The 116,294-nt window shown below is 53.4% G+C and overlaps 4 protein-coding genes across 4 annotated transcripts; 3 read left to right on the forward strand and 1 right to left on the reverse strand.

Annotated features, from left to right (window-relative positions):
• Nucleotides 1-15,664: 15,664 nt before the first annotated feature.
• Nucleotides 15,665-43,423, forward strand: VAX2 (ventral anterior homeobox 2). The gene is made up of 3 exons (XM_058278883.1): nucleotides 15,665-15,911; nucleotides 31,173-31,360; nucleotides 42,760-43,423. The coding sequence occupies exons 1-3, from the start codon at nucleotides 15,665-15,667 to the stop codon at nucleotides 43,189-43,191; spliced, it is 867 nt and encodes a 288-aa protein (XP_058134866.1). The 3' UTR covers nucleotides 43,192-43,423.
• A 1,972-nt stretch (nucleotides 43,424-45,395) lies between these two features.
• Nucleotides 45,396-69,733, forward strand: ATP6V1B1 (ATPase H+ transporting V1 subunit B1). Its single transcript, XM_004473268.4, has 14 exons — nucleotides 45,396-45,639; nucleotides 52,153-52,208; nucleotides 61,716-61,814; nucleotides 62,553-62,646; nucleotides 63,167-63,244; nucleotides 64,162-64,301; nucleotides 65,123-65,224; nucleotides 65,841-65,938; nucleotides 66,860-66,983; nucleotides 67,149-67,299; nucleotides 67,545-67,627; nucleotides 68,687-68,791; nucleotides 69,002-69,131; nucleotides 69,224-69,733. The coding sequence occupies exons 1-14, from the start codon at nucleotides 45,522-45,524 to the stop codon at nucleotides 69,385-69,387; spliced, it is 1,542 nt and encodes a 513-aa protein (XP_004473325.1). The 5' UTR covers nucleotides 45,396-45,521; the 3' UTR covers nucleotides 69,388-69,733.
• A 9,347-nt stretch (nucleotides 69,734-79,080) lies between these two features.
• Nucleotides 79,081-85,547, forward strand: ANKRD53 (ankyrin repeat domain 53). Its single transcript, XM_071208672.1, has 6 exons — nucleotides 79,081-79,133; nucleotides 79,371-79,557; nucleotides 80,326-80,525; nucleotides 81,697-81,861; nucleotides 83,320-83,440; nucleotides 84,849-85,547. Exons 1-6 carry the CDS (start codon nucleotides 79,081-79,083, stop codon nucleotides 85,545-85,547), a joined length of 1,425 nt encoding a protein of 474 aa, XP_071064773.1.
• A 582-nt stretch (nucleotides 85,548-86,129) lies between these two features.
• On the reverse strand, nucleotides 86,130-95,249 carry TEX261 (testis expressed 261). Its single transcript, XM_004447116.4, has 6 exons — nucleotides 95,061-95,249; nucleotides 93,914-93,993; nucleotides 92,745-92,898; nucleotides 90,237-90,304; nucleotides 89,018-89,120; nucleotides 86,130-88,909 (listed from the first exon to the last, which is right to left on the reverse strand). Exons 1-6 carry the CDS (start codon nucleotides 95,128-95,130, stop codon nucleotides 88,794-88,796), a joined length of 591 nt encoding a protein of 196 aa, XP_004447173.1. The 5' UTR covers nucleotides 95,131-95,249; the 3' UTR covers nucleotides 86,130-88,793.
• Nucleotides 95,250-116,294: the final 21,045 nt, after the last annotated feature.

Raw genomic sequence — 116,294 nt, forward strand, 5'->3', positions numbered from 1 at the left:
CCAGGTGCTGATGTTGGAACCAAGAGAGGAGGCGTCCACAGAGTGGCGAGGGGCTTGGCCACCTAATGTGTGGGTACACAGAGGGAATATATTGAGAATAGTGGGAGCCACGGGTCTCTCTGTCAGAGGAGGGAGTTACAAATACAGAAAAGAAGAAAGCTAGGAAGATCTCAGTAGTATTGGTCTGAAATTGGAACAATTGGTGTGAACTTGTGGATTTCATTAACTATAAATGTAAATGAGTGAATAGCTACAGGCATATATTACCTAGCTCTGTCTTGCAGCACAAAAAGGAGTGAATCACTGATACATGCAACAACATGGATGAACCATGGAAATATTCTAAGAGAAAGAAGCCAGGCACAAGGGACCACATATTACAATAGTATGTGATTCCATTTATATGAATTGTCCAGAATAGACAAATCTATAGAGACAGAATATAAATTAACACCTGCCTAAGGCTGAGGGGTATGGGAGAACTGGGGGCGGGGGTGATAGCTAAAGGTTGCAAAAGATAAAGGTTTCTTTATCAGGTGATGAAAGTGTTCTAAAATTGACTGTAATTATAGCTGTGAATATACTAAACACAATAGAATCGTACAATTTAAACAGGTAAATTGTATGGTATATGAATTGTACCTCAATAAAACTGTTACCAAGAAAAAAGACAGTACACCAGCCAGCTTGAAGAAACTCCCACCGGCTACTTTTGAGCAATTTGCAAATCAAAATAAGTAATAATATTAATAAATTAAACATCAAATACAATAGGAAAGCATGAGTCCATACCGATATAAACAAGGTATGAATAGAGTTTGATGAGGAGCAGGAAAAATACATAGTCTCCAAGTTCCTCCTTGTGAGATATTTATTAGAAAGGGAAACTAGAATAACTTTACAGGGAGAAACTTGGCAGATACCACCCTACTCAATGAGCAAAGTTGACACCGCCAGTGATGGGATAAATCTAAATCATGCCCCGCCTTTTAGGTACAATGAGAATTCAGTATCACTTCTGTGATTTTCCTGCCAAAGATGACTAAGCCAAATTGAATCATGAGGAAAATTTATCAGACAAACCCACAGGAGGGACATTCTCCATAATAACTTGCCCGTAATTTTCAAAAGTGACAAGAGCACGAAAGTCAGGAAAAGACTGTAGATTTACAGATGGAAGGAGACACAACAACTAAATGTACCATGTAATCATCGACTGGATCCTTTTGGTACAAGGGACATTGTGAGGACAAATGGCAAAACTTAACGTGGTCTGAAAGTAGGTGGTGATAATATATCACCACTACATTAACTTTCTGATTTTGGTGATTGTATTGTGATTATGAGGGGGGAATGTGCTTATTTGTTGGAAAAACAAAACTATGTCAGCAATTGATGTTCAAATGGGCAAGGGAGGGGGAAGTTCTTTGTACTGTGCTTGACAATTTTTCTGTAAATTTAAGGTTGTTTAAAATAAAACCAGAGGGAAGCGGATTTGGCCCAGTGGTTAGGGCGTCCGTCTACCACATGGGAGGTCTGCGGTTCAAACCCTGGGACTCCTTGACTCGTGTGGAGCTGGCCCATGCGCAGTGCTGATGCGCGCAAGGAGTGCCCTGCCACGCAGGGGTGTCCCCCGCGTAGGGGAGCCCCATGCGCAAGGAGTGCGCCCCATAAGGAGAGCCACCCCGCACAAAAAAAGTACAGCCTGCCCAGGAGTGCTGCTGCACACATGGAGAATTGACGCAGCAAGCTGACACAACGAAAAGAGACACTGATTCCGGGTGACAAGAATACAAGCAGACACAGAGGAACACACGGTGAATGGACACAGAGAGCAGACAGCTGGGGTGGGGGGGGGGCAGGGAAGGGGAGAGAAATTTAAAAATAAAATAAATAAATAAATAAAATAAAATGAGAAACCATGGTGTATACAAAATATACTGTATTCTTCAAAAATAGCTTGCAAAAGACAAAAAATGAAAAGTTGAGGAACTGTTCCAGCTTAAAGGGGACTAATAAGATCTTGAATACTAAATGCAATGAGTGATACTGCATGAGATCCTGGACCAGGAAAAATATGGGACAACTGGAAAAATTTTAATAAGATCCAATGATTATACAATAACCTTATACCAATGTTAAACTTACTGATTTTGATCACTGCACTGGGGTCATGTAAGGGAAGGTGCTCCTTACAAGGAAGGTAACACTGAAATATTTAGGGGCAAAGGGCATGGTATTTGCAACTTATTCTCAAATACATCAATAACAATACTTTCATAAATACAAACAGAGGGAATGATAAAGAAAATGCAACCAGGAGATGGGTATATTGGAGTTCTTTGCGTGATTCTTACAACTTTCCATGAGTTTGAAATTGTTTAAAAATAAAAAGTTTTTAAAATAATGTAAAACAAAATGAAATATACAACCTAATCCCACGGACATGGACCATATATATGCATGCAAAATAATTCATATTTTGTGAGAATATATAACAACGACAAAGAAACACCACAAACACAACCTAATGGTTGCTTATGGGAGGGGAGGAGAATGGGAGTTTATGGGCTAAAGGGAATAAAACATAAACGCATGTTTTAAAAGGCTGTGGCCGGTGGCTGGAGAAACAAACCCCGGATTTCTCCCCTCATACCTTTGAGGAATGGAGTAGTGTAAGAGTGGGAACCAGCATGAAAAGGGGCTTTGTATTTTATGTTATATTTTGGCATTTTTAAAAATTGTTTTATGATGTAAAATGCATTCATGTATTATTTGTGTAACTGAAAAACAGAGAAAATGGTGGAACATTCATATAATGTCATTTAGACAGCTATCAAAAGGAGATAGTGCTACATCCCACTGCTATGGAAGTAGACCATGGCTTATTAAGCTTTTAAAAATAGGCAATTGCGGAGTAACAGGTCTAATATGAATCTATGAATATACAAATAGTGTGCACATGCTACCTTATACCTGTCAGCCATGCTACTTCTGGAAGAAAAATTTAAGGAAAGGGATTTAAGCTTTCTATTTTATACACTTCAGTGTGATTATTTTATAATGAGTTTATGTTAACTTATATTTTTAATTAACCATATATAATGCAAGAATATATTCTCATTATGGAAAAAAATCAATAAACAAATGCGTTGATTTTATGACATGTATATAAATAATTCTGTGACCAAGAGGCAGAATTGTTTCTGAAAGGGAAATTCGCATTTTTAAATAAGGAGATATAAGGTATCTTTCAATAAAGCACAGTTTAAAATCATGAGGTGTAATTATGCGTCTATGAAAATAGCAACGACTTAAAATACCGCTAATCCCAATGGTGAGGTTATTGGTTCCCAGCTCTCTCGGGCAGGGTGGTGAGAGGCTCGCCTTCCCCCCACTCCCCACCCACAACTGCCGAGTTAAGCCTCTTCCGTACTTCTCCAAGCCCAGCAATGTGTCACACCTCCCAATCTTTGCACGCACAAATCCTTGTGTCCCGTCTTCCGTTTTCTGCCTGACAACCCCTGAGGGGTGGCCTTCGCGTGTCATCTCCACGGCTAAGCCTTGCCTGACTTTCTCCAGGAGAGAGAAGGACTCGCCACCCATCCCCTCCGTCTCTCTAGAGCGCTCTCCACTTTTCGGCGGGAGTCTTGCTCCCCCGGGCCTGCCCCCGCAGAGGTCTGGGATAGGGAGAAAGTGCCCTAAGGCCGAAACGGATTCTTTACATCCGACACCCGCGACGGCCAGCACCAGCCCTGCCCATAAATGACCCAAAAAAAAAAAAAAAAAGTCCGTGCGAATTGCTTTTGGAAAGCAGTCTGACAATATATTAAGAGCAATGAAAAGGACCCTATCCTGTCGGCTCAGTAAAGATCCTAAAGAAATAATCATCCCCAAGGGAGAAAATCTTATCTATGAAGATTTTGGTTTGAGCAGTGTTGGGCCGGGGGAGGGGGGTGGGAGCCGGTACCTGGGATGGAACCCTGAACCTCGAACATGGGAGCAGGCGCTCAGCCACTGAGCTACACCCGCTCCCCCTGAGCGGTATTTTAACGCGAAAAACTGGACACGGGGGGGTGTCTAACAAGTGAATAGTTAAGGACACAGAAACAATAAAACATTCCTCGGGCGTCGCCACGTGTACTGGCAGCACATTATTCAGGTGAGACCGCAAGAGGAAAAGGCTGAATATAAACCACGTTCATCTTGACTAAAACTGTCGCAGATTCAGCGTGCGTGAAAAGGCCGAGTCCAGAGGAAAGGCCGTGATGAATTTAGGCTGCATACTGAGATTTCCCCGCCTTCTTTCCATTCTATTACTGTCGTTCCAACCTTCCGCACAGTGGGTGCCAACGGTGGGAGCGGCGGTAAGAGGAGTCTCACCCTGGTTTACGCGATTTTAAACCGGAAAGAAAGGAGATGTTTTCAGCCAGAGGGATGCATTGCCCAAGGAGAATTTCTGGCACCTTGACAAGCCAGGGCGGGCTGGGGACAGGGACCGGTAACCCCAGGGTCTCTCGGATCAAAGCCAGAGCCCCCCAGGCTGCCTCACGAAAGGACAGGAAAGGGGCCACTCGCCCGAGACCCACCGACCCCGCACCCACCGCGGGAGCCGGCCCGGCGGGGCTAAACGCCGGGGGCTGCGCGAGAGCGGTTTCTGGGGCGCTGGGCCCCTCCCCGCGGCCTGGCTTCCGCACGACGCACCCGCGCGTCCCCGCCAAGCCCCGCCCGGCCGCCGATCGCCGGGAAGGAGCATGAAGGGGTCAGAGCGGAGCAGGGGGTCGCGCTGGGCGGAGGAGGGTCGCCACCCGCTCCCCCTCCCCGGCTCGCTCGCCCCCTGCTGCGCGGTTTCCCCGCGTCCAGCCCGGCCTAGCCTCGCCACCTCTCCTTCCCTTTCCGACGTCTTCACCTACGCTGCCCCCCCTCCCCGCCGCGCCCCCGCGCCCTCCAGCACCGTCTCCCCACCACCACCTCCCAGCTGCCACCTTCGCCCTGCGGAGCCGACTCCTCGGAAGGAAAAGCAGCCGCGCCCAAGGCAGCGGGGGGTTCCGGGAGACCCACCTGCACGGCTCGACTTCTGGGCTCCGCTTCTCCCGGCGGCGCGCGCCCCTGGGGAAGGGAAGGCGACAGGCCGAGGCGGGGGGCAGAAGAGGCGGGTCCCTGCGGGAGGAATGGCCAGGAGCGGGGGCACAGGAGATGGCGACCCAGGCGGAGCCATTTCCACCCCGCGACGCCGAGCGCTCGACTGACAGTCCGTCTGTGTTTTGCATCATCTCCCAAAGCCGAGATTTCGGAGTGGGCGCTCTCTTGGTTTCCCAAAGAATCCCGGAGTTTGTCCAGGAGCTCTTTGAAAATTGAGAGAGGGAGAGAACACGCAAGTACAATGTGCATACCTTTTCCCAACACACACACACACTTCAAGTCTGGGGCTCACTCAGTGACACACTGAGCCCGACACATGCTTCTTTCGGGGAAGCTCGGGCCTCGCTCAGCTGTCCTTCCGGCTCTCCCTATAGGACTCACAGAAATCTGGAGTGTCGATCGTGATTATTTTTGCACAAATCGTATCCCACTCCACGATTTGTTATGCAGCTGAGGCCGCACTTGCCCGCGGGGGAGAAGAGACAGGTTCTTGGTAAGAAAATTCCTTTGCAATGATCGGTGCGTTTTGATGGACTGCGGCGGAGAGAGTCTACCACGCCAGAAAGAAAAACATATATTAAAAATAAAGAAAATAAAATGAGATTAAAACCTGAAAAAAATAAGTAAAACCTCTTCTGCAGACACATGCGCGCGCAAATCCAGAGCTCGGATAAATTTGATCTTTATTCATTGAATTTGTCAGGGACTCGTATCCGCGCTGCCTAGACATCCCCTCCTACCTCGCTCCCCGTGGCAGGCCCAGGGTCGGCCGTGTCCCTGCCCGGCGGCCGCCAGGGGCCCGGGTGTCACTCGCTGGAGCCGGGCGGAGCCAGGCGCGCGCTGGGAACTCCGGGCCCCGCGTTCCAGCCTCCGCGCGTTCCAAGGCCCCGCTGCGGGATTCGCGCCCGCCGGGACCTCGGCCTTTTGCTGAAGACCTTGACCTCGCGCGGACCTTGTCGCCTCGTTTAGCTCTCCCTGACCTGCTTCTGAACCCGCTAATCCGGTCCCGAACTCTCGCCGCGCGGAGATCCCTGGCCCGGGGCTGGCGCGCTCATTCCCGCGGATCCCGCCGCCCCTCCGCGGCCAGGGCTTCAGGTCTTGGTGAGCGGGTGGGATCCGGTGCCCGCGCGACCCACGTGCACACGCCCTCGGACCGCATCAGTCATGGATTTCAACATTTCTTTCCTTCTCCTGTTTTCCCTAAGTTTAATTTATGAGTTCTTTTTTTTTTTTAGCCTATCAGACCCACAAAGGTCAAAACGTCCAGTCACGCACTAAGCTGGCGACGCTGCGGAGAGGCCGGCACCCTCACAGCAGTGGCTGGAAAGCAAGCAGCGCGCGGACGCGGTGGAGCAGCCGGAGGCTACTGCGTGGAGCCAGCTCCAAGCGGAAACCACAGGACCGAGAACGGCCATCCGAGTCGCCGAGAGAGGGGGAAAAAGCAAGTCTGGAACCCGGCTCAAGCAATTAAGAAACTGGGGCTTATAGGGATGGGGCTGAGAGTCTGGAAAGACACCTCCTTGTCATTTTATCACCATTCATATTGTTTGGAATTTTTTTTTCTTCAGGTTCCTGTTTTCAAAATATTGAAAACGAGTTATTTAAGAAGTTAATGAAGTTCCTGCACACCATATGCACTTACACACGCAAATCCACACGCACACTGAAAGCGTGGGTCCCGTGCTTGCTTGGTTTTGAAAGCCAACAGAGGGAAACGGACTTTGGCCCAGTGGTTAGGGCGTCCGTCTACCACATGGGAGGTCTGCGGTTCAAGCCCCGCGCCTCCTTGACCCGTGTGGAGCTGGCCCATGCACAGTGCTGATGTGTGCAAGGAGTGCCACACAGGGGTGTCCCCCGCGTAGGGGAGCCCCCCCCGCGCAAGGAGTGCACCCGTAAGGAGAGCCGCCCAGCGCGAAGGAGGGAGCAGCCTGCCCAGGAATGGCGCCGCCCACACTTCCCGTGCCGCTGACGACAAAAGAAGCAGACAAAGAAACAAGACGTAGCAAAAAGACACAGAAAACAGACAACCGGGGGAGGGGAGGGGAATTAAATAAATAAAAATAAATCTTAAAAAAAAAAATAAAAGAAAGCCAACAGAATCAAACGCAGCATAGCCGTCCCCTTCTCGGCTCTTCCGTTATCACAGGCCGCTGAGACCGCACAAAAGCGCCTCTCTGAGACATATGTTCAAGGCGTTTTTCTAGCCAGGATATCAAATCCTGGTTGGAGTCACCTGCTGGCCTGTGCCCTACATGTGTGAACAAAACCAGGACCCGCAGCCCGGCAAGACCCAGCCCGGAGGCCCCTGGCCTTGACCCATCTTCGGGTTTGACCACCGAGGAAAGGTTGGCAGTCTCTGGCCAGGTCAGCTCCACACCCGCAGGACTTTGAATCCTTTTAGTTCACAATTAGAGGGGCTTCAATAATTAATTGATGGATGAAGGATAGTCCAAAGAGTGTGCAGCAGCTCCAGGGGAACCCTTCCCAGGAGATGTCTGCGGGCAGCATCTTGGAGGAGGGGACAGACTCCCTACTGGCGCTTTTGAGGGGCCTTGGCTAGTGGCAGAGCATCCAGTGTTTCCAAAGAAGTTCAGTATTCACCTAACACAAGCTGCCCTCCCCCTCTCGCAGCTCCTTGCCCTTTCCTTTCCCAACTTCTTGTCCTGGGTGAGGAGAGGGCGACTTCCAACTCGGCCCCGTGCCCGCAGGGACGCCTCCAACACCACCCTGGGTAAACCGTCCCGGCCCCGCCCCACACAAGACATCCCTCACCAAAGGCGCCAGGTGGCAGGCGGAGGCCCTGGGTGCTGCCGTCACTGCGTCCAAACCCACAAGTGCCAGAAAATGGAGCAAGAAGACCGAGGGACCACGGGGCGGGCGGGGCACCTGCGCCAAGGTGACCGCGAAGCAGGTGCCAGAGGCGCCGCGTGCCCTTCCCCGCACCAGCCCCCAGCCTTTGGGTCCCCTTCCAAGCTCCGCCCACATCCCGCCTGCGGGTGATGCTGATCACAAATGGTCACTTCTTGGGGCAACACAAGCCAAGATCCCCGGTTCCCTAGCGCGGAGGACAGAGGAAGGGGGAAGGGCTGGTGACCTTGAAAGTGCCTCCTTGCAGCGGCAAGGCAGTTGCGACAAGGACAAAAAGGAGCCGTGTCTACGCGGTAAGTCAGCGTGGGCAAGCCTTCTGAGCCACAGTCGTGGAGGAAACGTGCAGCTGCTCTAGTGGGAGGCATGGAAACAAAACCCTTCTCAACCCCATTCTAACAACGCGGTTTGAAATTTCGTTTACCGGTTTTATTTTAGGAATGGCACCTCACAAATTCAAAAGCTATCGAAGGATATAAAGGGAAAGCGGGTCTGTGCCCCCGCGTTGGCCTCCGGCCTGGTCTCCTTGGGGGACCTGCAGGCACTCCTTGCAGAGCGAACCCGGCGGATCCCGGGAGCACGCGCTCGCCTTCCTCTCTCCCAGTGGGAAATGCCCACACGTAGGAGGCACCAGGTATCCTTCAGCTGGAGCTGCTGTTTCCTCCTGGCCGCATCCCGGAGTAGTTCTTCCTTGGCCCCCAGAAAAGGCCGCCTAGGGGAAGCGGAGAATTTGGCCCCATTCTATTAAAACCGAGCTTATTTTTTTCCCCTCCAACAGCGAGTGCCGGGTGCTAAAAATAAGTACCCCGCATGGGTTAACTTATCCTTATAATAACTCCAGGAGATTGGTACCAATATTATCGTCATTTTATGGATAAGGACTCTGAGATACAGGGGGTTAAGCAACCCCTCCAACTAGCCACTTGGCTAGTTAATGGTGGAGCCAGGATTCGAACCCAATCTGAGGGATGGCGGCAGCTCTGAACCCTTGCTCCAGAGGCCGTGCTTCTTACAAGCAGGCTCCTCCTCACTGAAGAGCAGAAAAGCCACTGGAAGGTGGCCCATTAGCCAAGGTTACACGGCTGCTCCCAGAAAACTTCCTGTCTCTTCAGGCCCAGCTGCCAGCTCTATGGGTCCCTAGCTAGGGCACGCACACATCTCACACCTGTAAGGAGGAAAACCCAAATGTCCATCGAGAGATAAATGGATAAGCAAATTGTGGTACAGACAAAATCATTAAATATTATTGGGCCATAAAAAGGAATGAAGTATTGAAGCATATAACAACATGGATGAAAACATTATGCTAAGTGAAAGAGTCCAGGTAGAAGAGACCACACATTATATAATTCCATTTACACAAAATGCCCAGAATAGGCTTTTTTTTTTAGGAGGTACAGGGAATTGAAACTGGGACCTCATACATGGGAGGCAGGTGCTCAATCACTGAGCCACATCCACACCCAAGAATAGACAAATTTGTAGAGACAAAAAAATGGTTTTGTGGTTGCTTAGGACTGGGGGAAACTAAGGGGCTGGGGGTGATAGCTAAAAGGTAAGGGATTTCTTTTCCAGATACTGAAAGTGTCTGAAAAATTGCATGGAGTGGCAAATTGCAGAACCCTATGACTCTATTAAAAACCAATGGGAAGCTGATATGGCTCAAGTGGTTGCGTTCCTGTCTACCACATGGGAGGTCCCGGTTCGGCTCCCCGTGCCTCCTAAAGAAGACAGAGCAAGACAGTGAGCTGACACAACAAGATGATGCAACACAGAAACACAAGGAGGAAAACACAATGAGAGACACAACAAAGCAGGGAGTGGAGGTGGCTCAAGCGATTAGGCACCTCCCTCCCTCATGGGAGTCCCTAGTTTGTTTCCAATACCTCCTAAAAAGAAGAGAACAGACATAGAGAGCCAAACAATAGGGAGGGGGGAGAAATAAATTAATTAATATTTTAAAAGAAACACCAATATGAATTATATACTGTTTTTTAAGAATTAATTTTATTTATTTATTTCTTCCCACCCCCTCCTTGTTTTGCATTGGCTGTGTCTGTTTGTTGTGTGCTTGTCTTCCTTTTAGGAGGCACCAGAAACCAAACCCAGGACCACTCATGTGGGAAGGAGGTGCCGAATCGCTTGAGCCACTTCCATCCCCCAAACTGCACACTTTAAGGGAATGAGTTCTGTTACCAAAACACAACAACACGCGCGCTTCTAGGGCACAAGACCACGCGCCAGTCACCTCAAGCCCAAGCTCTGCAGTCCAGGTTTCCTTGGGTTTGCACAGAAGCAGCAGCTCCTTGCCTGCAGGGCCGGTACCCGCATTTATGCCTGCGAGGCGCCGCATGGTCAGAAAAGGAAAAGCTCCAACCAACCCTCCCGCCCAGGCCACGCAGGGAGCCGCAAGCCAGAGCAAGGCTGCTGGTCACAGAGGTCCTTTGTCCTAACCGGGCTCTGTACAGGAAACCCGGCAAGTTGCCTCATTCTCAGAGTGCAGTGAGAGCGGTGGGGAGGGATCCTCTTGCCCCGGCCCTGGGGCCCGGCATCTGGATCTGAATCCGCACCCATCAGCTGTGTGCACTTGAGCTTTAGTTTCCTTCTTTGCAAAACGGGGCGGGGCGGCTGAGTCCCAACAGGAAGGGAGGATGAACATGGAGAAGCATCCGGAGGCTCAAGTCCTAGAATCAGGGGACACTCACCCCTTTGTCCCTTCCTGAGGCCTCACACTACCATACGCCCTTCTTACTGGCCGCCGCCTCCTCCCCCGCCCTTGGGGAGGGTCTTCTCCCACCCCCCCACCCCACCCCCCAAGATCAGGATGGAGAGCAGCAGTCTGGGGCCAGCTGTGTCCAGGTCAGGTCTGATCATTCTCCACAGAGCTCCCTCCCTAAAGCCCTCCCCACCTTCTAGACCCCCCATCCACCCCCAGCTCCTCCACTCTACCCAGAGCGGAGGCAAATGTGACCAAGCCTCGCTGCCTGAGCCACCTGCACTGACTGCCTCCAGGCCTTTGCCCCCGCTCTTCTCTCATCTGGAAAAGCCTGCTTCGGGCCCGCGTGGTCCAATTCACTGGTTCCCCACAAGGACTTTACAGCCCCACCTAGGCCCACAGCTTCTCCAGGCTGCCCTCCCGGATAGATCCTGGGACTCCGTGGCTGGTGGAGGAAGGCACCAGTGGTATCTAGCGCTCTGACCGCCCTGCTGAGCTCCTGGCCAGTGCTGAGAAAGGAATAGAGCCGACCAGGGAGCGCTGCACTGGGGGACCCAGGCTGCACCCCGAGGTAGCTGAAGGGAACCCCAGCCCATGACCTCAGGACCCGATCCTCAGTGACAGATTCAGCAGTAGTGAGGCTGTGTGTCCCCCTTCCCATAGCACACAAGGCGAGCTTGAGGTGTCCAGATGCCCAATGGCCAAAGTCAGTTGGAATAGACACCAGGCAGTGGCGGGAGCGGGGTGGTCCTCGAGGTAGTACAGGGGCTGAGTCTGGATTCCCAGGGGTGACAGAGTTCCCCAGCCACCCACATGTGGGACATCCCAGCAGCTCAGAGTCCTGCTCGTGCCAGAAACCCCAGGCACAACTGCCCCGTGCTCAGCAGGGGACAGGGCTTGGTCTTCTTGTGTATTGTCATATGAGTCTGTGACAGGCTGTTGGGGGGCAGCTATCCAGGAGGGGCCTAAGTACTGGGATTTGGGGAGCCCAGCCTTGTCCCCAGCACCCTTCTCACCATCCCCAGGGACTGCCTGTGGTCTCACTCCTGGAGTGTCCCTCCTTCTGTTTCAATGCTGCTACTCTTCTTAAAAATAAAGATTTCTATTGTCTATGGTTGTGGGTTTTCTTACAAAAATAATAATGGTCATTGTAAAAAAAAAAAATCATCTCCCTTTAAAATGTCAATCCCCTCTGGAGGGGGCGGGGTTTGCTCCCAGGCAGTAAAGGGTGGGGCACGGGCCAGCGAGGTACAGAAGAGGCAGGATCCCTTCTGTTCTCGCATCTTCTTGGGCTCTGAGGACTGTCTGCTTGGGAGCTGAGGGTGGCTAGGAGAGTCCTCCCTGCCCACGCCAAGTTCCCCACACCCTTGGGCTGCAGAGGAAACCCGGCTCTTGGGAAGTTGGACAACTGATGCCCAGGATCTCCCAGGGACTTTTGGATGGACCCCCAAAACCAGCGAGGAGAGAGGGGGACAAGAGACTGGGACAGAAAGAGGGTGAGGCAGAGGAAGGCAGAGGAACCCTGATCTCCTGAGCTCCTGGCCTCAAGCAGCCTAGGGACCAGCAGGCTGAGAGAGGGGAGCCAACTGGTGGAGAGGAGAGGGGCTGGGGAGCAGGGCAGGAAGGAGGTGGGAGCAAGGCGAGGCCTGAGAGAGGCGGGCACCTTTCCCCCTCCACCAGAAACTCCAGCCGCCCCTGGAGGCTGAATCCTGGAGAAGAGCCTGGGAGAGCTAGTCCTATGGGGTCTCTAAGGAGTGCAGAGGCGGCTGGGGGGGGCAGGGGGGCGCCGCTCCCTGCCAGGGTCCTCTCTCTACTGAGTGTCGGGCCTGGGCCACTGTGGGGTCTGGGGACTCCTAGTGGCAAAGCTCACCTGCTGGGCCCGGACCTGGCTAAAACCCCTGAACACCCCTGCACCTGGAGGAGGCCTGGCGGGAGAGTGATTTGGAGGATCTAACTGGGCTGCTCTTGGGGTGACCCTGTGGAACCCAGAAAGGCCTGAGCCCGCACTTGGGATATGTCTACACGAGAGCCACTGAGAAAGGAATTCAGCCTTCTGCCCTGCCCCCTACCGACTAGGATTCCCCCACATCCCTCCAGTCCAGGTTCCTCCACTGCTTAAAAAAAAAAAAAAGGCAGGGAAGTAGGGAGCTGGAGGAAATCCTCCAGGACTAAGCCCGGCGGGACAGCGAGGTCGCAAGCGGAGACCAGCGGGGAGGGGGAGGGAAGCAGATCCAGAGAACTTCCCGCCCCCTCTGCTGGGTGAGCAATCGCTGCTCCTAGTGGCTTCGCGCCGGGCGGGCCCGTGAAGCCTCCAGCTCCGGGGTGTCGCTTACGCAGGGCCAGAGGGTTCCAGAGGCAGACAGGGCTCGGCTCGCCCCAGAACACGCGCCCGCCGCACCCCACGCACACTTCCCCCCTCTCTCGCTCTTTCTCATCAAGGGCACGCCCGCGACCCCCACCACATGGCCTACCCCGGGACAGGAGTGCCCAGCCTTCCTCAGCCACGGCCGCAGGCGGGCAGGAGGCGCGCAAGGGACCCCGCGAGGGCGCGGGCTGGGGAGGGGTGGGACCCCAGCGGCGGGTTGTTGGGTCGTCCGGGCTGTGTGCCCCGGAGGGACCGAGGGGTGCGAGGCGCCTGGGGTTCGAGAGCCTGGGATTCCAGCGGTCTCCCAGGTCCCCGGCTCCATCTGGGCCGGGGCTGTCTGCGGGGAGCCCTGGGCGGGAGCCCGGGCCTGCCCCACGCATGCCCCGCCGCCCGGGTGGCTCAAGCCCTGGCATCCTACCTCCACTCCCGCGCCCAGAGGCGCAGAGGCGCCGGGGCCGGGCCTCACTGCCCAGGCTGGCGGAAAAGAGAGGGCGAGGACGGCCACGGCGGACTCCTGAGGCGCTGGCACGGAAAGATGTTCATTTGTGAAAAGAAAAAGGAAAACGGTGGAAACAGCCCGGCAGGGCCCAGCAGGCGCGGTTCCGCTGTGTTTGAGCAGAAGCGCGGGCCTGGCGGGCTGCCGACGGGACCGCGAGGGCTGCGGGCGGGAGGCTGTGGTCGCTTTCTGCTTAGAATTTTTCTATACTAGACTCGTCTTACTTGAACAATAAAAATGAACTCAAGAAAGCCAGAGAGGAGAAAGGTGAGTGCGGAGCTGGAGGACAGGTCAGGCGACCAGCGTCCCTGTGGGCTGCGGGGGGGGAGCCGTTCCTCAGGAGTCAGGCCCAAAGCGCAGGGCTTTCCCCGCACACCTAGCAAGGTTCCTACCCGCTGTCCACCTTCCCCGGGGCCCTCCTGTAGCTTTCCACACCTCCTTTCTCACATCCCTACACTCCGACTGCCCCGGCGCCCAGCGGCCAGGAACACACTGTTCACCCTCAGGCACTCAGCTCCGCACAGCCTTCACCCTGGGGGCAAAGCACTGTGACCGTGGGTTCCCCCTCCCTCCCTCCCTCCCTTCCTTCCCCACCACCCTCCTTAACCTCCTTTCCTGGGTCCCGAATCCAGCAGGCCTGGCGCTGTTAATCACCCGCATTAAGTAACTGGTGCGCCCCTATCCAGCTCACCTGAGGCTGGGGACATCTGAGGTTGGATATGTACACCAAATACCCAACTGCGGATGCGCATGCAGGCACGCACAAAAATCACGCACCGTTGCAGATAGCTGCTCACACATTCACACAGGAGTCATGGAGCCCACACTAGTCACAGGCCAAGCCATGCCACAGCCACTCACACGTGGCACACCCAGGGCCCCATCCCCCTCACGCACCCTCAATCAGACAGAAACTCCTGAGCTCATACTAGCTCAGGGTCCAAAAAAGGGAAGGAAAAAATCTGCGGTTAAGCCCATTGGGGGAAGGGTGACCAGCCCTCTGGCGCACACACAAGTTTGCACACACATCTTCTCTGGGCTCTTCAGAAAGGGCTGGGGACGCGCACGCCTCGGCAGCTCAGAGGCTATGTCCAGGGGCCCCCGCAACTCAGCTCCTCAGTCCCAACAGCGTCCCCAAGCTCCTTCTGTGCTCTCGCGCTCAGCGGGCGCATGGAATGGGGAGGGGGAAGCTCCACGAGTGGGGGCACAAGGAAATGCCCACCTTCTCCCCGTGTCTGGGGGTTCGGTCCCCAGTGTGCAGGCCATGAGGCTAGTGGGGAAGCCGGGTGTTTGCTGCCTGCCAAGGTCGCGGCCTCACTCTTGACCTTCTCGGCTCCTTCACCCAGCAGTCTACCCAGCGGTACGTCTGTTTTCTCTCTCCCAGCAGGAGCTGGTCAGTAGGTCCATCTCCCCACCTCACCCTCGCGGACTCCTGTCCCCAATCTCGGCCTTGCTCGCTCCAGAGTGCCGGGAGGAAACTGCGCTCTGCGTTCGAGACGTAGATGGTGTGTGTGCGCGCGTGAATCTGAAAGGGGGGTGGCTCACTGAACTCTAGGCCTGCGCCCCCGCCTCTGCCCCCCCACTCCGCCATGCGCCCGAGCAAAGCCAACCTCCTGTCCTCGGCTGGGCCTCGCCGGGGTCGCCTTCCTCGCGCGCTCTGGTAATTGATCCCGCTGAACCAGACGAGCTTAGAGGCTGCGCTTCCCTGGGGACCGAGGGACCGGGAGGGGAGTCGGCTGGGTGGAGCTGGTTAACTTTAAGAAAGGGTGCAGGGCATTCCTCGGCACCTCGGGGCGGCCCAGCCTCTGCCTTCAGGGCTCTCAGCCGAGCTAGACTAGGGCAGGAGGAGAGCGATCACTGTCCACCCCCACCTAGGGCGCAGCGCCCTCGTGCGCCGCCGGGAGTTAAGGAACTCGGGCTCCCGCCCAATCAGCAGGGAGAGGAGGAGCAGCCCCGCGGGGCGGGGCCCGGGGGAGGCGGGGCCTTGCGGGGCGCCGGGAGGGGGGCCAGGGGCGCGGAGCCACCGCCTCCACCAGGCCAAGCTGGCGCGGCGGTCGCCAGGGCTGGGGTGGCGGCCGGCATGGGCGATGGGGGCGCCGAGCGCGACCATGGCCCCGCGCGCCGGGCGGCGTCCGGCGATCGTGGCGGGCGCGGCGGGGACGGCGGCGGAGCGGAGGACCCGCGAGCTGATGAGGACGGCCGCAGCCCGAAGGAGGCCGCCGGGACCTCGGCCTCCAGCCCCACGGGCTCCAGGGAGAGCGGCGCCGACAGCGATGGGCAGCCCGGGCCCGGAGAGGCGGACCATTGTCGCCGCATCCTGGTTCGAGGTAACGAGACAGTCCGCGGCCCTGCTCACGGGACCCCACCTACCCCAATGGGTTCCTCTTACCTCCCCGCAGCTTCCACTCCCGCGTTCATATATCCGTTCATTCAGCAAATATTACATTGAGAGGCTATTGTGTGCTGGACTGAGTGCAGGGACAAAGCGGCGAATGAGACCAAAGAGCTCTCCCTTCCCCCGCCGTTCACTTTCCAGCTTCTCGGACCCGCCGGTGGCCCAAGGCCCGGGAGGATCGGTTACTGCGGCGGGGGCGGCAGAGACCCGGTTGCGGGACCCTGAGAACCCGGCCCTTGCCCTGCGCCCCTCACCGCCGGGACCTCGAAAAGCTCCCTGCGCGCTCCGCGGAGTCAGGGCGTCCAGAACCTCGGGAGTAAAAGCCCGAGCTCCACGCGGTGCCCGGGTACTTCCCCGCCACCTGCCCAACCCTGTCCGGGTCCCCAGCAGAGGATACCGCGCGGATTCTTCGCGCAGAGGGCGTGGGAACCAGAGGGTGGCGGGCACCGCCCTCGCCCGCCGGTGTTTCGCTTTCTCAGTTCCCACTGCCTCGCCGAGCCTGGGCCCAGCCGTCCCTCGGCGTGGCCTCTCCCGGCCGGGCCTTTCGCCTTCCTTTCCCGCCTCGCGCCTTCGCTCCCGCCCTCCTCTCTTCTCTCCTGGCCTTTTCTTTCCGCCGAACTCGCCTTCCCAGCACCCCTTTCCTGCAAGGTCCTAGTTGTAGACTGCGCCGGGTGCCCCGCTCTGCCCGGCCTCCTAGCAGCGAGGCCGCGGCTCCCCGGGTCCCCAGTCCAGCCGAGCGCGCAGCTCCGGGCTCGGTTTTCGCGGTATCCGGGCCTCGCCCAGCTGCAAGGAGAGAGGAGGGGATTCCCGGGTCTTATCCAAAACCCATTCCCAAACCGTGGCCAGGACCTAGATTCTGTTTCTCCCCTCTTCCCGGAGCCCGGGACAGAGGGACCCAGCACCTAGAAGATGCCACACGCGAGTAACGATTCACTGGCCCGCGCTCCCTAGGCCCCTGACTCCCGAGGCCCCCCGGCTCTCCAGATCCCCGGCTCCCCGAGCGCATCTTCCTCCCGCTGCCTTCTTCCTGCCTCTCCTTCCAGAGTCATTCCTGAGAGCCTGAGAGCCACGGGGCCTTGGGGGTGACTAGGCCAGAGCTGATTTCCTTGGCCTCCTGATTTTCTTTGGCCTCCCGATTTCTTTGGAACCTGCCCTAAGCCGACCCCAGATCACTCCAGAGCGGAGATCGGGCACGGCTACTGCATGCCCACTGGGGCAGCTTGGTGTAGGCCGGTGCAGCCTATGTGCAGCTGCTGAATGTGGGTTGCTCCGGGGGTGCCAGACAGGGAAAGAGTAGGCCATAGGACAGCCCAACATGGGTGGTGAGAAACATTCCTGGTGCCTGGTGTTGGTCACCCCAAGATGGAGCACCACCACAGCTCTGGGGGGCAGAATGTGCAGGGGAGCAGTAGTCCCCCCGCCCCAAGCAGGGATTCCAGCAGGTGTGCAGATTTGTGGGCCACCTGGGATTAAACTAGATTCCATTCCACAGATCTGGGGAGTCCTGTGTGGAAGGCGAGAGAGGTTGGCGTTCCATTAAGGAAACCAGCAAGGCTTGCAGAGACGGAGAAATCAGATCCCAAGGCCACAGATTCCCCGAGTAAGACTCCCAGCCCTTACCTGTGACTCCACCTCACACCCCATCTACAGATGGGCCCTTCCTTCTGCCTGCACAAATGTGAGCTCTGTGCCCACCTACCAACTCCCCTCCCCTTAACCCTGTGTGTGGAGTATATACATTTTGTGTCGGGATGTCAGTTAAATACCCCCAAGTGTAGACTCCTAGACGATGGGAGAGCTGGGAGCAATCCACAGACAGGCAGAAAAGAACCGCACTGTACGTGGGACAGCCTGTGTGCATCATCAGGTGGTGTCTTTTATAAATGAATGTACACTCACGCAGTGATGACAGCCATATTCGTACAATATAATGAAATTATTACATGTAAACCATAGAGGATGGATTTATGCACCTAACAGAAGTGAAAGGCAAATGCACCCTCATAAATCACTCTGCCCTTCCCGTTTTAAGGACGGGGCGGTTATTTACAGGCCCTGGACGTCATTTACCACTAATCCCTCCTAGTCAGGGTCACCTGCGTCATTCTCAGCCTGTGGTGGCTCAGAGCAGGGGCTCTGGCAAATGAAATGGCCAGGCAGAGGTGAAGGGAAGCCTGCAGCACCCTGACCCCAGAACAGATGTTCTCACTGGAGGCTCTGAGCTGGGCATATATTTTGCCCTTGACCTCCCAGGACACATCCTCCTCTAGCATCTTTGGAGGAAGCCATTAAAGGTTGGAAGGGAGGGTTGCTGGTGAGACAAGGACCCCAGGAATCTTCTGAGTCTTCTCTCTCCTTTACACTCTGACCCCATCCCCTGAAGGCCCCACCCTAGCCTTGGAGGACTCCCCTGTTATAGGGAAGTGGGAGCAGAGCTTGAGCACTGTGAAGCTGGTCACATCCCCACCTCCTTGTCCTTTGAACTTGAACCAGTTTCTTTGCTTCTTGTGCCTCAGTTTCCTCACCTGTACAAAAGGACCCTAGCCCTTAAGGACTCTGCAAACACCTAGCAGGAGCTCCAGCAACATTTGCTGAATGAAGGAGAAGGGCGCTCTGAGATGACCTGCAAACCGGTGGAGAAGTGGGTTTCTGTCCCCTGGCTCCGGGATCAGTGTACTTCTAGCTCTAGGTCCAGGGTTTGGACCTGTGTTGAGAGGCGAGCACCCCAGGGGTCAAGAACCTGCTGATGGAGGAGGGGAGAAAAGTTCGGCGCGGGTGAGCCAGAGGGAAAACTCTGTTTGGAAAGCATCACCCCCCCCCCCCCCCCCCCCCGCGGGCAGGAAGCCTGGGAGCCAAGAGGCCGCCTCCGGGTGCTGGTTCCAACAGCTCGTCGCCTGGTACAGCCAGTCGTCCGCCGGGCCCAGCTCAGAGGCCTTTTCGGTGGAGCCGGGATCCCCGCGGGCGGCAGAGGTGAGACAACTCTCACTTTAAACTTCCCGCAACCCCAAAATCCATGCTCCCACCCGCACGCTCAGACGGACACACGTGAGTCCCAAATTAATCTGGACATGAAATCAACAACCCATTTTGATAGAGCCGGGAGTACGGCTGCCCGTGCGTCACCGACCAAACCAGTTTCATGAGCAATGCTTGGCCCGGCCCCTCGGGCCGGGGCAAACGCCCGTGCGGGTCTCTCGGTCCATTCGGGCCGCCGCACCCCTCGCAGTGGAGCCGGAGAGCCGGAGAACGACCGGCTCCTTGGCGGAAGGACTCGCTGCCCGCGCCCCCCAGCGGTAACGCATTCCCGGAGCTTGAGGGATACCGCGGGGGACTGCGGCCACAGGAGGACGCGCCAAGCCCGGGGCCTTCCGCGCCGGCCGGGCACTCCCCGCGGTTTGTGTGTGGTGGTGATGGCGTTGAGTTTAATGGGGTCTCGGGCCCTTGGGAATCTGCGGGCAGCGCTGGACCCGCGCTCCAGAAACACGCACGTCCGCACACGTACAAGCAGTCCATTGTTGGGTGCATGGGGCGGCGCCCTTGCTGCCACCAACGCGTCTGAAGACTCGGAACAACGGGAGGCTTTGGGGTCTGGGAGCCTGCGGGGACACCCTTCTCCCGCACACCGCAGCGGGGTGGAGGCTCATCTGCTCTCCGGCCGCTCGCTTTCTGCTTAGACTTCCAGCAGCCGGCCAGGCTCGCGCGGGCGCACAGGCGACCTGCACGCCGGGGTCAGCAAGCGGAGGCGGCCCGGAGAAGAGTCGTATTGCAGGGGGCCCTAGATTGCGAGTCCCGAGGCTGGGTCTCCCGGGAATCACGAGGCCTCAGCCTCAATGTTGGAGTCTGTTTAGGAGGTGATAAGCCAGGACCATTCCTCCAGGCCTCGGCTGGAGTTTAAACGGTGCATGCGGGGTCCAGCACTTTGAGAACTGTGTTTTTGACTTTTTGGACTTGCGAGGGTATGAGGTTTCTTTTTAATTTTCCTGGGGTGGTTTTATTTTATGGTTGACATGTTTTTCCTTTCTTTTTGTTTTTGCCAGGAGGACCCGCATTCTCGTTGCGGGCTGAGGCCGGGCCCTCTCATTTTGGTTTTATTTTCCCCTTGGTATACCCGCCGCCCCTCTCACCCACACAAAGGACAGAGCAGCAAACAAACGTGTTTCGGGTGTCGTCTTGTTGGTGTGTCTTGCGTGTGCCGTTTTCATTTTCAGGAAATCTGGCGGGGCGTTGTGCGGCTCCTTTCTTTCTTAAGCTGCTTCTGTCCCCAGGTGTCCGCGTGGACCCGGGCGCCCACAGACCCGCCGCCGCAGCTTCTCCCGCACCCCCCACCCCCACAAAGGGACATTTAGGTGGCCCCGGGCGACCCCCCGCTGGGCATGGAGGCGGAGGTGTTGGTAGGTCAGGGCAGTAAGTGGTATTCCGAGCTAAGGGGAATGGCTTGGGGCGGCCCGCGCGTGTTCAGGGCCGGTCTACACCCGCGCCCCCTGTAGGGAGGAAGGGCGCCTACGCCTGCGGTCGGCCCCGAAGCCTTTTCCTGTCTGGGACCAGGGGCTCTGGGCCAAGCTCCCTTCCTGTTCTCTAAATTTTCTTGATTTCTCTTTTATCTGGGGGAATAAAAGTGCACGAGGGAAGGGGACTTGGCCCAGTGGTTAGAGCGTCGGTCTACCACATGGGAGGTTCAAGGTTCAAACCCTGGGCCTCCTTGACCCGTGTGGAGCTGGCCCATGCGCAGTGCTGATGCGCGCAAGGAGTGCCCTGCCACGCAGGGGTGTCCCCCGCGTAGGGGAGCCCCACGTGCAAGGAGTGCGCCCTGTAAGGAGAGCCGCCCAGCGTGAAAGAAAGTGCAGCCTGCCCAAGACTGGCGCTGCACACACGGAGAGCTGACACAACAAAATGATGCAACAAAAAGACACACAGATTCCTGGGCCACTGACAACAACAGAAGCAGACAAAAACAAGAACACATAGCAAATGGACACAGAGAACAGAAAACTGGGGGTGGGGGAAGGGGAGAGAAATAAATTTAAAAAAATTTTTTTAAAGCGCACGAAATTTGCCTTTTATTTTCCATTTGTTTAATATAAAAATAACGATTCTGGAGCTCCCATGGCGGCTTAGGCGTCTGTGCGTCCACGCACTGGAGTCCGAGACGCTCTAATAGAGCACACGGAAGAGGAGCGAGCCCTCCCGGGAGTACCAGGACCAGCGTGGTCTGGGCGCCTGGCGACCTCCGGAGAGCCCCCTGCGGTCCCCCGTGGGCGGCTGGGGGGTCAGCCGCCAGGACCTGCCTCCGCCTGCCCACGCCCGTGCCTGAGCCCTGTCGAGGGAGGCGGTGCGCCAGGCCCGCACGTAGCCCGCAAAGCCGGGGGGCACCCGGGCCATCTCTCCCACGCACACCCACCGCCTTGCGGTTCGCTTGCTCATAGAGTCATTCAAGAAACGTGAATGCACACCTACTGTGTGCCAGACCGACCCTGGTCTGGGGCTGCCCGCACGCAGCCTCCCACTCCAAAGACTGACTCGCTGCGACAGCTCAAGGGCGGCGGTGTCCGAGCCGGGTTCCCGCAGTGCGTGAGAGGGGTACCGCGTGAGGGGCCGTCCCTGGGCCCGCCAGTTTCACGCCATCTCCCTTAGATGTGTGCTGAGCACACAGTAGGCACTCGAGTAAGCGTCGGATGAATGAAAGAAGACACAGCTGTCGACATCGCAGTATTTCTGTAGATGTGAGGTGCCAAGGCGGGAAGAAGGTCTGAGACGACCTCGTAATTTTTCCATATTACCATGCCCTTCCTTTTATGAAATGCTGGTGATGGCAGAAGACGGAATATTTGCTAAAAGATAAGGTCGACACCCTAATTTTGGAATTTTTGTTTGTGAAATCTGCAGATTTGGGAACCACTGAAATATATAGCTTGAGAACGCTCAGATACGGTTCTTTGATCCCAGGCCGCCCCCCAGCCCCCGCGAGGCCTTGGAGGCCGGGCACCCGCCGGAGGGCGCGGAGGGCGCGGGGGGGCGCGGGAGGCGGCGGTGGAGGCAGCGAGTCTCCTGGCTCTCGGCTGCCGGGTGCGAGGTTCCACAGACTGAGAGAAATAACTGGGTAAACCCGCAGCCCCCCAGGCCGCCGCCTCCCCCCGACCGCACTCACGCGCCAGCCCACCGCTGGAGCTTGGAATAACCGAGTAATTGAAGCCAGGGTTTTGTTCTATTTGACTCCAAGCGTTGGTCTCTGGCTCCCTCCCTTCCCCTCCCGCGTCCACCGCGCCCATGTTAAGTGGCTGCGGGAAGACCCAGTCAGCAGCAGAGCCGCGTTTACAATGCAGACCCGCAGAGGATTTAAATGACAAAAACAAAACAAACAAAGCAAAACAATAAACCGTACTGAAATAAACCACAGTGCCCAGTTCCTTGACGTGTCTTTCCAGGCGATCTCTCCACATATTGAGGAAAACAGAATGCTATTAAGTAGACTGTTTTTGCAGTTTACTCTTAAAAATTTAATCTGCAGTGCTCATTCTTTCAGCTCAACCATTTCAGGCCGTTCCCTACTGTATAATGTTCAGTTAGGCAAAGCCTAATTCCCTGAACTTTGGAAGGACGTTCTGGTTGTTTTTTCTTATGACTGACAACGTGAAATGACTCCCAAGGCATTTCTTTGGGTGTTTCCGTGGGCTAAATTCCTAGCAGAAGAATTGCTTCCTCAAAAGGTTTGCACAAATTAAAATTTTAAAAACACATTTTTCATGTAATTCTAAATTAGCCAATTAATTCACATGATTCAAACATAAAAAAAAAATTTCTTAAGTACACAGTGAAAAACCTGTCTCTCCTCCCTGTCCCCCTTGCCAGTTCCCACTCTCTCAAAGGCAGCCATTGGTATTGCTTTTGAAAGTGTCCTTCCAATAATTTTTATGTGTATACAAGTCAGTGCAGCAATATTACTTTTTCTTTCTTTTATTTTTTTTACCCAATGTCCTATGTATGTGTGTATATATATATATATATATTTTTTTTTTTACTCAAAATTTTCTTTATTTTCTGCACTTCACTATTTTCAGTTGCCAGTCTATCTTGGGATGTAAAGAACTTCTTGTTCATTTTTACAGGTGTATAGAATGCCTTTATATGGCCCAAAAGGGCTATAGTGTGTGTAACTAATGTCTGATGGGTGGATATTTAGCTTGTTTCTTCTCTGTTGCCATTATATACAATGCTACAATGGATAATCTTGTTCCCAGGTCATTTCCACATGTGTAAGTATATCTGTTAGAGAAATCTCTAAAAATGAAATAACTGGATCAAAGGGTATGTGTGTTTAAAATCTGAAGATAATGCCAAAATGCCCTCCATAAGATGATTCCAATATACACACCTACCAACAATGCATGAGAGTCTTATTTCTGCAAATCTTTGCATTACATTTTTATACTTTACATTGTCAATTTCTCCACGAAAAAAAATATTTTAATAACTTAAAACTCCAACTTTGTCCTTTCCCACATTGGATAGTATATATTCATTTTTACTCTTGCGAATCTTATAAGTGGTAACACCTCAGTGGCATTTTAAGTTTTACTTGTTAGTGAAGTTGAGCATTTTTTCTTGTTTACTGGCCAATGGTATTTCTTCTGATGTTATCTATCAATTCATTTCCTTTGATCAATTTTGATTTTCAAATATTCTTTGCTTACTAATCTGTAGAAACTGTGTTATGAATAGCTACCCATTGCTTTCAATATGTGTTGCAAAAATATTTTATCATTAGTCTTTTGATTTCATTAATGGCATCTTGTGTTTTCTGAAGTATAAAAATATCTTTTCTATTATAAATGCAATGCATACTGTTTTGCTATGTCATATAAAAGTAAAAATGAAAAGTTTCTCATTTTCCCTCACATAATACACTTCTGTTCCCAGGATACTCCCGAGTAATGGAAAAAAATATAAAAGCAAGTTATATGTTTCAAAAATGGAATCATAAAAATTCTCTATGTTTTTCTCCAATTTTTAGAGCTTTATATTTTACATTTAAAATTTTCATCTATTTCATGTATATTTTTGCATGCAGTTTGAGAAAAACTTTACCAAATGCTGAGCTAATTGTCCAAAAACTACTTCTTTAATAGTCTTGTCTTTCCCGCACCTTACTTGAAATGTCATCATTATGATACATCAAACCCCCATGTATGCATGAATTTCTTCATAAATCTCATGCTGGTACCACACTGTTTTAGTTGTTGCAGATTTGTCTATTTTGCTGTGTGATAATGCAGTGTTCTCTTCTTAGGCTTTTATTTAACAGTCTTCCTAGCTATTCTTCCATTTTAATTTTCCTCATAAATTTGAATAATTGCATTATGTTTATAAATTAGGGGAGGGAGGTTCTGGTCACATTTAAAAGCCAACATGTTAACAGCTTCTAGTGGACAGGAACCACTAGTTCTTTGCCTCTTTAAGCATTTTCTTTTTTATTTATTTATTTATTTAATCCCCCCCCCCCCCCCCCCCCGTTGTTTCTTCTCTGTGTGTATTTGCTGCGTCTTGTTTCTTTGTCCCCTTCTGTTGTAGTACGGGAAGTGTGGGCGGCGCCATTCCTGGGCAGGCTGCACTTTCTCTCCACCAGGTGGCTCTCCTTATGGGGCACACTCCTTGCGCGTGGGGCTACCCTACGCCGGGGACACCCCTGCGTGGCAGGGCACTCCTTGCGCGCATCAGCACTGCGCGTGGGCCAGCTCCACACGGGACAAGGAGGCCGGGGGTTGAACCGGGGACCTCCCATGTGGGGGATGGATGCCCTAACCACTGGGCCAAGTTCGCTTCCCTTGTTTTTTGTTTTTATCTTGCTTAGAAAGCTCTTTCCAAACTCAGGATTATAAAAATATCCCCATATATTTTCTTTTAATACCTTTCTCATTTTGTAGTATACGATTCAGCTTTCCAATCCTGCTGAAATTTATTTTTGTTATGGTTTGAGACAGAAACTTAAGTTAATTTCATTCCAACCTGATAACTTATGGGCACCAATCCACAACATGACTTATTGACTAGATCAAAGTTTTCCTATTTAGAATGTCCCCTTTATTATAAACTCTATCACCTTATACACATGGGTCTAATTGTGGACTCTCCTTTCCATTGTTTTCCAGTATTCTATCATTTGAGTACCAGCTTTATCATTTCTGTTATATCCATATTCCATTTATACTATTATTTACTTAGTATTTTAGCATAATACATTTTCAAATTACTTACTTTAGCCTTATCCTAAGCATAGAAAATTATGGGCTTGAAATGTTTTCCTAGTAAACACTAAAATAAGTGCATATTGCAGAGCAGGTATAGCTCAGGGATTGAGCGCCTACATCACATGTATGAGGTCCGGGGTTCAATCCCCAGTGCCTCCTAAAAAAATAAATAAATGAGTGCATATCTTTTGAAATAACAAATGCTTTTTTCTAATCATTTAAATCATTTTACAAATCACAGGTGAAATGCAGAGGCCCTTTGGGGAAACACCATAGTGTTCTTTCTACCAATGGGTTTGTCCATTTCTGTGCCAAAAGGATCATGCTGACATTATGGCATGTTTTTGTTGTTGCTAACTTTTTTATTTTGAAATAATTACAGACTTACAAGATGTTGTAGAATAGTACAGAGGTTCTGTGTACCCTTCACTCAATTCCCCCCAATGGTGTCATCTTCCCTAACTATAGTACATTATCCAAACTAGGGAATTGACATTGGCATAGTATAATCAACTAGATGACAGACCTTCCTGAAATTTCACCCATTTTTGCATGCTTTGATTTTGGTCATTGTATAGAGTTCTACAACATTTTATCAGATGTGTACATCCATCTGACACTGCCACAATCAGAATACAGCACTGTTCCATCACCACAAGGACCTTCCTGAAGTTGTCCCTTCATAATCGCACCCACCTCCCTCCCAACCCCTGGCAACCACTGCTCTGTTCTCCATCTCAGTCATTTTGTCATTTTGATGAGACATAAATAGAATCATACAGTATATACCATTTGGGGATATTTTTCAGGCAGTGAATTCTCTGGGGGAATCATCCAAATTGTTTTATGTATCAATCATTCCTTTCTATTGCTATCCCATGGTAGAGTTCTAGCACAGTTGGTTCAACCATACCCTTCTTGAAGGACATTTTGATTGTTCATATTTTCTGGCTACTACAAACAAAGCTGCTATGAACATTTGTGTATAGATTTTCTTGTGAACATAAGATTTCATCTCTCTGGGATAAATACCTGGGGGTACAGTCACTGAGTTATATGGTAAGTATAGATGTTTAATATGTTAAGACACTGCCGTACTGATTTTCAGAGTCTTTATGCCATTTTATATTCCCATCAGCAATGTATAAGAGGCCAGTTTTCTGCATCCTCACCACCATTTGGTACTGTCGGTATTTTTATTTTTGCCATTCTAGTAGGTAAACGGCTTTGTCTTTTTGTGGTTTTAATTTGTTGAACATCTTTTTCTGTGCTCATTTGTATGGCTTGTTTTGATATCAAGTCTGAGGTTCCTGTCCACCGACCTGAGGGAGAGAGCTGACCTTGGCTGTTGTGTGAGATGGACACGCTCGTTTTGCTGTGTGTTTTTTTTTTTTAAGATTTATTTATTTATTTATTTATTTAATTCTCCCCCCTCCCCCAGTTGTCTGTTCTCTGTGTCTATTTGCTGCATCTTGTTTCTTTGTCCACTTCTGTTGTCATCAGCGGTACGGGAAGTGTGGGCGGCGCCATTCCTGGGCAGGCTGCACTTTCTTTTCACGCTGGGTGGCTCTCCTCATGGGTGCACTCCTTGCGCGTGGGGCTCCCCTACGCGGGGACACCCCTGCGTGGCAGGGCACTCCTTGCGCGCATCAGCACTGCGCATGAGCCAGCTCCACACGGGTCAAGGAGGCCCGGGGTTTGAACCGCAGACCTCCCATGTGGTAGACGGACGCCCTAAACTCTGGGCCAAGTCCGTTTCCCATGTGTGTGTTTTTTTTAAAGATTTATTTATTTATTCATACACACCGCTGTCTGCTCTCTGTGTCCATTCGCTGTGTTCTTCTGTGTCTGCTCGTCTTCTCTTTAGGCGGCACCAGGAACTGATCCTGGGAAATTCCAGGGTGGGCGAGAGGTGCTCAATCTCTTGTGCCAACTCAGCTCCCTGGCCTGCTGCATCACTTGTTATCTCTCCTCTGTGTCTCTTTTTGTTGCATCATCTTGCTGCACCAGCTCCCTGCTTGGGCCAGCTTGCCTTCACCAGGAGGCCCCAGGAATCGAACCCTGGACCTCCCATATGGTAGATGGGAGCCCAATTGCTTGAGCCGCATCTGCTTCCCTCCTCTTAGCTCTTGTGAAGAGGCGAGAACAGGGCCCGTGGACTCAGAGGTTTCCTGGGGAGAGGCCACGAAGTTTCCAGCCCCATGTATGACACCCCCTTTTCTCCTGCCTTCCCCCTCCCCCAACTCTCAAGAAAGGTTTAAGGGGAGGTGGGTGTGGCTCAAGTGATGGGGCTTCTGCCTGCCATGTAGGGAGACCCAGTTCAATCCCGGGGACCTCCCGATGGAAAAGAGGAGGAGGGGGTGTGCCCGCACAGCAAGCCAAGTGCCCACGTGGGTGGGTGGCATGGTAGGATGATGACTCAACGAGGGGAGGGGCAAGGGGGAGAATCAAGGTGGGGCGCAGAGGAGACTGGGGTGGTGCAGTTGACAAGGGGCCTCAACCCCAGGTATTGGTTCTTTTGAGGGCTAAAGAGACCCACGGGTTCTATGGTCATGGCAGATGAGGTTCACTGCCATGTCAGATGGCCCTTCTTTGGAGCTGGTGTTTCTGCGTGATGGAACTGGACTCAGATGGGGTCTCTTTTCACAAGACTTTCATGCTACTTTACTGAAATTGTAGTTGGTGTTGGGATTTAAGATATATTTAGGGGATTTGAATCTCTGGACTAACAATATGATAGCCACGCCCTGAACCTCAACAGACTTCAACTCCTACACTCTGATTTATTGGGCTTACCCGACTCAGCTAACATGGAGTTGAAGAATGTCAACCACCACACCATGGAGCCTAGAGTGCCTACAACTGAAAGCAGGAGGATTGCATCCAGTATCCATGTGGAATCTAAGCCCCCTCTTGACATAGATGTGCAATGGACACAACCAATCCAAGGTCCACAATGTGGCATTGGTGTGGGAAGGGTGGCCATGGTGGCTGCTGGGTGTGGGGAATGGGAGGAAGAGATGAGATGGGGAGGCATTTTCGGGACTTGGAGTTGTCCTGGGTGGACAATTACGGGACATTGTAGATCCCCCCAGGGCCCACTGGATGGAACGTGGGAGAGTGTGGGCTATGATGTGGACCATTGACTATGGGGTGCAGTGATGCTCAGAGATGTACTTACCAGGTGCAATGGATGTGTCATGATGATGGGAGAGAGTGTTGCTGTGGGGGGAGTGGGGGGTGGGGGGGGTGGGGTTGAATGGAACTTCATATTTTTTGAATGTAATATTTTTTTTAAAAATGAATTAAAACAACAACAACAACAAAAAAAAAGCACAGGGGACCCGGTCTCAACAGGGCCACAGAGAGTCGTCTGCCTTTCTGGAGTGTAGAAAGAATCAGGGGGGGAGCTTGAGTTCTCCCCCAAAGGCCCGTGCTTCCCACCATCTCTCCCAAGATGAGGGCCCCCATCTGTTTGATGCTTTCTGCCTGGTGACCTCACAGGACCCGCCTGGGGACAGAGACCACCCCTCAGGGCTAACCTCACCCCCCCACCCCAACTCACCTCCCTGAGGATTCATTGTGAACAAGAAGGTGCTTGGCAATCGCTGAGCTCAGGGGCAGGACTAGAGAGATGGAGACCAGGAAGAATCGGTCTCTAGAAACCTTCCAGTGGCGGCTTTGGAGGGAGGGGGCTCGCGTTCTCCTTCTAGAGCAGGAATTTTAACCACAGGATCCACTGCCCTGAGGACCAGAAGCAACCACCTGGCAGACACAGCACATCCCAAATCTGCCTTCCAGGGGAAGAGAGAACCTGGCGAGAAGATTCCATCTTTACCCATGACCAAAGTCCTCTTCATTATAATGTACCAGTTGATTTAAGGATTACTCAAAAAGGGTACACATGATGTAAAAAGAGGATGTTTCTAGAGTTTATGAAAGACGGTCAGTCTGACTTTGTGTAAGTTACATCAACTTTGGTCTTCATTTCCTCATCTGCAAAATGGGGACAATAACAGTTCCAACTTCACTGAGCCGTCAAGAGGGTTAAGGTGCTTAAACAGTGCCTGACCCAGCCAAGCGCTGGAGAAGGTCAGCTGTTATGGACTAAAGTGTGAGCACGGCTGGTAAGGCTTCTGACCACATGGCAATTCCAGCTGCACGCACTGCCTGGAGAGGGTTGGAATTCCTGCAGCCATCAAGGGTTGCTTTGTTACCTGTGCTTGCTCAGGGCTGCCTGGAGTTGGCAGTCTTCCGTTGCTACTCTTCTTTCTATTTAATGGTAAATTTGTTTGTTTAATTCCTTCATTATTGGCCTCCTTTGTGGGGAGGTGTTTCGTGAACACTACAGGGTATGATGCCACATATTTCCACAATCTTATTTTTTTTTATCTTTTTTTAAAAAGATTTATTTATTTTATTTCTCTCCCCTTCCCCCCCGCCACCCCAGTTGTCTGTTCTCTGTGTCTGTTTGCTGCGTGTTCTTTGTCGGCTTCTGTTGTTGTCAGCGGCATGGGAATCTGTGTTTCTTTTTGTTGCGTCATCTTGTTGTGTCAGTTCTCCGTGTGTGCGGTGCGATTCCTGGGCAGGCTGCACTTTCTTTCGCGCTGGGCAGCTCTCCCTACAGGGTGCACTCCTTGCGCGTGGGGCTCGCCTACATGGGGGACACCCCTGCGTGGCACGGCACTCCTTGCGTGCATCAGCACTGTGCATGGGTCAGCTCCACATGGGTCAAGGAGGCCCGGGGTTTGAACCGTGGACCTTCCATGTTTCCATGTGGTAGGCAGACACCCTATCCATTGGGCCAAGTCCATTTCCCTCCACAATCTCATTTTTGGCCTGAACTTTTCTAATAACTAGAATTCAAGCCAACAGTGTGTGTGATTCAAACATGGATCATTGGGAGTGGATGTGGCTCAAGCAGTTGAGCACCCACTTCCCACATAGGAGGTCGGGGTTTGGTTCCCAGTGCCTCCTAAAAAATAAATAAATAAATAACCTAAACAAATAAAACAAGTAAAGAAACCAACTCAGGGGAGCTGAGGGCTGGCTTCCCACATATGAGGTCCCGGGTTCAAACCCTGGTCCCTGATACCTAAAAAAAAAAAAAAAAGAACATCTATACCCCAGTCAGTCAAAGCTGAAGTGTATATACAAGCCCCCCTCATATTTTACTCATGCTGAGTTCTTTATGTGGGAATATCTGGTGAACATGGGCCACAGGGTTTTTTTTTTAACCTCTCCTAAGTGGACTTCAAAATATTAGGGCCCCATGCCTGGAGGACATTGGCCCAGAGTCCAGGAGGGTAGCCTTGCCGTGGGGGGCCAGGGCCATGGAGAGCAGCACAAGTCTCCCACCAGCCTGATGTAGTGGCAGTTGTCCTCGGGCTCCTCCTGGGACCCCGGCTCTCCAGTCTGTCCTCCACCCCATACCCGCAGGCCGCTTCACAGACCCCAGGAGGATCTGTGGGGGCAGATCCCCGTGCACGCGCATGCACGCACACACACACATGAACACACACGCACACACACGCGCTCAGGACTTGAGACCTAACGCTGGACACCTCCAAGAAGCCTTCCCTGATTTATCGCTCCTGATTGTAACCCGGCTTTTCCTCTGTGCTCGGGGACTCAGCATATCTCTTTCCATTTGTCCTTTTATCTATCGAGGTACCAGAATCCTGGTTGGGTCAAAGTCCTCCCTGCCCGGACCTGAGATTTGGACTAATGCCCATTCCAACCCATATTTCTAGTTAGCCACAACATCCTGCATTGGGTGCTTGAGGCAGCTGGGCCCAGAGAGAGTAAGCAATTTGTCAGAGGTCACACAGCCAAGCTAAGGCCTGAGGTGCTCCCCATGAGATCACACTGCCTTTTATTGAGACGATGCTTGCTGGTGACCTAACTCCTTAGCTCGTGGACTAACCTGGCTCCCTTCCCGGCCCCTGCAGATGCCAAGGGCACCATCCGGGAAATCGTCCTGCCCAAAGGCCTGGACCTGGACCGGCCCAAGCGGACCCGCACGTCCTTCACGGCCGAGCAGTTGTACCGCCTGGAGATGGAGTTCCAGCGCTGCCAGTACGTGGTGGGCCGCGAGCGCACGGAGCTGGCCCGCCAGCTGAGCCTCTCTGAGACCCAGGTAAGAGGGCCAGGGCCTGGCCGCTGCCCCCTGGCCCTGGCAGCCTGGAGAATCCTCGGCTTGCACGGCCCGGAGGGGGTTGCTACGGGGGAGTCCCCAACCAATGGAGGAGTTCAGGTGTGCGTGGGGCAGACTTAGAGCTACAGAGCACCAGAGCAATAAGCGCAGCGCCAGCGAGCGAGTCTGGTGAATGCCAGCGGGGGCTTCCAGATGCCTCAGCTGATTTCAGTGGAAGACGAAGCAAAACCAGGGAGGGGCTTAGGGGGGTACTGGCGCGTGAGAGGGGGTTTCTGTGTAATGCCTCCTGGGAGCAAAGCTTCCGGGGTGGTGGGGGTGGTGGAATGAGACATTACAAAATTGTCTGGGGACCTCTGGCTTCTCTGTGCTGGGCCTTTTCCCACCCTCTATCCCCTCCCCCTCGTCCAGGGTCCTCGGTCCCTCTTGTCAGAGAGGAGGGGACTGAACATTCCCTTCACACAGAGGAAAGGCATTTTACCAATGGTATGCTGAACCCAAGAAAATGCTCTGCACTGAGTACCGACTCTGAGCAGGTGCTCATTTCAGGCTGCAACATGGAGCTGCATAGCGATGACCATGATAACAACGCTGCTCGGCTCTGACTGTGCACCAGGCAGTTCTAAATGCTCTGCCTGCTCCCGTTTGACGGTCTGCCATCCTGCTCCCGTTTGATGGCTGCGGGAGGCTGCGGGACTTACCCGAGGTCGTACCACCGGGCAATTCCAGGGCTGGGATGTGGACGGGCAGTCAGGCATATTTATGCCGCCGGTGAACTGGGGGACCTTCCGGGAGCTGGTCAGAGAATGACCCGGGGAGCCTTGGCTTAGCGACAGCTCTATCAACGGATTTATTTCAAACACCCGTCCAAGCAAGGCGACGGGGAAAGCTGCCGGCGGCTGTGGGAGGGTTTGTTGCCCCGCGCAGTGCCTGCTGCCGCCTTGCCGCTGGCATCCCCACTTCACTTAGGTCAGGGTCACCCCGCTTCCCTCCTCAGGGTTCCGTCAGCCCCCCAGTCGCACGCACAGAAGCCTCCAGTCCACCCCGTGGGAGGGGACGGTCAGAGGCGCCCGGATGTCCTCTCCCCTTGAGGGACGAGCTGGCTCCTCGCCGGGCAAACCAGCAGCTCAGAGCTGGACATAGAGGCCACAAGAAGGGACCAGCCGGGGGGGCGTGAGGCGGGGGGACGGGGCTTGCTGGGAGTGGCTGCTCCAGCCCCGCCTGTTTCCTCCAGTTTTCCTTCTAGAGCCCTGAACAACCCAGTAGAGGGCCCGGGGCAGCCGGGCCTCCCTCCAGGGACTCAGCCAGGGGTGCCGGGAAGCCAGCCTCGTGCTGGGCGGGGGGACGGGGGCCGCGATGGCCAGGCCACAGCTCCTTCTCTGTCCCCATCCTTCCCTCCCCTCCACACACCCTCTGGTGACCTGCCTTGGAGGTCAAGCCCTAACTCCTCTTCCAGGAAGCCTTTCCTAAGCTTCTTGACCTCCACTCAGGAGACCTGTACAGTGGGTGGGTGTGAATGTGTGTGCCGTGGCCGTGGGCACCCACCAGCAGGGGCCTCTCCTCTCCAGACCTCCCTGGGGAGCCCTGCACACAGCTGCATGTGCAGGGAGCACTCAGGGAAGCCTCGGCTCACTCATGACAGCTTGTGGCCCTCTTTCTCTATCCCCTTTCCTGGGTTTTGCCGACAACGTAACTAACACACAGCTGGCATTTACTGAGCGCTTCTTAAGCACCGGACACCGTTCCAAGGGCTTGACATTTCTGACTCATTCAATCCCCTCCATACCCTCGTGGGATAGGTCTTTATCATTTCCTTTTTCGGAGGCACAGAGAAATCATGGACCTTGTGGGAGCTTCCCCGGACGCGCCTCTCCGCCCCCTTTGCCCCCTGTTCTTTTGCTGGGGGCATCCACCTTGCCCTTGCCTGCCTCTCAGACTTCTCCATTCCAGAGGGTAAGACGTGGGTCTGGCGTTTCATAGCTACGCTCCTGGCCCAGTGACACTTGAGCACTTCTACATCTGCCTGCCAGGGAACAGCTGAGGATTTGGGTCTCTGTCTGCAATGAAATCTCTGGAAGCTGACATTTCTTGGAGCCTCCTGTCAGGCCTGGCACCCAGCCCGCCTCCCCTGCCTGGCTCTTTCCTCTCAGTGTCACTCTGGTTTCCACCTTCCCCTCTCCTGTACCTCCACCTCCAGCCAAGATTCTGCCAGGAGCCCCATCTCCACTCAGATGTCCCCCAGGCACTTCAGATCGCACAGTTCAAAGCTACCCGCACTGTTTTCTTGAGGTCCCTACCTGGGCCAATGGCAGCCAAGCCGGGAAGTTGGTATTTAACGTGTTTGTGCCCCACGTCTGCCATCTGACAGCCATTGCCCCAGGTCATATGGCTAGAACTCTGTGGAATTTTCCATATATTCACATATACTTTTGTTCAAAAATACTATCAAGTGTCTACTAAGTACCAGGCACGGTTCTAGGTGCTAGGGACCCAGCAGAGAACAAAACAGACTAGAGACCTGCCCTCATGCAGCTTACATTCTATGGGGGGAAAGACAATGGACAGCATTTCAGAGAGTGATAAGTGCCATCAAGGTGACAAACAAGGTAATACGGTGTAGATTGGGGTGGTCAAGAAAGGCCTTTCAGGAGATGACATTGAGGCAGATGAGGAGCCAGAAGAAGAAAAGTCAAGGCAGAAGGTAACTGTGAAAACCCAGAGGCAGAAACTGGCACTGAATGTTCTAGAAGTGTTGGAAGGCCAGCATGGCTGGAACTTGGAAAGTAAACATGGAGGAAGTTAGGGGCAGACTACTTAGTATTTAGAGGCTGTCCAAGGCACTGAAGAGAGAGGGACGTGAGATTGCACAGGGGTCTCCTGGCTGCCATGTGGAGAAGGGACGAAGGGGCAAGAGTGGAGCAGTTGGGGGCCATACCAGGGTGGAGGTGGTGGAGGGGAAGGACTGATCTGAGATACACTGTTTTGGAGCTGGAACCTGTTGGGACTTGCTCATGGATAGCATGCATGGGATGGTCTGGGCTTGAACAACTGGGTGGATGCAGACACCATTCGATGAGTTGAGAAAGCTGGGGAGAAGTAGGATGGTTGGCCAGGAATCAAGCGTTTTGCTTTGGATCAGTTATGTTTGAGATCCAAGTGTCGGGAAGGCACATCAAATATTTCTTTGCGGGTTGGTCTTCCTCTGATGTGAATTATCTGAAGGTCTTAATCAGAGATTCCTTCAGATCTGCTCAAATAATGGATGGATGGGCTCCTAGAGGCTAAAGAAGGGAGGCACAATCTAGTGGAAATCCAGGAACAGGAAGGATGGTGCCACAAGGTCTGGTGTAGACTGGAGGCTGACTGTGGTTTTGGAGGAGGTGGCCTCAGCACTGTATCTGTTCTCTTCTGTCTTCCTGGTCCCAATCAGCATATTTATCTTCTACCCTGGGATCAGGAGGACCCAGGTGTCCTCCTAAATCAGGCAGAGGAATCATGCTTGCTCAGGGCTATTCTCATACCTAGTCTTCTCCTTAACCTGTGTGTGCGCATTTAAGTCAGGGGTCCCTTTCCAGACATGGGTGGGCAGAACAGTGGAGCCCTTCCCTCCTGCCCCCCACTGCCCCCACCAGCAGGGGATGACAGATGGAGGGTCTCTCGGATGTGGAAACAATGAACAAGACAGTGCACAGCTGACTTCTGTCCCCTGCCTTCTTGGAACACTCTGGCTGAGCAGAGAAGGAAGAACAGGGTCTCAGAGGGGATCCATCTTCTGGGACCCTCTACCCATCCGCACACCTCTGGGGAGGCAGACACTGAGTGTTCCTCTGATGCCAGAGAACAGGGACTGTGCCAGTTAGTCCAATTGTCCTTGTTTTTCAAAGCCCCCTGATACACCTTGTCACCATACATTGTTTCCAGAAGAATTTTGTGTGTTTGATTAAAGCAATGTTTCTCAAAGTGTGGTCTGCAGACCACCTGTATGTAGACTCCCTCTGGGGCATTTGTTAAGATGCTGATTCCTGGGCCACCATCAGCCCAGAAGTTTCAAATCAGAATCTCTAGAGAGACTCTATGACCTATATATGTTACTTCTTGGGCGATGCTAATGCACAGTAGTGTCTGAGAATCATTGGGTTATGGTAAAAAGAGCATGCCTGACTGCTGATGTGGTCACCATGCTACTGAAAAGGCTTCATTCAGTATTCACCAGACACTTTAATCCATGATGAGGATTGTAGCTCATGGACTCATCACGGCAAGCCTACAAGGAGGTGTTATTATGATCCCCATTTTATGAGGGGGAAGCAGACACAGAGAGGGTAAGGAACTTGCCCACTGTCGTCCAGCTCGTCCATGAAAGGACCAGGGTTGAATCCAGGGCTGTCTGACCTGAGTGTCTTCTTCACTATACTGCTTGCTACTTCCGCCAAAATACTTACATCTTAGTGCTTGCTGACCCGTCCATTTCCCCCACTACTGTGGCTGAGAGTCAAAGATAGAGGTCAAGTTTTATTTATCCCTGTTTTCCCAGTACCTGTCCATGCCTAGCATGTATTATATGCTTGATATTTATGTGTTCCAAGAATGAATGACTGGAAGTGGAAGTGGCTCAAGCATTTAGGCTCCCGTCTTCCATTTGGGAGGTCCAGGGTTCGATTCCCAGGACCTCCTGGTGATGGCAAGCCAGCCCCAACAAAGAGCAGCCTGTGTGGTGAGCTGCCCACATTCAGTACTGGCCCGCACAGGAGTGCTGGCCCATGTGGCAAGCTGGCCCGAGCAGAGAGCTGGCACAGCAAGATGACACAACAAAAAGAGACCATAAGAGACACAGCAGACCAGGGAGCTGAGGTGGCGCAAGAGATTGAGCACCTCTCTCCCACTCCGGAAGGTCCCAGGATAGGTTCCCGGTGCCACCTAAAGAGAAGACAAGCAGACACGGAAGAACACACAGCAAATGGACACAGAGAGCAGAAATAGGGGAGATAAATAAATAAATCTTGAGAAGAGGGAATGGCCAGAGTACCAGGGACAGGGCAAGCAACAAAAAAAGATGTGACTGTGGAGGAAGGAAAGGCAAGCACCTGGCTCCACAATTCCCTTCCCTCCCTGGTGGACTTGACCAAGTTCCGATACTGAGAAGCTCCCCACTCTGGCCTGACGAGGAGGCGCTGCAGCCTGCCGGCAGCATCATGGCCATTGCTCCTGCCCCGGATGACTTCCTCTAGAGCAGTGAGGAGGTGGTGCCTTCCTGGGGCAGGTTGTGAAAACCAGGGCCATCTAGACACACCAGGACTGTTCATCACAGGTTAAATGTGCGCCCAAGGTCTTAAGATGAGTCTTAGAATTTAACACTGACCGTGAGCCCTCAGTCTGCAGCAGCACGGAAGAAGGTGATGGGTATCTCCCAGAAAGTGCCTCCCCGGTCCTGGAGTCAAGTGGAAACTACATCCTTCCCCTGCTAAGCATCCAGACTCAGAGGGTCCTCGAGGGAGCGGGTGGTGAAGTCACCCTCTGTCTGCAGAGCTGCTGGAACAACATACCACAGACAGGGTGACTGAGAACCAAAGAAATCTCCCATCTCTTGATTCTGGGGACCAGAAATCCAAAATGAAGGTATCAGCAGGGTCAGGCTTTCTTCAGGGTCTGGAGGGAAGAAAGTGCTCCAAGCACCTCTCCTGCTTCCGGGGCTGGCTTGTGGCCAGGCCAGGGCGTTCTCCTTTCCGTCTTGTCTGTGTCCAGATTTCCTCTTCTTGTAAGGACACGAGTCATCCTGGATTAAGGGCTGCCCTACGCCAGGATAACCTCGTTTTAATTTGCCTAATTCCACCTGTAATGACCCTATTTCCAAATAAGGTCACATTCTGAGATAGCCTGGGGATTAGAACTTCAACATATCCTTTTGGGGGACACAATTCAATCCATCACAACCACCGCACAGTCACTGATTTCCAGGGAAACCAAAAGAGGGCCGAGGCGAGACGGCGGCGCGCAGGGCAGGGTAACAGCCCGGGACGTGCGCCTGTGCTCCAGGGTGCAGCCGGGGGCTCCCTGCTCTGTGGGGACAGCGGGAATGGGTTCCTGGGGAGCATGACTGGACGGAACCTTCCAGGACCAGTAAGCTTGGATTCCATCCTGAGAAGAGGGCGATCCCCGAGGCAGACCTGCAGGCTTCTGGAGGAGGAGGAGGAGGAGCTCGGGTGCTCTGAGCCTGTCTCTGCCTCAATTTGTCCCAGGACTTGCTGAGTTGAGCCGTTTGAATAATCCCCTCAGGCACTGGCCCCGGCTTCCGTAGTTGGCAGTGCTGGAGGGAACATTTGAATCACCTGTGAGCTTAAAAGACTCCCCTACAGCTACCTAAGCCCCACCCCTAGGGATTCTGCTTTAATGGGAGTGGAAGGGACCTGAACCTCCGGATTTAGGAAAAACGCCACCGGGGAATCCCAACGGGCAGCCAGGGTTGAGAGTGGCTGGTCTTGCTCGTAAGTGCCCAACAAATAACCCCGCCAGCCCCCAGCCCCCCGATCGGCCTGCCTTCTGCCTTCTCCTTCCCTCCTCTCTGGGCTCACCTTCTCAGGAACTCCCAAACTGAGCGCCAGCCCACACTCACCTCTCCGCCAGCGGCCCCCAGAGCCGCAGAAAGGACAGGAAGAGCAGGTGAGCACCTCGTGGACGGTCACTCCCCCGATTGCTGCCACTCCCCTTGTGCCTAATGCCCCTGTCTGCTGGTGCCACCACCCCCCTTAGCCCTCAGCTTCCCAAGGGCAGGAACTGTCACTTCTGCGTCTCTCCTCTTCCCCTAGCTGAGAGCTAAGAACAGAAAACGCGAGTCCTAAGGAATGACTCACACTTGGTGGGGACCAGGCACGGTGGTAAGCCCTTTGCATGGATTTGCTTTTTGAACCCCACGAGGGCCCAGGTGTTATTGTCCCCATTTTAGAGGTGAGGCGACTGAGGCTCAGGGGTCATGGAAAAGTTCCTGAAGATGGGCCTGGCCTGAGGACCTAAGAGGGCCAGGTGCTGGCCAGGCAGGAGGCTTTCCAGCAGGACAAGAGGGCCAGCACAGGATCAGGAAAGCAGCTCATAGAGCCAGGGTCCCTGGAATGCCCTTTCCCATCCTCACTGATACATCTTCCTGGAGGTTGTCCTGTCACTCATCACTAAAATATCACTGCCTCTGGCCACCCTCCCTTATCCTGCTGCCTTTCTCTAAAGCAGTGCCCCCAAAGTGTGATCCATGGTCTGGTGTCAGCCCACAAACCTATCCATCTATAAGGACAGAAACGGAGAGTATTTAGAAATGTATATGCGTTCTTTTATTAATTAATTTAGCTGTATTTTGTGAAAGTATTGGCCCATGACAAATTGGAAACTTTTTAAAAAGAGACTGTATTTTTTAGAGTTGTAAGTTTAAAGAAAAAAATACACAGAAAATACAGAGTTCCCTCCCCCAACAGTTTTTCTTATTGTTAACATTTTGCATTAGTGTGGTACCTTTGTTAAAATTGATGAACCAGAATTACTAGAAATATATTATTAACTAAAGTTCATAGTTTACATTAGGGTTCACTCTTTGTGTTGTACAGTTCTTTAAAAAAAATTTTTTTATTGTGGTAATATATATACAGCATAACATTTCCTATTTTAACCACTTTCAAATACACAATTCAGTGGTATTAATTGCATTCACAACATTGTGCTACCATCACTACCAGAATGGAAACTTTTAAAAAAGTGGTCTCTCACCACAAATAATGTGAAAAATGCTGACAGATCTGATCATTTGTGTTTTTTTGTGAGGTTTTTTGTTGTTCTTCTTCTGCTTAGTATGAAACCCTTTATAACATTCAAAGCAAGCAAAACTAAACAATATGTTGACTGGGCATAGTAAGTACACGATGATGCTTTTTTTTAAAAGAGAAGAAGCACTTGGTATTTTTTAGGTCTTTGAGTCTGAGGTAAGTATTCCAACCTCTATTTTATTTATGGGAAACTGAGGCACAGAAAGGCCGTCATACACAGAAGCTCCGTGCTGGCCTCTAGAGCTTGAGCACCTGTCTAGGCTGGGGTCATCAGCCCGGGTGCGCCATCGGGTGATTCATCTCTCCATTTGGTGGGAAAGGAACCCCTCTGTCCTGGAGCCCTGCCCTCCTGGCTGCGGGCAGGCGGGGAGGCGGTGCCAGCCTGGGCCTGATGCAGCAGCCGGAGCATAGCAATCTGCAGGGCATCCCCACTGTCTGCCTCCTCCGGCCCCACCCGCCTGGTGGCTAAAATGGGCGGCCACGTGGGCTCCCGGTCTTGCGCCAGGTACTCGAGCAGCGGGAGGGAGGAGGTGGTGCCAGGGCCTCCTGGGCGGAGCATCGGAGCCTAAAACGCTCCTGGCCTGACGGTGGGGACTGGCAGGGGATCTGGAGGCGCAGCGGGTCGCGCGACGCTCGCGTCCCCGGGGCAGGTGCCGCGGCCTGCGCCACTGCGCGGGACCCCGGAGTCCGCGCCATCGCGCGGGAGCCCACGCGCACCCGCCTCCCGCGCCGCCTCCTCCCCCGCCCGGCCGCGCTGCCCGCGCCGCCCGCGCCGCCCACGCCGCCCACGCCGCCCACGCCTCTTCCTCCCCACGCGCGCCTGTCTCCCGCGCCGCCTCCTCCCCACGCGCGCCCGCCTCCCGCGCCGCCTCCTACCCCGCCCGGCCGCGACTCCTCATCCCCACGCGCGCCCGCCGCCCGCGCCGCCTCATCTCCGCCCCGCAGCGTCTGTCTCCTACACTGCACGTTGGTATTTCCTAGCTGTTTATTGCCTGCCTCCTGCACCACCCTGAGAGCAGAGTAGGAACTCAGAACACCTTTGAGGGCTGGACGAATGAATGAGGCAAGCGGTCCCACGGATGCCAAGGCTCGCTGGTGGCTTTCCGTCCCGGGTCGTCACCCAGACCGCCCTCCAGCTCCCCCTCCTCCCCACACCTCTAAGCTCCTTCACAGGGAGCCCCCGGAGTTGCTGGACTCCCTTACGTCCCCCAAAAGCTCGAGAGAACCATGGGGCCTCCCCATCCTTCTCTTCAAGGCCCTCTGCTCCGAGCTGCCTGCGCCTCCCTCGCCACAGGCTGCCCCAGCCCGCGGTGGGCGCCTGAGACCTCCAGGAGACACACAGGCCGACCTCGTGCTCCTGGGGACACGAGTCCGGCTGTGCCTGCGGTGACACCAGGGACATGGGCCTGCAGATGCTGTAGCTTGACATGTTTTCCAGCTGGGGAGCCAATTCCAGTTTCTCTTTCCTGCAGGTACTTCCAGTCTCTAGAAACGATTCTTTTGGCATGCCCCAACTTGCCTTCCTGCTGGAGACGGGAGGAATTTGCCACCAGGCGCCCCCTCCCGGCCTCCCATTTCCGGGATACGCCTGGAGGGGTTGGGGTGCTGGTTGGTGTGTGATGGGAGCGCAGCCAGTTCTGCCTCTTCTCACAGGCCCCGAGGAAGGTCTCCGCCCCATTTTGGGGGGCTATTCTTTTTAAAAATAAAATTTTACTGAAGTGTATCATTCACACATGAACATATATAAGTGATAAGTATACAGTAAAATTTGTGAATTTACAAACCTGCACACCATCATACAAGGCTCCCATATATCACCCTACCACCAACACCTTGCGTTGTTGTGAAAGGCAAACTACGAAAGGGCATTGTCAAATATTACTACTAGCTATAGCCCACATCTTATGTTTGGAGTATTTTTCCTACAACCCACCCGATAATCCACACCCTATATAATGTATTTATTGTTCATGAGAGAACACTCTGATATTTGTCCTATTAACCACACAGCCCATCATCCACCTCTGGATTCCCTGTGTTATACATGCCCATGCTTTGTGCAGTCCATTCCAAGTATACACTCACTGCCTCTCGTTTTCATCACAGTTGTGCTGTCATCACCTCAGTCAATTTTAGAACGTTGGTGGCTCTCTTTAAATGTGGGAGTTCTTGGCCCCTCTTTGTTCCCAGCTGTGCGTTTGTTGCCCCTGGAAGTCTTCCTCAACTTCCCTCCACATCCTGCTACACTTGGTGTTGTGCTGAGAAGTTTGGACTTTATAGGTAATGGGGCAGGAGGGGGCTGCTGAGAAGTTCAAACTGGGAAATGACAAGATCTCTTCAGGTCAGAGAAAGCTCGAAGGCAGTGTGGGGACCGAGACTGACAGAAGACCAGGGCCCTCGCTTGAGGTCCCATTTTCACCCTCCCTATGGGGCGAGGCCTCTGCAGGGCCAAGGCGCGGCGCCCACCAGGACCCACCTTCTAGACCACGCCCCAGGTACCCAGGACTGCAGACCCCCTGCCACCTGGCCCAGAGCCCGCTGCCAGCACCTGTGGTCCCAGCGCTCAAGGACTGCACAGCCATTATCTGGAGACCTGGACCCAGGAAGTGGGCTGTTTGCAGGGTGTGAACAGAGCTGGGCCCTGCAGGCTGGGGTCCACACGCGTGCAGGCTGGAGCCAGGGGCTTCCATTTCCCCTCTCGCCCTGGCCCTGCTAGTGTTAGGATTTGGCGCATTCAGCTGGGGCAGAACAGCCTATTCAACATATGGTGCTGGGAGAACTGGTTAGCTATATCTAAAAGAAAGAGGCCCCTGTATCATACCTTACACAAAAATTAACTCACATTGGATCAAGACCTAAATAGAAAAACTTCAACCATGAAAGAAAATGTAGGGAAACATCTTCAAGATCTTGTAGTAGATGGTTTCTTGGACCTTGCACCCAAAGCATGAGCAATGAAAGAAAAAAATAGATAAATGGGGCTTCAGTTATTAGGGTTTGGACCTGCGCAGAGACCCTTAGGGAGGCAGGTCTCTCACCTTGGAATCCCTTGCTAATTTAAAAACTGCTTGGAAAAAGAAACAACTTATCTTCTTAAAAACTACCAGTGCCTGGGTGCCCCCAGCCCCACTCTGCACTGATTGGTCTGGGGCTAGGAGTGTGTTGGTTGGAAGTGCCTGAAGTGGTTCTCTAGGGCGGCCTGGGTTGAGAGCCACCTGCGCAGGGGAGAGAGGAAGGGGGGGGGATCCCCCTGCCAATCCACTCCTGCATCCTCGGTGGAGTCGGCTTAGCAGGGGCTGCTCATAAGGGGGGCTCCCGGGGCCCTGGTCGGTTCACCCGGAGCAGGCTGGCTGCGGGAGGGCTGAAATGACCATTGTCCCCCCCTCTGACTCCTCCCCTGCCCCTGCCATGCCGACCCCCTGTGCTCCTCTCGCCTCCCCCACTTTGCCCTGCCCCCTCCTCCCCCTCGCTCCGGCCTCCACCCCTTTGCTTCCCTTTCCCTGCTCCCCTCCCCCCACACCCTCTCCTGCCTGTCCCCTCTCCCTTCTGCCCCGCGCCCCCCTCCCCACCCTCTGCCCCAAGGTGAAGGTCTGGTTCCAGAACCGCCGCACCAAGCAGAAGAAGGACCAGAGCCGGGACCTGGAGAAGCGGGCGTCCTCCTCGGCCTCCTCCGCCTTCGCCACCTCCAGCCTCCTGCGGCTGCTGGAGCAGGGCCGGCTGCTGCCCGCGCCCAGAGCCCCCAGCCTCCTGGCGCTGACCCCCGGCCCGCCGGGCCTGCCGGCCGGCCCCAAAAGCACCTCCGTGGGCAGCCCCAGGGACTCCTCCTTGCGCCTCAACCCGCTGGCCACGGCCTCGACGTCGCCCCCACTGCCCCCTCCTCCTCCGCTCTGCTTTCCCACCGCCCCGCTCCCCGACCTGCCCCCCGGGTACGGACTGGGCTCCTCGGCCTTCGAGCCCTACAGCCGGCTGGAACGGAAAGCAGGCGGCCTCGGCAGCAGAAAAGCTGACACTTAAGCCATCACGCCCATGTGACACTGAGTCCCTGAGCACGCCACCGCCCCCCCAGCCTCCTGTGTCCCAGCGGGCGACACTGAGCAGGCAGGAGAGGAGGGGGCGCGGCCACCGCCCTTCCCTCTCCCCCTGCGGCTCAGAGACTCTCGACCAGTGAATGCCTTGGTCCTGCCCCGCAGCTCGTGTGTGTGAGTACAGTGCGTGTGCCACCCACTGAAATAAAAGGAGAACGGTGACAAAAGGGAAAGAGCCCCCGCCGCATCCCCACTAGACCTCTCGATCCCCTCTGTCCCACTCCTCACTGGGAAGAAAACAGGCTGGAATGGGTGGGGTCGGAACCCGGGCTGCAAGTTCACAGTTACAGGGGACGGAGGCACCCACATGTGTGAGTCGATGGGCACCCAGCTCCCGTTCCCAATTATAGCCCCACCCAGGCAGTCCCAGGCCTGTGGTCCCAACATCAGTGCGTCTGGGTTTGAGTGTTGCCCTGTGCAGCTCCTCTATCAAACCTCAGCTTCCTTGGGCAGGAGAAGCACTGAGCAGAGTGGACAACGAAAGGTGAAGGGGGGGCTCCAGGGAGAGGGGGGGGCCCCTAACAAACAACACAAAGGTAAAGCCGGGCAAGACTCCACGTGCTCTAGAGGGCCTCCCTGCCACAAACACTGAAACAAAAAGCACTTTGAAACAAAATTAGACAGATATTTTTAAAAAATCTTTTTACTCATCAATAATTATAGTCATAGGGAGCCCCAAAGACAGTACCAAGAGGGCCCCGATTTCCTTACCCCAGTTTTCCCCAGTGGTTATATCTTATGTGACTGTAGTATCAAATCCCAGCCAGGAAATTGACTCTGGTGCCCCCTGCGTGATTCTTTTGTCATTTTGTAACTTGTAGAGATTCCTATAACCACCACGGCAATCAAGACAGAGTTATTCCATCACCACGATCCATCGGGACCCCTCTATAGTCACATGCCCCCTGCCCCCCAGCAAGACAGTCCCTGAAAGAACGGGAATTACAAGAGAGGCCTCCCTGGAGGCCCGGACTGGGCTCCAGGGCCAGAGGCCCCGATGAGCTTTCCACCACGGGGTGGGGGTGGGGGTGGGGGAGGGTGGAGACAGGCACCGTCTCTCTGGAAAGCGAAGGAGCTGCTCGGGTGTCAAACTGGCTGCCCCACGTCACCCAAAGTGGGGTGCTGGGAGATGGAGATCCCCAGGCCACTGTGCTCCCACCCTTCCTTCTGTTCAGGTGATATAATTTGGAAACGCTAGGTAGTCCTGAGTCTGAAATGAGGAATGAGGGTGACGGGGCACCCTTTGGGTTGGGTGGGCCCAGCCCCCACACGGGTTCGGGTCTGCCTCACCCAGGAGACCCATGTGCTCCCCGGAGGAGGCACAGCTCCTCTGGGCCCCAGGCGTGAGGAAGGTTCCTGGGAAGCAGTGTCGGCCTTCTGGGTAGAACACGTGGATGCAGCGTGATTGCTAACTCCAGGTACTTGGCCATGCAATTCGTGGACCTACACCTGTACTGTCAGGGGCAGGCTGCAGGGTGGGAGCCTGGCAGTGAGAAGGTAGTGGGTGAAACAGGGTCCCCAGGCCAGATGGAGAGAGACCAGCCCTGGTTCTCAGGGAGCTCTCCCTATTTTGGGACAGAAAGCCTTAAGGAGACTCAGGCTTAGCTCTGAGGACCAGCAGTCAAGTAACTGGCAGTGACAAGAGACTCCTCTCCAAGAGGCATAGGAAGGAGACAGAGGTGCCACGGATCCAGTGGTCGTGTGGGCTGGAGGATCCAGGGGAGGCTTCCTGTAGGAGGTGGCACTGAAGCTGATCCCAGAGTGATCCTCTATAGATGTTCAAAAAGAGATGATGATGGCATCTGGGCTGGTGAAGAGCACTCAGGGATGGTCTGGGCACGGGGTGCAGGGTGAAGGCGGGTTGGAGAGACAGTAAAGAAAAGATGTGCAGAGAAGGCAGCCGGACAGAAACTCGAATGGGGAGGAGAACAGGAGGAGATGTGGTGAGGGGCATTGGACTCTGGGGAGCCTGAAATCGCAGAGGGGGAGCCCCGCTGCAGGTCCGGGACCCAGGAATAGTCCAAGGCAGAGATTAGAGAAAACCAGCCTTCCTCCCCGTCCCCTCCCACTTCCCATCTTCCCAGCTCCGCAGAGCTGGTGGGGGAGAGCCTGGAGAGGCAGCACAGTTCTCCGTTTACAGTCAACAGGAGCGGGGAAGCCAGGGGCGGGGTGGCGGCGGGGTGGGCCGGGCGCTCTGCAGCTCCAGCCTGAGGTCTTAGAGCCGCCACTGGCAGGCGCAGGCACTCGGCTCCCCGCGCCATGGCCACGGAGGTAGACAGCAGGCCTGGGGGGCTCCCCGGCAGTGGCAGCGACGCAGGAGCAGCCCGCCAGCACGTGCAGGCGGTCACCCGCAACTACATCACCCACCCCCGCGTCAGTGAGTACAGCTCCTAGGCAGGCGAGGGAGTGGTGGGGTGACGGGGGCGGGCTGCCGGTAGGAAAATGGGGCCTGGAGGCCTGGGGGCTCAGGGTCCCCCAGGACAGTGGTAGTGTTTTGGGGGAGCTGCCCGGGCGCCCGCCACCAGTGCAGGTGGAGGGATAGAGGTCCGGGTTGTTTCCCCAGTACAGGCTACCCCAGAGGCATGGCGGGGGATCCCCCCATCATCACCCTGCTCCTCTGCTAAGACCCCAACTCCAGTTCTGCCTTCTGCCAAAGCTTGGGAGAGAGGGCACGCAACTGCCCGAGTGTGCGTGCACGCACATGCGCAAACACCACGTGAGTGTGTGCTGGGGGGTGCCACTGTGCGCTGGAACGCTCAGCGTGAGGTGAAGCGTGGCCCTGTGTACGTGGGGTGACATGGGGGGGAGCATGTCATGTGTGGGTTCGGGGGAGGGCAGCTGCGTGAGGTGAAGGCACGTGTGTGCGGACTGTGCTCCCACTGCACTGGAGGGAGGATGAGCGTGAATATGCGTGTGACAGCTCGAGCGTGTGTGTCGAGTGTGTGCATGTACACTCAGGCTGAGAGTGAGTGTGTCTCTGTGGGCGAGCTTGAGCTCTGGGCCACGAATCTTGTTGTGAATCTGTGCGTGTGCTCATGGGGAGAACACACGTGGGTGTGCGGTCGGGGCGATGTCACTGTGTGTGTGTACAGCTGGGGGAGGGCGAGGATCCATGTGTAGGTGTGTGTGTGTCCACAGAGTTGGAGTGCACCCTTGAGGGGCTTGGGGGCACGGGGGGTGGTCCCGGGTGTGGCTCGAGTGCTTGCTCTGCGCAGGTGGCCCAAAAACAGATGTTTGGGGCAGAGGACCGTCAGGCCCAAGGACCAAAGGGCGCCCCCCACCCTCCCCCATCTCTCCTTACCCAAGGTCACTCTCCCACGCCGGGTGCCTTCTAGAATTCTCTGGGACAGCCCAGCTCTCTGGAGTAAACCGGCCTGGCCGGTCCCAGCTGAGCAGAGCCAGAGGCTCCTAGCCAGGGTGTGGGATGTGGGGGGAGGGAAGACTAGCACAGGTGCCCCCCCCGCAGCTCCCTGACCCAGTGGGACAAGAAGGAATGAAGGGAGAGGGCAGACGGGAGCCAGGCCTGCAGGCAATGGGGGCGTGGGGGGGGCAGTGGGGGACCTGCAGTGGGGGTCTGCAGTGAGCAGTGGGTGGCCTGTACTGGGGGACCTGCGGTAGGAGCCAGCACCCCGTGAGCCAGGCCCCAGGGGTGTGGGCTGGTGTGGGGGGCATCTTCTGAGGCCTGAGGCAGGTGCTGGGTGGTGGGGAGATATTCTGGCTCAGGAGAAATTGTGAGGGGAGTGGGGTCGTGGTCACCAGAGAGGCCCTGCCCCATGGAGGCTGTGGAGTCTAGGCCAAAGCTAAGGTCACCAAGACATAGCCACATGCAGCAACCGGATCCACAGCCCAGGCCTGGATGGCTGTTGAGCCAGGAGTCAGCCCTGTCCCGCCCCCCCACCGCTCCTGGCTCCTTCCCCATCACCCCTCCCGGAGAAGAGGAGAGCGGGTGTGGGGCCTGGGCCTGCGTGCTCCGCCCTCCTCCCGGGAGTGCGCCTTCAGGAACCCTGCAGGTTTCCCACTTGCCTCCTCCTCCAGGCAGGAAGGACCAGCACCCAGCAGGCGACAAGCCTTCTGCACAGGGGAGAGCACCCTGGAGGTTTTGAGCCAAGGCGGAAGGCAGGGGTGCCAGTGCTGTGTGTTTGCCCTCTGTGACGGTGGCCCTAGGTGGCCCCCCACCTAGGTGAACGGGTTCAACATGCAGGGGGTGTCCTGGGCTTTTCCAGCTGTCCGTGTTAAAGGTGTGATTGTGGTGACACAGGCCACCTCCTCTGCCTTCACTGTATGATGTTACACGGGGGCAGGCCTCACTGCACCCCAGCGCCCACAGCCTTCTCCCATTGCCCTCCTTCCACGACTGAGGGGTTTTCTTCTTAGGGGGGCCCCGACAGGCCCCAGGGAGGGTTTGAAGAGCCTCCTCGGGACGCTGAGCTTAGCCTGCCCTCCTTCCCCAGCCTGGCCCCCTCCTCAGCGACGCGAAGCTCTCCCAGGCCCTGGAGCCCTCTGTGTGGGGGCAGAAAGAGCCTGGCAGGAGAGCTGGGGGGGGGGGTCCTGGGGGGCGCGGAGGGGGGGGTGCAGCTGGCTCGAGGCCCCCCGGGCTCATTCAGCCGCAGGTGGGAGGGTTCAGGCCAACGTGAGGAGGCTTCTTGAAGGGGGGGGGGGGAGCGGTCAGCAGACCTCAGGCCTTCAAGGTGATTTCTCTGCAGAGGCCAAGGGAGGGGCTCAGGCTGGACGGGGCAGGTAGGGAGGAGGTGGGGGCAGAAGGCGAAGGCCAGCACTGTCCGGTTGCCCCGGTGCAGCTAGAGCTGTTCCCCCAAGGGCTTTGGGAGGAGGTGGCGCGGAGCTGTATCTGAGCCAGGCAGAGGACGCAAGGGTGCAGAAGGAAGAGCGGGCCGCCTGCCTGGAGGGCTGCAGCCAGGCCCCATCACACAGGGACCAGAGGCCCAAACCCCTGGCTTTGCCCCCTCTGTTCCCCCCCCCGCCCCCCCCCCCCCTGCCCTCGGTTTCTTCAAAGCTGAGGGAGGTGGCGCTGCGAACTCCAACGGCAGGGTCGGGGCTGATTCTAAGACGCCTCTGCGTCCAGCCCCTGCACCCCCTCCCCTAATCCCTCCGGCGGGACCGGGCCGCTGCCCCGGCCTTGCCCTCACCCAGCCTCACGCATGGGCGCGCCGGCCCGGCCCTCTCCCGCTGCAGGTGTGGCAGGGCCGGCCCTAATTAGAGGGCAGCTCCCGAGCGCCCGCTGAGCCTTTGACCGGGAAGGCGGTGGGAGGGGGGCCCCAGCAGCCGGCTCCCCTAAAACTTCAGCGAGCACAATGGGGAGGGGGCGGGCAGCAGCTGCTGGAAGGAGTGTCTGCAGAGTCTCAGGAGGACCCCCTGAGGAAGTGTCCCTCAGTGGACTTCTGGCCCAGCCCCCGGCCCCCCCCCCCCTCCCCCCCCGCCGCCTGCTGGCACGGTGGGTGGCTATGATCCCGGAGTGCCCCAGGGTGCTCTCCTGGTTTGTGGCGTGAAGACTTTCCTGCCCCCGGTCTGTCTCTTCGCGCAATGGACGGATGAGAGCGGGGGATGGTCGAACAAAAGGCCTGGCGTCCAGCCGGGGACACCTTCATTGCTCAGCCACCACCCTGAGTCCAAACTGAAGGAGACAGGGTCTAGTCTGATGGGGGAGTGAGCTCAGTAGTCTGAGAGGAGAGGCACAATCCCTGTCATTAGGGAAAAGACAAGCCGTGGGGCTCCAGGGAGAGGCTCTGGTGGGCTGCAGGAGTTAGTCCAGGGCAGGGCCAGGAAGGATGTGACTGGCCCGATCCTGGAACAGGTTCACGCAAGTGGACCATGTGCCCCGCTGGCGGCAGGGGCTGAGGCGCTCCTCTTCCTCCAGCCGCGGCTTAGCAGAGTCCACCTGGCCCCGGGCTCCGAGCCTTCTGGAAGCCTGGGAAGGCGGCTCACAACAAAGAAGGCTGGTGCCCCAGATGGTCGCTGTGGGGCCTCAGCTGTGGCGAGGCATGTCCCTCCCACCCCTCGCCCCCCACCCTGCAGGCAGGCACTTGCCAGGGCCCCTAGACCCCTCCCAGCCCAGCCTCTCCCCCTTGGGGGGAGCAGGGTGGGGGCTGCGTGATCCACCTCCACTCCCCCCCACTCAGGCCCCCGCCCCCAGGGCAGAGGATGTCAGGACTAGTGGGGTTCCCGGAAGCTGTGAAATGAGGGGGAGGGGAACAGAGGGGAGGAAGTTGAAAGATTTGCCTCCAGATGGAATTGCAAAGGATCCCCGGGGGCTCTCTGAGTCTCAGCCCCTTCTCCTTCCACACCCCCCACCTCCCCACCCAGCCCACCCACCCTGCATCTTTTCACCCCAAAAGTTCACTGCTTTCTTTTCCCACGGCAGCCCTTATGGCTGGTCTGGTACTTTCTCTATGCAGCGAGCAAGACCAGCCCTTCCTGGGGCTTTTAAAAGGCCCTCTCCCCGCCCCGCGCTCCTCCTGTGCCCTCACACCCCGTCGCCTCCGTTTCTCCACTCCTCCCTCTGCAGTGCTCACCTGCGCCACTCTGCACAGTCCTAGCAGTCAAGATCATCTGATCAAAAGTACCAAATGGCTGCCTGGGAATTTTCTTTCTTGGTGGGGAGGGTGATGGCACTTTCTTCCTCTGTCCACCCCCTCCCCAGCTCTCTCTGCATCCTCTCTCATCTCTTCCACCCTCTGTGTTCACAGGGAGGAAGGCAGGAGCTAGGGTGCCGCCCTCGAGTTGGGCATCAGGACCTCATGTGGTTTGGGGAGAGCAGGGAAGGTGGCGGCACGTGGGTTATCATATGGGAAATACAGGAATGAGCTGCTGCGACCAGCCAGTGCCTCTCATGAGTCATCAGGTGTTTGCTGAGCGTCTCCCACATGCCCGGCACTGTTCCCAGAGGTAGGGACCCAGCAGTGGACACCAGAGACCATGTCCCTGCTCTCTCGTGGAGCTGAATGCCTTCCTGAGCCCCGGAAGTGAGCTTTGCCCTCCAGCCACACTACCCTCTTTCTGCTTCCCAAAGGCTCCGGGTTCTTCTTCACTTCAGGGCCTCCTCCCCTCTGCAAGGGCGCCCTTGTCCTGACTCCCGGGCTGGCCAGGGAGCTCCTGCTTGACCCTGAAGCTTCAGTTCCAATGACTCTTCCTGCAACGCTGTCCCTGAGCACCCGGTCTTCCGAGGTGGGCTAGTCTTTCTCGTAGGCTGAGGAGGTGGGGGACGTGTCCCAGGAGCTGCAAGGGAGAGTGCCTGGGCACTGTGCCCGGTGCTCTGGATGGAGCCATCCAGAGGCCAGTGGTGGCCGAGAGACACAGAGGCCACCAAAGCCAGATTCGAGAGGGTCGAGGTGTAGGTGAGAGTGGGGCAAGGGAGGCTGCACTTGGAGACCTCGCTTGCGAGAAGCTGGGCTGGGGAGGCGAGGGGAGAAATCGAATCGGGCAGAAGCCAAGGAGGACAGGGGCTGAGGGAGTGACCACAGAGAGGGGACTACTGGTAAATCAGGCCGGGAAGGAGCCCTCTTTAGGGCCTGGTTCCAGGGCACAGGGTGGAAGGGGGCACCTCCATGGAACAGGGAGGAAGGACGGGCAGCTGGGGACCAGGAGCAAGTGGGCCTGCAGGTTTGAAGCCAGGACGTTGGCTTTTCCCTGATTCGGGCCAAAGTGCAAGAAGAGCGTATCTTCTCCTACCCAATTTTCCAAACAATTCCTGCATTTGGAAGATCCTTACTAAGAACTATTTTTGTCCAGTCAGTCTTCCAGGAACTTAGATCAGACTGAAACAAGGAGCTTGACCAGACTGCGGAGGGTGTAGGCAAAGAGCTTTAATTTCCCCTTGACGTGGGGTGGGCGGGGGCAGGTGTGCCTGGAAGCAGGTGGCTAAGTGAGCCGAGAGCAGTGGGGTCTGATGGGCAGCACCTTGGAACGGAGTCACAAGTGGGGGTCCCAGCCCAGCTCAGCTGCACACATGCTGTGTGTCCCTGGGCAAGGCTTTTTACCCTCTGTGCCCCATTTTCTTTGCTGTGAAAAGAGGGGTTGGACCACTCCCCTCCTCAATGGCGTCTTCCCAGCCTGTCTGTGACCCAGTGACCTCACTGGTCCCCTTGCCCAGCTCCTTCCTCTCAGTCCTCTCAGGGTCACCTCACAAGAACCCCGGGGAAGGGCTATCACATCCCAACTTTCTTCAGCTAGCCCTCACAGGCCAAGCAGGCCTCCTGGCCCCAGGCTTCTGCCACGAAAATGGGTTAGAAAGTATATCTCGCTAGCTAACCTAATCCCTCCCCTGGAAGTTGAGCATTTGTGGTGTTCTGCAGTGGCTAGGACCTTCGGTTTCTTCCTCTTTCCCTTTGGCTCCTCTCCCCTCCCCCACTGGGAACCCCGTGAGTCTGGGGGCTGGGAGGCCCCCTGGCAGGGCCTGGAGTCCTGTGGTGAGAGCAGAGGCCCCCTCCCCCAGCGCCCCATCAGTGCAGGATGAATGGAGGGAAATGTGGTCCTGGTGAGGGCCAGAGAGGGCAGTTCACAGCCCCAGCTGGGGGCCAGAAGCTTTTCCAAAAGCTGCGAGTCAGAGGGTAAGGTGGGGGCTGAGGCCAGGGGGGAAGGGGCATTCGGGAGGAGAAAGGCGTCTGGGCCGCTGGGGGTTGGCTCTGGGGGGCCTCTGCCCCCCTCCCCACCAGGCCCTCTGCAGCCTCCTGCAGGTGTCCAGGGCAGCGGGGGCCCGCGGGCAGGGCCATGACCCTTACAGCAATGGTGGCTGGCCCTGTCACAGCTAATGACCCTGACAGCCCAGGCTGGGGAGGAGGGGGCCTGAGCAGAGAGGAGGGAAGGCAAGACGCCTCTGTGTGTCTGGGTGTGAGCTGGGAGCGGGCACCGCCCCTCACCCACCCCACCTCTCCCCCAGCCTACAGGACCGTGTGCAGCGTCAACGGGCCGCTGGTGGTGCTGGACCAGGTCAAGGTAGGCTCTCCTGCCTCCTCCGGGCGCCAGGGCCACACCCCAGCGCTCCCCGTGCCCTCTACGGGGTGGCTTCTAAAGTGCCCTTCCCGAAGTAGCCCCTGAGCCTGCCCTGTTCTTTCTAAACCCCCGCCACCCACCCCCACCTTCTCCTTCCCCAGCTGTCTACCCAGCCACCCAGTTTCCCTCTCCCACCTTTTCACTTATAGGCCAGGGGTGGGGGGAGACGACTGGGCCTATTGTGCCCCCATTTCTTTATCAGTAGAGTGGTTGTGTCAGACTTCCTCATGGGTGGGAGGTGAAGAGGGCCTGAACCGGTGGGCTCTGCTGCTGGGGGCTTCACAGAAGGGGGTGGCACGTGGGGCTGTTTCGTGTCCTCTGAGGAACTGTGGGCGAGTGGCTGGCCCAGGGTTAGGGACCCTTCAGCATGAAGAGCTCTGCAGAGGTCCAAGGTTACCCTGCTGTCCCCCCCCCCCCACCAAGCCATTCCAATTCCCCAGCCTCCCCCCTGCCCCCCAAGTGAGCACACTGGAAACCTGGGTGCCATCCCAGGCCCTCCACCTGTCAGTCCCCAGTGGCCTCTGGGCCTGTGTCTTCTCTCCACCCTGCAGCTAGGGAGACCTGGCCCCTTCAGTGCCCTGCCTCAAACTCACACGGGTCCCCAGGAGCCTTCACCCCACGAGGCCTTTCTGGAAAGGTCCCTGCCCCTCTTCCATTCTCGTGTCTCACCATCTCAGGGCTCCCGTGGCATTTAGAAATGCATTCTGTCTGCACAAAGCCACTGTTCAAGGTCTCGGGGCCTTTGCCTCCTGAGAGGTCACCTGCTCCTGGAAGCCTCCCCCAATCCTCTGGGCAATGAGCCCCTCCCCGCTCTGCCCCGCAGCCTCAGCACTGCATGCAGCGAGTCTTCTCTACAGCACCCAGCAGGCATCTGCTCACCACGTAGTCTCACGCCCTCCACCCCTCTCTGCCCTCCTGCTGGGCATGGGCAGGGGTTCTTAACCCTTCGCTCCCAGAGCCCCAAGCACCTAGAACTTTTCCTGGACACCCAGCCCATAAATGGTGCTAAATACATGTCGGTTCAAAGAAGGGGCAAATAAATGAATGGGATGAATGAATGAATAAGCGTTAACATGGCTAGATACGGACTTGTTAAAACTTGAGCCAACTATATTAAAGAATTCAGACCCAGTCACTGTCAGAAAACAGTTTCCAAGTTCGTGTTACTGCGTGACCCACTAGTGTCTGGGACACCCTCAGAGGAAGTGTGGCCGAGCAGTGACATGTGTGTGCCCTGTGCTCAGTCTGGCTCAGACTCATTGGGGTCAAACCTAGCTCCACCTCCCCTCCCTGCTCCCTGCCTGCTATCCTGGGCAAGGTAGGCAAGCCTAGACCAGCAGCAGCAGCGGCCCCAGCTGGGAACTTGTGGGAAATTGGAATTCTTGGGCTCTGCCCCAGACGGATGGAATCAGAAACTCTGGGAGTGGGACCCAGAAGTCTTCACCAATGCTCCAAGTGGTCTGATATTCACTGAAAGTTTGAGAACATCAAACTAGGATGGTAAATCCCAGTTTCCTCATGTTTTAAAATTTTAATTATTGTGGTAGCAGATATACTACATAAAATTCCCCACTTTAGCCACTTTAAAATATACCATTCAGTGGGATTAATCACATTCACAATGTTGTGCTACCAACCACCATCCACTGCCAAAACTTTTCCATCATCTGTTAAATGGCAATAGGGTTCTTGCGAGGATAAAATCAGAGAACTGTATCATCATTATTCCCCCTTGAGAGCAGCTATCAGTTGCCCTGCCTGGTATGCAGACATGCTGATATGCCTGGTTCAACCGTCCCACTCCTACCAGTCTATATACCTTACCGAAAGTGAGGTATGGTTAGAACGTGAGCCGGAGGTCAGGAGATGGGTCTTGTCCCGGCTCGGCCACCCTGCTCTATTACTTTGGGCACACCAGTACCTATCCAGGCTTCTGTTTTCTCAACTGTGAGATGCCGCTGGACTAGGGAACCAGACCTGTAGTTTTAGGATCATCGGATGCAGCTGTAACTTGCAGAGGGGAGTTATTGGGTGGAAGCACCTGGAGAAATCGGAGCTGGCTAAAGGAAGTTTACAGTCTCATAATTTCAGGGGATGGAGAAGCCACCACCTTGCCGCCCCCTCTACCCTCCCACACTCTTTCCTTTCTCTGCTGGGACAAAACGCCAAATTTCTCTCTCTACAGCGCCGCCTTCTGCCCACCTTGAATCACACAGGCAATTACTCTCTGCTCCCCTTCTTTGCAAATGGGAAAAAATTAGGGAAAAACATTTTGATAGATCAGAGGTTTGGGGCCCAGGGAATTAGGTCCTTGAAGTGGTAAGCAACCTTTGAAGTTATGTGTGCCTGTGCATTATTCTGTGGTGGGGGCTTTCCAAGTGTTAAACCGATTCCCCTGCATCGTTAAACACCCACACCCCCTGACCTCGCCAAGGCACGGGGCCCACCCCATGCTCATGAGGGGTCAGACACCAAGCCCCCCAGTTCTGGGGAACCTGGGCCCGGAGGAAGTCCACCATCCAGGAGAGGGGCGGGCGGGAGCTCTGCGGCCTGGCCCCCAGCTCGGCCTACCAGGCAAGTGGGCCGGGAGGTGTGGCTGGGGAAGTGCGGAAGCGAGGAAGCCGGAAGCGCACAGGAGGGGCTTCGGCTCTGCAAGGCGGCCTCAAGCTGATGAGCTGCCGGGCTGACCCGCGTGCCCCAGAGGGCAGCGACAGTGCCAGTGGGCCGAAGTCCCCACAGGAGCAGATTCCAGTTAATATCAAGAGTTTCCAGTAAGTGCGCCATGAGAGGCTAGAAGAGGTGATAACGCCCCCCTCCCGCGCTCACTCAGGTCAGGGCAAGCATCCAAGAGAAGACGGGAGAACTGGAGGCCACTGTCAGGGATATTGTGGAGCAGTTTCCCTAGAGCAGTTGTTCTCAAAGGGAACGTGCATCAGAAGCACCCTGAGGGCTTAGTGCACAGATTGCTGGGCCCCATTCCCTGAGTTTTCTGATTCAGCAGGTCAGGGGTGGGCCTGAGAGTCTGCATTTCCAGCACATTCCCAGAGGATGCCGATGTAGCTGCTCTGGGGCCACCCTTGGAGAACCACTGCACCAGAGCATCTTTCAACCCCTATATTCTGTTTCAAGTCAGTCCTTATTTGAGACCTGGAATAAGCACCCACCTTATCTACCAGCCTTGGTTCCAAAGGTCTGGCTGCTCCCAAACTCAAGGAGGAAAAAGGGCCTCCAGCTCTGAAGACAGTTTCCAGTGAAGACTGCCCTGAGCGTCATTGGGAGGAGGGGCCTGAAAGGCCAGCGCCGCCTCGTCCAGCTCTGCGCCTTGCTGACAGTGTCCTGGTCCTCCGAGCGTGCGCAGCAGCTGCTGCTGCCGACTGCTTGCTCTCTGAGAACTCAGTTGACTCTCCAGCAGAGGGGCTGGGTTGTACTGAACCTGCAATCTTCTTGGTACCCTCTGCTGAGAGCTGAGAGAACCAGGCTCGCTCAGTGTGTGGCTGGGAAATGGGGGCTCCCTGTGAGTAGAAGCTCATTGTTGCACCCTGGAATTCACCACTACTCTAACGGACTCTGATCCACCCCCACCTCAAATAGCCAGTCGACACACACATAAAAGGACCCCAGTGTTTCTCTTCCAGATTCCAGACTCTACACCCTCTCTTACTCGCTCACGCCTGGTGTGATAGTCCTGACAGTTCTTCCGGTGTCTGACCGTAATCCCTCTGCCTTTTTAAATTACAGTTTCTCTGATTTTATATTTCAGGAACATAATGTGTACTGCCCCTTCCCCACTCCCTTTTCCTCCTACTTCCTCGTCCACATAAAGCCACACAAAAGTGATCACTTGTTTTTATCTCCCTGCTGCCTTGTTTTCATTGGGCCATTGCCTGATTTCTTTCGGGCTCCCTCTGGCCTGTACCCTGTCTAGCAACTTTCCTCCTGACAGTAGCATCCCATTCTCACCTCCACAGCCAACGGAATGAGGCCCACGGCTGTTTCAGAGACACGTTGGCCCCCAGAGTCGAGAAAAAAGGCATTTCCAGGCCTTGGTCCTTACTCTTGGGGTCCCTCTTGTGGCTGAGAACACAAAGCCGGCTGGGCCACGGCAGTGACCTGGCAGAGCACTTTCCTCTTGCGTTAGCCCCCGACAAGGACCCCTCCCCTGCGGGGCAAAGGGGCGCTTCTGGGGAGAATGGGGTCACACTCCTCACATCCTCTTCACAGGACAAGGCGGGACCCAAGCCGGAAATCCCCTCAGTGACTGTGAGAGCCCCAAACCCTTCTGTCCCAGGCTTGACCCCACAGGGGTCCCTGGGGGAGTGGCCCCATGCGGTCACACCCTGTTGGGGTACTGGACCATCCTCCCAGGTCCTTATGGTCACTGGTTTACAGAGATGACAAGGGGGGGACAGCTGCTCATTGCACTGGAACTTGTCTTAATATTTTATTACCTTTGAATAACAAAAGCAATACCTGTTCATTGTAACTAGCGAAGCAAAGAAGTTAATTATCTGCCCTAACCTCTTTATTCCCAGCCCCCCTAAGCTAACCAGTATTTTAATAAAAATCCTGCTATACATGCTCAAACACAGGCATGCCTATGTTAAGAGTGTACATTGGTTTTAGTCTCCTAAAATATATCAAGGATTCCCTCCATGTCAGACGATAACACATTCTGGTCATGTTTTTATGGTGTCATAGTATTCTATACTGTGGCTGTACCCTGATTTATTCAATAAGTGCATTACTGATAGACATTCAGCTTGTTTCCAGGTTTTGCTATTACAAATAGTACGTCAATAAACAGCCTTTTTAAAAAATACTGGTGCATTACTGCTATGGGATAGAATCTCTGAAATGGAAGTACTGGTTCAAAGAGATGTGCATTTTTAGTTTAAACAGATATTAGCTTGGGGCAAGATTGCTGTGTGTAAAATGTCGTGGTAATTCATGACTAAGAAGACCCTCTTGCCAGAATCCTTGTTGAAGTAGTACCTTTCCATTCCTGTTTTACACAGAATTGTAAGCTGCTGGTTTTTATCAGAAGCATTTTTTGGCTTCTATTTATATAATCCTTTGGGTTTATTTTCCCTTTGTTTAAGCAATGAATTATGTTGACAAATTCCCTAGTGCCGTTTGACCAGTCTTGCATTCCTGAAATAAATCCTGCTTGGTCAGACGTTTATTTATTTAATACACCGCTTGATTTGACTGTCTAGTCGTTTATTTAGAATTTCTGTGTATATGTTTGTAAGAGATATTGGTCTATATTTTCTTTTGGGAACTATTTATTGAATGTGGGGCTTGGGGGGTTTTCCATCATACATTTTGTTACATTCTCATCTTTTTTTTTTTTTAAGATTTTATTTATTTCTCTCCCCTCCCACCTGCTGTACCTCCCCCCCACCTCCCACCCCCAGTTGTCTGTTTTCTGTGTCCATTTGCTGTGTTTTCTTCTGTGTCCACCTGCATTCTTGGCGGCACTGGGAATATGTGTCTCTTTTTGTTGTGTCATCTTGCTGTATCATCTCTCTGTGTGTGCGGCACCACTCCTGGGTGGGCTGTGCTTTTTTTGCCTGGGGTGGCTCTCCTTGCGGGGCGCACTCCTTGTGCGTGGAGACACCCCTGCATGGCATGGCACTCCTTGAGTGCAGGTCACCTCACTGCACAGGCCAGGAAGCCTTGGGTATTGAACCCTGGACCTCCTATAGGGTAGGCGGATGCTCTATCAGTTGAGCCACATCCACTTCCCTCCTCATCTTTATTCATTTTATTTCTTCTATTCATCTTATTCCTCTAGTACAATGCTAAATGTTAAATAGAATGATAGTGGGCATCCTTGTTTTACTCTTAATTTTAAAAGGAATGATTTATACATCGAATATGTTATTTTCTGTGGGTGTTTTAAAGACACTCTTTTGGGTTTAAGGGAATTCCATTTTGTTCCCTGTTTTCAAAGAGTAGCTTTTTCTTTGATTTATGGTTTTAATCATGGATAGTTTTTTTTTCTTTAAAATTTTTGCAGTGATCAAAGTTTTTTAATCTTTTAAACCCTTAATAAGATGAGTTACATTCATAGATTTTCTAATATTAGACTAACCTTGCAGTCCTGGAATAATCCCAGCTTGGACATTTTCATCCGTTGCTGTATTTGGTTAGTTAATGTTTTATTTAGGATTTTTGCATCTACATTCATGAGGGAGATTGTAATTTTCCTATTATTATCTTTGGTATCAGGGTTAAGCTTGCCTCATAAAACGAATTAAAGACCATCCCTTTTCTTCCTGCCTTTTGAAGAACTTGAGTGTCAAATTATTTGTTCCTTGTTTGTTAGAAATCACTGGTAAAACTATCTGAGACTGGTGTTTTCTTTGTGGAAAGATGTTAAACTACTTATTCAATACCTTAAGGATTACAAGGCTGTTCTGGCTTTCTACTCCATTTTTAATTGGCTTTGGTTTGAGTTGTATTCTTCTAGGACTTTATTCATTTTATCTAAGTTCTCAAATATATCGTATAAAGTTGTCCATTATTTATTATCTTTTTACTATCTTCAGTATATATAGCTATGACTTTTTATTCCAATTATTGTTTATGCATGCCTTCTCTCTTTTCTTAATAAGTATTGACAGGGATTTGTCTATTTTTCTAGACTTTCCAAAGAACCAATTTTGTCTTTGTCAGTCCTCTCTGTTATATGTTTGCTTTCTGTTTTAATAATATATGTCCTTTTATTATTTGTTTGACTTTCTTTTCCAACTTCTTAAGTTGCATACTTTTAAGCTTCTTAAAAAGATTGATCATTTTTTTCTTTTCTAGTGTAAGTATTTGGTTTTATTTAAAGATTTATTTTTTATTTATTTCTCTCCCCTCCACCCCCACCCCCCATTGTTTGCTGTGTCCATTCACTGTGTGTTCTTCTGTGTCCGCTTGTATTCTTGTCAGCGGCACTGGGAATCTGTGTCTCTTTTTGTTGCATCATCTTGCTGCATCAGCTCTCTGTGTGTGCGGTACCACTCCTGGGCAGGCTGCACTTTTTTCACGTGGGGTGGCTCTCCTTACGGGGCGCACGCCTTGCGCATGGGGCTCCCCTACGTGGCGGACACCCCTGCATGGCAGGACACTCCTTGCATGCAGCAGCACTGTACATGGGCCAGCTCATCACACGGGTCAGGAGGCCCTTGGTTTGAACCTTGGACCTCCCATATGGTAGGCGATGCTCTATCAGTTGAGCCAAATCTGCTTCCTTCTAGTGTAAGCATTTAAAACTTTAAATGCATCACATAAATATTGCTATATAGTTTTTTCTTCATTGTGTTCTAATTCTGATTATAATTTCTCTATATTTAGAATGTTAAAATTTTGCAAATGTATGAAGGCTTTTAAACTATCTTTTTGTTATTGATTTCTAACTTACCCTCATTAAGGTCAGAGAATGTGGTAAAGCTTTATGTGTTCAATGGGTTCATTTCAATTTTTATTTCTTCTGTGGTCCAGGGACTAATATAGAGGAGTGCTTAATTTCCCAGAATACTGGGAACTTTACGTGGCAGTGTCATCTTTTTTACCATTTCATTTAGTGGATTAAGATTATGGCTTACTCCCCAGAGTAACTCTACAACTGAGAAGCAAGGTGAGGGACCCTTGCTTTGTGATCTCCCCAGGACCTCCTCTGGGGATGAGGAGCTGCTGCAGGACTTACCTCTTTGGTGCTAATGAGAACTAAGGATCCGTGTCAGGGGGGAAGGTCTCTTCTCCCAGCCTGGCCTTCCAGGCCAAGTTTTTCTCCTCTAGACGTGGGTAAAGACTGGAGACCAGAGCAAACACAGAGGCGCTTGGGAAACCCCTTGGGGCAGAACTTTGTCTGTCCACCTGCCCCCTGTGGGCCTGGAGGGCCAGCCTGATTCTTTTTTTCTTCTTCTTTTCATTGAGTTATAATTCGCATAGCAGAATTCACCCTTTTAAAGCGTACAGTTCAGTGGTTTTTAGTTTACTCAGTTTTGCAAACATCACTACTGTCTAACTCCAGAACATATTTATCACCTCAAAAAGAAAATTGGTAACCTTTAGAAGTCTCCCCCAAATGCTCCCTCAGCCCCTGGCACTAGTCTATTTTCAATTTCTATAGATTTGTCTGCTCTGGACAAGTCATATAAATAGAATCATACAGTATGTGACCTTTTGTGTCTGGTTTCTTTCAATTAGTATAATGTTCAAACATGTTCAAGATTCATCAACATTGCAGCATGCATCAGTACTTCATTCCTTTTTCTTTATAATAAATATTATTCTAATGTATGGATGTACCACATTTAAATTAAATTGATTCATCTTTTACAGAATTGGGGTTGTTTCCACTTTTGACTGTTATAAATAATACTGCTGTGAACATTCACATACAAGTTTTTGTGTGTACATATGTTTTCCTTTCTCTTGGATACATATACTTGGGAGTGGAATTGCTGGATCATATGGTAACCCTGTGATTAACATTTTGAAGAACTGCCAGATTGTTTCCCCAAAGTGGCTGCACCATTTTACATTCCCACCAGTATAGTGTAATAGTTTTCCAGGTTCTCTGTGTCCTCACCAACACTTATTATTCTCTGTTTTTGTTTTTTTAATGGCCATCCTGGTGGGTATAAAGTGGTACTTCATTGTTTCGATTTTCTTTCTCTAATGAATAATGATGTTAAGCATCTCTGCACATGCTCTTGGCCATCTGTATCTCTTCATCAGAGAAATGACTATTCAAATCCTTTGCTCAGATTCTTTCTATTGTTGAGTTGTAAGAGTTCTTCATTCTGGACTCTAGACTGATTCTTCCTATTCCTGAATGGTGGGAGGACTACACATGAATCAATCCCAGCCCCACGGCTAGAAAAGGACTGCCATTGGTACAGGGGAGACCGCGGAGCAAACAGCCTTTCTCCAGTGCCTCAGCACTTGGCCAGCACTTTTGCCACTAGCCCACAGGGACAGACTGCCTCTTCCTCCCAGGGCCTCCCAGGAGACATAAACAGCCAAAATAGCCACTACGTTTCATCATTTCATCGAGCTTTTACAAAGTGCCAGGTCCCATACTAACAGCCTTACAGAAATGATCTCATTTCCTCCCCACACCGCCCTGTAAAGTGGGTATCGTTATTGTCCCCACTTCAAAGATGAGAAAACAAAGTAACTTCCACAAGGTCACACAGCAAGTAAGTGACAGAGCTGCAGTAGCCGCGCTGGTCCTCCAACTTCCGAGTCAGTGCTCCTTCCCACCCAGGATACCGCCTCCCAAACAGAATTCAAACTTCCCATTTCCCAGCTCCTCAAGTTCATTTCCAACAGTGTCGGGTCACAAGAGGGGAGATGGCCATTTGAGACTGGATCAAGGAGGGGTAGGAGAGGACACGGAAGTACCTCCTGGTCTCATCATCTCTCTGGGCTATTCCCCCCTCCTGCCAGTTTGCCCAGTATGCTGAGATTGTCAACTTCACCCTCCCGAATGGGACTCAGAGGAGTGGTCAAGTGCTTGAGGTGGCTGGGACCAAAGCGATTGTCCAGGTAAGTGGTGTCAATGAGAGGTGGCTGCCTGAGTAAATGAATGTATCACAAAGTTCCCACGCTGTTTTTTTTTAAAGATTTATTTTATTTATTTACCCCCCTCAACTTGTTTTGCACTGCTCTCTGCTCTCTCTGTCCATTCGCTGTGTGCTCTCTGTGTCTGCTTGTCTTCTATTCTCACCTTCTCTCTAGGAGGCACCGGGAACCAATCCTGGGAACTCTGATGTGGGAGAGAGGCACTCAATCTCTTGAGCCACTTCAGCTCCCTGGTTTGTTGTATCTCTCATTGTCTCTCCTCTTTGTCTGTTTTGTCTTGGGCCAGCTTGCTTTCACCAGGAGGCCCCAGGAAATGAAGCCCAGAGCTCCTATATGGTAGACAGGAGCCCAGTGCCTTGAGCCACATCTGCCTCCCTGAAGTTTTTTTTTTTTTTACATTCTCCTCCCCTTGCTGTTGTTAGAGCTCTCTGTGTCCAGTCACTGTGTGTTCTTTCGTGTCTGCTTGTCTTTTATCTTCTCGTCTTTCTCTTTAGGAGGCACCGGGAACTGATCCCGACACCTCCAGCATGGGAGAGAGGCACTCAATTGCTTGAGCCGTGTGATCTCCCTCCATGCTATCTTATAAGCACTTGAAAGTCCTATTTTCCCGAGAGCTTGTCCAGAGCTGGGCTCACAAGGATACATAGAATGGGAGGCCCCATTATAGCAAGACCTGAGAGTTACTATCTTCCTTCCCCCTAGGTGTTTGAAGGGACCTCTGGAATCGATGCCCAGAAGACCACCTGTGAATTCACAGGGGACATCCTACGGACTCCAGTGTCAGAAGACATGCTGGGTGAGGGGCAGGAGTGGACGCCTCCCCCACCCTCCCAGCCCGGCTCTCCTGCCAAGCCCTTAGCTCACTGCACTGCCAATGCCTGTTTACCTGCCTGCTCACCCTGTGGTCAGGGGTTGTGGCTTCTTCTCTCTGTGACCCCCCAACCCCAGCTCAGGGCCTGACATACAGCAGGTGTTCAGTAAATGAGGAAGGTGTTTTCAATAAACTAGAGGCACCTATCTGGGTTCCAGCTGAAAGGGACTGCTAAGCTCTGCATGTCCCCTAATTGTCTCCCAAGACCTGCCATACCTGGCTCCCCTCCTTACAGCCCTGGAATCTCCCTGATTAGAGTCAAGACCTTGCCTGCAAAAAGACTTCTGGGAGAGGAGGGAGGTCCTTCTCCACGGGACAGTCACATAGTCAGTTTTCCGGGGGATAAGTTAAGGCAGAGAGAGGACATGGGGCAAGGCTGAGGGGTTGCTGGTGGTGGCATGGAGGGTGGCAGCAAGCATCCTCCTATACCCCTACCTACCCCCAGGTCGCGTTTTCAATGGCTCAGGCAAACCCATCGACAAGGGGCCAGTGGTCATGGCGGAGGACTTCCTAGATATCAATGGTGAGTGACCCGAGGCCCTGGCTGGTTTTCAGGACCCAGCTCCCAACCACCTTCCCCACCCCGTTCATCGCCTCTGTCAGGGGCAGCCTTGCCTTGCAAGTTGGTCCCAGACACAGGCCAGCACAATAACTGCCCAAGGCGCACCCCCAGGGCTGGTCAGACAATGAGCAGATCAGGTGTGATTTACGTAATGTGCCACTCTGTCCCCCAATCTGCCACCACCACCTGCCCCAGAATCTGAAATATTGCCATTAGCGCTTCATATCCAGATTGTGTAAAAAAAAAATGTTGCTGTGCAGGGTTCCTTGCAGGCCCCAGGACCAACCTTCTCCTGCCTTCCAGCTCACCGTCCCCAGTCCTGGGGGCTGAGGGGTGGGTGGTTTGCAGGAGACACAGCCCCGCCCAGTCTGTGACCCATGCAGGCTGCGGGGAACTCCCTAACACCTCCAGCCTCATCACGTCAGATGCAACGGGATGCAATGGGGGCCCAGGGAGTTACGTGGCTTGCCCAGGGCCACACAGCAGGTCGGTGGCAGAGCACAGAACACGCATCCCCTCAGACAGGAGGTCTCCAAATCACCCTCCGGTTCTCTGAACCCCTCACGGGCACTGGAAGGTGGTGAGGAGGACACTGCCTTGGCCCTAGGTGGCCTCTCAGCCTGAGCTCCCTGCTGCCTGCCCACCTCCAAGGTAGCCACTGGCCACCTGGGGCTCTTCACCTTTAAATGAATTAGAATGAAATCACATTAAACCTCGATTCCTCTTTCGGACTAACCAGAGTCTGGTGCGCTATGGCTGCATGTGGCTGGGGCTAGCGCAGCGGGAGAACGTCCCTACCAGGCTGGGAGCTCCGGGGGGGGGCTCAGGGGAGGCAGGGCAGGCCCTGGAGCCCTGAGCTCGCGGGTGACCGCCCGCAGGCCAGCCCATCAACCCCCACGACCGCATCTACCCGGAGGAGATGATCCAGACGGGGATCTCCCCCATCGACGTCATGAACAGCATCGCCCGCGGGCAGAAGATCCCCATCTTCTCAGCGGCTGGGCTCCCCCACAACGAGGTCAGGTCTGCAGGGGCCGCAGGGACCGGGGGCGGAGCAGGGCCTGGGGGCCAGTGAGGAGGGCCTCCTGAGCCAAGCAGGCCAGGGCCGAGCCGGGGTCACCAGCCGCTGGACTGGCCGCTGTCCTCCATCTGCACAGAGGCCCAGGGCAGCACGGGAGGGCTCCAAGTCCAGCCAGCTGTCCCCAGACACCTCAGGAAGCCTCTGCCCGCAGCGAGTGGGGCACTCGCTGGCTCACAGGAGAAAGTCCAGCTTAACTGGGCTAACGGCCTCTAGCCACTGGTCCTTGTGATGATCTTTACTCGACCTCTCACGGCAGCCCGGGGGCCACCTAAAGCCCCCCACCCCACCCCCACCCCTACGAGTGGACAGCCCGGCTCCTCTCAGAGGTTTCCCTGACCACCCCCAACTTGGCCACCTCTGGATGCCCCAGCTCACCCTCAAAATGGCCTTTGTGGTTAGAGGGCATAAGCATGCCCCCCATCAATGCCGGGTCTGGATATGGGGTCTGATAGCCCCCCGCGGGGCAGGCCTGAGGCAGGTCTGTGCCGGGACAGACCCAAGCCGAGGCAGCTGCACTTCAGAACTGTTACTCTGCCCTGCTTCTCATGACAGGGCCCCTCAGCCCTTTAGTAGGCACCGAGGTGGCCCCTCTCCTGAGAAAGCCTGTGGGACCTGGGGACAGCCCTTTCCCTTCTCTGGGCTTGGGGCCCTTCTTGGCAGGAGGATGGGCTGGAACTTGCTCGGAGCGCTGGGTGCTCAAGGGGAAGGGTGCTGGACTATGGTTCTGACGTCCGCCCTCCCACCCCGCTCCACCCCAGATTGCAGCCCAGATCTGCCGCCAGGCTGGGCTGGTGAAGAAGTCCAAGGCTGTGCTGGATTATCACGATGACAACTTCGCCATTGTCTTTGCAGCCATGGGGGTAAGCGGAGCTGAGTGGATTGGTAAATTCTGGAAGCAGTAGGTGATCAGCCCTGTCTCCCTTGGCCCTTGGCACAGCCTGATCTCATGGGGGGGGGGGCACCATCCTTCTCCTTGGGAAGCCGTGAGTGCTGGACCTGCACGGCGGGAGAGGCAGGCCCTCACAAGCCCAGAGGCTGGAGGCCCCCTGGAGGGGCTGGGAGTGGGCTCAGTGACCAGAGGAGAGCAGCATGTCCCTCAGGCCACCCCAAAGGCCATGGCGCTAGAAGGCAAGCCAGGGTGGCCTGGAGGAGGGGGGCTTCAGGGAATCTGGGGAGATAAGACAGCTATGGGAAGTGGGCTTCTCAGAGGGCCCAAGCGGAGGATGAGGAGTTTGGCGGGAAAGCAGCTGCCCAAAGAGGGGTAGGGATGGCCCTCAGCTCCTTGGGTTGAGCTCTGCACCTCGCAGGACTGGAGCCGCCAACCCAGCCCCTCCCCTCGCAAGCCCCAAGGTCGCCCCAAGCTCACCCCAGTGACCGAGGCACCTTCACCCTTGTGGCTGTCAGTCACCTGGTTTCACCAAGAAGAGCTGGGCAGAGCCAGGGCCCCGCCTCCAGCCCTCCCCTCTGTGTGTCCAGGTGAACATGGAGACAGCCCGGTTCTTCAAGTCCGACTTCGAGCAGAACGGTGCCATGGGGAACGTCTGCCTCTTCCTGAACTTGGCCAATGACCCCACGTGAGCCTCCCCCGACGACCAGATGCCTCAGGCGGGCGGGCCCGTGCCCTCCCAGACACTGAGCCCCGCGGCTCAGGGATGCCCCAGAACTACCGGCGTGGGCCAGAGCCGGGAGACCAACCCCTCGGTGGGCAGATGGGGATACTGAGGCCTGGGAAGGGGAAGAGAGAACCCTCGGAGAGACAGAGGGAGCAGACCCCAACCCTGCCTGCTACCCCAGCCCCTGCTCTTTCCACAGCCTGCTTCCAGCCACCTTCCCGAGGCAGGTTCCTCATCCTTTTGTCACTTCCACAGAAGTGACACTTAGCTACTGCTAAGGAGACTGTTTCCTTCAACCATTTGTTTATAAAAGCCACCACTTTTAAAGTGGACGTGTGGCTTTCAATTTGGGAGTCGGGACAAAAGACAATTTGGTAAACCATCCTGGATCTGGAGGGAATTCGAGAGACTAAGTAGCAGGACTCTGGAGACCTCGATGACATTGCCAAGAAAAGAGCCACGGGCACAGAGCCACTGGGACAGTGAGGCCAAGCGAGCCAGCAGCAGGGGACGGCGCTCAGGGGTACTCAGAGTGGAAAGGGGCTGCCGGGGCAGCGAGCGTGTGGCTGTTCTCACTGGGCTCGCGGGTAGCAGTGAGTGAGGAAGGCCTCCTGGGGACACAGGGGAGCTGTTCCAGCTGACCCGAGTGTGGGACCTCCGAGCCAGAGCAGGAGCCCAGGCCACTCCCGCCCTCAGCTCTCCTCCTGGCCCCAGCCTCTTGTCCCCTTTCCCACCTTGACCAGCAGGGCTGGCTAGAGAGGGCCCCCCACCCCACCCCAGGAGCCCCTGACCTGGGGGCTGGGCGCAGGGGCTCATCGTAGCCCACATGCTCCACACTGGAGTCCCAAGTCACCTTCCCCTTGGCCCTGGGCCGCCCTCCAGGATCGAGCGGATTATCACCCCGCGCCTGGCGCTGACCACTGCTGAATTCCTCGCCTACCAGTGTGAGAAGCACGTGCTGGTCATCCTGACCGACATGAGCTCCTACGCAGAGGCTTTGCGGGAGGTGAGGCCCCGGCCCCCGGGTGGCTGGCGGGAACCGCAGCGCTCGGGCAGCCTGGCCTCTCCTCGCCTGCCGTCCAGGCCGGTTCTCAGGCGGCGCCTCCCGCCCACCCTCCTTGTATCAGCCTCTCTCCCCCTCGCTCCTCCCGATGTCCACGGGCATCCGCAGGTCTCAGCGGCCAGGGAGGAGGTGCCGGGGCGCCGAGGCTTCCCGGGTTACATGTACACGGACCTGGCCACGATCTACGAGAGGGCGGGCCGCGTGGAAGGCCGGGGCGGCTCCATCACGCAGATCCCCATCCTCACCATGCCCAACGACGGTGAGCCCCGCCCTGCCCGCTGCCCCCACAGCCCCTGCCCTCCCTTAGCCACCGGACCATTACAGGGCCCCCGCCTCTCTGCCCCGACAGGCAGTAACTCGGTCCCCCCCGGGGATGGACGCCACCCCTGACTTCACTGCCACACTGCCACCCCTGTCACTGCCGTGAAGAGAACGGAACCCAGACGGCCCTGAGGGGGTGGAGGCTGGGTCCCCTCCCACTGAGGGCAGCCCTTTTTCTTGTAGATATCACCCACCCCATCCCTGACCTCACGGGCTTCATCACAGAAGGGCAGATCTATGTGGACAGACAGCTTCATAACAGACAGGTACCACCCCTCCCTCCCCACTTCTGGCCCTCACCACTCCCCCACAGACACTGGCTAACAGATGGCCCCTCAGGCGGCAGACTTGGCCCAGTGGATAGGGCGTCCGCCTACCACATGGGAGGTCCACGGTTCAAACCCCGGGCCTTCTTGACCCGTGTGCAGCTGGCCCATGTGCAGTGCTGATACGTGCAAGGAGTGCCCTGCCACGCAGGGGTGTCCCCCATGCAGGGGAGCCCCACAGGCAAGGAGTGCACCCCGTAAGGAGAGCCGCCCAGCGCGAAACAAAGTTCAGCTTGTCCAGGAATGGCGCCACACACACAGAGAGCTGACACAACAAGATGACACAACAAAAAGAAACACAGATTCCCGTGCCGCTGACAACAGATGTCCCCTCATCCCCTGTGCTGTGTCTCTTCATGAATCAGAGGCAGCCCTGCAAGACAACTCCAAAGAGGAGTTAGCCACCTAGAAAGACTGTGGTACACAGAAAGAAAGCAGGGCTTCCCTAGGTAGTCCTGAGGAAAATCCCTATCTGGCTGTGTGACCTTGAGAAAATAACTTAACCTCTCTACCCCTAGGTTTTCCTTTTCTATAAAATGGGAATAATAATACCTAACACACAGGTGGATTGTGAGGATAAAATAAACTGGCATACAGAAAGCCTCTGGCACAGAGTAGACACTTGATAAATGCCATTTCTCATCCCTTACCAGTCATTTGTTTTGGTGAGCAGAAAACAATACGTAACTGAGGCAAGAAATTTGCCAACGCTGCGTCAGTCAGAAAATGTGTCTGTCCTATCTGTAGGTGAAAAGTGCCCCCTATGACTTTACCTCTTTGTCTGGTAGGTTCTTTATTTGAAGTGATTAACTATCAAGTTTCGAAATGGTTTTGTACGAATTGTCAACTATTTTGAGGTGGTGAGCTTTTTAACTAGTGTCCGCTTACTCGGCCTTCTCTCACCTGCCTACACCGGCCTAGAGGGATGAATGAAGAAGAGCAGGGCAGGACGGGTGGGATGGAAAGGAGACTTTGCCGCTCCCTTGCTCCGCTTCCCAGATCTACCCGCCTATCAACGTGCTCCCTTCCCTGTCCCGGCTGATGAAATCGGCCATTGGCGACGGCATGACGAGAAAGGACCACGGTGACGTCTCCAACCAGCTGGTGAGGACAGGGCCCCGGGGCGGGCGGCTCATCTAGTTTCAGACACCGGACACGGGAGCGCCGTCTGGACCATGAGCTTTGCTCCTAGCAAAAAAGCTCTCCCAAAAAAAAAGAAAGGGGGGGAGGGGGATCCCAGCCCAGCCAGGGTGGGGGTCCCCGGGCGCCCGCGATGGCCCGCGGTGACGGCGCCCCGCTCCGCGCCCGCCCCAGTACGCCTGCTACGCCATCGGGAAGGACGTGCAGGCCATGAAGGCGGTGGTCGGGGAGGAGGCGCTCACTTCGGAGGACCTGCTCTACCTGGAATTCCTGCAGAAGTTCGAGAGGAACTTCATCAACCAGGGTGAGGCCGGCTGCGGCGGCCGGGCCGGACCCCGCTCCCTCCCCGCCCTCCCGCGCCACGCACACGTTCCGACCCTCCCGCTCCCGCCCTAGGTCCCTACGAGAACCGCTCGGTGTTCGAGTCGCTAGACCTGGGCTGGCAGCTGCTGCGCATCTTCCCCAAAGAGCTGCTCAAGCGCGTCCCGCAGAGCGTGATCGAGGAGTTCTACCCCCGCGAGGCGGCGCCGCACGACGCCGAGCCCGACACGGCGCTCTAGCCCCGGCCGCAGCCCTAGTCGGCCGCTCCGCGGCCCCCCAGCCCGCCCCCTGCCCACACACCCCGGCCCCGCAGCCGCCCAGCCTCGGCACCCCACGGGCTGGGGCGGCTCGCACGCTCCGTCCCTGTCCCCGGACCCCGCCCCCGGCAAAGAGCAGGTCGTTTAGGCTGTATTCCGCCTTGCTCTGACCGCAGCACCCTTTCTTTTTCTTTCAAAAGACCCCAAAAGAAGTACCTGAGGCGAAGAATTTATCTTAGGTTAAAGCAAGGTTGGAAAAATATCGATCATTGGTGAAGCTGTGTGATGGGTATACATGGGGTTCATTAAAAGATTCTATTGAAAAGTTTTTTTAGTGTCTTAGCTGACAATAGAATTCCTCATAGGAAGATAATCATCTTTGTTTAAAAATATCTTGATAGTTTCTTGGGTGGAACGTGAGTTTGGAGTTCAGAGGTAGGACAACCAGGGGTTCAGAGGTAGGACAACCAAGGCCACGAAAGATGTATCTGACTCTGAACAGCTGTGAGGGAAGCTGGGAGGAATTTGGTTTGCTACAAAGAGGAAGGGAGAAGAGTTGCTGGAAAGACGGCCTGAGCCAGGGACATGGGAGCTGGTGTGTGTGTGTGTGTGTGTGTGTGTGTGTGTGTGTGTGTGTGTGTGTGTGTGTGTGTGATGGGGTGTTGTGTGTGCAGAAGACAGAGGAAAGGCTCTCAGTTACAAAATAAGGGAATGGCATCCTAGAAACCAGCAGGCCTGATGTTTCTTTGAAAGCTGCCTGCTCTGTGAGGCCATCTGCTCCTTTGTCCGCCTACCTTCAATGAAGCCATGAATGTTCCCTAAAAATGAGGGATTTGCTGAAGAAGGAACTTCAGCCAAGGTCCCCGTTTCATTTCTGGATCAATGTGTTATGGAACTGGGTCAGAATTCTTAGATCAAGAGTTGGCACCATAGAAACAGGACCTAAGCGCAGCAGAGGAAGCAGAGAGAGATTGAGAGGTGAAGAATTTTCTTGTTTGTCTGTTTTCTGTTTGTTGTTGTTATGATTATTGAAATAATGAAAATGCTCTAATAATGATTGAAGTGATGAATGCACAACTATGTGATTATACCAAATACCATTGATCATATACTTCGGGTGAATTGTATGTTTTATTAATATGTATCAATAAAATTGATCTGTTTAAAAAATAAAATAAATTATGTCTTTAATTTTAAAAAAAAGAAGAGCTGGCACTAAAGGAGGCCCTGAGAATATAATTCCCATCCCCAAGACAGCTCCTCAATTCACAATCTTGGAGAAAACTTTGGATGTCCAGAAGGCATAGGGTTTGTGGCTTTTTTTTTTAATAACAGCTTTATTGAGAGATTATTCACACACCATAAAATTCACCCATTGAAACTGTATAATTCAATAGTTTTAGTATATTCACAGAGTTGTACAAGCATCACTACAATCAATTTAGAACACTTTCGTTTTACCAAAAAGAAACCCTGCACACTTAGCCATTCCCTCCAAACTCCCCATTCCTGAGAAACCACTGATTACTTTTTGTCTGAAGATTGGCCTGTTCTGGACATTTCTTATGAATGGAATCATACAATATTGTGTCTGGCTTTATCACTTAACATAATGTTTTCAAGGTTCATCTATGTTTTAGCATGTATCAGCATCTCATTTATTTTTCCTGCAAAATAATATTCCACTGTATGGATATTCCACCTTTTGCCTCACAATTCATCAGTTTCTATACATTTGGGTCCTTTCCATTTCAGGGCTATTATGAATAATGCTGTTATAAACATTCAGTTGCAAGGTTTTATGTGGACATGTTTCCTTGGTAATGGAATTGCTGGGTCATATGATGGGTAGCCTTATGAGGAACTCTCAGACTATTTTCCAATAGAGCTATTTTCCAATCATCTTACATTCCACCAGCAGCATGAGGGTTTCAATTTCTCCACATTCTAGACAACACTTATTATGTCTTTTTTATTTTAGCCACCCTAGTGGGTGTAATGTTGTTTTGATTTGTATTTCCCTAACGATTAATAATGTTGAGCATCTTTTTATGTGCTTATTGGACATTTGTATAACTTCTTTGGAGAAAATGTCTATTTACAGCCTCCAACCATTTTTTTTTATATGCAATCAATTTACTGATTAATTAAATCCATGAAACATCCTCACAATAACAATCAGGTTATTGACCAAACAACAGGATACCATAATCTAACCATATCGACATGTGAACTTAAACATAACATTCCACTCTTTGGCAACTTGGCACTCATACCCATCTCCTTAAACCATACTTACTTTCTAGCCTCCAACCATTTTTTAATTGGGTTGTCTTTTTTATTGTTAAGTCATAAGAGTTCTTCATATATTCTAGATACAATTTCCTTTATCAATGATTTGCAAATATTTTCGCCCATTCTGTGGGTTGTCTTCTCACATTCTTATTGTCCCTTGAAGCACACGAGTTTAACATTTTGATGTCAGGTTTATCTATATTTCCTTCCTTCCTTTTTCCCTTCCTCCCTTCTTCCTACCCTCCTTCCTCCTTCCCTCCCTTCCTTCCTTCCTTCTACCATTGTCTAATCCAAGGTCGTGAAGATTTAAATCCATCTCATTGACTTCTGGCCTCCACTGTTTGTGTCATCTGTTAATCTTATTGGGGTTCTCTTATACATATGAGTCATTTTTCTCTTGCTGCTTTAAAAATGTTCTTTCTCTTTGGTCTTCAGCAATTTTACTATAATGTATCTAGGTGTGTATTTCTTTGCACTTATCCCGCTTAAGAGTTTATTGAGCTTCTTGGAAGTATAGATTGTTTTTTTAAAAAATCAAATTTGGTAAGTTTTCAAGCCATTATTTTTTCAAATTGTTTTTCTGCTCCTTTCTCTTGATTCTCCTTCTGGTATTTCCATTACATTTATGTTAGTGTGTTTAATGCTGTCACATATTGCTTTCAAATTCCATTTATTTTTCTATTATTTTTTCTGTGTTCTTTGGATTGCGTGCTCTATATTGGTCTGTCTTCATGACTGCTGATTCTTCTGCTGTTTCAAATCTACTGTTGAGGCCTTCCAATTAATTTTTCATTTCAGTTATTATACTTTTCAACTCCAGACTCTCCATTTGATTCTTTTATAATAATTTCTTTTGATTGATATTCGCTATTTGACGAGACATTGTCATCATACCTTCCTTTACTTCTTTAATCCTTTAGTTCTTTGAACCTATTTATAATGACTGATTTGAAATCTTGATCTATTAAAGCCAATATCTGGGGCCTCTCACAGGCAAATTCTGTTGCCTGTCCCTCCTTCCCCCTCCCCCACTTCCTTTCCTGCTTATGGGCCACACTTTCCTCCTTTGCATGTCTCAACACTTTTGTTGTTGAAAACCGTATATTTTAGGTGATATATTGTATTAACTCTGTGCTGATTTCCCCAGCGTCCCTCCCGAGTCTTGTTTTTTGGTAGTTTATTTGCTTAGTGTCTTGGCTGGACTATTTTAGTGAGGTCTATTTTCCCCTTGAAGAGGCCTCGGATGTGGCTCTCACAGGGTGTAGCCTTGTGCGTGCACACGGTCATTCTGGGATGGCGATGGTTTTAGCCGGATTCTCTTTCACTTTCCCTTTCCCAGATCTCTCTGTTAAACTGTCTGCCTCAGCTTGCGTCACATTCAACTTTAAGGCTCCACTAATCGTCAGTTTATTACTCTATTATTTTCACCAGTGCCCTGGGGCATAAATCCCATTAAATTTGGTTACTAAACTGAAGTAGTTTTTTTTTCCCCTGCATTTTTTTTCTTTTTTTTGTCTTTATTTTTTATAATGTTACATTAAAAAAATATGAGGTCCCCATAAACCCCCCACCCCCCTAAACTGAGGTCGTTTTTGAAGCCAGTCCTTGGTGCTTCGGTTCTGACCCCAGGAGGGCTCTTTTTAGCTGTCTCTGATAAACTAGATAGACTACAGTTTGGCTAGTCGCCTTCAATTGTTTACCCAAATCATCATTGTTTTCAGAGCACCCTTGTGCTTGAAAAACTTCCCTATACTCTGTTTCAAATAAACTCAATTGCTTTGGGGAGAGCTTTGGCGCTCTCAGTTCTTGCGGACTTTCCCCTTGAGCATAATCTCTGACCCCCTGCTCTGGAGCCAAGTGCAGGAACAGTGGCCCACTTCTCTCAGAATGAAACCCAGGTGTTTTTGGCATGACTTGGGGGAAAGGAGCTGGTGGGGAGTAGCCTCTGAGCCTCTGGCCTTCTCAGCTTGCCTCTCCCAGCATGGTATAATCGGATTTTGTCTAGATTCTTGAGTATGCTGCAGAAATGAATTTCAAGAGCACATCAGGTAAGTTAGGCCAGTAATTTATTAAGATAGGGAGGGAAGAGAAATGGGAGAAAATAACAGATCATGGTTCCCAGGTAGGGGAAAGGGGCTGAAAAGTGATAAAGAGGGCTGATTCACAGACTACGATTTCCCATTATAGATTGTAAATGGCCAGGTTTTACTTGCGTGTTGATCTATCCAGGGCTACACAGTGAGAACAGGGCACAGAAGGCAGGAACAGCGCAGGACCAGGACCACGACTGGCACGGGGACAGGGCAAAGTCAAGAGAGTAAGAGGTCTTGTGCTTGCTTTTTAAATCGTTAATTATCTCGCCCCTTTGCTAATGGCAGGGGAGGAGTTCCAGCCGTTTTCTGTTTTGATTGATTACCCCACCCATCAGTTCCCCAGGAGGGCCCAATGATAAAGTCCTTGGGGAGTACCCAGGGCTTTCCCCCCAGCTCCTGAAGGAAATTCTGTTCTGAATTGGATTTCTCGCGAGAGACTTCCAGCAGCCATCTTGGTGTCCTGATGTCCACGTGGACTTCTTGCCAGGTTCCAGATCCATTTATTGATTCCCGTCTTCCTAGCCGGCGTCACTGGGACCTCTGCTCTACAAGCAAGCTGGGATGAAAGCATTCAGAGCCGCAGTGTCATCAGCCTGCCATGCCTGGGATGCCCTCTCCCCGACGGGAGCCCCAGTCTTTCAGCTGCACTCCCCAGGAATTTAGCCTCAATGCTGGAGCTCTGGAGGAAGCTGTGAATTACTGGAGGCCTGCCCCTCCCAGTGGGGACCATACTCTTGCAGGGGGCTAAGGCGAGAGGGGGTTCCACTTTCTTGACCACACCTGCCTTGGATTGGAGCTCCGGTCATTGCTCTGAGAAGAAGACAAGGGAAGATGAGGGCTCAAGTGCCACAGACTCTCACTGTTTTCATGGAGATTTAATAGTTTTTCTTAAATAAATGTTTATTTGCTGTATGCCCTTAGGATAACTTCTGGAGACTTTAACTGGTTGTGTATGTGTGTGTTTTTATAATTTTCACTGGTTATGGTTGTTTCCTGGGCAGGGGCCTGCAGAGCGCTTGATGCTACTGTTCCAGAAGTGGCAGCTGGGCCTAGAGGTTTAAGACAAACTTATTCTCTATCTCGGCAGACCAGAATTACATTTTGGGTCCCTTCTGGAGTCATTTGAATTAAGCACAACACTCAAATGACAGTCTGATTAAACAAGGACCCCCCAGAATTGAGCCTCCTGGCATCCGCTGGTTTGAGTGACTCTTAGGAGGAGGGGAGCAGACTCTAGCCTGGTGGTGGCTCTGCCGATCCTTTGGAATTGCCCTGAAGCTGAAGAAAAGGGCCCTTTGGGATTCAGCATATTCTCTGAGAGTCCGGGGGAGAACAGATAGGGAAATGGGCACCCAAGTGGGAGATCTGGTGGAAGAAGAATGGCCTGCTGTCTGGGGCTCCTGTCCTGAGCAGACCCTTCCCACCCCAACTGTGTGGTGGGCACACAGATACCTGCCTTCTCCCAAATCTAGTCCCAAGAGGCAGGCATTCCCTCTCCCACTTGTCAAGCTTCCTTCCTTCTCCAAGGCAAAAGTGTCCGTTCCACTAAGGAAGCATTAGTCTTGCCATCCTGCACCTCCCTGCAAAAAACAAACAAACAAAACCTAAGCTGGATACCCCAGGGTGCTGACCTGTCAGTCTTGAGTTTACTATTCCAGGACCACCACAGCCAGACCTGAGACCCGCCACCAGAGCTCTCCATCCCTCTGTCACCGTCCTCAGGTGAGCGCCCTGCTAAGCCACGGTGCAAGAAGCACCTGAGCCCATCTGAGGGTGTGCCCCTGCCCAAACAACTAGGCCCCGCGCTCCAAGCATCATTCTTTAGATTCACTCACCTGGCTATTTCCCTCGGGTGCACACCCCTGTCCGCTGGGGCTACACAGTACCCTGACCCACATATCTCCCATTGGTTCCAATTATTTTACCCTCAGGAGAATTTAATTAGTCTTTGGTGAAAAGTGACAGAAAATCTAAACTAGCTTAAGTCTCAGAAAGACCCCAAGGTGGCTTAGAGAGTAGAGGAAGGAGCTGGCACCGGGCACTAGATCTGGAGTGGGTGTCTCCACTTCTGTCTGGATATACCCCACCCACTCAGCCTTTCATTTCCCTGGCCTGAGGGCTGCAGAGAACAGCTGCTCGAGAGCAGTATCCTCACCCAGCCACATCCTCACTGTCCTTTTAAGAGAGGAAATCAAATTGCTCCCTGGGCATTATCTGCTGTCCACCTTCCCCACGGTCTGGTCTGTTGTCCCACCTGTCATATCGTTCTGCCCAGCTGCATGGCTCTAGGCAAGTGGTCCTTCGGGTGGGACCTCCTCTCCTCCCAAGACGTCTTCTCTGTTTCTATACCTTCCTGCCTCACTCTAGTGACCTCTTCCCTCAGGATCACCTGCATCTTCTTACCTCCCCAAGAAGGGAACCGAGGCAGGAATTCCTCAAAGTGGTTCTCAACTCTGGCTGCACATGAGAATCTCCTGGAGAACCTGACAAAATATCCATGCCCAGGCCCCAACCCAGATCAATTAATTCTTCCAAGCCAGGATTACAGAACCTGGTGAAGAGAATACCCCAGGTAAAGAAAATGAGAGTGTTTCAGTTTCCTGGCTGCCAAATCAAATACCATGCAGTGAGTCAGCTTAAACAATGGGTATTTATTGGTTCATGATTTTGAGAGTAGGAGAAACCCAAAATCAAGGTGTTATCAACGCAAAACTTCTGCCAGAAGACTGGCATTCTGGGGCTGGCTTCCGGTGATCCTTGGTCCCTGGCTTTTCCTGTCACATGGCAATGCATATGGCAGCCTCTTCTGGCTTTGGCATCTCTTCCACATTCATTGACTTTCAGCTTCTGGCTTTTTCTCTGTTTATAATGGACTCCAGTAGCCCAGATTAAAACCCAATCTGATTCATTTGGGCCACATGTGAACTGAAGTAACAACTTGAAGTGATCTCAGTTACAATGGATCCACACCCACAGGTTCTTAAGTTTAAGAACATGTTTTTTCTGGGGTACCTAGCTCCAAGCCTCTACAGAGGATGTCTTAGTTTGCCAGGCTGCTATGAAAACTACCACACAATGGATTAGCTTAAACAACAGGAATTTATTGGCTCATGTTTTTGAGGCTAGTGGAGTCTAAAACTAAGGTGTCAGCAAGGCCATATTTTTTTCCCAAAGTCTGGGATGTGCTAGAGCTAGCTACTGGCAGTCCTTGGGTCATATCCCTGCCCTGTTACATGGGGATGTTCTCTCCTTTCTCTTCCAGCTTCCACTGACTTCCAGCTTCTGGCTCCTCCTCGTGGCTTTCTCTAGGTCTAGATTTCTCCCACTTATAGAGGACTTCAATAATACAGATTAAAGCTCACCCTCGTTCAGCTGGGCCACACCTCAACTAAAACAACATCTTCAACACCCACATCGACCCGCACCCCACCCCGCCAGGAAACCCTCAGACTTTGTCCATCCTCATTCTCGCCCTTCTCTTCAATTACTTTGAAACCAGTTGCCAAGGCCCTGCCTGGAGCAGCTAGCCAGTAGGGTTTGCTGGTTTTTAAGGGCTGCTGTCTCCTTCCGACCACTGGAGTCAGGGAGAACAGGGCAGAGGTGGTTCTGGGTGGAGAATGTGCGTTTGTGTCCTGTCAGGTCACTGTGGTCGTGTGACTGTTAGGGGTTGAAGACACCTTAAGCCCAGTCCCTGCGCATGTGCCCTTATTTGGAACTAGGGTCTTTGCCCATGAAATCACATTAAGGTGAGGTGGTACTGAATGAGGGTGGGTCCCAATCCGATATGACTGGTTTCTTTATAAGGAGAGGAGAGATGGTCACAGAAGGAAGACGGCAGTTGAAAACGAGGCAGACACTGGAGTGTCGCTGCCACAAGCCAAGGCGTGTCTGGGGCCGGCAGACGCTAGAAGAGCAAGGAAGGCGCCTCCCCTGGAGCCTTGGAGAGAGCACGGCCCTGCCAGCACCTTGACATCCAACTTCTGGCCTTCCAAAGGGCGGGAGAACTCATTTCTGTTGCTCTGAGCCCCCCAGTTTGCGGTACTTTGTTATAGCTGCCCTGGGAGAATAATGGAGAGCCCCATCCCCTCCTTACGTTTTCCCAGGGAAATTTCTGGGGTGTTGGGGCACAGAGGGGAGAAGGTGGTGAGAAGGAGGAGGGGTGGCCCGGCATGCGCAGAGCCCACCCTCAGTGGCCCTCCTATAAGCTTGGAGCCTTTCTTCCTAAAAGGCGGGCGAATGCAGATGGTTCAATAAGGGTCACCATTGGCTCACCAAACATTAATTGCTTGGCTACTATATACTTTAAAAAGTCAAAAGGCAAACTAAGGGGAATATTGACAACAAATATGACATATGAAAGATTACTATCAATCTTATTTTATAAATCAGTAAGAAATACAGTAAGACCTTCAAAGAGCATGAATTAAACAATTCTCAGAAGAGAAAAACACTAATGAGTAAACATTTTAAAATGTTTACCCCTAGCTGTTAATCAAAAAGCCAAATTAAAACAGAATACCTTTTCTCGTACCAAAATAGCAAACATTTACTTAGAATCATAATACTCAACGATGCTACAATGGTTTGAATAGTTTCTCTTAAATAGCAAACCCCTGCCTTGAGCTGACATCGCTGCCATCCCCTCTCTCTCTCTTTCAGATACAAACCAAGAGCTAAGAAGGTTTCCTTTCCTCTCACCTGGTAAGCCTGCTTCCAGGCATCCAGCAGCTGAACCAGCCGTGCGTTGTGACGCTGAGCTGTTTGCGTCATAATGTCGTTTGGTGCGTGGAATGACAACGGGCGCTAGCGCATCATGTAACAGAACGCTAAGTGAAAAGAGGCATAAAACTGTATACATAATATACACTATAAATCGCAGTAGACTGATTTCTGTGTTCGGTGACTATTTCCTCATTGTGCCTCTGTTTTCTGGAATTGGCGCCTTCAGAATGAAAAGCAAGGGAAATGTCCTTTTTGATTGTTCTTTGTGTATTCGATGCCGAGTTTCCCGAGACGGGGGCTGGGCTGCAGGGCTGGGGTGTGGGCTCGGGAGGGCTGGGTCCCCCCGGGTGGGGGGCGGCAGGGTGGCCGAGACCCTCGGAGGTGCTGGGGCTCTGCCCCTCGAACGAGGGAGGCGACCGAACCCTCGCGGTTACTAACGCGCGGGCGGGGGCAGCCGAGGGGCGGCCCCGGGGTCCCCGCGGGCCTGAAGTCTGCGCGGAGCCGAGTTCGAGCCACGCCCCGGCCTCTGCAGGCGGGGAGCGGCTCCCGCATCCCACGTGGCCCCATGCCGCCGTCGGAGAAATCCCCTTTGGTCTCCCGGACTAAACTGGAGTTCAGGTAGCCCAGCTCCTGGAGGGGGAGCGGGGAGGCGGGGGGGGGGGGGGGGGGGGGGGGGCGGCTGCTGCGGTGGGGGGAGGGGAGCCGGGGGCGGCTGCTGCGGTAGGGGAGGGGGGGTAGTGGCGGGCTGGGGCTGGGGCCGAGTCCGCCTCCTGAGAGGCGCCCGGGGCCTCGGCCAGGGTGGCTTCCTGCTCTCCTTCAACGCCTCCGGCACAAGGGGCTGCCCCCTCCCTGCAGGAGCCCCCGGCCCCGCCGCCCCTCGCGCTTCACCCGCGTCTTCCGCGTCAGCCCTAGTACCCAGGACGTGTGTGAGGAGGTGGCGACTGAGCCAGACTACGAGCTGTTCGCGGCCGCCGTGGGCAACGTGGAATGGCTGCGGTACTGCCTGAAACGCCGCCGCCGGGCAATACCCGCAGATGGCAAGGTAGGCCTCGGAGTGGGGGCGGCAAGGGCCCAGTGCAAGCCCCCAGCCCCCACCTCCGCGCAAAGGGCTCCTTGCACGGTGGTCACCTGACCGCGGTCTGATTATGGAGCATCCTGAGATGTCCTCTGCGGTGTAAATCATCATCCTAATTCGCCTTCCAGCCCTGGCAGGGCCATTTGGGGGCAAGGAGGTAGGGTGGACTGAAGAGCACCCACCAGGAGTGGGGAAGGGGTGTGAGCAACTCCCACGGGCACAGGGAAGAGGTAAAGGGTACCCTCAAGGAGTTACTGTTGGGAAGCGGATGTGGCTCAACTGATAGGGCTTCCGCCTACCACATGGGAGGTCCAGGGTTCAAACCCAGGGCCTCTTGATCTGTGTGATGAGCTGGCGCACATGCAGTGCTGCTGAGCTCAAGGAGTGCCCTGCCATGCAGGGGCGCCCTTGCATAAGGGTGCCCCACGTGCAAGGGGTGGAGAGCCACCCTGCGTGAAAAAAGCGCAGCCTGTCCAGGAGTGGCCCCGCACACGTGGAGGAGTGATGCAGCAAGATGACACCACAAGAAGAGGCAGTTTCCCAGTGCTCCCTGACAATGCAAGCAGACGCAGAAGAACACGCAGTGAATGGACACAGAGCAGACAAGGGGGAGGGTAGGAGAGAGAAATAGATAAAAATAAATCTTTGAAAGGAGTTGCTGTTACAGGTTAGGTTGTGGAGCCTGGGGCCCCAATTCCCGCTCAGCCTCCCAGGGCCCTCCTCCGGTTCCCACAGGGCTTCACGGCCATCCACTTCGCAGCCCAGCACGGCAAGCTGGCGTGCCTGCAGATCTTGGTGGAGGAATACAGGTTTCCGGTGGACCTGCCCACCCACAGTGGCCAGACGCCCCTGCACCTTGTCATCCACAGGGAGAACAAGACCATGATCCTCCCCTGCGTTCACTACCTGCTCAAGAAAAAGGCAGCCCTCAATGCGTGAGTCCAGCCTGCATGGCAACAGTGACCTGGAGACCAGATGGGGACCCTTCCTACTGGGGTTGTTGGGGGTGACAAAGCTTGGGTTTTATAGGAAACAGTCAACAAGCCCACATGGTGTAGTGGTTGAGAAATTGGGGTTTGGGGGAAGAGAGATATGTCACTTCCCAGCTTCGCTACTTGCTAGCCAACAGGGGGGCCAGGGGCAAATCATTCAACCTTTAAGGCTCAGAGCTGTGGTTCCCAAACTTACCTGTACCTTGGAATCCCCTGGGGACTTTAAAAAATACAATGCCTATGTTCCATCCCAGAGGTCAGGACTTAATTGTTTGGGGTGTGGCCTGGGCTTTGGAATTAAAAAAAAAAAAAAAACAACCAGGGATTTCTGACTTGTAGCCAATTTAGTAATCAGTGCCCCAAGGTCTTCAACTGAAATGGGGAGGATGGTAGTTCCTATCTCTGGGGAGATTGTGAGAAAATGTCTGGAAAGTACATGGCACCTAGGAGACTGGCATTCATTCAAAATACTTGGTGAGCACGCACTTGGCCAGAGCTGGGGGATACAGCAGTGACAACACAAAGCAGACAGTAAGTTAGCAACCTTATAAATGAAGAAAATAGTGACAGAATGTGGTAAGTGGTTATGCAGGTAATAAACACCTCTGAGGAGGTGCCATTTACTTTGGAGCCAAACCACTTGAGAGGGATCCAGCCCTACAGAGAGCCAGAGAAAAGCATTCTAGGCAAAGGAAACATCAAGTGCAAAGGCCAGGCAGGAGTTGCGAAAGAGTGGGGCAAGGTCAGAGGCGGAGGTCCGGGAGGAGGCAGGGTAGGCAGGCCTTGTGGGCCATGGCAAGGAGGTGGCAGGAGGGGGGGGCACGGGTGAGTTGACCATTTAGGAACGGAGGAAGTGAGTGGTCTCTGAGCTCCTGCCAACCCAGCTTCCTTCCAGCAGTTCTTAAATTGCCTCACACCTCCTATAATCAGATTTGTACTCTTCATTTAGTCTAAAATCTGCTTCTGCCCATGAGGAATTTGGAGTACAGAGAGGGGAAGGTCACCCAGCAGGCTGGTGGCAGAGCAGGGCCTGGAAGCTGGTTTGCCCACCTAGCTGATGGGCAGATGCCCTTTGTCTTTTCTGTCCTTTCCCCCCGTGGTGGGCCCTCCACAGTCAGACCTGCAGGGGCTGCACCCCCCTGCACCTGGCAGCCTGTGAAGGCCTGCTGGCCTGTGTGAAGGTCCTGGTACAGAGTGGCGCCAACGTCCACGCCCGAGATGTCAGGGGCCTCAAGCCCATCGACTTCTGCAAAATATGGAACCACCGTGCCTGCGCCCGGTGAGTATGTGAGAACCATGCCCGGCCTGCGCCCATCCTCCCTCCCAGCCCTTCTGAGAGGTTCCTCACCCAAGGCTGAGCCTCTTTTTTTTTTTTTTGTATTTATTTTTTTATTGTATTTTTTTGAAGATACATAGATCACAAAAAAATGTTACATTAAAAAATATAAGAGGTTCCCACATACCCCCACACCCTACCCCACACACTCCTCCCACATCAACAACCTCTTTCATCATTGTGGCACATTCATTGCATTTAGTGAATACATCTTGGAGCACTGCTGCACCACATGGATTATAGTTTACATTGTCGTTTGCACTCTCCCCCAGTTCATTCAGTGGGTTATGGCAGGATATATAATGTCCAGCATCTGTCCCTGCAATATCATTTACTTATTTATTTTTAATTTCTTTCCCCTTCCCTGCTCCCCCTCCCCAGTTGTCTGCTCTCTGTGTCCATTCGCTGTATGTTCTTTTGTGTTCACTTGCATTCTTCTCAGTGGCACCAGGAATCTATATCTTGTTTTGTTGCATCATCTTGCTGCATCAGCTCTCCATGTGTGTGGCACCACTCCTGGGCAGGCTATACTTTTTTCACACTGGGCAGCTCTCTTTATGGGGCACACTCCTTGCACGTGCGGCTTCCCTACACGGGGGACACCCCCGCGTGGCACGGCACTCCTTGTGCACATCAGCACTGCGCATGGGCCAGTTTATCACACAGGTCAAGAGGCCCGGGGTTTGAACCTTGGACCTCCCATGTGGTAGGCAGACGCACTATCTGTTGGGCCAAATCCGCTTCCCTGCAATATCATCTAGGACACTCCAAGTCCCAAAAATGCCCCCACATCACATCTCTTCTTCCTTCTCCCTGCCCTCAGCAACTACCATGGCCTTTTTCTCCACATCAGTGCTACAATTTCTTCCATTACTAGTCACAATAGTTCCATAGTAGAATGTCAGTAAATCCACTCTAATCTACAGTCACATTTATCAACCATGTGGGATCTAAGTCCTCTCTCGATATAACGGTGGGGTGGAAATCACCATCCCAGGTCCACAGGATGGAGGAATAAAATATGGACTACAGAAGGCTGAGCCTTTCAGAGGAGGTCTGGAAAGCTAGGTGGCCTGTCTTCTCTGAGCCAGGGGCTAGATAGCTGAGGCCCCTACCCAGGGGCCTCACCTCTTTGGCTCAGCACTGCCCTCCTTTATCACCCTGGGGCCCCTGGCTCATCAGCAGAAGGGTGGTGATCACGCCATCAGAGGCCTGCCTCTCTCACCTCCAAGGAACTAGTTAGCCAGAGGGCCCCTTGGCAGTGGGGGTGGGTCGTTCTGTTCACCTCGTACCTGGCAGCTCCCACCCTCCCCCATCCAGGCCTTCAGCAGCCAGCAGTCTTCCTAGCCCAGGCTGAAGCTCAGTCACCGTAGGATGACATGGCCCCCACCTTGGCACTAGGTACTTGAAGGATGCCATGTGGAAACGGGACAAGAAGGACTTTGCCCTTGAAATGGAGAAGCTGAAGAAGCTCAAGGACCAGCTGGCCCTCATGGAGAAGAACTACCTGATTCAACAGCAAGTAAGAAGTAGGCCAGGCAGGGGTGCCAGGCATCAGATGTTACCCAGGTGTGTCAGCAGAGGAGGCTGGGACCCAAAAAGGGGCACAGCTTGAGAGGAGTCTTTAAACATGGGCAGGAGTTGGCCATGTAAAGAAGGGAAGGACCAACCAGGCAGAAGAAGGAACAACCCTGTAGGAAGGCCTAGAGGCATAGTGGAGCACGGTGTGTGCAGATTAAGGCAAAGTCAGTATGGCTGTGGATCAGTTGTGATCTGGAGCTTGGTAAGCTAGAGATTTGGCAGGGGCCCAGATCATGAAGGCCCTTGGCTGGGAAGAGAAAAGGGGAGTAACCAAAGGATCTTCAGCAGGTATATTCATATAAGATGCAAGAAACAGAAAACCCAGGCAGAAAGTGTTGGGGATCATAAGTGAAGTACAGAAGTAGGGAAGCCTTCAGGGTTGGCTAAATCCAGTCCTCCAACTCTGTTCCAGCTCCATTTCTCTCCGGTTTTCTCAGCCCTACCCTCCTCTGCTGTGGGTGTCATCCAGTCCTTCCAGGCCTCCCGTGAGTGCAGAGGAGGCAAAGCCCATCTGTTCCTGTGGCTCTAAACTTTCCCACAAGCCCCTTGAAGATCTCCCGTCCTCTTTCACTGGCCTCAATTGGATCATACATCCACTCTTGTTGCAGTCGCCTGAGCTAAGGGAAAGCCATATGCTGACTGACTTAGGTCTGGGGCAAGGCTGGCGGAATTAGGATGATTGGTTTAACCTAATCAGAGCCTACCCCTAAGAGCTGGGTCAATCTCCAAACCACCCTACTGCTTAGCAACAGAGTCTGGGGAGTGAGACACTGAGGTGACAGGCTGGAGCGGGGCGGGGTTCTGTGACACCAGGTGGAAGGTTCGACTCCAGTGGAGGCATGGGCAAAGTCCAGCCCAGAGAGCCAGCCCAGTGCATCCTTCTGTACAGACCTTCTCAGCACCCACGACTAAACGAAGCCCATCTGGCTGAGCCCTGCCCAGTTGAAGGCGTTCCCGCCTCCCGGCATTCCTGTTCTAGGGTCAGGGATGCAGTTTGCACTTCTCATTTGCCTTTTCCACCCATCAAATCGGAGACTCTCTTAGGGCAGGGCACTCTCCACTATCAGTCTGGGGGCTCCTTGGGGTGAAGGTGAGGTTATCTCCCCTGTCAGATTGGAGGTCTCCCTGTGGAGGGGCTTTGCACCCCTCATCAGCCCAGGGGCTCCCTATTGGAATCGGGGCTCCCAGTAGGAGGGTGTTTTCCCTTCAGACTAAGGGGCCCCTGGGGCAGGCAGTGTATTTCGCCAGTCAGACACGAGGTTTCCAAGGGCTCTAGGCACAGAGCCTGTTTCCCCAGAGGCAAAGGGGAGTAGCTCTCCTTGACTCTCTGGTGCCCTCTGTTGCTGCAGGAGGAGTATAAAAGCCTGGCTGAAGCCGATTTCAAGAAGTGGCTCCGTGGCAAACAGTTGCCCCCAGGCCAGCCCCTGCACCGTAAGAGGGAGCAAGAGCCCGGTGCGCTCCCTGAGGCCGCCAAGTCCTGCCGGCCGCCCAAGCCCTTCCAGCCCGCCCTGGAGGCGCGCCTGTGGCGCCAGCGGCAGCCCAGGCTGCAGCCCACGGAGGCGCTCCTCGTGCCCGTCTCCCGGCCGCCTGGGCTGCGGCGGGCCGGCCCGTGGAACTTCAGCAGCAACCCTGCCAGGTCCCCCCGCACCCAGCTAGCGTGCGCGCAGGGCATCCGCCTGGGCGTTCACGCGGACCCCAGCCGGGAGCTGGATTTCCGCAACTTCGTGGAGGTGCGGCCCGACGGGCAGGGCGGCGCGCTGCTGCGCACGGCGGCCGGCCACCGGGTGGCGCCCGTGCCCCGCCTGCCCTTCCAGGCGGTGGTCGGCGCGCTGCACCCGTCGCTGCGGCTGTGCCGGATGAAGGTGCCCGAGGGCTTTCGCCCCGTCAGCATGAGAAACGTACCCCGGAAGCGGCACTTGGGCGACGACACCTTCTGGACCGACACTCTGGCCATGAACCTGCGCGAGACGTTTGACGAGACCTTCCTGACAGCCGTGCGAGCTCATCAAGGGCTTCCCGCCCTCCCCTCCCCCCAACCCCCCCCATAAAATTATTTTGGTGTCCTCACCCTGAGGATGCCCGGTGAAGGCTGAGGTGTGACGAGTCCATGTGGAGGCTGCGGAGGAAGTGGGAGAAGGAAATGCGCCAGGGCTTCTCTCTCCCAAGCCCAAGGATAAGAGCCCCTCCCCCTCCCCCTCCCCCCCTCCCAAAAGGCCAGACCCTAGGATTCTCTTTTCTCCACAAAGACATCTCTTGAGCCCTCCGGGGGATTTAGGTTAGGACAGAAACCCAGGGCTGAGCAGGTGCCAGTCCCTGTCCTGGGCCCTAGCATTATGGAAGTGATACTCTGGCATCCCCACTGCCCCTTCCCCCTGGCGGCCAAGTAAAAGACTTCCAGGATGGAGGGGCTCCTCGTACATTCTGCCTTTTGTTCAGATCCAGATCCAGAATGTCATCCTGGCATGGGCTTCCCTCATTCCCAGCTGCCACTGGAGTTCCTGCAGGTCAGCTTGGCACAGCTGGCATATCTGGGGAGAGGGAGGGCCTGTGGTTTCAAGCTTGAGATGAAAGCACTTCCAGGAAGCTGTCCTGGACCCCCTGCTACCCCTTGTATACACCACTACAATTCATTCATTAAACAAACATTTATTGAGTGCTTTCTATATGCCAGGCTCCAAGCCAGACACTGTTAATACAAAAATTGAGAAACAGACCCTGCCCTCAAAGAGCTTACAGTCTAATGGGGAAACAGACCATTAAGCAGGCAAGTAAGCCCAAAGTGGTCTGTGTTGTGTGCTGGGGTGGGCGGAGGGGGGAGAGACATTCAAAGCTTCCTGGAGAAAGTGAAATCTCTAGGTTAAGGTTTCACAGAGAAGTTACCAGGTGAGCGGAGGAAAGTAGAATCAAAGTGGCAAGAGAGCCATGGCACCTCTGTATATAAGAGGCTGGGACCCAGAGTGCAAGACAAGCAATGAAGCCAGAGTGGCAAGCAGGGACAGGACAGCACGAGGCTCACAAGTCATGCTCAGGGGTCTGGACTTTATCCTGAGGGCAGTGGGGAGCTATGGCAGGTTTCAAGCAGGGAAGTGACTGATTGACTGCCATTTTACTTAACTCTGGCCATGGCATAGAGAGGAAGCAGGAGGCTGTCACAAGAATCCAAGTGGAAGTTGATAGCAGTGAGAATGGCTCAGATCAAGAGATGTTAAGAGGGTAGACTTGAGGGCACAGAAAGAGCTAAATAGAAAGAGATTTCCAGTCTGATTCCTGATTGATCTTGGGGCAAGTACCCAAAAGGGGCAGGTTTGCAGACGAAAGTAGCAAGTGCCACCTGAGCCATGAACTTGAGTTGTCTGAGCACCCAGAGGGCGGCAGAACTGTGATTCAGAAGACTGGGTGGGAGGTTGGGGCTGAGGGTCAACTCTTTACTCCTCAGCCAAGAGTCCTTGAAGCCATCAGTATGGACAAACTCCTCAAGGGAGGCTAAGACAGAACCGAGAAGCCCCGTTGTGCGTGGGGCGAGTGGAGGAGAAGCAGCCTGCCCAGGAGACTGGCGAGAGCAGCCAGAAAAAGGAGGAAAACCAGCCAAGTGTGGTGCAACAGAAACCAGGGAAAGGCAAGTCAAGAAGCAGGGGTGATCAGCTGTATCAGATGCTGCAGAGACCTAGTGAAATATGATAGGAAAAGGGTCTGCTAGATTCAGCAGAAGCCCCTTGAGAGCGCTGGCAGTAGAGGGAATGGAGGGGGATAAAGACTTCTCACTGGAGGTGTGGAGCAAGGGGAGACCCTTTGGTAAGGATGGCTCTGCCTCCAGTGTTCTCTAGCTTGTCCTTGTTTGCAAAGGAGAAAAGGGCCTGGCAATCTTTTTCCCACCGAGAGAAGACCAGAATGTGCTACTCCTCCCAAGGAAAGGGGAAGGCTGGCATTTTTAAGAGAACGGGACATCCTAAAGTCAAGGAACTCAAGGGCTATGGTGGGACTTCTGGCATGATGTAGAGGAAAGATTCAAAAGCCCAGGGGGCCTTCCCAGTGGCTTAAAGGTCCCGCATGTGTGCAGCCCCTCTCCACACCTGCCCGCCTCACTCTGAGGTAGATGGGATGTGACTGGTACTGGCTTTCAGGGGAACTTCTGTATTAGGTACTGTTGAGTACTTGCAAGGCACTGTAGTTGGAGTACAAGGTCAACAAATGCTGGTCTGTGGCCGGTACCTGGCCCACCTTCTTGGAAGGCTGAGCTCATCTCCCCAGGAGCCGAGAGTACACAGAAGAGAGCGCCAACCCTTGTGTGCCCCTAGAGTGACAGCTTCTCCTACCAGCCCCATTTCTTCCAAAATAGGCTATAGCCCCGGCTGCCTGGAAGCCAATTTTTATTTTCAGTTTCCCCTGGAGCCTGAGATAAAATTCAGCCAGAAACCACTCCTTTTCTCCACAGGAAGATTTATAAATAGGACACTGCAGATGTTCTTCTGAAAACCTAACCCAGTCCTAAACTGTCCCATCGTCCACCCCAGCTTGACAGTCATGGAGCCTTGGGGAAAGACAAGAGGGAAGAAAAGGGAGGGGCATAAGAAAGGCTGCCTCCACCCCCACTTCCCACCTGACCAGCCTCTGCTCCTCATCCCCGCCCCTTCCCAACAAGGGCCACAAAAAACGGTCCCTTTGGAAGGCAAGACTCAAACCCAGAGAAGGAGTCCCTGGAGCAGAAGAGTCCGGCAGGTCCAGGGCAGAAGGTCAGCAGGAAGAAAGGAAGATGAACTTTCAGGGTATTAAGGCAAACAGTGCCACCTAGAATCTTTATTCAAATGGGAATCAGCACTTGGACAGAAATCACAGTTCAACAGCAAAAACTATTTCTCTCGGAAGTGCCAAGCCATGGCACCTCCTCAAGGCCTCTGCCCAAAGAACTTGCTGCTGTCTGCTCTCCAGCTCCATGAATCACGCTCTGCCTGCCCCAGCAGAGCCAGAAGCCGCCTGACCCACCACGGTAGGTGAGGGGAGGGCCCTGGGGGGCTTGGCTCCTGAGCAGCCAGGCGGGCCATGGCCTCCTGGCTAAGCAAGCCCTGCCACCCTCCCTGGTGCCCTCTGAGGTTACAGACTCCAGCAGTGCCAGGTCTGAGCTGAGCTGAACCCTTCAAGGACGGAGGGGATAAGAGGCTTCAGGGAGAATCAAGGGGAGGAGGGCCAGGGCTGGGGGAAGGTGCCTTTCAGGCTCAGGGCCCCCCCCTAGTGCAGAGGCCCAGGGACCCCACTCCCTCCTGATCTTGCCCCTGCTTCCCCTCCCCAACCAGGGGGGGTCAGTATATCTTCTGACGACTGGGTAGAATAGCCTCTTTGATGAAGGAGAAGACAACGAGGATCCCTAAGCGTTTGCCCCGCTTGCCTTTGGTGAAGTAATTGGAGACCACGTCATCTGTGGAGACACACACAAGGAGGTGAGTGTGAGAGTGTGTGGTGTGTGTGTGTGTGTTTCTCCCACAAAGCCACCCCCCTCCCTGGTCCCTTACAAACCCCGTCTCACCTCCTGGCTGCATGGTGGAAGGCAGGACATTCTCCCCAGCCGACAGTGACACGAAGAACGCAAACGGGATTATCCACAGACAGAAAGTGAAATAGGCCAAGACCTGGCAACAAGAGAGACTGAGAAGAGGATGCCCCTGGAGGTGCCAAGGCTGGGTTGGGCATGGTTACTGTGTGTCTTAGAGAGGCGGTCAAGAGTGCATGGCAAGGTAGGAGGTCCGCAGTTCAAACCCCGGGCCACCTTGACCCGTGTGGAGCTGGCCCATGCACAGTGCTGATGTGTGCAAGGAGAGCCCTGCCATGCAGGGGTGTCCCCTGTGTAGGGAGCCCCACGCACAAGGAGTGCACCCCATAAGGAAAGCCACCCAGTGTGAAAGAAGTGCAGCCTGCCCAGGAATGGCGCTGCCCACACGGAGAGCTGACACAGCAAGATGGCGCAACAAAAAGAGACACAGACTCCTGGGCTGCTGACAAGAATAGAAGCAAACACAGAACAGACAACTGGGGCGGGGGGGGGGTGCGGAGAGGGAAGAGAGATAAATCTTTAAAAAAAAAAAAGTGCATGGAAAAACAGACAATGGAGCCATCTGGGGGGGGGGAGAGAAAAAGAAAAAGAGTGTGTGGAAGGCCACACACTTGACCTCTGAAAGGGGCCAGGACATCTTCAGACACTGAGACAATTTGATGGGGAAAGGTGGAGGCTCAAGATGACTGAGTGTGGCCACAATCCCCAAATCTTGGTCATTAGGATAAGCAACTCCTATGAACTGAAGGAGGCAGGCGAAGGGCAAAGCCATAACTGACTCACTCCCCAAAGAAGTGACTTTGTTCTCTGGGGACCCAAACTGGAGGAGCAGAGTGTGGAGAAATCCAGAGAGGAGACAACTTTGGCAGGTCGCTGAGGAGCTCAGGCTCAGGGCGCAGCTTAACCCCTGCCCTGTGAGGTCTGCGTCTGACAAGGACACAAGGCCACCCTAGGATGTGAGGCTGGACCCCTAGGCCAGGGGACACAAGGACTCCCTGCCTCAGCCAAAGTGCTCCCTTCTGTTCCTCATACACGCTTTTTTCTAAAATCTACTATCATCTCGATTATGTTTTTTAAGCATGTAATTCTTTAATAGACTAGTTCCAAACCACACCTCAGTTCATAGAGCAAATCAGGCAAGTCCCCTTCACCCCCCCTTCCCTAGTAATAGCTTGGTGAACCGAACACTTCTTACCTCTGAGAAAGGATAATATTCCTCTGCAAAAAACTGAAACGCTAGATAATGATTCACCACCACTAGCGCTGTGGAGGAAATGAGAGTCAGTCAGTTTAGAGAGACAACATAAAACTGCCTTTGAACCTTCCAAAGACCCCTGGGAGTTGGAGATTTTAGTCCTGACTTTACCCCTGCCTCAGAGGGTGACTGGCCAAGCGCACTACTCTCCAGAACTCAGGTTCCCATCTGTAAAATGGGGAGAACTAGTCCTAACCTGCTCACTGCAGAGGGCATGTGTAAGAGTAAAAGCAGAAGCAGGAAAGAGAGCACTTTGAATGTTAAAATGAGACTCCAGGGTTATCTCGTTATCTAATCCAAAGCTTCATGACAATTGGGAAGAGGATTTGACTCAGCTGATAGAACATCTGCCTACCATATGGGAGATCCAGGGTTCAAATCCAGGGCCTCCTGACCTGTGTGATGAGATGGCCCATGTGTAGTGCTGATGTGCACAAGGAGTGCCGTGCCACGCAGGGGTGTACCCCATATAGGGGAGCCCTATGTGCAAGGAGTGCGCCCCATAAGGAGAGCTGCCCGGCGCGAAAAAAGTGCAGCCTGCCCATTAGTGGCGCCACACACATGGACAGCTTACACAGCAAGATGATGCAACAAAAAGAGACACAGATTCCCACTGCTGCTGACAAGAATACAAGCACACACAGAAGAAGACACAGAGAATGGACACAGAGAGCAGACAAATGGGGGTGGAGGGGAAGGGGAGAGAAATTTTTTTAAAAAAGCATCATGAAAATTGACCTAGTTTCTTTTTTTTTTTTTTTTCTACCTAGTTTTAACCTTTTTTTTTTTTTTAGGAGGTACCGGGGATTGAACCTGCAGCCTCGTACATGGGAAGCAGGTGCTCAATCACTGAGCTATACCCGCTCCTAGCCTAGTTTTTAGTGGACGTGAGTCCTGAAGGGAGCACTCCCACTGGCAGTGGATGGAGGGAAATGACGGGTGTACAGATTAGATATCCCCAAGGGATTTCCCTCCCTACTGGGCAGTGGGAGGCCTCCTCAAATACAGTCTCCCATTCCTTAGGGGAAAAAAGGGCACAGTCTGCTAGATGCTTTGGGATGCAGTCTTAGGATTCCTCAAAATTCTGGGGGCAGGGAGTCCTTCCCCATCCTACCCCAGACACTCTGGTCTGAACTGGTATGTTCTGGACCCATAGTTCCTTAGTGTGCAGCCAGATCTATGAAAGAGAGAGTACAGCTCTGAGCTGCTGGGGATATGGGTCTCTCACAGACAGGTGAGATGAAGAGCAGGCACTGGGAAAGACATGTACCCCCAAATCAAACACCCCTCACACATCTCACAGCAACCATCACATCTCTTTTCTCCTATTTGCCTCTCCCCTTTTAAGGCAAAGACCACAGCTCTGCCAGGCCAAGCCACACTGTGGAGCTAAGTGATACCATGCAAAGGGATGGTACCAGTTGCCCACAAAATCTTTTGGGGAAACTCTCAGGTGTCTAAAGGGCAGGTCAAGGACATGACAAAAGCCAGCCAGGGAGGCCTGCTGCTGTGTGTGGTATGGAGGGACTTCCTCACTGGGAAGACACAGAAGAAGCCTGGTCTCCAGGGAAGGGTGCCCCATACAAGCCCCTGCTGAACAAAATTCTTTGGCAGAATCCCACCAAGGCACTCAGAGAAGAGACCAGTCCTAGTTTTAACGCTAAGCCCTCCATGGAGATAAGATTCTCTTTCCAGGCCCTCCCAGAGAAACAGAAAAGTAGCCCGACAAAATTTTGGCTCCAACTGAAGCCCTGACCAAAGGCCACAAGGACCAGCAATGACTAATGAGAGAAATGGCAATCCTAGCAACCACATACTTTCCAAAACCTTTTCCACAAATATTTATCAGCACCTACTATGTGCCAACTGAGTCTCCCAACAGTTTCACCAGGAACGTAGAATCATCTAAGAAGCTAAGGTCGAGAGAGAGGAAGTGACTCTCTAGGGAGAAAAGTGGAGCAGGGCCAAGGCAAGAAGGCTTTTTTCTCAGCCCCAAGGAAGCTGCTAGCACATCCAATGAAAATGAGACTAGAAAGGGGACCCCCATGAGGCACCCATGTCACCAGGCTGAGGGACAACAAAGCCTCCCAGGCCATGGCTTACAGCTCCATGAGGCTCTAGTCTTAACCATGACTGCGGGCCACTTGAGGCTTTTCCTGGCCTAGAGGCCTTTTCAAGCTGTGACCGCTCTGCCTGGGGCCTCACCTCTTCTTCCTTCCCAAACCCTTCTTCAAATTGACCTCCCCTCCCTGCTTCCTCACATTCCCACCCCAGCCCCCCCATCTTAGCCACTAGAGCCCCAGCGGGGGTCTAGGCTCCTCGAGTGTGAGAACCCCGCCTGCCAACCCGCCTGGCCTCCTGGAGGACCTCAGTGGTTTGCCTCCTTTCTCTGTAATCCCCCTCTGGTGCCCAGCACTGAGCTGCCGCCTGTCCACCACCCCTTCTCACCACACGACAGGATGAAGTTCGGCGAGGTCAGCATGATGAAGGGGAAGGTCTGGAGGAGGCCAAAGTAGACGAGGTTAGTGAAGAGGCCCACGCCGATCATGAAGGTGGGGAAGCTCTCAAAGACGTAGAGGCCGATCAGCACAGCCGTGGAGAACTGAAACGACCAGGGGCGCACAGTGCAAGGAGCCTCTTCCAGGCAGCCTGCCTGGACTCACCCCCAGTCCAGTTTGCGCAGCACTGGTTTGTCTTGTCCAACCTCTCCTTCTTTTACGGTCATAGGTCTAGCCTCCTCAACTGAACTCTCAGCTCCCAAAGGGCAACATCTCTTAATGCCATTTCTCAGTTTCTTTGGACAGGAATCCAAGTAAGGAAAACATTTTACACCATGACCTGAGCACACACATACAAGCTCAAAGTTCAAATTTCAATTCTAATCCATTTTTTTTAAATGCCGAGCAGGACTTACTGAGTTGATTATACAATCCAGTAATGAATCATGCCTGCAGACTGAAAAACTGTTCTGAAGGACTTAGAGTTGTCAGGGGTTAATAAATGAAAGTTGTCTCTACCATTAACCCCTACTCGAGACCAGGCCCAGAGTGGAAGTGGATGCTGGCACCCTGTGACTTCAGGGTCCCTGGACTCCTGTCCAAATGTGCCCCAACTCCCAGCCTTCCCTGCAGCAGGTCAAACTTTATTCACCAGCAGTCACTCTCATGGCTTAGAAAGCAAAGGAAAGGACTGCGTCTTCAGAAAGAGAGGCCCCCGGGAGACCTGGGGAGGGAGGGCCCGCCCCAGGGAGGTGGTCCCCCCTTAGGACAAGTCATTCGATCCGACTGGAAAGAGGGCAGCGAACAAGTTCTCAAAACTGGCTTTAAGGTTTCTCTCTATTCTTCAAGCAAAGACAAAGCCTCGAAGAACGTGCATTCAGCTGGTGCCTTAAGGAGCCGAGAACTAGGTTTATGATGAAACGATGGTACTTGGCAAAGGAAGCCAGGGAAGAACTGGGGCCAGAAGCCAGACCCAGAGGCAGGGTACAGGGCAGGGAGTAGGGAGATAGGGGTCCTACCCTCAGGAAACAGAAGGGCCAGAGGTCTTATTATCTGTGCCAGGCTTTCCCCACTTTCTCCGTTTGAAGAGAGGGAATACCAGAGAAAGCTGCCACTTACCCAGATCATATATTTTATGATCCTGCTGGTGGCCACTGTATACTCTTCTATCAGTTCTGCCAGGTAATAGAGTCCGGCGGCTGTGGGGAAGGGGAGAGGTAGGTGCAGAGACCATTAGCCAGGGAGGACCACTCCCACCATCCTGGCCATCTCCCTCTCTGCAGCTGAGTCCCCAACAATCTTTCATGACCTGGGAAAGGCCAACAACACCCCAAATATATGGGAACTCTGGGCCATAATTTTTCTATAAGACTACAATTACCCTAAAACAATAAAGTCTATTTAAAAAGAGAGAGGGGGTGGGGGAAATCATGAGAATCAAACAATTTATGTCTTCCCTTCCAAGTCTGGAGAAGGTAAAACTTTTCAGGGCCACTAACGAAAGATTTCATAAAAGTGAAACTCGCATTTGATACCTCAGAGTTCAATGCTAATCTCTGACCCAGAAAGCAGAATTTCTTTCACTCATTCAATAAATATCTGTTGGGACTGAATATGGGCCAGGCACTGGGCTGAGTGCTAAAGATAGAGTGGAACAAGGCGACAGACACTGTCCATTCCCTGATCCAGCTTGGGGAGAGTGGGTTGGGGGACAGCAAGTAGGGAGGAGAGTCTAACGATCTTAAGTGTGAGAAATGCTAACTTTGCTCTTAAGGAAAGTACAGAGCACTGTTGGAACATCAGGCCCCACAAGACTTCCCGGATAAGGTGAAATTTCAATAGAGATCAGGAGTCGGAACTAGCCTGAAGGAAGTATCAAAGGCAGAATGCACAAGTACAAAGGGCCAGAGGCTAAAAAAAAAAGGGCCGCGGTGGTTTGAGGGAAAGTTCGGCGCCGTCTGCCCGCGAGGGTGGGAGCGGCAGCGGATGGCAGTTCGCCGGCAGGGGCACTTGAGGAAGCCTCTCCCGGGCACTGCCCTGGGGGGACTCTGTGACACGGGGACGATCCGCGGCCAAGCCTGGCAGCTGGGGTCAGTAGGAGGAGCAGGAGCGGCCAGGACGTGGGGGTGGGGGGCGGCAGGAACGACCAAGGCCGGGAGCTTCGGGCAGGGGTCACCCCGGGTCGCTCCGGCGTCCCGAAAGGCGACCCCCAGCGAGCGCAGATGCCGAGTGGGAGCCCGCGTGGGCCGGGGTCGCGCACTCTCACCGACGGCCAGCGTGATGAAGGCCACCTGGATGAAGAGCGACAGCCAGCTCAGCACGTACATGAACCACATGGCGCTCCAGCCCCGCCCGCCCCCCGGTCGCCCGGAAGGGCCTGCGCGCTTTGGCACCGGCGACACGGAGCCACCGCCACCGCGTCCCCGCCCAGCGGACGGCTGGGGGACAGTGCGCCGCCGCCGAGAGGAGCCCGGCCCGAGCGCCGCCGCGGGCCATGTTCGGCCTAGCGCCCCCCAGCGGCGCGGAGGGCCAACCGCCGCTGCAGTGCGGGCGCTGCGCCCCGGGCCTGCCAGGTCCCCCCGCCGGCTGCACCAACCCCACTGTCCGCAACTGCAGCCGCGGGGACGCGTGACGGCTCCGGGCAGCGTGGGTAAGGCTCCCGTAAAGGGGCTCGGAATGCAAACTCCAGCGCCTCCCTGTGCACCCCGCACCAGCCTGGGCCGTAGGGCAGGGGGGCGCTGTTCCACCACTCTCCAGCAACGTTTGGCCCGAAGCCTGTCCCAGCAGGTTGCCCGCATGGCTTTCTCTTGCTACCGCAGGTAACAGACGAAATTACAGGCACTGGGCTAAATGCCAAGAGTTCATGAGAAATTGATCCGATAATGTAGATCCTATTTTGGACGAAGAAGCTGGTACCACGGGAGGTTACTTTGCCCCAGGTGGCACATACAGAAAGTGGCGCCGTCAGGAGTTGGGGTATCTGGAATCGGTCATCTTCAGGCCTGACTCTTGTAGGCTGAGTTCCTTTGGGATGTGTTCCGCACCCTTGTATCGCCAGCATCTCGCCCAGTGCTGGGCACGCAGGGTACCACTAGGCGCTGAATGCATTTCCTGTATTCCTTTGGGAGAGTTATTGAGAGGGCACAAAGAACGGGGCAGGTCTTGTCAAGAAGTCCCTCATCTAGTGGCCGAGAGACAGGCCAGCAAAATAACGTGTGTAGAGCCCGAGCTCTTAATCTTTCCTGTAGGGAATCTGGTATGCTACTCATCTCAACTTTAATGCATGAAAATAAATAAAGTTACAGAGCAAAGCAATTATGTGGAAATACAGGTGCCAAAATATTTTTGCACCAAGTCCATGATATAGTCATATATGTGCTTCTTTATTAATGCATAATTATGCATTAAATGCATAATTTAACCATATTTAATGAAAATCTAATAATTACCTACCATAATGTCAAAGTAGTGATTAATGATATTTCACAATATCATCAATCCTATAAGATGTGTTTGTTGCCTGCTTTCGTAGTGGAAGGAAATAATAAATTTCAGTTAGAGATTGGTGAAAATAAAGATTTAAAACATTTTTCCATCTGCGTTTCCATGCTTCTTAAATTTGTCTCCTTGAATTCTATCTACCAACCTCCTTGGATTCCAGTTAAGAATTCCTGAGGGCTATATAAAAGGAGCAGCAGAGACTTTAAAAGACCATGTGCTCATATACAAGACTCTTCGCTGCAGCTCTGTAAAAGACTGAAAACCTCCATGTTCATCACTAGGAAACCACTTAAGCACTTGTTGGTGCCCCATCAAGCACAGCTATAAAAAAGAGTGAGGACATTCTTTGTCTATTCATACGGGGGGATCTCCTTTTGAAAAAGCAAAAGGATGGGAGCAAGAATCTATATATATATATTCAAGAATAGGAGAGTTTCCCACTGTATGTCATTTTGTATTCTAAAACATTGAACTATTCAATAGATGTAAATGTGTTACCTATTCAAAAATAATATTTTAAATTAAAATGTTCTTAGTATGCTGGACCTGCCAGGATGTCTCAAAGTCTCTGCTGGCTACCCAGTCTTTGTGCGAAAAGCCCTAGTAGACGGTGCCTTGCAGGTAAATTGACTAGCCTTGGATCCTGCGGTCTGGCCCCAAAGGGGTGCCTCACACTCAGAGCCTTTCTTTTGGGGAGTCTGAATTTGAGACACAGAAGCATCAAACAAGTAGAGGCACAGTAGACTCTCCTTTGGTCTTTTTCCTAAATATTCCTCCAAAGGAGGAAGAAAAATATAAAAGGATCCCCATCTCTCCCCAGAATTGTAGAAAAAGGAAACTTGAGGCCCAAAAAGGTGAAGCACATTCACCAACAACTGCGCCAAGATCGTTATTCCGTGACTGGGCGCTTGTCCAAAACTGAGTTTGCGAAACCAGGACCAAAGACCGGCAGTTCCTCAGGCGGCGAGAAGGGAGAAACCATGATTTCCTGAGAGCTGCAAGAAGCCAAGCCAGAGGAGCTGGCTCACGTGGGCTCCCTGGCAGGGCAGCGCAGGGCAGCGCAGGGCAGCGCAGGGCAGCGCAGGGCTCGGGGAGGCTGCTTGGGGCCCGTGCTCGGGCGTAGGGGTGACGGGGTGCTGTGGGGTGGTCGTGCCTGCCTGGCCCTGCAGGCCACTGGGCTAGTGGGCTGAGTCCTGCCTTCTCTCCTTGTGGGCTGCTGCCCTCTGAGCTCTTCCTTTCCTCCCTCCACCTTTAGCCTTGCAGGGGTCGTGCTTTGACGCAGTAACTTCCGGTCCCCACAGCGTCTTCACTAACTCACCTGTTCACACTCACAGACTTACACGTTCACTGTGCCCAGGGCCAGGGCCAGGCGTTCTGTCAGTGCGGCGGTCCTGGTGCCCTCACCACCACAGCCCTAGAGGCTGGTGGGGCCCGATTGTACGGCCTGAGAAGTTAGGATGGCCAGACTGTGTTGGCTGCTGTCCCCTAGTGGCGCCCAGAGGGACCAGCGAGGACCAAAGCCAGGTCTGCGCTGAAAGTTTTGTTTTGTTGTTTTGTTTTGTTTGTGGTACCAGGGCCGGGGATTGAACCCAGGACCTCATATGAGGGAAGCCGGTGCCCAACCACTGCGCCACATCGGCTGCCCTGAGTTGTTTTGTTTGTTTGTTTGTTTGTTGTTCGTTTTGTTTTTAGGAGGCAAAGGGAACCAAACTCAGGACCTCCCACGTCAGAAGCAGGAGCTCAACTTCCTGAGCCACATCGGCTCCCCTGAAAGGAGTTTTGAGAGAAACTTGGCAGCCCCACAGCTGGTCTTAGAGTGAAGGCCTGGCGGGTAGGCTCTGAGGGCACGTGCACGCGCACACACACACGCACAGTATACCCACCCCCCAGCCCCTCCACGCACACGCACGGGCACACGCACACAGTTGTAGACAGTCCACACCAGCATCAGTGCCGCTGCTGTAGTATCAGCAACACTGTGATGTCAGAGACAGGCAGAGACAGCCCTGGGGACCCAGGCCCCACCGCGGAGCTCTGCCGCAATGTGACCCCTTTGCCCTGAAGCACAGTGTCGGGGTGGGGAGATTTAAGGAGACGCGGAACCCACCCCCCACACAGGCGCTGCTCCACCTGATGTCCCTCCTGAGGCCCCACATCCATGTGACCAGCAGGCCCACTGTTGGGCTGGTCTTGCGTCAGCAGCAGTTTCGCCAGAGCAAAATTCTAGTAAGAGCCAAACCACAAAGCCAGGGCCACCGAGACAAGGCCTGGGCCACCCTGCTCCTCCACAATGCCTCTGCCCCCCACCCAAGCAGCGGCCCCTGATAATCCCCGCACCCTTCCCCCATCCCTGTCACATGCCTGGGGCCCCAACTCCGGTGGCTGAATTAAAGAGCTTTCCAGTGACCAGTCCTCAAAGGGCTCTCTTAATTGCCTCCGCATTGTCTTGGGCTAAGCTGCTAGACCTGAGAGGACCCTGGGGCTGGGGAATGGGGCGAGGGCTGGGGCATGGCCCGGCCCAAGGCGGGGGAGGGCTTTGAAGCACACAGGTCACGCTGGAGCCCTGTGGCGGTCGTTTTGTCTGTCTCTTACACAGCAGAGCTCCTGAGCCGGGGTGTTCTGGCCCCGCAGCCTGGCGGGCTGGGTTGGGGAGCAGCTGGCGGATGGAGAAGGGGCCAGGACTGGAAGCGCCTCTCCAGGGGCGGGACTATTAGCCAGGACAGCAGAGAGCCAGTCAGGCTCACTTCTGCCATTAGCAGAACGCAGATCCTTGGAACTCTGGAGCGCCGTCGAGCTCCAGGTGGCCTCCGTGAAAGAACTCCTGATTAGAACAGAAGAGACAGCTCTCTCTACCCAGTTTGGCCTCTCTCCATGAATGAAAGGAGATGAAATGTAAACGTCAAGGACTAAGGAATTTCAGGATCAGGAAGACCTTCACTGGACGGTGAGGCGAAGCCACTTCCGCCTCACAAACCAAGCCCGACATCCAGCCTATAGTGGAACACCGTGATAAGTCACTACTCCATGATCTGTCAGGAAAATTTTCCTCACACTGAGCAGATTGGCCTGGTTTTCCGGCTCGGGACTACCCAGAAAAAGTCCAAACATCGAATACAACATTATTATTAATAGCTAATACTTATTGAACACTTCTTTGTGTCAGGCACTGGGCTAGGTCCTTTATAAAACTCTTGGTGAACCCTCACAATAATTCTGTGAAGTAGGCATTATTTTTATACCATGTTACAGTGGAGGTACTGAGGCACAGAGAGGTTAAGAAACTTGGCCAAGTTCCCTCCTTCTAGGAAATCCCAGGTAGGGTGACCAAGGGCACAGTCTGCCCAGGACGCAGGGCTTTCAGTGCTGAAACTAGGAAAGCCACAGAGAGACCAGGTCTTCCGGGCGCTAGCCCCCTCACGCTTAACCAGTGCCTCAGAACAGGCTCTCTTGAAGTCTTTCACACACAAACGCATTCCGGCCGGCCGTCTTCTCCTTCCAGACCCAACCTCTCCCGGCAGCCGTTCCTTCTGTGAAACACTTTCAGGTGCTTTGCCAGCCTCCTCGCTTCCCTGTAAAGTTTTCATCAAGTCAGCAAAGCCTTTACTTCCCCAGGGCTGGGCAGACCCTCTGCTCCCCGTGAGGGGTTTAAAAAAAAAAAATCCAGCCAGGAGTGGCAGTACAGTGGAAGGAGAGTATGTGGACTACCCGGGTGCTAACCAGCTCTTTTTTTCCTTTTTCCTTCCTAATAGAACGTTCTTACAGTCGCAGTGTGTCCTGCTTAAGACAAAGCAAAACAAAAGAAACCTCTGGTGTTGTCAGCTTCAGCGCAGCCACTGAAGGAGGAAAATCTGATTTAGGGACAGTGGTGGCAAAAGTAGGAGAAGGAAGTAGGAGGCATATCAGACCCCCATGATATTAGGCTGGTCACCAGCTGGGGGCTCCTCCTTGCCTAAGCATTCTCCCCTTCTGCTCATGAAGATGGGAGAGTTGGGAGGTTCCTTCTCTTTCTCATGTTTTTGCCTCAGACACGGCCTCCCCTGCCTTTCTCGTTAAACCCTGCCCCACCTTTCCACATGGCAAACTCCTACTCATTCTTCAAGACCCAGTTCAAATATCCCCTGGGTAAGCCCAGGGAGTGCGCTTATTCCCATGTTCCCAGTGCCCAGCTCAGGCCCTGACACAGAAGAGGGGCCTGTAGTAGGCAAGAGCCATCCACCTACATAGCTGGCCCCTGGAGCCATATTTCTGCCAACTCACTCTATACCCCCTAGAGGAGTGGATGCTTGATCCAAGACATCTCCCCAACAGATTCTCCTTCCCAGAACTGGAAAGGGGCTTGAAAGAAAGATGGCCTGGCCCGGGCGTGGCCCTGAGCCTTTAAGGTGTCAGCTTGGGAGCCCTGTGGTGGCCATCTTGGGACATGTGAATGAAGGCCAAAGAAGCCCTGCTGGGCCAGGAGGCCCCAATGATGAGAGAATGTTTGGTCGGGTATAGCCGAGGCTTTCCAGATCTTAGTTCCAGGCCCTTCCCATCCCAGCTACCTCCTATTCTCCGGTTCTGTGAGGTACCACTGAATTTTCCTTTCTTGCAACTCTTGAGTCCTAACTGCCTCAGGGCTCCACCTCAGAGCCCCCTCGGAAGTGCAGGCCCCGCCTACCCCACCGACGCAGACCCCTCCCCTCGGCCAGCATCTAGTCTGGTGGTTCCCAGCGCTGGCTGCCCACTGAAATTACCTCAGACCAAGTGAATCAGACTCTCTGGGGTGGCGCCCGGGCATCAGCAGTTTATGTAACTGCGTCCCTTTCCGCCATGACGATTCCACAGGGCAGCTGGGATTGGAATCACTGTCCTGGGAAAAAGGGCCCAGGAGAGCCCCAGAGCCCTGATACCCCCTCGTCCTCTCAGGTAGAGCAGCTGAGCTGTTGGCAGCGGTAGGGCCCACCCTACCCAGCACAACAAAACAAAACAACAAAAACAAAGATGTAGGCATGCAGCAACAGCTCTTCCTAAAATGGCGGAGAGCCAAATGGCGACAGCGCGCGCTACCTTCCCGTGTGCACCAAACTGAAACCTTCCTCTTCCCCCGGCAACAAGAATCCGGCAGCCTATCAGCATCGCACCTGGACCTCGACCTATGAAAACTCGCCACGTCACACCAACCCCCTCTCCCTGCCCATATAAGCTGTAGCACTTCCTCAATACACCAGACCTGCGCCACGAGCCTGCCTCTCCAGAGCGGTCGCTGTGTGGGAAAGTCTCTGTGCGTCCTTACCTGCTCAGCTCCTCTCCTGGGCCCTGCTCGGCCGTGGTAACCTCGGCGCAGCGGTGCGCCCTCGCCGGTCCAGCTCCTACCGACCCTCTCCACGCGCCCTCTGTCTCCCCCGCTCCAGCGGGGTCAAGCGGGCGGCATAAGTGGCTGAGCAGGAAGTAGGCAGAAACGGTACGTTGAGAGAGCAAACCCGCTAGCCCTGCCCGGCGAGGCCCAGAGGAAAGGAGCAAGCCGGGAAAACAGCAACACAAAGAACCCCCACAATCCTCTGGAGCCTTCCCTGCCCTAGCCCCAAGACCGACACAAAACACGGAATCCTGGCTCTGAAACCTTAAAGAACCCTGCCCATCTTGTCCCCTGCCTTTTGTACAGACCCCTCCCACCTTGTCCCTACCTTTTTTCATAGTGCTCCTTCCCGGCCTTTTCCCCTGCCAATTAATTCTTACCAGTAAGTCTTTTTTTAAATTAATTAATTTTTAATGTTACATTAAAAAAATATGAGGTCCCCATATACCCCCCACCCCCCTCACCCCACTCACCCCATAACCACAACCTCCTCCATTGTTATGGGACATTCATTGCACTTGGTGAATACATCTCTGAGCACTGCTGCACCACATGGTCAATGGTCCACACTACAGTTTTACACTCTCCCCAGTCCACCCAGTGGGCCATGGGAGGACATACAATGTCCAGTTGCTATCCTTGCAGTACCACCCAGGACACCTCCAAGTCCTGAAAATGCCCCCACATCACATCTCTTCTTCCCATTTCCACCCTCAGCAGCTACCATGGCTACTTTCTCCGTCTCAGAGCTACATTTCTTCCATTACTAATCACATTAGTTCCAGAATAGAGTATCAGTAAACCCACTCTAATCTATACTCTATTCCTCCATTCTGTGGACCCTGGGATGGTTATGTCCACTTCACCTCTGTATCGAGAGGGTGCTTCGATTCCACTTGGATGATGGATGCAATTCTCCTGTTTGCAGTTGTAGGCACTCTTGGCTCCCTGGTGTGGTGTTGACCTTCTTCACCTCCCTGTTAGCTGGCTAGGATAAGTCCAATAAACCAGAGGGTAGGAGTTGCAAGTCTGTTGAGGCTCACGGCCTGGCTATCATATGGAGAGTCCAGAGATTCAGGTCCCCTGAGTATACACTAAACCCCAGCGCCAATCACAGGTCTGGTAAAAGTGACAGGAGAGGCTTGTGAACAAAGATCACACCTGAGTCCAACTCCATCACACTCAGGACCACAAACTCCAAAGTAGGGCCAACTGACATGGCACTGAACTCCATCTGCCATGACAATAGAACCTGTGGGTCTCTGTAGCCCTCATAAGAACCAATACCTGGGGTTGTATCTACTTTTGTTGTCTCTGGGACTTTGCTGAGGTGTGCATAAGGGCAGTCCCTCTGATGACGTCCCGGCTCTTTTTTGGAGACTCATAGCCATATAAACTCATTTGTCCTTTCCATTTCCCCCTTTTATTCAGGGTCAAAAAGCATTTTTAACTCCTGATATTTCATGTAGGCTGAGATATGCTGTTGGTCTGAGTTGATCCTTTTATTCAAGGTTGTTCTCCAGCCACATCATCAGCTGGTACTTGGTAGTAATCCCTCGGTGCCAGGGAGGCTCATCCCTGGGAGTCATGTCCCATGCTGCGGGGAAGGCAATGCATTTACATGCTGAGTTTGGCTTTGAGACTGGCCACATTTGAGCAACATGGAGGCTCTCAGGAGGTAACTCTTAGGCACCCTGCAGCTCTAGGCCTAGTTCTTATTTCAGGCCCACAGGCCCACAAGCATAGTCATTAGCATCAAGGGCACCAGTAAATCTTTCAAGACCCAGCTAACACCTCTGCCTCCAGGAAGCCTTCCTGATTGCTCCAGTCCATTCTCTCCCCTTTCTTCTCTGGCTTTCTATTTGCACCCAGAGTCCACGCTCCTCTTCTGACTTATTTCCTGTCTCCTTGTGACTTCTCTTACTGCTGATTTAACTTTCCAGGAGCTTCTCCCTTCCCTCACCAACCAGTCTGCGAGAACCCGTGTCTGCTCACTCACAGTCTGGCCCAACACGAGGCTGGGTGGGTGGGAGATGCTCAGAAATGCCTGCACCGTGGACACCCCCAGCCCCACTTCCTCACCTCCCAAGGACATTTTCAGTAAGAGCAGCCATGCTTAGAAGGGTCCCAAGGAAACCCCGGTTAGAGGGGCGCGAGCTCGCAAACTGAGGTAGCCGTGGCTGATGGTACTGCTAGACTGGGTGCGGGGCTGGGTGCGGGGCTGGACGACCTCTTAATTTCCTCCCACACCGGAAGTCTCTGATCTCAGCACACCAGAAGCGCTGCCTGTCCTGCTGCAGTCGGCCTTTCCCCGCCACCCCCTTCCACGCACCTTCAGGGTGGGCAGTGGAGTGAGGCGAGCCCCAGCCCACAGCCCGAGGTCAGTGAACGGCCAGAGCCGGCACGTGGCTGCTTTTAGGGCCGCTGGAGCCCCCTCGGCCTCCCCGGGTGCTGCTGTGATGAGAGTCGAGCAGGCAGCTTCTCCCCCGGAGAGCTCCAACTCAGGCGCGGGGACAGGGGGTCGAGGGAGGACAAACCTTGGAGACGCTGTCTGCACTCACACCCAGAAAAGCACGTACACAGCCGGCACGTGCTGCAGCCGCGGGGGGCCCCAGGGGGTGCAGAGGCACGTGGGGGCTCACTCCCAGGCATGTGACCAGTCAGGAAGGTGCCAGACTCATCGAGACATCGACCTGCGCACGCAGACACTCAAGCACAGTTTCGGCCCGGATATCACCCTGAGACGCCCAACTCAATCTCCCACAGTGGAGGAACGCCTCTATCTGTCTTGGCGTGCTGGCGACAGCGCCCCTGCTATCCCACCTCCCTTTCCTTGAGGCCCCCTCAGGCGGGGCCAGCTCAGCTTGCCCCCCCTGCAGCCTAAGAGGCTCCCTCCTAGGGCTGCGGGGTTTGGGAGATGGAGGTCAAAGGCTGAAGCCAGCCTTCTGCACCCCTGCTGGGGCCTGCAGCCAGCCCCTTCCAGAGAGGGGCGGTGGGCGGGCCGGCTCCTCGCTCTGCCAGGCTCAGCCCTGCGGGCTGCCCTTGCCCGGCCCTGAGCACACTTCAGGCCTCTGGCTCCCAAGGGAAAGCGAGCTGAGAGCGCCCGGGCTGGGATCTCCACAGCCCTCCCTGGGACTCTCAGCAGCCCCTCACACCACCTGCCAACAGCTGCTGTGTGTCAGCAGAGCCTCCAAGCAGCCTCGCCTCGGCCCTGGGTCTTAGCTTCAAGGACAGTTTGCTGCTCTATCCCAGAGCCTGGCTGTGAGAGCCCCGATCTCCTTCCTTGGGAGCCCCCCCTGGGAGCTGGTGGCCACGAGGACACAGGTGGATCTGCCTTGCCAGGGTATTCTACCTGGGGGCTGTCCCCGGCCCCGGGTGCACAAGCAGGTTTGTGTGCTGGGTGGCGGGATTTCGGGAGGGGGCTGGGAGTTGCCCCTCAGGCCCCCCCTGGGCAAGGACATTCTTACCCGGGCTGTCCCCCTGTCTGGGCTGTCACATGTCACCCCAGCTATGGTGTTCCCCCCCTTTTCCCAGCCCATTCCACACATTCCAGCAGCATAGCCGACTTCCAGCTCCTCTCGCCCTGCTCCAGCTCTCTGTCCCTTTACACCCAGACTTCCTCTTCCAGATGTTGAACCACTGTCTCCTCCTTCAGGTCAAGATCATCTTCCCAGCAGGACCCTCCCCAGCTTCACTTCCCGTTTCCTCTTCGCCTTTTCTCACATGACTTACCACCACCCAACAATATCTTAGGTGAGTATTTGGTTTTCTGTCTCTCCTGCTGGAATATAAATCCCACGAGGGCAGGAACTTTGGCCTGTTCAGTCCCATTGTTCCCAGTGACACGAAGTAGGTCCACTCAGCTAAACGTGCTGAATGGCGTGGGCAGACGCGCACGTGCAGACCGACATGCGCCCGGGTGGGCTGCGTGACACAGCGTCACCGGCATGCACACGAGCTTCCAGCAAAGGCATGCACGCTCGCAGGAATCGCTGGGCTCGGCTCCCCCCGGCCCAGGGGAAGGCATTTATCATCCGGTTCCCTGGTCCAGAGAACCTCCAGCGGGACCCACTCAGCCCTCCTGGTGCTAACTCGGCCTGACACACCAGGTGCACGTGGGGGCCCCCGTGGAAGCTGTGGCCAGCCCGCCACCGCTGGGGTGGCTGCTAATTGGCTCTGTGTTGGGCCTTGGGTCACCGCTCGGTCAGCCATGGCTGACACCTTCTTCCCACTTGTCTCTGGAAAGGCGCTGCTGTCCCCTTGGCTTAGACCTCAGGCAGCCGCTGAACCGCACATGCCTGGCCACGGGGGAACGGCTGCGCCCGCCAGCCCCTCCGATGGCGCCTCCCTCCCCACACGCACTCTTGGGAAAGAGCAAACCCGACTGGCCTTAGGGCGGCCAGGTGCCCAAGGGGTGTGTGGTAAGGCCCCAGCCCATAGAGCAGCCCTAACCTGCCACGGGGCTGCAAGGCCACGGCGAGAAGGCCCGTCCTCTAGGTCAACCCTTGCTCTCCCTGAGTTACTCTCAAAATGCAAGTCCCTCGGTGTGGGGGAGCGGGGCTGGAGCGCCGAGGCAAAGGGGGCGGTCTGAAGAGGAGGAAGAGGCGTATTGGAACCCGTCCTTCCTTGTCGCGCTCTGTCGGGTCTCTACGAGGATGCGGTTATGCCCCTTGACACCGTGTCTCCAGGCCTCTTCAGGGAGCTGCTTTCAGAGTAGCCGCAGCTCTCCAGTTTACCTGCCCAATCACACACCATCTCTGAGACATCAGGGTTCAGGAGAAGGTGAAGTGGCTCTTCCACGGCCAAGACTGGGACCCTTAGTGGGGGTGGGGAGCTAATCTGACTTCCCTCCCAGTGGGGCTTAAGGGTGGGGTGGGGAGCAGTGCTGGGTGGCAAGAGAGCTCCGGCCCGGCCTTCCTGTAGGGGAGAGCCCGCTCCACCTCACTTTTCAGGTCCCCAGTTGTACCCCTTCCCAATTTTGCCAAGACCCCAGCTTTTCAAAGGTCCAAGTCTCCACTCACGTTGGCATTAGAAATCCTCCCATACACTGAGCCATCCGGGAATGCTGCCTCCTCCAGGAAGTCTCACCTACTATGGCTATTTCCTGGTCTTGCAACCTATGGTTATGTCCTTGCCCCACCTGCCCCAATCAGGGGGATACAGAGCTAAGGGCAGATTTGGGCCATGGCCAGCCTTTCCTGCCCCTCTTACTCATCACCCCAGCTGGGGGCTCATGACCGCAGAAAAAGCCCATGGAGTCGACAAGTCCAATGGCTTCCCCCCCCCTTTTTTTTAAAGATTTATTTATTTATTTATTTCTCTCCCCTGCGCCCCAACCCCGTTGTCTGTTCTCTGTGTCTATTTGCTGCATATTGTTTCTTTGTCCGCTTCTGTTGTCAGCGGCAGGGGAATCTGTGTCTCTTTTTGTTGCATCATCTTGTTGTGTCAGCTCCCCACGTGGGTGGTGCCATTCTTAGGCAGGCTGCACTTTCTTTCGCGCTGGGCAGCTCTCCTTATGGGGTGCACTCCTTACACGTGGGGCTCCCCTACGCAGGGGACACCCCTGCGTGGCAGGGCACTCCTTGCGCGCATCAGCACTGCACATGGACCAGCTCCACACGGGTCAAGGAGGCCGGGAGTTTGAACCGCAGACCTCCCATGTGGTAGACGGATGCCCTAACCACTGGGCCAAATCCGCTTCCCCCAGTGGCTTCCCTTGACATGGTCCGCTATGCAGGCAGAGGGCAGGGTGCTGGGAGGGGCCCTGAAAGGTGCTGGGTGACACCCCCGGGGCCTGCTCCTGTTCTGCAGAGCTGAAAGCCTCCTGGCTCTTCCTCCTCAGGGCTGGCACAGGCTGGGGCAGACCAAGGACATACTGGAACAGATCTGGGGAGCTCTGGATGCCCCAGGAAGGAAGAGGAAGGGGCTGTGGAGTGATAACAGCCCCAGCCCCCAGCTCCCAGCCCCCAGCCCCGCGAGGGCACAGCTCTGCCCATCTTCCCCAGGGGAGATGGGCAGGCTTCAGGCAATGGTCCCTGGGAAACTGGCGGTTCCAACCCAGAGGGAAACAAAGTCCTGATGGGGGAGGGGCATCAGTGAGAGGCGTCTTGGACAGCTGAAGAGTGCTGTGGTGGATCTCTCATTTAAAAGCCAGTGCAGGGAAGCGGACATGGCTCAACTGATAGAGTGTCCATCTACCATATAGGAGGTCCAGGGCTCGGTACCCAGGGCCTCCTGGCCTGTGTGGTGAGCTGGCCCATACTCAGTGCTGCTGCGGGAAGAAGTGCTGTGCCACGCAGGGGTGCCCCCATGTATGGGTGCTCTATGCACAAAGAGTGTGCCCCGCAAGAAGAGCCACCCCGCACGAAAAATGCAGCCCAGCCAGAAGTGGCTCTGCACACACACAGAGCTGACACAGCAAGATGATGCAACAAAAAAAGACACAGATTCATGGTGCCACCTGACCAGAATACAAGCAGACACAGAGGAACACACAGCAAATGAACACAGAGACAGAGAGCAGATAATGGGGGGGAGAGCAAGGGGAGAGAAATAAAAAATAAATCTTTAAAAAAAAAAATCCTGACAGCCTTCATGTTACTCAAATGTGGCCAGTCTCGAAGCCAAACTCAGCATGTAGATGCAGTGCATTCCCCCCAGCGTGGGACATGACACCCAGGGATGAGCCTCCCTGGCACTGAGGGATCACTACCAAATACCAGCTGAAGATAGAACTAGAAAATGACCTTGAATTAAAGGTTCAATGTGGATCAGCAGAATATCCCTGTCTACATATAATAACATGACTTTAAAATGCTGTTTGACCTAATGTAAGGGGGAAATGGAAAGCAGAAATGAGTTTATATGGCTATGAGTCTCTAAAAAAGAGTCTGGAGGCTGTCAGAAGGATTGCCCCTGTGCACAGCTGAGCAGAGTCTGGGAGACAGATGGAGTGGATGCAATCCCCAGGTGTTGGTTCTTTTGAGGGCTAAAGAGACCCACGGGTTCTTTGGTCATGGCAGACGGGGTTCACTGCCATGTCAGATGGCCCGTCTTTGGAGCTGGTGTTTCTGCGTGATGGAACTGGACTCAGATGGGATCTCTTTTCATAAGACTTTCATCCTACTTTACTGGAATTGTAGTTGGTGTTGGGGTTTAAGATATATTTAGGGGATTTGAATCTCTGGACTGACAATAGGATAGCCAGGCCCTGAGCGTCAACAGACTCCAGCTCCTACAATCTGATTTATTGGACTCACCTCACTCAGCCAAGATGGAGTTGAAGAAGGACAACCACCACACCATGGAGCCTAGAGTGCCTACAACTGAAAGCAGGAGGATTGCATCCAGTATCCATGTGGAATCTGAGCCTCCTCCTGACATAGAGGTGCAACAGACACAACCAATCCAAGGCCCATAGAGAAAAGGTGGCATTGGAATGGGAAAAGTGGACATGGTGGCTGATGGATATGGGGAATGGCAGGAAGAGATGAGATGTGGAGGCGCCTTTGGGACTTGGAGTTGCCCTGGATGGTGCTTCAGGGGCAATCACCGGACATTGTAAATCCTCCCAGGGCCCACTGGATGGAATGGGGGAGAGTATGGGCCATGATGTGGACCATTGACCATGAGGTGCAGAGATGCCCAGAGATGTATTTACCAAATGCAATGGATGTGTCATGATGAAGGGAGTGAGTGTTGCTGCGGGGGGGGGGGGGGGGGGGGGAGTGATGGGGTGGGGGAGGTGGGGTTGAATGGGACCTCATATAATTTTTTTTAATGTAATTTTTTACAAAATCAATAAAAAATAAAAAAATAAAAAAATAAAAAATAAAAAAAACAAAAAAACCCCAGGGCCTTCTTTGTTTAAAAACAAATAAATAAAAGCCAGTGCACCCACATGGTGGATATGACTCATCCCACAGAGTGCTTGGAAGCGGGTGCGAAAGGAAAGTTTATGCTGTGTGTATCTTCCCACAGTTAATAAAAGGGAGAGAGACTAAAGAGAAAGACAACGACAATTAAATGCAATACATGATCCTAGACTGGGTCTGATAATGGAGGAGAAAAGGCCCAAAGGGACATTATTGGTTGGGGAGTGAATGTAGCTCAGTGGCTGAGCAGCAGCTTCCTGTGAACGAGGTTCTGGGTTCAATGCCCAGCACCTCCCCCAAAAAAGGATATTGGCATATATAGAAAAATTGGAATATAGATTAAGTTTTATATCAATGTTAAATTTCTTGATTCTGATAACTGTACTTAAGGTGGTTAAATAAGTGAATATCCTTGTTCTGAGGAAACAGACATGGATGTATTGTGTTCAAGGAGCAGAATGTATACAACCTACTCTCAAATGTTTAGAAGATAGATAGATAGATAGATAGATAGACAGACAGATAGATAGATGGATGGATGGATAAAGAGAGGGAAAAAGGGAGGGAAAAATGGAGGGAGGAAGGAAGGAAGGGCAAATGTGCCAAAATGTTAAAAGTTGGATGGGGCTATTTTGGAGCTCTCTGTATGGGTTTAGTGTTTTTTTTGCAACTGTCCTTCAAGTTTGAAAGCATTAAAAAAAATTTTTTTTAAACCAGGGTGTTAGTATACAAACAAAAGAAATTGAACAAGAATAGAAATTATACCTCCAGCTGGATTATTTTTAAAATCTGTGCATGGCATTAAGGAGCTGGTATAGGGCCTCCAGAGCCCCAGAGTGGGTTACCCTATAGATCTATGTTCTCTCCCAGAGTTTTCTAAACTAGAAGTCAGAGAAAATTTCTGGTAGAGGAGAGCAGAAATGTACTGGAGACTTAATACCTCTTCAAAGACAAGAGTCCCTCTGTGCAAACATATAAGCTTGTTCAGTTAGCCGTTAAACTGCACAAAACAGGTTCTCTCCTTTGGGGCTTCTCTGAGCCTCAGCGCACTGAGGGGCACTGGAACTCTCCCAGTGAAGCATGGGCTGGGACTTTAGGGAACCCAGCTCCCTGAGCATCACAGGAAGTGCCAATTAACACGTCCCGAGGGAACACCGTTTGGGAAACACTGCTGTGGAGTAATACCTCATTCTGTTCTTTGTGGGTACATAGAAACCCTGTCCTCCCAAACTGTCGGGAGACTAAATTTGACAGTCCTGAACCGAACATTTCTCCTCGAGTCATGTCATCCATGGCACCGATCAATAGAGGGACTCGCTCGGGGTTGCCCGAGGTCCCTCTCCAGAAGTGGTTCCTCGGCAGGGTAACAACGCGTCCCGGTTTTAAGACTGCAAGTCCTTCCACCTGGGAACCCCCTCAGTGTCAGGTGAACTGTACAGCTGGTCATGCTGTTCCTGAGCAGGTATTGGAAGAGCTGGGATTAGCACCAAGCAGTCCAAGGAGCTCTGAGGATTAAGGGAATGGGGGCGCAGGGAGGGGATTCACAATTAAGCTACCAGATGGCTCTTCCTCCTCCTTCTGCCCACCTCTCAGCCTGCAAGTCATGCTGTCCAGGTTTCCTGGGCAGGTGGAGAAGGAAAGGAAAGCTGCCTGGCCCTGCCCTCCACCCCAACCAAGACACTCTGAGTCCTGGCTCTAAATGGCTAAAGAACCCTGCCCATCCTGTCCCCTGCCTCCTGCACAGACCCCTCCCCCATCTCATCCCTCCATTTTATCATAGTGCTCCCCGCCTTTCTCCCTGCCCATTCATTCTTACCAGTCTTGCAAAACCCTGGAATACTCTGACTCCAGGAAGCCTTCCTAATTGCTCCTGTCTGTTCTCACCCCCCTTCTTCTCTGGCCTCCTATTGCACCCAGAGTCCACGCTCCTCATCTGACTCATTTCCTGCCTCCTTGTGACTTCTCTTACTCTTTTTTTTTTTTAAGATTTATTTATTTATTTCTCTCCCCTTCCCCCACCCCCGACCCCGTTGTCTGTTCTCAGTGTCTATTTTGCTGCGTGTTCTTCTTTGTCCGCTTCTGTTGTTGTCAGCGGCACGGGAATCTGTGTTTCTATTTGTTGTGCCATCTTGTTGTGTCAGCTCTCCGTGTGGGCGGCACCATTCCTGGGCAGGCTGCACTTTCTTTCGTGCTGGGTGGCTCTCCTTATGGGGCGCACTCCTTGCACGTGGGTCTCCCCTACGCGGGGGACACCCCTGCGTGGCAGGGCACTCCTTGCGCCCATCAGCACTGCGCATGGGCCAGCTCCACACGGGTCAAGGAGGCCTGGGGTTTGAACCTTGGACCTCCCATGTGGTAGACGGACGCCCTAACCACTGGGCCAAGTCCGCTTCCCTCTCTTACTTTTTATTTAACTTTTCAGGAGCGTCTCCCTTAGCTCACCAACCAGTCTGCGAGAGAACCCATGTCTGCTCACTCACAGTCTGGCTCGGCACGAGGCTGGGTGCATGGGAGATGCTCAGAAGTCCTTGCCCTGGTGCAGGCTACCCAGCCCCACATTCTTACCTCCTTACCCCCAAGAAGATTTTCAATAAGGGAGCTGTGTTAGTCAGGGTTCTCCAGAGAAACAGAACCAACAGGGAATACATATATAATGAGATTATAAATTGGCTCACATGACCACATGGGGGCTGGCAAATCCAAACCACATAGGGGAGGCCGCAAGCTGAAAATCCTGATAAGGCAATGCTGAAATCTTCAGCTAGAATTCTCCAGAGGAAGCTAGCTGGCTGGCTGCAAATGCTGGCAAGAACCAATGCTGAAGTTGAGTTCAAATTCCTCTTCTGACCTCTAAAATTCTTGGTTCTGGCTTTTAGTACCTCCACCTGATTGGATTAGACTCCCTACTTTGTTGGTTGTAGATGTAATCAAGTGATGATAGATGCAATTCTCAACTTGAAATACTGTAAAATTGACAAGCAGGCCAGTGCTTGACCAAACAACCGGACTCTACAGCCTAGCCACGTTGATACATGAACTTAACCCTGAGCAGGGTCCTGAGAGAATCCAGGTTAGATGGGGACCAGGTTCTCCTCCGCTGCAGAGAGGCAACGTGGCAGATCCTACTGATAAGTTGGGGAGAAGGTGAGAACCCTCAGGCTCCTGGAGGGAGGGAGCTCAGGCTGGAAAGGCAGCCTCTAGGGCACCTGGTGGGGGAGCGGAGTGTGTACAGAGCCAGTAGGGACAGCCACCTGCTCTGCAGGGAGCCTCCCAGGCTCACCTTCCCTCACTCCCCCAACCCCACCTCAGGCTCCAGGGACCGTCCTTCCTCTCAGCAAGGGCTCTCTAGAGATCCTGGCTTAGCCCAATGCTTGGGCTGCTTACCAGGTACCCAAAGGCAACCAGTTGAGTTTCTGCCAAGGGGTCCTAGCCAGGCTGAGCACAAAGTCCTAAAGGTGTCTTTGTCTTACATTGCCACCTCCTCCAGTAAGCCCTCTAGGATTGCCCCTGGACTTGTCACCTTCCCCCCTCCCTGGTCAACTGGTGGTGCTGGAACCCCCTCCTCTGAGAAGGGTCTCTCTGCCCAGCCCCTACCAGCAGCTGTCTATCTCAGTATCCCCCCACCAGTAGCATCAGTATAAAGAGACCTTTGACAGGCACCAGTCTGGGTTCAAGCCCAGTCCACCTCCTCTGGGCAGGCTGAGGCTCCCACCTCAGGGTTCACATCAATCCCCTTTCCCACTCAGCCACAAAGGCTCAAGGGTTGGTGACAAACCAGAGTGTCTCCTCATTTCCCAGGCTCTTCTGGGAGGTCCAGGAGCTCACAGAACGGGGAGCCACGCCATCATCAACTCTGTGTACATTAGGCATATTTTTGTACAGGTGAAATAGTTCACAAAAAAGAAATGCACGACATACCATGGAACACTATTCAGCAATAAAGAGGAACGAATGGCTATTGATTATGTGCAACAACTTGGATGCATCTCCAGGGAAAACGTGCTGAGTGAGAAAAAGGTTAGGTATTATATGATTCCATTCAGATAACACTTTTGAAGTGATAAAAATTGAGAAATGGAGAACAAATTAGTGGCTGCCAGAGGTCTGGAATAGGAAGGAGGACAAAGGAAGGAAGTGGGTGTGGCTGGAAAGGACAACCTGAGGGAGGCGGAAGCATTCTGTGTTTGGATACCCAAACCTCCACGCGAGACAATAACAGTGTAGGCTAAACCCACAAGCACATGCCTGTAGAAACAAGTACAATAAAACTGGGAAATCTGGATAAGATTGGTGGATTACATCTGGCACTTTGTATCTATGTCAATATCCTGGTTGTGATATACTGTACTACAGTTTTGCAAGACTGTTACCAGTGGGTGAAACTGTATTGTTTCTTAAGCTTCATGTGAATCTACAGTTAATTCAATAAACTATTATTGAAAAAAGAATCATGAATGTACTAAATGCCATATCATCATTCACTTTAAAATGGCTAATTTTATGTGATGTGAGTTTTGTCTAAAAGAAAAAAAATAAGAAATACACTTTTATAAAAAGGGCTGATGGACAAGGCAGGTGCCTGGGAGAAACGGGGCTGCCCCTCCATCCCTCTGACCAGAACTTTCCGGGCCTCTTCCAGGTTTATTCTGGGAGAATCTGGTCTGCACAACCCATCCCAATCCACCTGGCCAAATCCATTGCCCCTCTCCACTGGGACACACAACGTTGGTAGCTCAGAAAGCTCTGTGTCCAAGGCGCCAGCTGGGAGCTGGAGAAGTAAATCCTGATAAAGAATTGGGGCAGAATGGGGAAGGGAAGTCTGTGAAACTTATCTCACTGACTTTATATCTCCTGGACGTCATAGAGGTGGTTCAACCTCACAGCCCTCCCTCCATGCCCATTTGCTGCTGGGTTTCCTGCTGTACCCCAGCATCAGGAGAGGCAAGGGGGGCCACATGCTTGGATGACACAATTGGGACTTTTTTTTTTTTTAATGTTTATTCATTAGGGCTTGCTCTGTCTTATAGTTCATGGAACTGTGACCATTCTGTGAAGCAGCACAACCTCTGGGAATATGACCAACATGTGACCTATTCATTCTTTTTTTTCTTAGATTTATTTTATTATTTATTTAAAGCCCCCCTCCCCCGGTTGTCTGTTCTCTGTGTCTGTTTGCTGTGTCCTGTTTCTTTGTCCGCTTCTGTTGTCGTCAGCGGCGCGGGAAGTGTGGGCGGCGCCATTCCTGGGCAGGCTGCACTTTCTTTCACGCTGGGCGGCTCTCCTCACGGGCGCACTCCTGGCGTGTGGGGCTCCCCTACGCCGGGGACACCCCTGCGTGGCACGGCACTCCTTGCGCGCATCAGCACTGTGCATGGGCCAGCTCCACACGGGTCAGGGAGGCCTGGGGTTTTAACCGCGGACCTCCCATGTGGTAGACGGACGCCCTAACCACTGGGCCAAGTCCGTTTCCCAATTGGGACTTCTATGATTATTTGAGGACCAATGGACTAATCCATCATGACCAAAAGCAGGCACCAATAGCCCATAATTCACAGACAGTTATGACTGCCTGGTAGAGTGGAAAAAGCAACACTTTAGAATCAATGCCATTTTCTTCTTTAAATCAATCATATGGCCAATATTTTTAACATGAGCATGCACTCAGTGACTTCAAAATATCCTGGTCAGATGGATAAGGAGACAGGACATAGATCAGGGCTGTGCAACAGAATTATACTGTGAGCCACAGATATGAGCCACATGTATAATTTAAGTTTCTAGTAGTTACATTTAAAAAGATACAGATATATTGGTGAAATTAATTTTAATATGACTATATACTCTTAACCCACTGTATCCAAAATATTATGTCAACATGTAATTCATAAAAACATCGTTAAAAAGATAGTTTACTTTCTTTTTAGGCATACCAAGTCTTTGAAATACTGTATTTTACACTTACAACATATCTCGATTTGGATTAGCATATTTCATATGAGGCTACTGTATTGGACAGTACACACTGAAATGGTAATGTAAATAAAAATTAGTTAAGATCTGTAGAGTATTTTTAGTTTCCAAAGCTCTTTGATACTGAAATCACACGAAGCCCTGGTAGGTCGATGCTTATCATGTCCATTTTATGTATGGAAAAAAAACCAGCAGTGATTATATGTAATTCACCCAAGGTCATCCAGCTGGTAAATGGTGAACTAGATCCTTGTTTTCAAACCTGGGCACTTTCCTTTCTAAACAAGCAATACAAAGGCAAACTAGAATATTAGAATAACTATAGGTCCCAAGGCTCATTCAACTGGTGCAATAAAAGAAACAGTTCTTTCAAAACCCATCTACACTCTCTTCTCCAAACAGCCTTTCCAATTTAATCCCACCGGAATCCATTAGTTCCTTATTTTAAAAATTGCAGTTATGACCTGTTACGGATGTTATAGGTGGGTAGAGAAAAATCCTACCCTTCTTTCTGATATTATCATGTGAGTTACAATGTTGTGTTTCATCATCCCAGCTAAGTAGGAAATACAAATTCTTCTCTTCTGTTTAAAAAGTACATGTATGCCAAATGTCCACCCCAAGGCACAACCAACCTAGATGGCTACTAGGAAGGGGGCTCCCGGTCGATATTCTCCGTAAGAGATGAGAGACGTTGTCGGGGACAGGCCAGCTCGACAGCTGCCCTGCGAAGCATCCGTCGCTAGACGGACGGTCCCAGAGACGCCCAGGGCAGCCGGCCCCCTGCTGGCCGCGAGGCTGCCCCTCACCGGCGCAGAGC

This window comes from Dasypus novemcinctus, chromosome 17, assembly GCF_030445035.2.
Source record: "Dasypus novemcinctus isolate mDasNov1 chromosome 17, mDasNov1.1.hap2, whole genome shotgun sequence".
Lineage (NCBI taxonomy): Eukaryota > Metazoa > Chordata > Mammalia > Cingulata > Dasypodidae > Dasypus > Dasypus novemcinctus.

Bases quoted from the DNA above. Each gene is read 5' to 3' on its own strand.
- VAX2 (XM_058278883.1), top strand. From the start codon at position 15,665: ATGGGCGATGGGGGCGCCGAGCGCGACCATGGCCCCGCGCGCCGGGCG. The intron at 15,912-31,172 runs GTAACGAGACAG...CGGCCCCTGCAG, and splicing joins TCGCCGCATCCTGGTTCGAG to ATGCCAAGGGCACCATCCGG. The intron at 31,361-42,759 runs GTAAGAGGGCCA...CTCTGCCCCAAG, and splicing joins TGAGCCTCTCTGAGACCCAG to GTGAAGGTCTGGTTCCAGAA.
- ATP6V1B1 (XM_004473268.4), top strand. From the start codon at position 45,522: ATGGCCACGGAGGTAGACAGCAGGCCTGGGGGGCTCCCCGGCAGTGGC. The intron at 62,647-63,166 runs GTGAGGGGCAGG...ACCTACCCCCAG, and splicing joins AGTGTCAGAAGACATGCTGG to GTCGCGTTTTCAATGGCTCA. The intron at 65,939-66,859 runs GTGAGCCTCCCC...GCCGCCCTCCAG, and splicing joins AACTTGGCCAATGACCCCAC to GATCGAGCGGATTATCACCC.
- ANKRD53 (XM_071208672.1), top strand. From the start codon at position 79,081: ATGCCGCCGTCGGAGAAATCCCCTTTGGTCTCCCGGACTAAACTGGAG. The intron at 79,134-79,370 runs GTAGCCCAGCTC...CCCTCCCTGCAG, and splicing joins CGGACTAAACTGGAGTTCAG to GAGCCCCCGGCCCCGCCGCC. The intron at 81,862-83,319 runs GTGAGTATGTGA...CCTTGGCACTAG, and splicing joins AACCACCGTGCCTGCGCCCG to GTACTTGAAGGATGCCATGT.
- TEX261 (XM_004447116.4), bottom strand. From the start codon at position 95,130: ATGTGGTTCATGTACGTGCTGAGCTGGCTGTCGCTCTTCATCCAGGTG. The intron at 92,899-93,913 runs GTAAGTGGCAGC...TGGTCGTTTCAG, and splicing joins TCATAAAATATATGATCTGG to TTCTCCACGGCTGTGCTGAT. The intron at 90,305-92,744 runs GTGAGAAGGGGT...TTTCCTCCACAG, and splicing joins GAACTTCATCCTGTCGTGTG to CGCTAGTGGTGGTGAATCAT.